General features: G+C 51.0%; 3 protein-coding genes across 4 annotated transcripts in view; all 3 read right to left on the reverse strand.

Moving 5' to 3' along the window:
* Positions 1–1,678, reverse strand: part of LOC139239444 (breast cancer metastasis-suppressor 1 homolog) — a 23,171-nt gene extending 21,493 nt beyond the window's left edge. Inside the window, exon 1 of the mRNA XM_070868188.1 lies at positions 1,120–1,678. The gene's annotated coding sequence lies outside the window, so the exon portion shown is untranslated. The remainder of the gene's footprint in view (positions 1–1,119) is intronic.
* Positions 1,679–29,341: 27,663 nt separating this feature from the next.
* On the reverse strand, positions 29,342–30,529 carry LOC139239330 (insulinoma-associated protein 1-like). The gene has a single exon (XM_070868005.1). The coding sequence runs from the start codon at positions 30,527–30,529 to the stop codon at positions 29,342–29,344; it is 1,188 nt and encodes a 395-aa protein (XP_070724106.1).
* Positions 30,530–52,838: 22,309 nt separating this feature from the next.
* Positions 52,839–102,085, reverse strand: sipa1 (signal-induced proliferation-associated 1). Of its 2 annotated transcripts, none has more exons than XM_070868190.1 (15): positions 100,885–102,085; positions 99,005–99,135; positions 97,274–97,462; positions 94,200–94,374; positions 89,960–90,063; positions 88,186–88,343; positions 82,333–82,915; positions 72,961–73,235; positions 71,031–71,234; positions 68,662–68,782; positions 63,001–63,166; positions 61,299–61,394; positions 57,896–57,962; positions 56,347–56,425; positions 52,839–54,957 (listed from the first exon to the last, which is right to left on the reverse strand). In XM_070868190.1, exons 1-15 carry the CDS (start codon positions 102,077–102,079, stop codon positions 54,844–54,846), a joined length of 3,657 nt encoding a protein of 1,218 aa, XP_070724291.1. In that variant the 5' UTR covers positions 102,080–102,085; the 3' UTR covers positions 52,839–54,843. The 2 variants fall into 2 exon arrangements, with proteins under 2 accessions (XP_070724291.1, XP_070724292.1); XM_070868191.1 differs by having other exon boundaries at positions 54,877–54,957; positions 56,347–56,423; positions 57,896–57,957.
* Between the last annotated feature and the right edge of the window lie 42,094 nt (positions 102,086–144,179).

Consider the following 144,179-nt stretch of genomic DNA (forward strand, 5'->3'; position numbering starts at 1 on the left):
TAACCATTGTACATCTAAATTTCAGATGAAATGGAATTAAAAAATCAAATATTCAAGACTTTTTAAAAAATAATTGGCAGGAAATTAAAAATGTCAAGTTTTAAAGGTGACAAAAGTATTTTAAATTAATGTTAAGAAAGTAATGTTTGAACTTTTCTTCAAAGACAAAATGAACGCTCTTTAAAATTAAAACCACTTTTTTAAAAAAGTTAGAATTGAAGTAACGTCCGGATTTAAAATAATCAACTTTTAAGGGAAAAACGAAAATTTTAAAAAGAAAATATGTCAAAATGAAAATGTTTATCTTAAAAACAAATTAAAATAATGCCCAGATTTAAAATAATCAACTTTTATGGGACAACTAAAATTTAAAAAAGGAAATATGTCAAAATGAAAATGTTTATCTTAAAAACAAATTAAAATAAAGTCCAGATTTAAAATGATCAACTTTTAAGGGAAAAACTAAAATTTAAAAAAGAAAATATGTCAAAATGAAAATGTTTATCTTAAAAACAAATTAAAATAAAGTCCAGATTTAAAATGATCAACTTTTAAGGGAAAAACTAAAATTTAAAAAAGGAAATATGTCAACATGAAAATGTTTATCTTAAAAAAGGCAAATTTTAAAAGGAAATGTCTGTCATAAAGAAAATGTCAATCTTAAAAACAAATTAAAAGGTCCGGATTTAAAATAATAAACTCTTAAGGGAAAAACGAAAGTTTAAAAAAGAAACATCAAATGAAAATGTAAACCTTAAAAAAATTAAAAGTAAATTTAGAAAAACAGAAGAAAATGAAACAAGAGTTGATGCCAATGAGTTAAAAGTTTTAGACATCTTAAAAAAAAATCACACCAATCCCAAAGGGATGGGGGGGGGGGGGGCGGGGGGAGAAATGTTTTTACCAAAAACAAATTAAAAATAATTTTGAGATTTGGGGTTAAAAAGAAAAAGCCCCCTGTGGGGGTTTGAAGAAAGTGAAACTTGTGAAGTGAGGTAAAGAAGTGAATGCGCCTAGAGGCCAGATATTGGAGGGGAAGGAAAGGGAGAGATTATATTTGAAACAAAACTTTATAAAAATGATGGTTTTAAAAAAGAAACAATAAAGGGAGACACTCACCGCTCCGATGCGCGCCAGGCTGCTGAAAGGATCCAGTTTATAGGCGAGGGGAAAGGATGAAGATTAATTCGGACGCCGGGGGAGTGGGGGGTGTGTGTTTGAAGGTTTAAGGATATATATATATTTGACTTTTGAAGTGTTTTTATTTAAATGTCGAACGGCCGGGACATCCTCGCTTTAAGAGTAACGGTCAGCGGGCTCTGGAAGGTTCCAAGCGGCGGCTGCAGCCGGGGCGTCCTCGCTTTAAGAGTAACGGTCAGCGGGCTCTGGAAGGTTCCAGGCGGCGGCTGCAGCCGGGGCTCGAGCGCGGCCGTCCGCCAGTCGCCCAGTGGCGGTCTCAGGGGCAGGCTGTGTGTTGCCGCCGCTGCTGCTTCAAAAGTTGTTGTTTTTTTTTGGGGGGGGGGTCAGGGCTAACAATTGCAGTTACTTTTTTTTTTGCTTCTTATTTCGGGAAGTTTTTAAGTTCAAAATCTTTCTTTTTTTTTTAAATTGCTTTTGATCGGGAGTAGAGCTATCCCACAGCAACTTTCAGGTTCGCGGAGGAGGAGGAGGAGGAGGAGGAGGAAGGAAGAGCGCTGATTGACAGCTCGCGCGCTCGGCCAATCGGAGCCGCCGCAGGTAGGCGGGACAACGGCCGGCGGGCCAATCGGAGGGCGAAGGGGCGGGGACTGCGGGCGCTGGGCGAGGAGTGTGGAGGAGGGGGCAGGATGGAACCCCCCCCCCCCAGTCTGTGTGAGGAGGTGCTGCCACCTGCAGCTGGGAGGGCTGCTATTGGAGGACTGCTACTGGAAGCAGCTATGCTATTGGAGGATTGCTAATATTCATAGAAACTAGGTGCAGGAGTAGGCCATTCAATATGATCAGGGCTGATCATGCAACTTCAGTACCCCATTCCTGCTTTCTCTCCATACCCCCTGATCCCTTTAGCCATAAGCGCTACATCTAACTCCCTTTTGAATATATCCAATGAACTGGCCTCAACAACTTTCTGAGGTGGAGAATTCCACAGGTTCACCACTCTCTGAGTGAAGAAGTTTCTCCTCAGCTCCGTCCTAAATGGCTTACCCCTTATCCTTAGACTGTGACTCCTGGTTCTGGACTTCGGGAACATTCTTCCTGCATCTAACCTGTCCAGTCCCGTCAGAATTTTATATGTTTCTATGAGATCCCCTCTCATTCTTCTAAACTCCAGTGAATATAAGCCTAGTTGATCCAGTCTTTCCTCATGTGTCAGTCCTGCCATCCCGGGAATCAGTCAGGCGAACCTTCGCTGCACTCCCTCAATAGCAAGTACGTCCTTGCTCAGATTAGGAGACCAAAACTGCGCACAATATTCCAGGTGTGGTCTCACCAAGGCCCTGTAAGACCTCCTTGCTCCTGTACTCAAATCCCCTAGCTATGAAGGCCAACATGCCATTTGCTTTCTTCACCGCCTGCTGTATCTGCATGCCAACTTTCAATGACTGATGTACCATGACACCCAGGTCTCGTTGCAGCTCCCCTTTTCCTAATCTGACACCATTCAGATAATATTCTGCCTTCCTGGTTTTGCCACCAAAGTGGATAACCTCACATTTATCCACATTATACTGCATCTGCCATGCATTTGCCCATTCACCTAACCTGTCCAAGTCACCCTGCAGCCTTTTATTTATATAGCCCCTTTAACGTCTCAAGGCGCTTCACATCAATTTTACAACATGTTCGATATCGACCATTGAGCGAATGAGAGAAAAAACGAGCGAAGGAAGTGTAAAAATAGGTTAAAAGTTCGGAAGCCAAAATGCGCACGCAGATAGACACAGGCGAAAAATCTTTTACAAAATAAATTCAAATTACATTGTAAATAATACAATAAGGAGAATACAATAGTAAAATCGGTATAATAAAGATTAATTATAATTAAACAAAATTAAACAATATATGCCATAATTATAAATTAAGTTAAAATCAGCAATTGAAGCAAATCAAATCAGTTTTTAAGCTTTCTTTTAAAATTCATTCCCTGTCCAGTGATTCAATTAATAAGTCTAAGGATAAGGGGTAAGCCATTTAGGACCGAGATGAGGAGAAACTTCTTCACTCAGAGAATTGTGAACCTGTGGAATTCTCTACCACAGAAAGTTGTTGAGACCAGTTCGTTAGATATATTCAAAAGGGGAGTTAGATGTGGCCCTTACGGCTAAAGGGATCAAGGGGTATGGAGAGAAAGCAGGAATGGGGTATGGAGAGAAAGCAGCCATGATCATATTAAATGGTGGAGCAAGCTCGAATGGCCTGCTCCTGCACCTACTTTCTATGTTCTATGTTTCTATGAAATAAGTATAATCATCATAGGCAGCCCCTCGGAACCGAGGAAGACTTGCTTCCACTCTAAAAGTGAGTTCTTGGGTGACTGAACAGTCCAATATGGGAATTACAGTCCCTGTCACGGGGGGGGGACAGACAGTGGTTGAGGGAAGGGGAGGGTGGGACTGGTTTGCCGCACGCTCCTTCCGCTGCCTGCGCTTGGTTTCTGCACGCTCTCGGCGACGAGACTCGAGGTGCTCAGCGCCCTCCCGGATGCTCTTCCTCCACTTAGGGCGGCTGGCCAAAGAAGTATAATATAAGTTGGGAGGGACTGCAAAAATTGGAAGGACTACTCCTGGAAGTAGGCCGACAACTATTTTCATTCTAACTTTTTAAATCAAGTGCTCCTTTTCGGCAAGGGTACTAGAACCCACAAATTTCCAAATAAAACTTTAACGGAAACTTAGGTCATGTTAAAATGTGGTTGCCGGGGATGACGATGCCCGCCATAGACCGCGAGCGTACCGGTGGACACCGGGTGCTCCATCTCCAGGGACACCTGGCGAGACCGTAGCGGCGGAAGAGAGGCAGGCAGTCAGGCTGAACGACAGCCTCGACTGCCTGCTGAAGCTAGGCTGCAATTGGGAGGACTGCTTTTGGAAGGACTGCAGTTGGGAGCTGTTGGGAAGGGCTGCTGCTGTTGGAAGGATTTTGGGGGGATGGGTGGGGGCTTTGCATAATGAATGTTAGCGTTGGAAAGACCTTCAAAGAAAGCTCTTGCATTTCCATAGCCCCTCCTCAGAACATCCCCAAAATGATTCACAGCCAACGAATGACATTTTTCAGAGCTGTCACTCTGCTGCCGGCAAATACTGCAGCAAATTTGCACACCGCAAACTTCCACAATGACGCTATGAGAGGAATGGCCAGTTAATCCGTTTTTGGTGGTGTCCATTAAAAGAGGAAGACTGACATGGGGAATTCCCTGTTCATTAATTGATATCTTGAGATCTTTTACATTCACCTAGAACAGGTAGACGGGGCTTTGGTTTAATGTCGTATGCATAAGACAGAGAAAGGTTGGCATATGATAACCGATCTTCACTTGCTGTTGGGAGGAACAAGGGGGCCAGTTTTTTTTGACTGGACTCATTGTTTTTTGATGAACGTTAATAAGGATGAGATAACCAGCAGCGGTCCCCTGGCCAATATTTATCCCTCAACCAATATCACTAAAAAAAACAGATGATCTCGCCATTATCACATTGCTGTTTGTGGGAGCTTGCTGTGCGCAAATTGGCTGCCATGTTTCCCACATTACAGCAGTGACTACACTTTAAAATTACTTCATTGGCTGTACAGCGCTTTGGGACATACGCTGGTCGTGAAAGGCGCTATCTAAATGCAAGTCTTTCTTTCAGAGAACACCGATTTCAGTTAATTGACAAAAGAACCAGAGGGAGAGTTGAGGGGGAAGGAAACATTTTGGCAGTGAGTTGTTATGACCTGGAACGTACCACCTGAAAGAAATAAAAAGACAGATTGCATTTCTACAACCCCTTTCACAACCTCAGGAGGTCCAAAAGCCCTTTACAGCCAATGAAGTACTTTTTAAAAGTGTAGTCACTGTTGTAATGTTGGAAATGCAGCAGCCGATTTGTGCATAGCAAGCTCCCACACCCAGCAATGTGATAATGATCTGATCATCTGTTTTTTTTTGTGATGTTGATTGAAGGATAAATATTGGCCCCAGGACACTGGGGATAACTCCCCTGTTCTTCTTTCAATAGTGGCCCTGGGATCTTTTACATCCACCTGAGAGGGCAGACGGGACCTCGGTTTAATTTCTCATCCGAAAGACAGCCCCTCCGACAGCGTGGCGCTCCCTCCGCACCGCACTGCACCGGGAGTGTCAGCCTAGATTTTTGTGCTCAAGTCTCTGGAGTGGGACTCGAACCCACAACTTCCTGACTCGGAGACAAGGGTGCTACCCACTGAGCCACAGTTGACACTGCAAAGGGTGATGGAAACAGATTCAATACAAGTAGAGTTAAAATACAAAGATTATACTTAAAGCTTAGTAACGTAAGAGAGATACAACCTGTCAACATCTACAAGGTTTTGAGGTGATCGATCTAAAACGGCCTTGTGGTTGCACGTGAGTGGTCCAGTCTCTGTCCGAGAATGTTGTAGTACCCTGTGCTTTCCGTCTGCCTTATATACATCAAATCACTACTTATGGGAGGTTGAGCCTGCTTTTGTGTCTGTATGTCCATGCATCCCCAAGCCAACAGCCCCCTAACCACTCCCGCACTTTCCAAGCTAGGCAGTCGAAGTCAGCCAATGGGTCCCATGCTGCGATCCCATAAACCAAAGATAACCACAGCAGACAAAATGCCTTCTAACATCGGTGCACCAGGACTGTTACACAAACTGTTGGATGAGGGATAAATATTGGGCCCAGGACACCGGGAATAACTCCCCTGCTCTTCTTCCTAATCGTGGTCGCGGGATCTTGCTACCCACGATCCACGGCTGAGACTGTGAGGGGGGGCGACATTGGTGAGGGAGGAGATAACAATAAGGTAAAAAGTTTCAACGGGAGACTAACCGAAGAAGGAAAACCATTAACTGTTCTGCTAGTGCTCTCATCTGAATCTTTAGAACTGCATCCATTGCTCGAAGGGTTAAAGGGATAGAATGAGCCCCCCCCTCCCCCCCCAAACACACACACACAGGACAGCTGGAGAATGAGGAACTGACACCCATTAGCATTTGAGTGGTGCTCCGAATACTTGCAGTGCAAATGCAAAGGAACTCGAGGCAGATGCAAGGAAGGAGGGGAAGCTGAATGGCCCGCATGCTTAACTAGACAATGTGGCTGTGCGGTATCCACGGCAACCGCAAGGCCTCCTTTCTTTTGCCTTACCCCACCCGCCCTTTTTCTCTCTCTCCACTGGGATGCGCGTCTGCGGCGAGAGAATGATGAATTCCAACCGTTGACTCTGACCGAACGGATGAAACAGCGGTGAGGGGAGTTGGGTGATCATAGACTGAAAGCTGGACTCTTTTCCATCCTTCCCTATCCTCTCCCATGTTACTTTGAGTGATGTTTTCAGCTTTGGAAAGAGGAGCCGCTGCTTGTCTGGGAGGTGCGAGGTCAGGCTTTGAATGTTTTTATTTTGCTATTGCAAAAGGTAGAGGACGCAAGCACAGACACAGACACAGCCTGCAGAGTGTCCGAGCTTCGTAAGACAGTGTAATGAAAGAAAGACTCCAATTTCTACAGCGCCTTTCATCACCTCAGCATGTCCCAAAGCGCTGCCAAGCCAATAGAAACATAGAAAATAGGTACTTTTGGAGTGTAGTCATTGCTGTAATGGAGGAATAATGGTGTTTTGAGGAGATGGGTGATGGTGGCAGATTTGAGAGAGAGGGGGACAGGAGATAAGAGAGAACCGTTAACAATGTCAGCTCACATGGGAGCCAGAAAAGGAAGTTGGGTGGTCAACAGTTTGGTGGGAAAAGGGTGTGAAATGGAAACAGCGCAGCCCCAACCTGCAAGGAAATACCAGTGGCAAGTCGGGCCCTTAAAATGAGCGGCATAGAGATGGCATGCCACAGCAAGGTACAGCGTGAGCCAGTTCAGGAGGGCCTCGACTTGGAGGAGGCAGACTGGATTGGACGTCACCATAATCCAGGTCGCTGATTGGAGCGTGGGCAGGTACAGCAGGAGAGGCGGCAAGCAGCAGAGGAGCAGCAAAGTCGGGGTGGGGGAGCGGCGAGAGATTGTAGAGCGACGTGATCGGGGCCCAGGAGCGGCGTGAGTCTGGGGCCCAGAAAAGGCGAGGGCCCAGGGGCAGCATGGGCCCAGCCCACACTGTGCGATATGTGCGCGCACTAGGTCCCTGCAGCAGAACTGGTCTCCAGTCGTCTTGGTTAATCCTTGCCACTGGACCAAGGCCTAGCTCGGTCAAACCCGTGTGATGGCTGTTGTGCAACGGCCACCCCACGTTAAAAAAAAAAAAATCCACGCACAGGCACCTTCCACCCTTCAGGATGTAGTTCAGGATCTGGAAAGTCAGGTCCCTCATTGTAACACCTGTGAACTCATCCCCTTCTTGATGTGGAAGTAAGTTATCCTCGATACGAGGGAGCGCCTGAGAAGAGAGAAGTAGGAATCACAGCAGCTAATTTGCACACAACAAGCTCCCACAAACAGCCATGTGATTATGGACCAGATCATCTGTTTTCGCGCTGTTGGTTGAGGGATAAATATTGATAAGGGTGCCAGGGAGAACTCCCCCCTGCTCTTCTTCCAATAGTGTCACGGGTTTTTTAATAGCCACCTGAGCGAGCAGACGGGACCTCTGTTTAATATACTCCCTCAGTGCTGCATGGGTGTTACCCTAGATTGGAAAAAGAGCAGTTGACTTAGCCTAAAGCCAAGATTCCTCCTTCAAACCAAGAGTATATTGTAGGGAATGGCAGTCCCTGTGTACAACATAGAGAATAGCAGCCCCTGTGTATATTGTAGAGAATAGCAGCCCCTGTGTATATTGTAGAGAATATCGCCCCCTCTGCTGTATATATGGAATTATAGACTCCGGTCTATGGATAAAAGTACTTTAATTAGAAGTGCAACAACCAATTCCAAACTTTGTGACCGTAAACTTTGGCACTCGGAGTCAACGGGTTATTGAATCTTGGGTGGCATCACAGCCCCGGCAGTCACACACACCTTTCCTTCCTTCCCGACAGGATCACAGGACAGCCATTGAGTATCATTCCAACCCACCCCCAAACATGCATCTCACTTTTGTGCACAGTCCTTTCATTGATACACTTGGGTAATGTTTGAAACCGCCTCAAGGGGGAGCCCTGGTACAGTGCAGTGGGCCAAGATATATTTTCATTGCGGTGTCAAACCTGTCCAGAAGTTCAAAAAGAAAGACTTGCATTTATATAGCGCCCTTCATGACCACCGAATGCCCCAAAGCGCTTTTCAGCCAATTAAGTACTTTTTTTGAAGTGTAGTCACTGTTATAATGTGGGAAACGCCGCAGCCTATTTGCGCACAGCAAGCTCCCACAAACATCGATGTGATAATGACCCAGATAGTCCAGTTTTGTTTCAGTGATGTTGGTTGAGGGATAAATATTGGCCCAGGACACCAGAGATAACTCCCCCCCCCCCCCCCCCCGCTCTTCTTCAAATAGTGCCACAGGATCTTTTATGTCTAGCTGAGAGGGCAAGCTGGAGCCTTGGTTTAATGTCTCGTCCAAAAGACGGCACCTCCGATAGTGCAGTGCTCCCTCAGTGTCGGCCTGGATTATGGGGCTCAAGCCTCTGGAATTGGACTCGAACCCACAACCTTCTGACACAGAGTGACCTTCTCTCAAGTATGGGCCTTGTGTGTGTTTATACTGTATAGTAAGGATATATCAACATGCATCTGTAATTTTGTGTTTGATGCTGTCCCCAACCTCACTACTGTTTGGTGGTCTGTACACAACTTCCACCAGTGTTTTCTGCCCCTTGGTACTCACTGAGCCATGGCAAGATCTTTTTCCAAAAAATAGATGGGGAGAGGGCACCGGGAAAGAAAAGTCTTGGATTTATATAGCGCCTTTCTTGACCACCAGATGTCTCAAAGCACCTACGGCCATTGAATACATTTGGACTGTAGTCACTGTTGTGTTGTTGGACCAGAAGAATGGTTCCACGCACCATCAATCCTCCAATCCCGCGTCCAAGCATTCACTCTACGAACGTACTCAGCAGTGACCCCTGCGCTCGCCGAATGCCCTATAATATGCACTGGGGCTGCTATTCCCCTGTCCCGGCCATCTTGCCACTGAGCCATGGAACAAGTGCATTTCCCCATCAGCGACAGGGTTTTAAGGAGCATCTTAAGGGAGCGGAGAAGTTTAGGGAGGGAATTCCAGAGCTTGGGGCCCAGGCAGCTGAAGGCACGGCCGCCAATGGTGGAACGATGGAAATCGGGGGGGGGATGCGCAAGAGGCCAGAGTTGGAGGAGCGCAGAGGTCACAGAGATAGGGAGGGGAGCGAGGCCGTGAAGGGATATGATCACGAGGATGATAATTTTTTTAAATTTCAGGCGTTAGGGACTAGGAGCCAATGTATGTCATCCCCCCCCCCCCCCCCTTTTAATCAGGGGGCACTTGATTGTTTTTTACAAAAATAGTTGTAGAGCTGTTGAACAAAAAAAACAAGGGGGTGCTTGTTTGAAAGTTTCTGTTCTAATGCCCCCCCACTTTAATCAGGGGGCATTTGAGTTAACGATTTATGTTTTACAGATTACAACAAAATCAAACACAAGGGGGCAGGGAAGATGGGTTAGAAACATTGCTTAAAAGAGAGCACTGATTATCAGCAGAACATAAATTAATTTTCCTGCTCAGTTAGAACTCGAGGCTGATGAACCGAGGCTTGGCAAAAGAAAGAAAACAAGCGAGCAGGAGAGCAGATTTGAACAAAAGGCGGTACCGTCCCTTTAATTAGCACAGCCGGCCTTCTCTTGCACCCCCCCCCTCCCTCCCCAAGCAACCACTTCCATCTGCAGTTTGGCCTCCAGCGTCACGTGAGGCCGAGTTGCTGTCCGTTGTGCTCACACCGTCTGGTGGTGATTGTTGGAAGGAGGGGGAGGGGCAGCCCCAAGCCGGCACACGCTGCCAGGTCAGAGGTCGGAGCCTGAAGTGTGGCAAAAACTGTTGCGAGTGAATGAGCGCGTCCTCCGGGGACCCGACCCAGCGCGTGGCTCATCTCCCAAAGGCCCGCAGCCTGCAGTCTGTTACTGAGCCTTCCCAACAATGGGGCAACTCCTTTTAGCCAGGGCGGAGGGGTGGGGGGTTGGGTGGAGATGGATGGAGGATTCAGATACATCCATTAGTCTTAAACCCCCGCCGCTTGTTGTAAAGCTGCCAAGTATCCAATCGAGGCGCACAATGACTTGAGTGCTTTACATTGCTCATCTCCAGTGAAACCTGCCTCTTTTTTTTTTTGTTTGGCATCCCAGAGCCTGTCCTTCGGTGCCAATGAAAATTAAATCTACATAACACAGCCCCCATAAAGATTAGTCTGCCCTCGTTGCTAGGCTTTGCAAACAGCTTCACGACAGAGACTCCACTCAGTAGAGTAGAAAGGGGACACATTTTATCTTGCGCCCATTCTCAACAGCGTAATTTTCCGCAGCGCCTTTAAACATAGTACTAGTTTCCAAAAGGGCCTCATGGGGGTGTAAAATGTGACACCGAGCCACAGAAGGAGACAGGACAGGTGGCCAAAAGCTCGGTCAGAGAGGTAGGTTTTCAGGAGCATCTTGAGGGAGGTAGCGAGGGGCGGAGAGGTTTAAATTGCAAAACCAATAGCACAATCCCTCAATTGCAATCGTTCGGTTTAAAATTGAGAAGCCTGAGTGAAGGTGAAATTTGATGAGGCCGTCAAAATCATGAAGGGTTTTGATAGAGTCAGTAAGGAGACACTGTTTCCAGTGATAGCAGGGTCGGGACACAGATTTAAGGTGATTGGCAAAATGACCAGAGAGGGGAGATGAGGAGACGCAGTGAGTTGTTATGGAGTGGAACGTGCTGCCTGAAAGAATGGTGTAAGCAGATTCAATAGTAACTTTCAGCAGGAAATTGGATAAATACTTGAAAAGGAAACATTTGCAGGGCTACTGGGAAAGAGCAGGGGGAGTGGGACTAATTGGATCACTCTTTCAAAGAGCTGGCACAGGCCCGATGGACCAATGTCCTCCTCCTGTGCATTCTCATTCTATGAAGGTCGTAGACCGGCATTATTAATGGGCATCTATAAAGCGCCTTAAAGTTAAAGGAAAACCTCCAAGGTGTGTCACACGGATAGATAGATCAATGGACTCCGTGTAGCGGGAGGAGGGAGGGTGGGTTTTTAAAGGGGTGAAATGGCAAGATAGTCCATGCGAGTGATTCGGCTGAGGGCACGGCCACCAATAGTGGGACGGAGGAAGGAGAAGTTGGACTGGAAGAGATTGCAGGTATTGTAGCGACTGAAAAACATTTCAATGAATAGGCCAGAATTCGGAGGGGGGTGGGGACGATTTTCTGACTCTCGCTCTCGCTCCAGAGTGTTGCCTCCGGCAGTTTCTACAGCGTAGATCAGATCAAAAGTCTTTTTATTTTCCAAAGAAAGAGGCCATTTTCCTTCTCTTCCGCTCCCCACAATGTGCAGGTGATTCTAGCGACCAAAGTTTAGCAACGTAATTTTCAGCAGCCACACCAGGATTCCACCACAATTCCACCCTCCGCCCGGGCTCCGCTCTTTGTTGGGATGTGGGCACTGCTGCCAAGGCCGGCATTTATTGCCCATCCCCAAGTTGCTCTTGAGAAGATGGTGGTGAACTACTGGTAGTGAATTATTGATACAACTGGGCGGATTGTTAGACCACCTGAGGGCAGTTAAGAGTTAACCACGTTGGGTGTGCAGACTGGAGTCACATTATAGGCTCAGACCGGCATTAGTGAACCAGTTGTTTCCTTATGACAATCTGACAACTTCACAGTCACTTTTACCGCTACCAGTTTTATGTTTTTGCTGCGATTTCAACTCGCGCTCTCTGGATTGTTGGTCCAGTAAAATAACCACTACATTACAGCCAACAAATGAATCGCCGCAACCAAGGCCATTTTAGAATCATTCTCCCTGGCATTCTCTTAAAGGGACCATCCTCCCTCGAAATGTTCTTAAAGGGACCATGCTGACCGGCCAATCTCTTTAAAGGAACCATCCCTTTCAACCCTTTGGTCCTGTCGTCTCTTACTGTGTGGCATCAACGGCCGTTAAATTACCCAGCAGCCCCTGAGTGCACCCACACCACCCACCCCCTGTGCTCGCTGACCTACATTGGCTCCCCCAGTCCAGCAACGCCTCCATTTATAAATTCTTCCCCTTGTTTTATAATCCCTGCGTGGCCTCAACCCTCACTATCTCTGTAATCTCCTCCGGCCCTACAACCCTCCGAGATCCCTGTGCTCCTATAATTCTGGCCTATTGCGTATCCCCGATTTTCATCGCTCCACCATTACTTTCAGCTACCTGGGCCCCAAGCTTTGGAATTCCCTTGCTGAACCTCTCTGCCTGTCCATCTCACTTTCCTCCTTTTAAAACACTCCTTAAAACCTACCTCTCTGACCGAGCTTTTAGTTACCTGTCCTAATATCCCCTTGTGTGCGTTGGTATACCCATCAGGAAAGGTTGAACAGGCTGTGGGTCTCTTTTCTCTTCAGAGAAGGCTGAGGGGTGACCTAATAGAGGTCTTTAAAATGATGATAGGTTTTGATAGAGTAGACACAGGGAGAGTGTTCCCACTTGTGGGGAAGAGCATAACTAGAGGCCATCAATATAAGATAGTCACCAAGAAGTCAAATAGGGAATTCAGGAGAAACTTCTTTACTCAGAGCGGGGTGAGAATGTGGAACTCGCTGCCACAGGGAGGGGTTGAGGTGAATAGTATCGATGCATTTAAGGGGAGACTAGACAAGCATATGAGGGAGAAGGGAATAGAGGGTTATGCTGATAGAGTTAGATGAGGAAAGACGGGAGGAGGCTCGAGTGGAGCATAAACGCCGGCACGGACTGTTTGGGCCCAATGGCCTGTTTCTGGGCTGTATCTCCGATGTAATAATATCTCCCTATATGTTTCCGTGTCAAATTTTGTTTGATAACGCTCCTGTGAAGCGCTTTGGGACGTTTTTACTACGTTAAAGGCGCTATATAAATACAAGTTGTTGCTGGGGGTCTCCGTGACCAAGAATCCAGTAACCGTATTTTGTATCTACCAAAATGCCGCACAAATTCCAGATTTCTATAGTTTCCTGTTTAGCTTTTGAATACCCAAGGGACAAGTAGAGTATTAAGTTAAAAACGGACGCCGTCCTACCAATAACCGCACTGGGGCATCCCGATTACACTTCCCTTGACAGGAACGAGGTGCACCCAGACCCTTGCCAACCCCCCCGACACCGGAATAGCAAAAAGATGCCGCGTAAAACCATTACAGCAAACGTCTGGGCGACTGCCAGCTTGGCTCTTTCAGCATCACTCGTACCTCCATGGAGTCAGCTGGTTGTGTGTCCGATCCCCACTTTGCCGACTTGTGCCCACAATCCAGGTCATCGCTCCCGGTGCCAGTACTGAGGGAGTACTGCACTGTTGGGGGTTGCCGTCTTTCGGATGACACGATAATCCAAGCCCCACGTCTGCCCTCTCGGATGGATGTTAAAGATCTCACGCCCACTAGAAGGAAAGAATGAAAGACTTGACTCTCATTTCTATAGCACCTTTCACAATCTCCAGACGTCCCAAAGCACTTTGCAGCCAATGAAATACTTTTTTGAACTATAGTCACTGTTGTAATGTAGGAATCATGGCAGGCAATTTGCGCACAGCAAGCTCCCACACACAGCGATATGATAATGTTCAGATAATGTGTTTTGGTGATGGTTGAGGGATAAATATTGGCCCCAGGACACAGCGGAGAACTCCCCTGTTCTTCTTCAAAATAGTGGCCGTGGGATCTTTTATGCCCACTGCGAGAGCAGACGGGGCCTCGGTTTAACATAGAAACATAGAAAATAGGTGCAGGAGTAGGCCATTCGGCCCTTCTAGCCTGTACTGCCATTCAATGAGTTCATGGCTGAACATGCAACTTCAGTACCCCATTCCTGCTTTCTCGCCATACCCCTTGATCCCCCTAGTAGTAAGGACTTCATCTAACGTACTCCCTCAGTACTGCACTGGTGCCCCCCCCCCCTAGATTGGAAGAAGAGCGAGTGAGTTATCCTGAAGCCAAGATTCCTCCCTCAAGCCAACAGATTAACCCATTTATCGTATTTACTGTTTGTGGGATAATCCTGTGCACAAAACGACTGCCACAATTGCCTGCATAACAACAGTCACTTCACAGTAATTAATTGTCCAAGAGAGCGAATAAGGGGATGGAAAGACAACTCTAACCTTTATCCAGTGACCCTTGCTGGAAACTGGTCACCTGGCGAGGATAGGACTGAATTGGGATGGTTTGTGATCCCCCTGCAGTTGAATAGCTACTGTCTGTCAGTCAGGACCCGCAGCAAGAGAAGAGAACAGAGAACAAAAAAAAAACTGCTGAGGGCTTTATTCAGTGATCCAAACAATCTAATGTATATGGATAAAATGCCCGCGCGTGTGTGTGTGTTTTCAAATTTAGCAGCCGCTGTCCATTTAATTAAAGGCAGGACTCCGTGCCGGAGAATCCGGTTAAAAAGCTGAATGCCACCAGATGCCGCTAAGGGCCACAGGGAACTGACTGCTGCACCGCCAGCCCAACTGACCTCAGAAGTGGTTCTCCCTCCCTGCTGCTGGCTGCTGTCGTTAATTATTAATCAAAAGGAGCGTAAGGGCTTGAGGGTTTGGTTTGCATTGTGCCCGTAACAAGGGGGAAGAGGAAGGGAGAGACAGAGACAGAGAGAGACAGAGAGAGAGAGTGAGAGAGAGAGCGCGAGAGAGACAGCTGTCAGACCAGCTGCCTGCGGTTGGGATCGGGTTACAGCTCCCCGAGCCCAGGCAGCACACTTCTCGCTGGCAGTTCCTCGCCGGCCTCACAATGTCCCGCCTGAGACGCGGCCCTCTCTCCGAGGCAGGCACCAGATAACACGGTCAATCTCGCCCACTCGTGTCTTGCTTCATCCCACCCCAAGTGCCCCAGGCTGTGTTGGCAGGTCATTTAACCGTGGGATATCACAGCTGAGTCCAGTTCTGTTCGCACGGAGCACGGATCACTGTGTGGCGATCAGGACCTGGCTGATTTTTTCCCCCCTCCCCCCGCCAACTCGGGGCTCTGAGGCCAATTGTGGCACCTGTAATGTATTTGCTTCGTGGATTCTTTGAAGAATTCATAGCAACACATCGCTATTAAGAACAAGTTGGTTTATTAACAAAAGGTTTAACAATCACACTACACATTTCATCCACCAGGTTCACAACTGCATACCTCATAACACAACTGGCTGGGGTTTTATTGAGTCTTGTGACCATCACGTGACTGGCTAAGCCACTCTCGACTCCACAGCTCTACCAACTTGTGAGCATACATTACAGTGCCCTTACCAGAGTCCCCGGCTGACATCCGGCAACTCATCACAGACCAGGGATTGAACCTTCCTGGTGTGTGTGACTCAGTACCACGCCGAGCAGCCGAGCCAATGAGCCAGCCCAGGTTAAACCTCCTCCTTTTGGACTCCGAGGAGATATCAGAATTCCTGTGATGTCAAGTGATCAGTCCAGTTTCCCCCCCCCCCCACCCCTTCAGGTGCAGGTCAACTTCAACAGCAGTCGATTCTGTTGAAATCTGGATGGTTTTCTGAATCGCAAAGTGTTTTGGTATCAACGCCAGTTCTGCACTTGCTTTAAATGTAATTAAAGTTTTCATTGGTTCACAGGTCATAGACATGAAACCTACCTGCAAAACTGAGATAAGAGGATCTGAAGGGCCCTTGACTGAAGCAACATCTTTGAGTATGGCCTTGTTGGAAGTGGCACCTGCCATTTTGAGTGTGGCAGTGGCCATCTTGAATATGGCACCTGCCATTTTGAGTGTGGCGGTGGCCATCTTGAATGTGGAGATTACCACTATGGAACTAGGGTTGCCAATCTTCCAGGATTGTCCTGGAGTCTCCCAAGAATTCGAGTTTAATCTCCTGGAAACTGCTGCGAGCAATTTGGGGGGGCAAATCATAGGGGGCATTAAAAAAATGGTGTGTTTTTAATTTAATTTTCTTTGAACACTTTTGTTTTATTAGTTATTACACTTTTGGAGTTGGGGGGTAAAAAAGGCTGTTTGACTGGGTGGAGCGGTTGTGTGCGGGAAGTCACATGATGAAACCTCCAACAATACGACCCACAGAGTTGGCAACGCTGTACGGGACAGATAAAATCAACACTTTGGCGCCCATCAACTAAGATCGAATCGAAATCTAATGAAGAAAGCAGACATTTTATAAACTGATGGATCACAGCTCCTCAAAGAGCGAGCGTGGACCGGCTATTCGACTGTGGAAGGCGCAACCTTTTTCTCCTCACCTGATGTTCACACGATACAGTTGTTGCCATGGTGACAGGTTTTACCGATGGGACGTGGCTCCACCTCTTGCAGCTGAGAGGCACGCTATTGGTTAATCAAATGAAGAACTCTTCAACCCAGACCATTCATTCCAGCAGTGCGGGACTAGTAAACTAGGCAGGGTCACGGTTAGATCAACAAGCACACACAAATAGTAAACGTTCGTTTGAAACGTACACTTGAAACATGAAATGTAGGAACAGGAGGAGGCCATTCAGCCCCTTGAGCCTGCTCCACCATTCAATTAGATTATCTGCATTTTAAGTTAATTTACCTGCTTTAGTTTCGTAACCCGTAACACCCTTGCCTAACCAAAATCTATCATTCTCAGTTTTGAAATTTTCAATTGACCCCCAGCATCAACAGCCCTTTGGGGAGAGTGCCAGATTCCCACCGCCCTTTGTGTGAAGTGCTTCCTGACATCACCCTGAACCCCCTGGCTCTAATTTTCAGGTTACGCCCCCTTGTTCCGGACTCCCCCCACCAGAAGAAATAGTTTCTCTCGATCTACCGTACAGAGAAGCCTTTAATCGGCTTAAACACCTCAAATAGATCACCCCTTAATCTTCTAAACTCAAGGGCATACAAGGCCAGTCGGTGCAATCTCTCCTCATAATTTAACCTTTTTTGCCCCGGTATCGTTCTGGTGAACCTGCGTCTCACCCCCTCCAAGGCCAACTGGGGTATATCAGGACGGTTACATAGAAACATAGAAAATAGGTGCAGGAGCAGGCCATTCGGCCCTTCAAGCCTGCACCACCACTCAATATGATCATGGCTGATCATACAACTTCAGTACCCCATTCCTGGGAATATTATTTGAATGGGGAGAAATTACAACATGCTGCGGTGCAGAGGGACCTGGGGGTCTTTGTGCATGAATCCCAAAAAGTTAGTTTGAAGGTGCAGCAGGTAATCAGGAAGGCGAATGGAATGTTGGCCTTCATTGCGAGAGGGATGGAATACAAAAGCAGGGAGGTCCTGCTGCAACTGTACAGGGTATTGGTGAGGCCGCACCTGGAGTACTGTGTGCAGTTTTGGTCACCTTACTTAAGGAAGGATATACTAGCCTTGGAGGGGGTACAGAGACGATTCACTGGGCTGATTCCGGAGATGAGGGGGTTACCTTATGATGATAGATTGAGTAGACTGGGTCTTTACTCCTTGGAGTTCAGAAGGATGAGGGGTGATCTTATAGAAACATTTAAAATAATGAAAGGGATAGACAAGATAGAGGCAGAGAGGTTGTTTCCACTGGTCGGGGAGACTAGAACTAGGGGGCACAGCCTCAAAATACGAGGGAGACAATTTAAAACTGAGTTGAGAAGGAATTTCTTCTCCCAGAGGGTTGTGAATTGGTGGAATTCTCTGCCCAAGGAAGCAGTTGAGGCTAGCTCATTGAATGTATTCAAGTCACAGATAGATAGATTTTTAACCAATAAGGGAATTAAGGGTTATGGGGAGCGGGCGGGTAAGTGGAGCTGAATCCACGGCCAGATCAGCCATGATCTTTTTGAATGGCGGAGCAGGCTCGAGGGGCTAGATGGCCTACTCCTGTTCCTAATTCTTATGTTCTTATGTTTCTCTCCATACCCCCTGATCCCTTTAGCCGTAAGGGCCACATCTAACTCCCTTTTGAATATATCTAACGAACTGGCCTCAACAACTTTCTGTGGCAGAGAATTCCACAGGTTCTCAATTCTCTGAGTGAAGAGGTTTCTCCTCATCTCGGACCTAAATGGCTCACCCCTTTATCCTTGGACTGTGAATACCCCTGGTTCTGGACTTCCCCAATATGGGGAACATTCTTCCTGCATCTAACCTGTCCAGCTGGCCCGCAGTTCTAAGCAAATGGAGAGAGAAAAGAATGAATTGAGAAGTTCCCACTCCTGTTCACTTGCCGAGACCTTCCCCCAGCACCCTCCCAACCTTGCTGTAAATGCATCGGTTTGGATTTGAATGAAGCCGACGCGCCTTGGGCCGTTTTGCGAGGGTTAACGGCGCGATCTCAATGCAAACGGTTGCTGTTGATGATGCCTCTCACAGTCGAATAGCCGGCCGCTGGTCATCGTCTGGGCTGTGCGCGTGAAGTGTCGCGGCACTCTGGTGGGGGGATCTGTCCCATGCTCTGGAGAGGAAGGAGAGGGCTAGAAGAATCAGGAATTGGTGGGGTTGGAGAGTCAATGCCGGGCTGCGGATCGGTTTAAGAGCTCGAATCCGGGAGGAACGCCTGAAGCTGCACAAAGCGGAGGCCAGCGCCGGCTTAATGCGAGGGAAGAAGGTCTTCTTTTGTAGCTTCCCCATATCCTTTGTGAGTCTGGGCAGTGACTTTTGTCTGAGCCGCGGCTCCGCTGAAGCATCCAGGGTTTCCTGTCTCGACAGGTGCAGGCTTTGCATTCCACGAGGCGCTGGGCTGACTGAGAGAGCAACATTCCTCCGCTCGCACATTGCACTGCAGGCGCACCCAGACAGACCCTCTCCCCACCACCCTCACACGCAATGCAACCATTCACACACTCTGCTGGCTAACAGGCAGCTGTCGGCTGGAGCAGACACGAGCCGATTAACCCGAGCAAGCAGGCCGAGTTGCCGGGAGACCCCCACCCAAATATAAAGGAGCTCGTTCTCAAAAGAGGCAGCACAGGCCTGTGTGTGACAATTGACTCCCGCTGTGTGAATACCGGAAAACAATCCCCTCCCTTTGTATCCATGCCACATTCCGGCAGCACTGCTGCAGGAAATGAATGGGGATTCGAAATCCCGCCTCTGCTTTCTCATTGCGCTGGAGTTAAATAATTCCCACTGATTATCCTGTCCCTGTCTATACCAGGGTCCTGTTCCCGTCCATCCCGGGGACACGGCTCTATCTGTCTATCACAGGTGTGGGGTATATCACTGTTACCGTGAGTGGTGTGGGGTATATCAGTGTTACCATGAGTGGTGTGGGATATATCTGTTACAGTGAGCGGTGTGGGGTATATCAGTGTTACAGTGAGGGGAGTGGGGGATATCAGTGTGTTACAGTGAGGGGTGTGGGGTATATCAGTGTTACAATGTGGGATATATTAGTGTTACAATGTGGGGTATATCTGTTACAGTGAGGGGTGTGGGGTATATCAAAATGTTACAGGTGAGGGGTGTGGGTATATCAGTGTTACAGTGTGGGGTATATCAGTGTTACCATGAGTGGTGTGGGATATATCTGTGTTACAGTGAGGGGTGTGGGGTATATCTGTGTTACAGTGAGGGGTGTGGTGTATATCAGGGTTACAGTGAGGGGTGTGGGGTATATCAGGGTTACAGTTAGGGGTGTGGGGTATATCAGGGTTACAGTGAGGGGTGTGGGGTATATCAGGGTTACAGTGAGGGCTGTGGGGTATATCAGTGTTAGTGAGGGATGTGGGGTATATATCAGGGTTACAGTGAGGGGTATGGGGTATATATCGGTTACAGTGAGGCGTGTGGGGTATATCAGTGTTACAGTGAGGGATGTGGGGTATATATCAGGGTTACAGTGAGGGGTGTGGGGTATATCAGTTACCGTGTGGGGTATATCAGGGTTACAGTGAATGTTCTGATAGTTCTGTGCCTACGGTAACAGGCACACTCACAGCCTCCAGTGATTGCGATCGGGGAGTTGGTGGTTTTTATAGTCGAGGCCCAGGTTGATAAGGGAGCGGTTGGCCCTTGCCCACAGGGATGTCACCCTTCCCGCCTGCTGATAACGGAGCTCACTGCACCATCTGGTGGGGATGGATTTGAAACCTGTTCCCAGGGGTGATGGAACGGTTGAGTATTGTCGTAGTATGTCCCCTGTCAAACACAACCATTCAACCCAGAGCCATTTTCAAAGGGGCTGCTTTTATCTCGATTTGTCCCACCGTTCCTCTCCCTCCCCTGACTTTCTGGGGTCCACGCTGCACGGGCACTGATATACCTACAGTCACTCACCCGTCGCCATCACCACCGCCAGCCGTGGCTCAGTTGATAGCACTCTCTCGCCTCTAATTCTGAAGGTTGTGGATTTGAGCCCCATGAGTTAGGTTTTAAAGAGGAGAGGGAGGTGGAGAGGTTTAGGGCGGGAATTTCAGGGCGCAGGGCAGTTGAAGGCTCGGCCGCCGATGGTGGAGCGTTGGGAGAGCGGGGCAAATACAAGTCTTGGCATCTTGATGCTGTTCTCTCCTGGCCCCTTGCTCACCTATCTGGGATAGGGAGACGCGAAATATAATCCCCCACTATTTCTTCATCACAATCGGTTTGACATGTTGGCCTTCAGAGTAGAGCAACAGGTTGTAAACAAAGTACAGAAGGGGTGCTGAGATACCCTCTTCATAAATGTGTGTGTGAGAAAGAGTGTGTGAGGGAGGGCTTGAGAGAGAGAGAGAGAGAGTGAGTGTGTGTTAAAGTATGCGTCTGAGCGAGTGTGAGAGAAAGTGTGTGATATGTGATAAAGGGTGTACAAGTGAGAGTGTGTGAGTGAAGATAGAGTTTTTGTGAGAGTGTATGTATGCAGGTGAGCGTGAGAGAGAGTGTAAGTGTGAGCTGGAGTGAGTGTGAGAGAAAGTTTGTGTGTCTGTGTGGGAGAGTGTGAGTTTGTGTGAGCTGGAGTGAGAGAGTGACTGAGTGTGAGAGAGTGAGCTGAAGAGTGAGAGTGATTGTGCGAGAGAGTGACTGTGAGAGTGTCCGAGTGACACTGAGAGTGAGAGTATTTGGACCAGAATACAAACAGCGAGTGTTAGCCTCCCTTCCCCGAGCAGTTTTGCTCCTGAGCTCAGAATTATTTACAGCCAGAGTGTAACACTGCAACCAGGGGCCGGATTAGAAAGGCGGCCGTCTTGGGAATTATGCTTTTAAAATTCAGAATTAATCTACGCTGATATCAAAAATTCAGAACATGTGGCTTTTGTGTCTGTGCAGCTAAAAGATGCAAATGGCCAGTCCCTCAGCCAGGGGCAGTGAGAGGCTGGGGGGAGGAGGAGGAGTGACGGACTGACAGATGGTCCTGTACAACCAGTAACAAAGAAAGGGGATCAGAGAATTTGCGTCCGTTGCACAGCAACCAGTTGCTTGGTAGCTCCTCAGTAATACGGAGAAATTAAAAGTGCCGAGACATCTCGTATTGTTCGGCTGCTTTCTCCCCGCTCCGAGAATTACAAATTAATTATAGATCTGTCTTCTCGAGTCACAATGGGTAGGGGGCATGAGCAGGGAGAAATATGCAGGGGGTAATGGGGAGGGGGTGACTCGGCTGTTCTGCCTGGGTAGGGTCTTTTAATGTTGTTCGGTGTTTAATTCACAATACTATACTATAGGTTCCTGTGTTCATGTTAGAGAGACTTGCATTTATATAGTGCCTTTCACGACCACCGCACGACTCTAAGCGCCTTGCAGCCAATGAAGTACTTTTGAAGTGTAGACACTGTTGTAGTGTGGGAAACGCAGCAGCCAGCTTGCGCACAGCAAGCTCCCACACACAGCAATGTGATAGAAAATAGGTGCAGGAGTAGGCCATTTGGCCCTTCGAGCCTGCACCACCATTCAATATGACCATGGCTGATCATGCAACTTCAGTACCCCATTCCTGCTTTCTCTCCATATCCCTTGATCCCTTTAGCCGTAAGGGCCACATCTAACTCCCTTTTAAATATATCTAACGGACTGGCCTCAACAATTTTCTGCAGTGGAGAATTCCACAGGTTCACAATTCTCTGAGTGAAGCAGTTTCTCCTCATCTCTGTCCTAAATGGCTAACCCCTTATCCTTGGACTGTGACCCCTGGTTCTGGACTTCCCCAACATTGGGAACATTCTTCCTGCATCTAACCTGTCCAATCCCGTCAGAATTTTATATGTTTCATTCTTTCATTCTTCTAAATTCCAGTTAATATAAGCCTAGTCGATCCAGTCTTTCTTCATATGTCAGTCCTGCCATCCCAGGAATCAGTCTGGTGAACCTTCGCTGCACTCCCTCAATAGCAAGAATGATCAGATAATGTTTTTGTTATGCTGATTGAAGGATGAATATTGACCCCAAGGTACTGGGGATAACTCCCCTGCTCTTCTTCAAAATACTGCCATGGGATCTTTTACGTCCACCTGAGAGAGCAGGCGGGTGTCTGTTTAACACCTCGTCCGAAAGACGGTGGAAGAGAGGGTGCTGGACGTGATGCCAAAAAACAGCCCCCCCCCCTCCCTCACTGACTTGTGAGATGGCGACCCACGCTGGACTACCGGTTCCAAGGGCACCGATCGCCCACCAAAACTCTGCCCAGCTCTATCATTCTGCGTGTGTGGGCCTAAGCAGCAAGTGTCAGGAAGGTATCCGACTTGATGCGCACACACACACACACACACACACACGTATAAACACACAAATGCTCACCTGTGTACGCACCTGTGCACACCCACACACAGCAGTATTCACTGGACAGCGAAGCGATCAGGAGCAGGAACCCCGGCCAATTTCTTCCTTTATCCCAGGATCCTGCCTCCCAGCGACCTCCCTCTTTCTCTTCCACGTGAGGAAGCTGATGTCCTGGCACCAATATTTCTCCTTCGACCAACATCACCAAAGAACAGACCATCTGGTCATTGCTGTGCGTGGGAGCTTGCTGTGCGCAAATTGGCTGCCGCGTTTCCCGCATTACAACAGTGACTAGTCTACACAAAAACTGAGGTAGTGAAAGGCAGGATGTAGATGCAAGTTCCTTTCTTTTTCTGTAACATGGAGAAGAGTTCGCTATGTACAGTTGAGAGAAGAGACCATTAATAGGAGGCTCGGTTGGAGTATTTAAATAGTACATGTTGAAAAAGAATATTTTTCATTTATATACGATATCGCTTCTTTCGGGAATGTCCCGAAACACTTCACGCCCACGCAACCTGAAGCGCAGTCACTCATCTTAGGTTGGTGGTTTCGGTGGCCATTTTGAGCAGAGCAGGATCCCACAAACTGTGGCAAACGCAACAGCCACTTTGTGTGTTTTTGTTTTGTTCCTCTGTGTGGGTTACTTTAATCTCCACCTCAACAGGAAAACGGGGGCAAGCAGGGGTCGGGGTGTGTTTGGGGAGGAGGGTAGCAGTCGGTGAGATGGGTGGGGGGCAGTGGGGGTGGCTGGTATAGCCCTCGGTGCTTTCCTGGTGATGCCCCCCATTGTTGAATAGCCCACTACCGATCACTGCCATCCAACCCCGAGCAAGGTGCCAATTCTGGTGGCAGGGCTGTGGGTGTAAGAATAGGCTGACAAACCTCAATAGAGACCTCTCCCCACACACACCTTTGCACCTGCCTAGGCGAAACCCTCAAACCTGCTCGCAACCAGAGTTAATGTAGAAGGTCGGGACAGATGTGAGGGCAGCTGTTCCCTTATGCACGCACCGATCAACAGCAAATGCTCTCACTGACTCGGTGGAGGTTTTAGCTTTTGGCTCAGTGAGTAGCACTCCTTTGCCTCTGAGTCAGAAGGTCGTGGGTTTGAGTCCCACTCCAGAGACTTTGAGCCCATAATCCAGACTGACACTCCCAGTTGCCTATACTGAGGGAGCGCCGCACTGTCGGAGGGGCAGTGCTGAGGGAGCGCCTCACTGTCGGAAGGGCAGTGCCGAGGGAGCACCGCACTGTCGGAGGGGCAGTGCCGAGGGAGCGCCGCACTGTCGGAGGGGCAGTGCCGAGGGAGCACCGCACTGTCGGAGGGGCAGTGCTGAGGGAGTGCCGCACTGTCGGAGGGGCAGTGCTGAGGGAGCGCTGCACTGTCGGAGGGGCAGTGCTGAGGGAGTGGTGCACTGTCGGAGGTGCCGTCTTTCGGATGAGACGTTAAACCAAGACCCTGTCCGCTCGCTCAGGTGTTTGCAAAAGATCCCGCAGCCACAATTTTGAAGAAGAGCAGGAGAGATCCACCCGGTTCTGACCAAAATAATTCCTCAACCAATATCACTTAAAAACAAATGATCTGGGCATTTATTCCAATGCTGTTTGTGGGAGCTTGCTGTGTGCAAATTCCCTGCCGCGTTTGCTACATTACAACAGTAACTGCACTTCAAAAGTACTTCATTGGCTGTGAAGCGCTTTGAGACATCCTATGGTGGTGAAAGGCGCGATATAAATGAAGTCTTTCGTTTTCATTCAGTCTATTTTATTTATGCCCAGTTCTCTCCTGCTGACTGCCCAAGTCACCATCGTTCGTTCGCCTTTGACCGTAAATCAGTGCCAACAGGATATTCGACTAAGTGGGGCATCACAATTGGTGCAGCTCCCACCCCACAGAGTCAGTGGATGAGATCAGAGGAGATGCGGGGGGAGGGTTTGAAAGCAGAACCTTCTGCTCGCTCCAGTTCAGTCCCAAGACTGGATAGTGCATTTCCCCAGCGAGCCTTCGGGGGGGGGAGCTATCACTGCGGGTGACATGTTTCACGTACTGTGTTAACAGTCAACCCGGTGAAGGTATCATTCAGACAGTTACATGGAAGTCGTGTTCCAGTAGACTCAATTAATGCAGCACCTGCCCGCCTGCCCCACGTCATCAAACATCTCGTCCATCAGCCGGTCCAGGCAGCGGGTCGTTCAGCCTGCCTCTTCTGCGGTTACATCCGAGCCAGGGTATTCCTGGAGATGGGAGCACGCGGTGTCCACCGGTACGCTCGCGGCCTTCTGCGAGAGGTGGACGCTGGAGGGACTGGAGTGCATCATCAGCCCTCGGCAACCAAATTTTAATTTGATCATTTAAGTTTAAAGTTTAATTTGCAGTGCCCCCCGTTTAGGCAGGGGGCACTTGTATAATTTCTGTTTTTAGTGCCCTAAACCTCTGTCCCCCCCTCCCCAAAAAAGGGGCACTGGAAAAAATGTATTTTGAAGTGTGAGCCCCCCTTGCTGGTGGCTTTTGTTTAAAGTGCACAACTAAAATAGTTGAACTGGTAATGTGTAGTGTGATTGTTAAACTGTTGCTAATAATCAAACATCTCATCCTGAACATTAATGAGGAGAGAGCAATGAAACAGGAGCTGTACAATATCAGACGGGAGTGAATCGTTCTCTTTTACCCGCTGTGTACCGTACATGTGCAGGAGCTGGCACTGAGACACACGGGCCGTACACTATCAGACGGGAGTGAATTGTTCCCTTTTACCCGCTGTGCGCTTTGCCCAGGGGGATTTACACTGGCTTGGCACTGGCAGTTAGCAGGTGCCACCTTTAATGTCTCCACATGTCTCACCAATGACAGTAGATGCCAACGGGGTGACTAGAAGCTGCCTCACTGGCACTGCCACCCAGTGGCACAGGCCTCGTACATCCCTGCTGCCAACCTCGCAGCCTAAATACAAGGGAATTACTGGGGAGCCTCACAGCCTGTTGCACCTGTTGGAAGGTGTCACAGGTCTTTTCACCTGTAGCAAGTCCCAAGCTTCTTGAACAGGGACTGGAGCGGGAGTGGGCGTTAACTCCTTATTGACTGAATTGTCACTTTTCACATAGAATCTACAGCACAGAGACAGGCCACTTGGCCCCACCGCTCCGTGCCGGTGTTTACATTCCACACGATCCTCCTCCCACCCCTCTTCATCTCACACCCCATCAGTATATCCTTCTATTCCTTTCTCCCTCATGTGTTTATCCAGCTTCCCCTTAAATACATCGATACTATTCGCCGCAACCCCTCCCTGTGGCAGCGAGTTCCACATTCTCACCGCTCTCTATGTAAGGAAGTTCCTTCTGAATTGCCTATTTGAATTATTAATGATTTCTTAAAATTATGGCTCTCAGTTTTGGTCTCCCTCACAAATGGAAACATCTTCTCTACTTCCCTTCTATCAAACCCCGTCACAATTTTAAAGACCTCTATTAAGCCACTCTTCGAGCAAAAAGAGCCCCAGCCTGTTTGCTTAAATAATCAGTGTGCTTCATTGTGAGGGGGAAATCCTGATCATCTTCTCTCCATTGAATTTCCCCCCCCATTATCCCTGACTCTCACTGGCAGGGCGGTGGAGGGGGGGTTCCTCGGTCGATCTCCACTACCTCCCCACAAGGGGGCAAGAGCGTCCAGAACAGTGAGCGCCACCGAACTATTCAACTGCAGGGGCGGCACTGCAGCTGAGCCTGATCCTGCTGCATGCACTCTTCAGCAGAGGGTGGCCTGGCAACAATCTGGAGGCTGGGACCCTCTACAGCGATCTGTTAAAGGGATCTCCCATTGATGCAACTATCCGTTAAAGGGATTTCTACCTACCTGACAAAAATATTTCGCAAACCTCCTCCACCCACGCCTCCCCACCCCCGCCAAGAAGAATCAAAGCAATGCGAGGGACAGGACAACACATGGACGACTTATGTCATCAATTTTTACAGTGCCTCTTTAATCATTTTTTTTTATACTTCAACCCAACAGCTCTTTTTTTAATTATAAGAAATGATTTTAATTTTTCAGCTGGGAGAGGTATTTTTTTTAACCCATGCCAGTTTTTCAAAGGGGATTTTGGCTGCATCTTACCAAAAGTGGTGGTGGTGGTGGTATAACTGCAGTCCAGCGCTGACTTTATGCCCGAATCACTAAGGCCAATGATCCCTACCCTCCGCCCTGCTGCCCCCTCACCCCATCCCTTCCAGGAAGCCATCCCATATCAGCCAGAGACTTTTTCTTGTGGGCATCGCTGGCAAGGCCAGCATTTATTGCCTATGCCTAGTTGCCCTTGAGGAGGTGGTGGTGAGCTGCCTTCTTGAACCTCTGCAGTCCGTGTGGTGAAGGTGCTCCCACACGGTGCTATTGGGGAGTTCCAGGATTCCGACCCAGCGATGATGAAGGAATGGCCGATTATATGTCTAAGTCAGGATGGCGTGTGACTTGGAGGTGGTGGTGTTCCCATGCGCCTGCTGCCCTCGTCCTTCTAAGTGGTGGAGCTGTTTGGGAGGTGCTGCCAAAGAAGCCTTGGCGAGTTGCTGCAGTGCATTTTGTAGACGGTACACACTGCAGCCACGGTGCGCCGGTGGTGGAGGAGGGAGTGAATGTTTATGGTGGTGGACGGGGTGCCGATCGGGTCTGGAAACAAATCCAGCTCACTGTGAAACCCGCATCTTAAAGCCTGCAAAAGAGCTTTTAAGATTTTGCACGGAGATTTTCTTTTTCATGACACAAGGAAACTGTCTTGAGATTTAAATTGTCCCACTGACAATCTAACAGAGAACCATCTCTGTGATTCACATAAAGGGCAGCAGAAAATCTGGATGCCGAGGAATGGTTCGAACGATTTGAATGTATGAGACGGATTAACACTCCAACTAAGGAGAAAAGAGACTTGGGAGTCCCAAGTACACAAATCATTTAAATCGAGTGGACAGGTACAAAAAGCAATCAAAAAGGTTAATGGATTGTTGGCCTTTATCCCTGGGATACAAAGGGGAGGCAGTGATGCTTCAGTTGTACAGAGCCTTGGTCAGACCCCATCTGGAGTAACTGCGTTCAGTTCGGTGCACCACCCCTCAGGGAAGATATATTGGCCTTGGAGGGGGCGCAGCACAGATTCATCAAATGATACTAAGGCTAAAAGGGTCCAATTATGAGGCCAGGTTGCACAAACATGGCTTGTACTCCCTTGAGTTTAGGAGATTGAGGGGTGATATGATCGAGGTGTTTAAAATGCTGGAAGGATTCGATCGGGTAGATACAGGGAAACTATTTCCTCTGCTATAGAAAGAAAGACTTACATTTATATAGCGCCTTTCACGACCACCGGACGTCACAAAAGCACTTTACAGCCAGTGAAGTACTTTTGGAGTGTAGTCATTGTTGTAATGTGGGAAACGCGGTAGCCAATTTGCGCACAGCAAGCTCCCACAAACAGCAATGTGATAATGGCCCGATAATCTGTTTTTATGATGTTGATTGAGGGATAAATATTGGCCCCCGGACACCGGGGATAACTCCCCTGCTCTTTTTCGAAATAGTGGCCTTTTATGTCCACTTGAGGGAGCAGACGGGGCCTCGATTTAATGCCTCATTCGAAAGACGGCCCCTCCGACAGTGCAGCGCTCCCTCAGTTCTGCAATGGAGTGTCAGCCTAGATTTTTTTTTTTGTGCTGAAGTTCCTGGAATGGAATTGGAGCTGAGATTGATGGCTTTTAGTTGGGTAAGAGTAGCAAGGGACGTGGAGCTAAGGCGGGAGGGGCTGAACGGCCTCCTCCTGTCCCGAATCTTCCTATCCACCTCGATACGACCCGCATTCCACAGATACCCTCCACTGATAAGGAAGCATCAACACCAGGCAAATTAATGTCTTGACATTTTTATTTAAAATATCTCAGAAACAAACGACACTTAAATGAAAGCGGCCACAAGTGACAGATGCTCCTTCGCAACATTAAGAGAATATAATTTTTTTTTCAGGCACAAATGTCATTTTTAGTCATTGAGAAAAATACAGAATTCAGCTGTACAAAAATTGATTTTTTTTTTTAAACCTCCCCCACCCCCTCAGTACAAAAAAACGTTCCTAAACAGTCTTGTACAAAAAAGCATTCTATATATATAATTAACAAAAACCAATATATAAATAAATTATATAATTTATACTTGTCTTCAATCATTTCATTATTACAACGAAAATACGAGGCTAGCAAACTTTGTTTCTCTTCTCTCTCTTTGTTTCGAGACAGTTTCAATCGCGAGATTTATAAACTTTCTTCATTCGCACAAACACACACGCACGCACGCAGAGAATAAATAAGACCAGGAATGCGTTGGGGGGGCTCAGCGTTTATGAGTCTATGCCGAGGGTTTGCGTGCTCAATTCACATCACCGTGTGCGCTGTGGAGAGTTGGAGCAACACCACTTGCCTGTCCTCCAAGGAGTGACACTTGCCGTTGACTTGCCTGCTGAGGGTCGGGCAGGAGGAGAAGGACATCTCTGGGCAGGGCTTGACCGGGAGGACTTCGGCCCCTGGGAAGGTGAGCCGGACTGCAGGATGAGGTGGGGCAGAGGAGATGACACCGGGTTTCTTGAGCTCCGAGGAGGGCCGGTGGAGGAACCGCTGGCTTCCGGGCAAGAGCACCGGGGGGCGGTGAGTGGCCATGTGCTTCCTGAGGTAGGCTTGCCGCCGGAACTTCTTGCTGCAGAGCGGGCAGTCGAACAGCTCTTCTTCCAGGCCGGGGGACTCGCAAGGCTGGGGCGAGGGATTGCTGTTGTCCCGCTGGCCCTCGGCTTTGGCTTTGCTCTTGCTGCCCTCCTTGGCCGCCTCCTGGCCGCCGGGGTTCCGGGGCTTGTGCCAGCGGCAGTGCGACGCCAGGTTGGCCGGGCAGCTGAAGACCTTGTCGCACTCGGAGCAGCGGTACTCCACCCGCACGATCCGGGAACACCTGTGCTGAGCGAGCGACAGGGCATCGGCATACTCCTCCTTGCACAGCTGACAGATGAACTCGCCCAGGGGCCGGCCTGCAGCCCTGGGCTGCGGGCAGTCTGTCAGCTCTTTGGTGATCCGCAGCCCCAAGACCGGCGAAGTGGTCACCTCGTCCCTGAAGCTCTTCCTCTCCGCCCTGGGCCTCTTGCCGGGGGCTTTGGCCTTGGTGGCGGGCAGCTGCCTCTTGACCGCTTGGATGGGGGCGCAGTTGGAGCCCATCTTGACCTCCTCGTCTGACACCGAGGCCACAAAGACCGCCCGGCCCAGCGACGAGGCCAGGGACGACGGGCTGGGGAAGGACTCGGCCAAGACGGGCGAGCTGGAATTGAGCGGACGGCCTGGGGAGCTGGGGCGACCACTCGCCGGTCTGTCGGGGCTGCCGGACGGGGCGCAGGGGGAGCCGGGCATCCCGTAGCAGGCCGGCCTCGCGGCGACGGAGGAGGCAGAAGGCGGAGGGGACGCCCCTTGTCCCCATGGAGAGGGCACGGCCTCCGGAAAGCCCTGTTCCTCTTCAGTGCAGCGCACCCTGTACGAGACGGGGGCAGCTCTGTTGGTCCTCTTCACCAGGAACCCTCGGGGCATCTCGGCTCAGGAGGTTTCGCTGACGAGCGTGTCCTGTCAAATGGGGAGAAAAGCAACCCAACAGCAGCCTGCGAGCGAGTGAGTGTCTGTACTCTGATCCTGGAGGCTGCCAGGGAGAGGAACGAGAGCGTGCGCTAAGCAGCAATCTCCCCCACTTGGAACTGTTCAATCCCAGCACTGCTCGGGCTATTTAAAGGCTGCACGATCCCATTGTCTGGTCCATCTCAAGCAGATGGCTTGGGATGAAGAACCAATCAGACAAAGAGCGTAATCTGATCCAAGAGGGACTGACGAGTCTCCCAGGAGGCGCCAGATGTACCTGTTCTGACGCGTGTTTGCTCCCCATTATGTAAATGACTATAAGGGTGCCACACGTCCAGCCTGCTCCTTTTGTCCTGCTCCTATTCATAACACACGTGCCGGGGCTTTGTCCTAATTCAATAGAGGCATGGAAAAAAAGATAGAGAGAGAAGGGGCCTCCTCCTGGGGGGGGGGGAGGGGGAGATAGAGAGAGGTTCCTTAATGTCTCCAAATGCGCCTGGTCCAACTCTGCCGGCTCTTTTGTTTGCAACAGATCAGACTTGAGACCCCAGGCCGTCTGATTCACACAAAGCCGAGAGTGGAAAGAGAGAGAGAGAGAGGGACTGACTGACAGAGAGAGAGGGACTGACTGATAGAGAGGCAGACAGAGAAAGAGTGAGAGAGAGAAGAGAGAGAGACTGCCAGAGTGGAAAGAGAGATAGACACACAGACAGACAGAGACGGACAAAGAGTGAGAGACAGAAAGAAACTGATAGAGTGAGAGAGAAAAGAGAGTAAGAGACACTGACGGAAAGAGACAGAAACTGACAGAGTGAGAGACACAGAGACTGACACAGAGAGAGTGGAAAGAGAGAGACTGGCATATACAGAAATAGAGAGAGGGACTGAGAGAGCACGAGGGAGAGACAGAGAAAGAGCGACGGAGAGGAAAGTAAAAAAGAGGCAGAGAGACTGACATACCGAGAGAGGGACTACATGAACAAATATTTTAAAAATTTGATAAAAGATATTGGACAAACTATTGGTGGATTTTTAAAGACTAGATAAAAAAATCTACACTTATGTACCATTAAAGTGTATAACTTACATTGAACTGTGTCTCAAATAAATGAATAATTAGCCACTTCATTTATTTTTTTTCTGTTGGCACCTTCTTTGTAAGAATACAGCATCGATGAGGGAGAGACTGACAATGCCCCAGTCTCAGTGAATGCTCAAACTCCAGCCCTCACCCTCAACACTAACCCTCAGCAACCTTGTCCCCTTGCTCATCCCCTCCACCTGCCTAGCTCCTGCCTAACCTTCAAGCCCATCTCCCTCTGAGACCCTTTCCGTGTTCACCACCATCTTTCTACCCCCCTCCCACCTCCCCCCCCACCCCGACCGTCCTGTGTCTCTCGTCCCGTTAAAGAGCGCCGAGGTTGCAAGTCCTGTGCGTCAGTTGAGCGAGAGGCGATGTCACAACGCTCTGGATGCAACAGTTGGTTATGTCAAAACAATTTAATGTTTCTGTTTCCACAAGGCAAATCCCTAGGCTTCCAGACATTTGAAGACGTAAATAATATATATTGAGATTAAAGGAAAGAACTTCATTTATTCAGCGCCTTTCACGTCATCAGGACTGTCCCAAAGTGCTTCAGAGCCAACGAGGTAGTTTGAAGCGCAGTCACTGAAACATGCCAGCTGATTTACGTATATAAAGCTCCCACAAACAGTAATGTGGTAATGTCCAAATCACCTGTTTTTTAGTGCTGTTGGTTGAGGGATAGATATTGGCTCCAGGACACTGGGGAGAATTCCCCTGCTCTTCTTCCAATAGTGAGATCTTTAAGAGCCATGTCAGCTGAGAGACATAGCCTCAGTTTAACGTCTCATCCAAAAAACAGCACATCCGACAGTGCGGTGCTCCCTCAGTACTGTCCCTCCGACAGTGTGGTGCTTCCTCAGTACTGCCCCTCCGACAGTGCAGCGCTCCCTCAGTACTGCCCCTCCGACAGTGCGGCGCTCCCTCAGTACTGCCCCTCCAACAGTGCAGCGCTCCCTCAGTACTGCCCCGACGACAGTGCGGCGCTCCCTCAGTACTGCCCCTCCGACAGTGTGGTGCTTCCTCAGTACTGTCCCTCCGACAGTGTGGTGCTTCCTCAGTACTGTCCCTCCGACAGTGCGGTGCTTCCTCAGTACTGTCCCTCCGACAGTGCGGTGCTTCCTCAGTACTGTCCCTCCGACAGTGCGGTGCTCCCTCAGTACTGTCCCTCCGACAGTGCGGTGCTTCCTCAGTACTGTCCCTCCGACAGTGCGGTGCTCCATCAGTACTGTCCCTCCGACAGTGCGGTGCTTCCTCAGTACTGTCCCTCCGACAGTGTGGTGCTCCCTCAGTACTGTCCCTCCGACAGTGTGGTGTTCCCTCAGTACTGTCCCTCCGACAGTGTGGTGCTTCCTCAGTACTGTCCCTCCGACAGTGCGGCGCTCCCTCAGTACTGCCCCTCCAACAGTGCGGCGCTCCCTCAGTACTGCCCCTCCAACAGTGCGGCGCTCCCTCAGTACTGCCCCTCCAACAGTGCAGCGCTCCCTCAGTACTGCCCCTCCAACAGTGCAGCGCTCCCTCAGTACTGCCCCTCCAACAGTGCAGCGCTCCCTCAGTACTGCCCCTCCAACAGTGCAGCGCTCCCTCAGTACTGCCCCTCCGACAGTGCGGCGCTCCCTCAGTACTGCCCCTCCGACAGTGGCGCTCCTTCAGTACTACCCCTCTCACAGTGCAGCACTCCCTCAGTACAGGCACTGGGAGTGTCAGCCAGGATTATGGGCTCAAGTCTCTGGAGTGGGACTTGAACCCACATCCTCCTGACTCAGAGACGAAAGTGCTGCCCACTGAGTCACGGCTGACACTACTTTGGCAGGGTGTCAGTGCAGCAGTGTCCTGATACGAGAGTCTCACTCGGCCCATGGCTGCGTCCTGATTCACCGCTGACTAGGGGAGACTGATGCGTCTCAAACTGCGCTCATCGACATACAATCAAAGCTTTTATGAAACCTCTTCGCGCTGCTTAGTTTAACGCAGGCACCACTCTTGCGTTATTCTGTCAACATGCTTTGCGAGACAAAGAATATTCATAGTGGAGATTTAAAATAATGACTCAACTTTCTTGTATGACCGTCTTAATTCCCAAGTGAAAAAAATTATAAAAAATGTATTGTCTTAATTTAGCTCTCGCACCCGCCGCTGAGTCAGAAGGTCGTGGGTTCAAGCCCCAGTCCAGAAACCTGAGCACATTATCCAGGGCGGCACTCCCAGTGCAGTACTGAGGCAGCGCCGCACTGTCGGAGGGGCAGTACTGAGGGAGCGCCGCACTGTCGGAGGGGCAGTACTGAGGGAGCGCCGCACTGTCGGAGGGGCAGTACTGAGGGAGCGCCGCACTGTCGGAGGGGCTGTACTGAGGGAGCGCCGCACTGTCGGAGGGGCTGTACTGAGGGAGCGCCGCACTGTCGGAGGGGCTGTACTGAGGGAGCGCCGCACTGTCGGAGGGGCTCAACCAACATCAGCAAAGAATAGATTATCACATTGCTGTGTGTGGGAGCTTGCTGTGCACTAATTGGCTGCCGCGTTTCCCACATTACAACAGTGACCACTCTTCAAAGAAAACTGCTTCATCGATTGTCAAGCGCTTTGTGTCGTGAAGGCGCAATACAAATTCAACTCTTACTTTTTTTTAAATCGTGCACAGCAAGATCCCACAAAAGAATTCCACCCCCAGCCCCCTCCGCGGCAAAGCAAAAATCAGTCACACGGTCAGAAACAAGTGGGGAGAGGGTGGAGGAGCGGGTGGAGGAACATTAAAACGCAAAGTGCTTGGGGGTAAAATAGACTCGGTTTGTGTGCGTTAAAAGATCGCGGGGGGAGGGGATCTCTGCAGCTCGGGAAATAGCTCAATAGCCCCGGACACGAGGGCCTGGTCGATTAGAAGTGTTGACAAGCCCCTCACCTCGCCGGGGCTTAAGGAGAGACGATTAAATGGAGTGCTGCTTTAATGCGCGCACACACACACACATACACACACAAAAAGAGCGTCTGCACGGCACACGACCTCTTTCATCCCTCCTGGGTGTTTTGGCTGATTTGCATCTGGCTGGAGGCTGTACGGCGGTTCTGTTCTGCCCTCCCCATCCCCAACCCTAGGGACTGGCTCGTGTGGACAAGGGTCCAACAGACACGCATCCATCCCCAGCCCTGTTGCATTACCATAAAGCTGCACATCTTATTAACCCCTGCCGCAGTGTTGAAAGCACTGGCCTCATCAATCAGTAATGAATGAGCATCCCAAGCCTACCTCTCTCTCTCGCTCTCTCTTCTCCGCTCCCTCTCTCCTACCTTCCTCTTTTTTTTGTTTGCAAAAAAAAACCAATCTTTCCCGCTTTCAGGGGAAAATAAATAATTCATCGTCTGGAGTGAGCTTCAGCGGTGCGTTTTGAAGAAAGGATGTACATTTCTTCCACAATCTCAGGACGTCCAAAGCACTTTACAGCCAGCAACAGCACTTTTTTGAAGGGTCGTCACTGTCGTAATGTAGCGAATGCGGAAGCCAATCTGCACACAGTAAGATCCCACAAACAGCAATGTGATAGATGACCAGATCACCTGTTGGTTGGGGGATAAATGCTGGCTGAGGACACCAGGGAGAACACCCCTGTTCTCCAAAATAGTGGCGTGGGATCCTTTAGTCCAGCTGAGAGGGCAGACGGGGCTTCAGTTTAACGTTTCATCTGAAAGACAGCACCTCTGGCAGTGCAGCACACCCTCAGTACTGCCCCTCCGACAGTGCGGGGCTCCCTCAGTACCGCCCCTCCGACAGTGCGGCGCTCCCTCAGTACCGCCCCTCCGACAGTGCGGGGCTCCCTCAGTACCGCCCCTCCGACAGTGCGGGGCTCCCTCAGTACCGCCCCTCCGACGTGCGGCGCTCCCTCAGTACCGCCCCTCCGACAGTGTGGCGCTCCCTCAGTACCGCCCCTCCGACAGTGCGGGGCTCCCTCAGTACTGCCCCTCCGACATGCAGGGCTCCCTCAGTACCGCCCCTCCGACAGTGCGGCGCTCCCTCAGTACCGCCCCTCCGACAGTGCGGCGCTCCCTCAGTACCGCCCCTCCGACAGTGCGGCGCTCCCTCAGTACCGCCCCTCCGACAGTGCGGCGCTCCCTCAGTACCGCCCCTCCGATAGTGCGGGGCTTCCTCAGTACCGCCCCTCCGACAGTGCGGGGCTTCCTCAGTACCGCCCCTCCGACAGTGCGGGGCTTTCTCAGTACCGCCCCTCCGACAGTGCGGCGCTCCCTCAGTACCGCCCCTCCGACAGTGCGGCGCTCCCTCAGTACCGCCCCTCCGACAATGCGGCACTCTCTCAATACCGCCCCTCCGACAGTGCGGCACTCCCTCAGTACCGCCCCTCCGACAGTGCGGCGCTCTCTCAGTACTGCTGCTCCGACAGTGCGGCGCTGCCTCAGTACTGCCCCTCCGACAGTGCGACGCTCCCTCAATACTGCCCCACCGACAGTGCGGCGCTCCCTCAGTACTGCACTGGAGTGCCAGTCTGGATTTTGTGCTTAAGTCTCTGGAGTGGGACTCAAACCCACAACCTTCTGACTCGGAGAGGCGAGAGAGAGTGCTGCCCACTGAGCCACTGCCGACACAGAGACAGGCCAGCCTGGTTCACATTATAGGCTACCAGCTGTATTCATGCGAATACAGAGACTGCCCTAACATGGAGCCCACATCAACTGAATGTGAAAACTCTTCCCTATTTTCTCCCCTCCTCTGGATTTGTCACCTCTCACTGCGGCGTATCCCCTTGGCTCTGTCTGGCTTCCGAAACCCTTCCCAAGTGGCCACTATTGGACCTCAATGGTGCGTGGGCAGGTTGTTCGACCATGGGAGGCATCACAATAGGCCCCATCCCGCTTGGTGCACCTGAGGCTCAGCCCGGCACCAGGCCCGTGAGATCGAGTGCCTCTGATTGGATTGCTCGGATTTGCATACCCAATCAAGGAACCAACACCAAAAAATCCTATCATCTGATTGGACGATTTGTCGGTAAACGTTGGGTTAACAGCCTCCAGGGCAGCGCGAATAAAATCTAATTGGCCTCAGTTCCTGGGGGGGGTGGGGCGGCGAATGGGGGGACTGACTGGATTGGATTCAGCCCCAAGGTCCATTATCAATACTGCTGCCAGGGGAGAGGAGGGAAAAGGCGGAGGAGAGTGGAGAGGAGAGAGGAGGTGAGGGGAGGAGGAGCTTGAGAAAACTGTCACTGATGCAGGAGATTTTTAATCAATTCCCTCTCCCGGTTCTACATGGCTCAATCCACAAATCGGTCTATCCCCCAACCCCACCCCCCAGACACAGATTACCAACACAGGGCGGCTTTTATTAAAGGGATTGAATGAAGGATTTACTGCTTGAGATAAGATGGGGTGGGTTACTGATCAACGCAGGTCCCATGGATGGACCTGTGTCCGTTTAAACCCCAGCTTGTGCTGTGATGCTGTGGGAGGGGACAGACAAGAGAGTGTGAGAAGGACAGAAAGAAGTGAGAGAGTTAAAGACAGAGAGAGACAGAGTAAAAACGAGTGGGAGAGAAAGACAGTGAAAGAGAGATACAAATAGAGTAAAAAAGAATGGGCGAGAGAGAGACAGTAAAAAGGAGTGGGAGAGAGAGAGAGACAGTAACAAGAGAGTGGGAGAGAGTGAATGAGAGAGAGATATAGACAGAAAGAGACAGTGTAGAAAGAGTGACAGACTGCCCTTCCCACACACTCTCTTGTCTGAGACAGAGATGGAGAGAGTGAAAGAGAGATTGGGGGCGAGAGAGGGAGAGTGAAAGAGAGCGCGAGGGAGAGTGAAAGAGAGTGAGAGTGAAAGAGATAGTGAAGGAGAGCGAGAGTGAAAGAGAGGGAGGGAGAGTGAAAGAGATAGTGAAGGAGAGCGAAAGTGAAAGAGAGAGGGAGGGAGAGTGAAAGAGAGGGAGGGAGAGTGAAAGAGAGCGTGAATGAAAGAATGTGAGAGGGAGTGAGCAGCAGAGGGAGGGAGAGTGAAGGAGAGCGTAAGTGAGAGAATGTGAAAGAGAGAGAGGGATGGAGAGAGACAGTGAAAGAAAACGAGCAGGAGAGGGAGACGGTGAAAGGCAGGGAGGGTGAGGGAGAGTGTGTGCCCTGGGATTGCCTGTGCGCTGCCCAGTGCGTGTAGCGTCCTGTCTGTTCTCATTTACATACAGCTGCCAGCTCTCTGCATAGCTCAGGGCAAGCTTGGAGATAGGGAATCGCCTGCTCAGTGCAGTCAGTCAGGAACCTGGCTGTACACTAGTACGGCGGGGGAGGGGGGGGGGGCGGAATGCTTCTCACCTTGGCCAGCACTGGCAGCTACTGCAAATTAAAGGGGCGGGAGGCCTGGGGGTGGGGGGGATCTTCACAATCTGTACTGTCGGCATTTTCACTTAACTCACTCTGAGCAGGTTTAGTGACAAGAGACAGGAACCATGCCAGGCAGAGACTGGCCACACAGAGAATGCTTCTTTCAACAAAGGCAGGGTCACCTCAGGGAGCCCATGAGTTTGAGGAATGTTCGCGACAATTTTAATGAAAGTTCCCGCTGTTAGTTTTCCTTCTATTCCCTCCCTGGTGAGTTGAGGAGATTGAGGGGTGTTTAAAATGTTTCAAGGATCCGATGGAGTAGGTACGGGGAAACTTATTCCCTCTAGTGGGGGTGCGGAATCCAGAATAAAGGGGACATAATCTTAAAATTAGAGCTAGGCCGTTCAGGGGTGAATTCAGCACCTTTTCGCACACAAAGGGTGGATGAACTCCAGGACTTCGAGACAGAGACAGAGACATCGGGAGATTTTTTGTTGTTCTGTGAGGTGCGAAAGCGGGGAATAAGGTGCGAAAGCGGGGAAATGGAATTGAGGTAGGAATCAGCCGTGATCTCAGTGAATGGCGGAACAGGATCGAGAGGCTGAATGGTCTCCTATTCCTAATTCTCCTGAAGGTGACCTAGAATAAAGAAAGACTTGCATTTATAGAGCGCCTTTCACGACCTCCAGACGTCTCAAAGCACTTTACAGCCAATGAAGTACTTTCTGGAGTGTAGTTACTGTTGTAATGTGGGAAACGCGGCAGACAATTTGTGCACAGCAAGCTCCCACACACAGCAATGTGATAATGACCGGATAATCTATTTTTGTTTTGTTGATTGAGGGATAAATATTGGCCCTAGGACACTGGGGAGAACTCCCCTACTCTTCTTCGAATTAGTGCCATGGGACCTTTTAAGTCCACCTGAGAGGGCAGATGGGGCCTCGGTTTAACTCTGCATAGGGCTCAGTGCTGCTGTGATGGTCAACTATCAACCAGATTTCCATTCCCAGTCACTCTTCGCTGCCGGATAATGTGTGAGGTCATAAGAACATAAGAAATAGGAGCAGGAGTAGGCCATACGGCCCCTCGAGCCTGCTTCACCATTCAATAAGATCATGGCTGATCCGATCATGGACTCAGCTCCACTTCCCTGCCCGCTCCCCATAACCTCTTATCCCCTTATCGTTTAAGAAACTGTCTATTTATGTCTTCAATTTATTCAATGTCCCAGCTTCCACAGCTCTCTGAGGCAGCGAATTCCACAGATTTACAACCCTCTGAGAGAAGAAATTTCTCCTCATCTCAGTTCTAACTGGGCGGCCCCTTATTCTAAGATCGTGCCCTCTAGTTCTAGTCTCCCCCATCAGTGGAAACATCCTCTCTGCATCCACCTTGTCAAGCTCCCTCATAACCTTATACGTTTCGATAAGGTCACCTCTCATTCTTTGGAATTACAGTGTGTAGAGGCCCAACCTCCTCAACCTTTCCCCATAAGTCAACCCCCTTATCTCCGGAATCAGCCGAGTGAACCTTCTCTGAACTGCCTCCAAAGCAAGTATATCCTTTCGTAAAAATGGAAACCAAAACTGCATGCAGTATTCCAGGTGTGGCCTCACCAATACCCTGTATAACAGCAAGACTTCCCTGCTTTTATACCCCATCCCCCTTTGCAATAAAGGCCAAGATACCATTGGCCTTGCTGTCAGGTGACAACAAGCTGGAGCTGGACTGTGATGCTTACCTGTGTCGAATAGCCCATGTTTGGGCACAAGCCTGAAGAGTAGCCACTTGAGCAAGGTCCCAGAGGGTAGCCAGGACCCTCGGGAGTGATACCCCGGTGAGCGCCAGCATCTCCAGAGAAGGAGGAGGAGAACAAAGAGGGGGTGGGAGTTTATTGGAACCATGTTACGCAACCGAGCTGAGGAGATCCACGCTCTACACCTCAGGCTATATTACACCGGAACTGGCCGACCTGGTCACTGAGGCCTGGCCTATAGCTAAATAAAAGATGTTCTCGGCACCCCCAGTTGGTGGGCAGTCTGGATACTGTGCTCGCTGACCTACATTGGCTCCCAGTCCGTTAACATCTCCAATTCTCATCCTCATTTTCAAATCCCTCCATGGCGCTCTCCTCTCCCCATCTCTGAAACCTCCTACAACCCGCCGAGATCTCTGCACTCATCCAATTCTGGCCTCTTGCCCTGATTATAGTCGCTCCAGCGTCGGCGGCCGTGCCTTCAGTTGCCTGGGCCCTAAGCTCTGGAACTCCCTCCCTAAACCTCTCCGCCTCTCTCTCCTCCTTAAAACCTAACTCTTTGCTCACCTGACCTAATATCTCCTTGAGTGCCCCGGCGTCAAATTGATAATCGCTGCTGTGAAGCACCTTGGGACGTTATAGGTGCTCTATAAATGCAAGTTGCTGTTAAAACTTTTGAAGATGTATTAAAGAAAACTCAGCAGTAGGTCCAAAGCCTGTTTCCACGGCCTACAAGTGAGAGAGGCTGAATTGCGCCTCTCCTTGCGACAAGCCTGTTTCTAACTTCCAATTCCCATCTGAGGATTCCCAACAGGTAGGCCGGGCCAGCAGGAAATGGCTCGTCCGACACGGCACAGTGAAGGATAGCAATAGAGGGCTTTCACAACTGCTATGAATGCTGGGATAGCCTCAGCTCCATCGCCATCTCGCTCCCTGGCAGGAGAAGGGTTCTAGGATTTACTGGCACAGGGGGGTTGTAAGCACGCGAGACTGTGACCCTGAGGCCTGTGAATGCCACCGATTCGGTTGGTTGCTCAGTCAGTGGCTGGGGCAGATACCCAGCTTGGGTTCCAGTGTCTCTCGCGGGGTATAGTTTGGGATGAACCCTGTCAGCTCGATCAGGTGAACGTAAAATATCCCACGGCCACTGTTTCGAAGCAGAGCAGGGGGGCGTTCTCCCCAATGTCCTGGGGTCAATATTTATCCCTCAAGCAACATTCACTAAAAAACAGATGATCGGGTCATTATCACATTACTGTGTGTGGGAGCTTGCTGTGCGCAAATTGTCTGCCGCGTTTCCCACATTACAACAGTGACTACACTCCAAAGGTACTTCATTGGCTGTAAAGCGCTTTGGGACATCCTGAGAGTGAGAAAGACACTGTAGAAATGCAAGTATATTACATAGCTTCTGGTCATAAAACAAGTGAAAGGATTTCCATTGGATTTAACTGAGGTTGGCTGCAAGTGCCACCTTCTGGGGAAAGCAAATTATTGCACCTGGCAGGAGTTGAAATATATTTTAAAGATTGTGCCTTTTCAAATCGAGATGACATCCCAAACGCTTCACATCAAAACACGTTAGTTATTGTGTGCACAACAAAATTCCAGAAACAGCAATGAATTCATCTGTTTTTTGGTTGAGGCAAGAATACTGGCCCAGAGCATTGGGGAGAACTCCCCTGCTCTCCTTCCAGTAGTGGCTGTGAGATCTTTTACATGCACCTGATGGCAGACGGGTCCTCGGTTTAATATCTCATTTGAAAGACGGCACCTCCGACAGTGCTGCGCTCCCTCAGTACTGCCCCTCCAACAGTGCGGCGCTCCCTCAGTACCGCCCCTCCGACAGTGCGGCGCTCCCTCAGTACCGCCCCTCTGACAGTGCACTGCTCTCTCAGTACTGCACTGGGAGTGTCGGCCTGGGTTATGGGCTCAAGTGGGGCTCAAACCCACGTCTGCCTGACCCAAAAAAGGAAAAAAAAAGACTTGCATTTATAGAGCACCTTTCACGACCACCGGATGTCCCAAAGCACTTTGCAGCCAATGAAGTACTTTTTGAAGTATAGTCACTGTTGTAATGTGGGAAACGCAGCAACCAATTTACTCACAGCAAGCTCCCACACACAGCAATGAAATAAATGACCAACTAATCAGTTTTTTTAGTGATGTTGATTGAGGGATAAATATTGGCCAGGACACCAGGGATAACTCCCCCGTTCTCTATACCCCCAAACTCACCACGGTAATCTGTGTACCCCCAAACTCAGCACTACCCGAGAGTGGGTCAAGAATGACCTTTCAGCATTGACCCCAGGAGATTAAATGAAATGGACTGACTGCTGCCAACGAAACAGAAGCTGCACAGAAGCATTCTGCACATAACTGTCAGATCCCAAATTTAAAAAATAACGTTCACCACAACAGACAGAGGATTTGAGAATGCTAAAGCACATCACTAATAAAATATCATTAATGTTAGTGAGTCCTAACCTACCGTCCCTGCGACTGTTACAGGAATCTCCGAATGTTTCTAGTCTCGGAGCAGTCCATTGCAAAATATTAACAAACCCAACTACCCGTAGGCAAAATAGACAGCGCCGGCCAAACCATCCCCCACCTGAAAACTGCCCACTTGCCCCAACCACAATTTAATGCACACACAAGTGGCTCATACCTGAATAAATTCTACAATTCACACCATTAATAATTTAAACTACAACTGAACAAGATTTTTTTAAATCCGCTTCTTTATTCCTCATTTTGTGTAGCGAGTGAATAGAGTGTTTATTGCATGGATAATTGTTACACAGAACCTCCAACCAGTGAGAGAGATCATGGTTAATCCCCACGGTGAGAGAGATCGTGGTTAATCCCCACGGTGAGAGAGATCGTGGTTAATCCCCACGGTGAGAGAGATCGTGGTTAATCCCCACGGTGAGAGAGATCATGGTTCACGGTGAGAGAGATTACGGTTAATCCTCACGGTGAGAGAGATCGTGGTGAATCCCCACGGTGAGAGAGATCGTGGTTAATCCTCACGGTGAGAGAGATCATGGTTCACGGTGAGAGAGATTACGGTTAATCCTCACGGTGAGAGAGATCGTGGTGAATCCCCACGGTGAGAGAGATCACGGTTAATGCTGACAGCGAGAGAGATCACCGTTTATCCTCACGGTGAGAGAGATCACGGTTATTCCTCACGGTGAGAGAGATCACGGTTATTCCTCATGGTGAGAGAGATCACGGTTATTCCTCATGGTGAGAGAGATCACGGTTAATCCTCACGGTGAGAGAGATCACTGTTAATGCTGACAGCGAGAGAGATCACCGTTTATCCTCATGGTGAGAGAGATCATGGTTCACGGTGAGAGAGATCACGGTTAACGTTCACGGTGAGAGAGATCGTGGTGAATCCCCACGGTGAGAGAGATCACGGTTAATGCTGACAGCGAGAGAGATCACCGTTTATCCTCATGGTGAGAGAGATCACGGTTAATGTTCACGGTGAGAGAGATCGTGGTTAATCCTCATGGTGAGAGAGATCAGAGAGAGATCACGGTTAATGCTGACAGCGAGAGAGATCACCGTTTATCCTCATGGTGAGAGAGATCACGGTTAATGTTCACGGTGAGAGAGATCGTGGTTAATCCTCATGGTGAGAGAGATCACGGTTAATGTTCACGGTGAGAGAGATCGTGGTTAATCCTCATGGTGAGAGAGATCACGGTTAATGTTCACGGTGAGGGAGATCATGGTTAATGCTCACAGTGAGAGAGATCGCAGTTAATGCTCTCAGTGAGAGAGATCGTGGTTAATGCTCAGGATGAGAGAGATCACGGTTAATGCTCGCAGTGAGAGAAATCGTGGTTAATGCTGAGAGATACCGGTTAATGCTCACAGTGAGAGAGATCACGGTTAATCCTCATGGTGAGAGAAATCGCGGTTAATGTTCACGGTGAGAGAGATCATGGTTAATGCTCACAGTGAGAGAGATCGCAGTTAATGCTCACAGTGAGAGAGATCGCAGTTAATGCTCACAGTGAGAGAGATCGTGGTTAATGCTCAGTGTGAGAGAGATCACGGTTAATGCGCACAGGAGAGAGATCACGGTTAATGCTGACGGTGAGAGAGATCGTGGTTAATGCTCACGGTGAGAGAGATCGTGGTTAATGCTCACGGTGAGAGAGATCGTGGTTAATGCTCACGGTGAGAGAGATCGTGGTTAATGCTCACAGTGAGAGAGATCACGGTTAATGCTCACGGTGAGAGAGATTGTGGTTAATGCTCACAGTGAGAGAGATCACGGTTAATGCTCACAGTGAGAGAGATCACGGTTAATGCTCACGGTGAGAGAGATCACGGTTAATGCTCACAGTGAGAGAGATCACGGTTAACGCTCACGGTGAGAGAGAGATCATGGTTAATGTTCACAGTGAGAGAGATCACGGTTAACGCTCACGGTGAGAGAGATCATGGTTAATGCTCACGGTGAGAGAGATCGTGGTTAATGCTCACAGTGAGAGAGATCACGGTTAATGCTCACGGTGAGAGAGATCGTGGTTAATGCTCACGGTGAGAGAGATCACGGTTAATGCTCACGGTGAGAGAGATAACAGTTAATGCTCACGGTGAGAGAGATCACGGTTAATGCTCACGGTGAGAGAGATCACGGTTAACGCTCACGGTGAGAGAGATTGTGGTTAATGCTCACAGTGAGAGAGATCACGGTTAATGCTCACAGTGAGAGAGATCACGGTTAATGCTCACGGTGAGAGAGATCACGGTTAATGCTCACAGTGAGAGAGATCACGGTTAACGCTCACGGTGAGAGAGAGATCATGGTTAATGTTCACAGTGAGAGAGATCACGGTTAACGCTCACGGTGAGAGAGATCATGGTTAATGCTCACAGTAAGAGATCATGGTTAATGCTCACAGTGAGAGAGATCATGGTTAATGCTCACGGTAAGAGATCATGGTTAATGCTCACGGTGAGAGAGATCATGTTTAATGCTCACGGTGAGAGAGATCACGGTTAATGCTCACGGTGAGAGAGATCACGGTTAATGCTCACGGTGAGAGAGATCACGGTTAATGCTCACGGTGAGAGAGATCACGGTTAATTCTCACGGTAAGAGATCACGGTTAATGCTCACGGTGAGAGAGATCATGTTTAATGCTCACGGTAAGAGATCATGGTTAATGCTCACAGTGAGAGAGATCACGGTTAACGCTCACGGAGATAGAGATCATGGTTAATGCTCACGGTGAGAGAGATCATGGTTAATGCTCACGGTGAGAGATCATGGTTAATGCTCACGGTAAGAGATCATGGTTAACGCTCACGGTGAGAGAGATCATGGTTAATGCTCACGGTGAGAGAGATCATGGTTAATGCTCACGGTGAGAGAGATCACGGTTAATGCTCACAGTGAGAGAGATCACGGTTAATGCTCACGGTGAGAGAGACCATGGTTAATGCTCACGGTAAGAGATCATGGTTAATGCTCACGGTAAGAGATCATGGTTAACGCTCACGGTGAGAGAGATCATGGTTAATGCTCACGGTGAGAGAGATCATGGTTAATGCTCACGGTAAGAGATCATGGTTAATGCTCACGGTAAGAGATCATGGTTAATGCTCACGGTAAGAGATCATGGTTAATGCTCACGGTAAGAGATCATGGTTAATCCCCCTCCTGCGTCGCCATCTGTAATGTAAAGAAAAATGCTCTTTCAGAGATCAAACAGGAACTGGCTGATACAAAACTGCACCCACAGCGACCCACAGCGCGCAACCCCCCACAGCCATTTCCCCCCCCCCCCCCCCACAGCCCCTCACCCCACCCACAGCCTCTCACCCCACCCACGGTCCTTACCCCACCCACAGCCCCTCCTCCCACCCACAGCCCCTCCCCCCCCACCCACAGCCTTTCACCCCACCCACAGCCCTTCCCCCATAGTCCCATCCCCTGCCCCCACCCACAGCCCTTCCACCACGCACAGCCCCTTCCCCCACCCACAGCCCTTCCCCTACCCACAACCCCTCCCCCACCCACTGACCCTCCCTCAAACTTTCGCAGGTCCCACCCACATTCAGCACCTCAAAATAGTTTCATGTTGAAGAAACTGCACGGCTATTGGCATGCTATTTAATCATGGGGGGCGTCACAGCCCAGTCGCCATCCACAATGCAAGCACTTTCTCAGCAGCAGGTCACAGACAGGTACTCAGCAGGGCACATTACGGCAAAGTTGGTCCGCCCTCAATCTAGGAGGCATTGATATCAGTTCCGTCTCAGCGGGATGGGGTGCTTCCCCCTGTTGATCTCACACGGCTTTTAGCATAACATCACCAGGGATAAGCACTTTATTAAAACCTCACAGTGTGACCCCAGGAGGCCATAAATGAGGGTCCGTGCAGCATTGAGGTTTCATTTCTGTCCCCAGCTCCAACCAACCAGTAAAATAGTATATAGGATCATGAGGAGGCTAGTCGGTCCATTGAGTCTGTTCCGCTATTCAATTAGATCGCAGCTGAACTGTACCTTAACTCCATTTACCCGCTTTAGTTCCGTAACCCTTAATACCCTTGCCTCACAAAAATCTATCAGTTTCAGTTTTGCCATTTTTAATTGACCCGCGGCCTCAACAGCTTTTTGGGGGAGAGAGTTCCAGATTTGCACCACCTTTTGTGTGAAGAAGTGCTTCCTCACATCCCGAAATGGCCTGGCTCCAATTTTCAGGTTATAAGAACACAAGAAATAGGAGCAGGAGTCGGTCAGACGGCCCCTCGAGCCTGCTCCGCCATTTAATACGATCATGGCTGATGTGATCGTGGACTCAGCTCCACTTCCCCGCCCGCTCACCATAACCCTTCACTCCCTTATCGTTCAAAAATCTGTCTATCTCCGCCTTAAATATATTCAATGACCCAGCCTCCACAGCTCTCTGGGGCAGCGAATTCCACAGATTCACGACCCTCAGAGAAGAAATTCCTCCTCATCTCAGTTTTAAATGGGCGGCCTCTTATTCTGAGACTATGGCCCCTAGTTTTAGTTTCCCCTAATTTGTGGAAATACTGCATTCACCTTGTCGAGCCCCCTCATTATCTTGTATGTTTTGATAGGCCCTCATGTTCTGCCCCTCCGCCCCAACAGAGGAAATAGTTTCTTTCTATCTACCCTATCGAATCCCTTTAATCATCTTAAACACTTCGATTAGATCACCGCTTAATCGTCTATACTCGAGGGAATACAAGGGCCTTGGTGAGGCCTCACCTGGAATATTGTGTGCAGTTTTGGTCTCCTAATCTGAAGAAGGACATTTTTGCTATTGAAGGAGTGCAGCGAAGGTTCACCAGACTGATTCCCAGGATGGCAGGACTGACATATGAAGAAACACTGGATCGACTAGGCTTATATTCACTGGAATTTAGAAGAATGAGAGGGGATCTCACAGAAACATAAAATTCTAACGGGATTGGACAGGTTAGATGCAGGAAGAATATTCCCGATGTTGGGGAAGTCCAGAACCAGGGGACACAGTCTAAGGATAAGGGGTAAGCCATTTAGGACCGAGATGAGGAGAAACTTCTTCACTCAGAGAATTGTGAACCTGTGGAATTCTCTACCACAGAAAGTTGTTGAGGCCAGTTCGTTAGATATATTCAAAGGGGAGCTAGATGTGGCCCTTATGGATAAATGGATCAACGGGTATGGAGAAAAAACAGGAATGGGGTACTGAAGTTCCATGATCAGCCATGATCATATTGAATGGTGGTGCAGGCTCGAAGGGCCGAATGGCCTACTCCTGCACCTATTTTCTGTGTTTCAAGCATCGCCTATTCAACCTGTCCTCCTGATTTAACCCTTTAGCCCCAGTATCATTCTGGTGAATCTTCACTACGCCCGCTCTAAGGCAGATTAATCCTTCTTCAGGTGTGGTGCCCAGAACTGAACGGTTACTCCCGCTGGGGTCTGACCAGAAATCTGTACAACTGAAGCATCACTGCCTCCCCTTTGTATTCCAGCCCTCTTGAGAGAAAGGCCAACATTTCATTGGCCTATTTAATTATTCTTTTCACCTGTCCGATAGCTTTCATATCGATACAAATCCATAATGTGGAAGGAGATTCAATGGGAGGGTGGAGTCCGTGATAGGGGAGAGTGTCCATGGGCTGTGGAAAGAGCTTGGTAGAATGGAGAGTGATGATGCGAAGTCACATTGCAGTGACAGTGTAGAGTGAGCTTTAGTTCTTGGTTGGAGAGGCCTGTGATTTTGCTGATGGCCTGTCAGTGTCAGCCGTGCGTCAGTTGGTAGCACCCTTGCCTCCTAGTCAGAAGGTTGTGGGTTCAAATCACACTCCAGAGATCTGAGCACAAATATCTAGGTGGACACTCCAGTGCAGTACTGAGGGAGCAGCGCACTGTCGGAGGGGCGGTACTGAGGGAGCAGCGCACTGTCGGAGGGGCGGTACTGAGGGAGCGCCGCACTGTCGGATGGGCGGTACCGAGGGAGCGCCGCACTGTCGGAGGGGCGGTACCGAGGGAACGTGCATTGTCGGAGGGACGGTACTGAGGGAGCGCCGCACTGTCGGAGGGACGGTACTGAGGGAGCGCTGCACTGTCGGAAGGGCGGTACCGAGGGAGCGCGCATTGTCGGAGGGGCGGTATTGAGGGAGTGTCGGAGGGGCGGTACTGAGGGAGTGTCGGAGGGGCGGTACTGAGGGAGCGCCGCACTGTCGGAGGGGCGGTACTGAGGGAGCGCCGCACTGTCGGAGGGGCGGTACTGAGGGAGCGCCGTACTGTCGGAGGGGCAGTACTGAAGGAGCGCGCATTGTCGGAGGGGCAGTACTGAGGGAGCGCCGCACTGTCGGAGGGGCAGTTCTGAGGGAGCGCCGCACTGTCGGAAGTGCTGTCTTTTGTATGAGGTATTAAACTGAGGTCTCCACCTCCTCTCAAGTGGATGTGAAAGAACCCATGGCACTATTTCAAAGAAGAGCAGGGGTAGTTCTCCCCGGTGTCCTGGGCCAATATTTATCCCTCTATCAACATCACTAAAGCAGATGATCTGGTCATTATCACATTGCTGTTTGTGGGAGCTTGGTGTGCGCAAATTGGCTGCCCCGTTTGCTACATTACAACAGTGACTACACTCCAAAAGTACTTCATTGGCTATAAAGCACTTTGGGAAGGTGGTTGTGAGGCTATAGAAATGGGAGTCTTTTGTTTTTTTCTTTGTGGGTGCAGAGGCCTGGGATTTTCCTGGTGGATAGTGAGGCCTGGCATACCCCTAATGATTACGGCAGGTATCATTGTGCATGTTCTGTCAAGTGACAATTGTCCTCGCCCCCTCCCTACCTCTGTAACCTCCTCCAGCCCTACAACTCACGAGATCTCTGCGCTCTTCCAACTCTGCCCTCTCGCGCATCCCCCAATTTTAATCACTCCACCATCGGTGGCCGTGCCTTCAGCTGCTGGGCCCCAAGCTCTGGAACTCCCTCCCTAAACCTCTCCGCCTCTCTCTCCTCCTTAAAACCAACCTCTTTGACCCAGCTTTTGGTCACCTGTCCTACTATTTCCTGTGTGGCTCAAATTATGTTTGACAACGCTCCTGTGAAGCGCCTTGGGACGTTTTACTACACTAAAGGTGCTATATAAATGCAAGTTGTTGTTGCTGTGGTCATTCCCCTATTGTGTCCAGAAAATACAGGCAACTCTCGATTATCCGTACACAGGTCCAACGGGAAACCGTTGTAACGGGATTTAAAATTCTGTTGCGAACAATTGAAAAGACAGCCCCAAATAATTTGGAAAAATCTCCTTCCAAACACTGTGCTCATTTGTATTTGCTCATTCTCTCTCTCACACACTCTCTCTCTCTCTCACACATTCTCTCTCACTCTCACACACATTCTCTCACACTCGCTCATTCTCTCTCATTCACACACACTCTCTCTCACACTCACTCATTCTCACACTCGCTCATTCTCTCTTTCTCACACTCGCTCATTCTCTCTCTTTCACACTCTCTCTCACACACACTCTCACACTCGCTCATTCTCTCTCTTTCACACTCTCTCTCACACACACTCTCACACTCGCTCATTCTCTCTCTCTCACACATTCTCTCTCTCGCTCTCTCACACTCACACATTCTCTCTCTCATACATTCTCTCTCTTACTCTCTCACACTCACACATTCTCTCTCTCTCACACTCTCTCTCTTTCACACACACTCTCTCACACACACTCACACATTCTCTCTCTCACACACTCTCTCTCTCTCTCTCTCTCACACACACACACAGTAAAAATCACCTCCTCTGCCCTAGTTTTGCCGGTGTGTGTGTGTGTGTGCGCGCTGTTGCAGCCGCTGTCTCTCGCGGCCGCTGCTGACGTTGGGAACGGGGGCAGAGCCGGCACCGGGTTCCAGGCACAGAACCTGTACATGCATGTTGGCAATGTCCATCTTTTGTTACTGTTTGTATTGATTCATTAAAGTTTTAACTTTAAAATGTAAACTCACCCGAACGGAAAAATAGTTTACCCGGAATAGCACAATCCCCCGAGGGACCCGGATAATCGCGAGTTGCCTGTATTTTGAAACTTTGCGAGCGAAATTGCCCTGCGCGCCGATTGGGGGCGGTAACCAGCGCCCGGCGTAGAATTCCCGCCCCTGCCGCTGAATTGGGCTTACCACCCCTCGAAGGATGTGGGGTGCAAGCTCACACGCTCCACTTCCTTGAGGGTGGTTCCCGGGGCACGATTGGGGCAGGCCGGGAAGCGCTACGCGGCAGCTCCAATTGACGCTGAAGCGCTTCAGAGCCCCTCCCTTTGCTTAAAGGGGAGGGCCGTTTCGCCCTCTGCAAGGCCTCTGATGGCCTCCACTAGGCCAGGAGGGCAGCGTGGGACCGAGCCTAAAGCCCAGCACCTAACACAAAGTGCCGGGCTGCACGATGGCGGCCCAGACCCCGCTAGGACCGCCATACTGGAGGCGAGGCGGGAGTCAGTAAACCAGTCAAGATGGCGGCGCCGGGCGTGGTGCCCATCCCTTTAAGTACCGCCCTCAGAGCGGATGTCGGCCAGCTGCGTGACCCGCGAAGCTGGCGTTGACATCGGCTCACCCCAGCCTTGCGGTCCTCGGGGCATTTCCCGCCGCGGGGCAGTAAGGGGTCAGCGCACACGGCAACCCAGGGTGCTACCCATGAGACGCAGCACTGCCATGGTAGCCCCTCGGCAAACTCCCGCATAATTTCACGCGAGCCTGTAGCGTCCCCCCCGCCAGATGAAAAATGTCTTGCGCCCCCACCCCCCCCTGCCTCCCCGGAGGCACTAACGGGCCTCTATCAAAGGGGCAAGTTTGCACACTTTGTTTTAATAGTTCCTTTGGTTACCGGTCTCTCTACTTTTTAAAATGATTTATTCCTGCACCTCTTTTCAGGGTTGCGCCCACCTTGTCTCTATCCTTGCTGTGGGTGGCAGCGGGGATAACACGGGTGAGAAGGTCTGCCCCCAAGCCCTGCCAACACTGCTACGCACTTGGCTTCACGGAGAGGACGGTCTTTTTGATTTCCAGATGGGCGAAGTGGCAGGGGATTTATCTACCTACCTCCGCCGTGTTGTACCTGCCCTGGGAGTGTTTGATGGGACAGTGTAGAGGGAGCTTTACTCTGTATCTAACCCCGTGCTGTACCTGCCCTGGGAGTGTTTGATGGGACAGTGTAGAGGGAGCTTTACTCTGTATCTAACCCCGTGCTGTACCTGCCCTGGGAGTGTTTGATGGGACAGTGTAGAGGGAGCTTTACTCTGTATCTAACCCCGTGCTGTACCTGCCCTGGGAGTGTGTGATGGGACAGTGTAGAGGGAGCTTTACTCTGTATCTAACCCCCTGTACCTGCCCTGGGAGTGTTTGATGGGACAGTGTAGAGGGAGCTTTACTCTGTATCTAACCCCCTGTACCTGCCCTGGGAGTGTTTGATAGGACAGTGTAGAGGGAGCGTTACTCTGTATCTAACCCCCTGTACCTGCCCTGGGAGTGTTTGATGGGACAGTGTAGAGGGAGCTTTACTCTGTATCTAACCCCCTGTACCTGCCCTGGGAGTGTTTGATGGGACAGTGTAGAGGGAGCTTTACTCTGTATCTAACCCCGGGCTGTACCTGCCCTGGGAGTGTTTGATGGGACAGTGTAGAGGGAGCGTTACTCTGTATCTAACCCCGGGCTGTACCTGCCCTGGGAGTGTTTGATGGGACAGTGTAGAGGGAGCGTTACTCTGTATCTAACCCTGATCTGAGAGTGTTTGAGGAGACATTGCCTCAATGTTCAGTCCCCTCACTGATGCGCACAAAAAAGTAAGACATTATAAAGAAACGAAGTTGACACCATATTGTTTATTTAAAGATATTCCGGATGGCTTTGGAATATATTACAAAAAGCCGAGGGAATACTGGGGGCAACTTCCTCGAGCTATTGATTTGAAAGGACGCAGAACTAACGGGAAGCGTCCGAGCGTTGAGGGAGATTCGGCTCCCTTCTGGAAGCGGATTCCCCCAGCCGCTTATCGTCGGAATGGAAACCCCCAGCGCCTTCCGCGCGCTGGGCGCGCAGCACATGCGCACTGGAGCCTGGAGCGTAGAGCATGTGAGCCTAATGTGCGAAGGAGATCGCTGTCTCCATTCCCCAGCTGTCACACTGAATCGGGCTCCTTCCACATGCCATCAACCAGCAGCCGGTGAACATGCCCGATGCACGCCCCAACCATGTGTTCGACCCATCATTCCTCCCCCCACCCTCCGCCCCCAGGCACAGAACGTTTCACCCCGTGAGAAATGAAACCCTCTGGCCACCATGATCCCGCCTCTGCATCAGAAGGTTGTGGGTTCAGGTCCCACTCCAGCGACCTGAGTGCATAAATCTTGACCGACACTCCCAGTGCAATGCTGAGGGAGCGCCGCACTGTCGGAGGGGCAGTACTGAGGGAGCGCCGCACTGTCGGAGGGGCAGGACTGAGGGAGCGCCGCACTGTCGGAGGGGCTGTGCTGAGAGAGCGCCGCACTGTCAGAGGGGCAGTACTGAGGGAGCGCCGCACTGTCGGAGGGGCGGTACTGAGGGACCGCTGCACTGTCGGAGGGGCGGTGCTGAGAGAGCGCCGCACTGTCAGAGGGGCAGTACTGAGGGAGCGCCGCACTGTCGGAGGGGCGGTACTGAGGGACCGCTGCACTGTCGGAGGGGCTGTACTGAGGGAGCGCCGCACTGTCGGAGGGGCGGTGCTGAGGGAGCGCCGCACTGTCGGAGGGGCAGTACTGAGGGAGCGTCGCACTGTCGGAGGGGCAGTACTGAGGGAGCGCCGCACTGTCGGAGGGGCGGTGCTGAGGGAGCGCCGCACTGTCGGAGGGGCAGTGCTGAGGGAGCGCCGCACTGTCGGAGGTGCCGTCTTTCGTATGAGACGTCAAACCGAGGCCCCATCTACTCTCTCTCAGGTGGAAGTTAAAGATCCCATGACAGTATTTCGAAGAAGAGCAGGGGAGTTCTCCCCGGTGTCCTGGGGCCAATATTTATCCCTCAAGCAACATCACTAAAGCAGATTATCTGGTCATTATCACATTTGTGGGAGCTTGCTGTGTGCAAATTAACTGCTGTGTTTCCCACATTACAACAGTGACTACACTCCAAAAGTACTTCATTGGCTGTAAAGCCCTTTGAGACGTCCGGCGGCCGTGAAAGGCGCTATATAAATACAGGTCTTTCTTTTATTTGAGGCTCCAAGGTTTCTGGTTGGCTTCAATAAGCAGCTTAAAAATATATATTTTTTAATAATTACTAAACGAAATGTCAGTTAATCGAAGGGAAAAGCAGCAGAGAAATTAAACATTTGATTCATTACATAGGAACAGGAGTGGGCCATTCCGCCAATCTGTCAGATCATGGCTGATCCGTACCTCAACTCCATGTACCCGCCTTTAGCTCCATGTCCCTCGATATCCCTTGGATTCGAAGGATACAAAGGGATATCGATAGGGTAGATGTAGAGATACTTGCACTTGTCCAGAACTATGGCCATCAACATAAGACAGTCACCAATAAATCCAATGGGGAATTCAGGAGAAACTTCTTTACCCAGAGAGCGGTGAGAATGTGGAACTCGCTGCCACAGGGAGGGGTTGAGGCGAATAGTGTCGATGCATTTAAGGGGAGGCTGGATAAACACACGAGGGAGAAAGGAATAGAAGGATATGGTGATAGGGTGAGATGGAGAGAGTGGGAGGAGGCTCGAGTGGAGCAGAAACCCCGGCACGGAGCAGTGGGGCCAAATGGCCGACACCCGTTGCTATGAAGGGGCTGTGGAGCTGATCTTGAACTTAGCAGGGTGGGAAAAGAGCAATAATTAAATGTGTTTGTGCACAGTCACTGCGACGTCACGGAGAGCAGTCGCTGAAGTCACTGCTAAAAGATTGGCAGGGCAAAAAAAAAGCCATTTCCGACACGGAAGATTTCACAAAGCAAATCAACGCCAGTTAATGCCTGGCTTTTTGCGCTCTCTTGAGGTGGGTCCAACTCGAGGAGAGAGAGACGGCGAATTTTCACTCTCCCCTCCCACTTAACGCAAGTTTACTAAGGCTTTGGGGCAGTATGGCACTGCAATTCGGACACTTTTAAAAGGTGGCACATCATCATAGGCAGTCCTTCGAAATCGAGGAAGGCTTGCTTCCACTCTTAAAGTGAGTCCTTAGGTGGCTGAACAGTCCAATACGAGAGCCACAGTCCCTGTCACATGTGGGACAGACAGTGGTTGAGGGAAGGGGAGGGTGGGACTGGTTTGCTGCACGCTCCTTCCGCTGCCTGCGATTGGTTTCTGCACGCTCTCGGCGACGAGACTCGAGGTGCTCAGCGCCCTCCCGGATGCACTTCCTCCACTTAGGGCGGACTGGTCTTTGGCCAGGGACTCCCAGGTGCCGGGGGAGATGTTGCACTTTATCAGGGAGGCTTTGAGGGTGGTCCCTTGTAACGTTTCCTCTGCCCACCTGGGGCTCGCTTGCCGTGTAGGAGTTCCGAGTAGAGCGCTTGCTTTGGGAGTCTCGTGTCTGGCATGCGGAAATGTGGCCCGCCCAGCTGATCAAGTGTGGTCAGTGCTTCAATGCTGGGTGGCACATCGTGGTCTGTGACTCCCGGTGGAGACATTGATTATTCTGCCGTAGATGCTCCACCTCAGTTGCCAGCAAAGCCTTGTCCTCTTTCTCCTGTTCCAAAGTTTTCAACAAAAACAAAACATCATGGTTAAATTTCACAGAATTTTGGCAGCTTTTTATTCTGCAGCCGCATCAAACACTCCCAGGACAGGTACAGCACGGGGTTAGATACAGAGTAAAGCTCCCTCTACACTGTCCCATCAAACACTCCCAGGACAGGTACAGCACGGGGTTAGATACAGAGTAAAGCTCCCTCTACACTGTCCCATCAAACACTCCCAGGGCAGGTACAGCACGGGGTTAGATACAGAGTAAAGCTCCCTCTACACTGTCCCATCAAACACTCCCAGGGCAGGTACAGCACGGGGTTAGATACAGAGTAAAGCTCCCTCTACACTGTCCCATCACACACTCCCAGGGCAGGTACAGCACGGGGTTAGATACAGAGTAAAGCTCCCTCTACACTGTCCCATCAAACACTCCCAGGGCAGGTACAGGGGGTTAGATACAGAGTAAAGCTCCCTCTACACTGTCCCATCAAACACTCCCAGGGCAGGTACAGGGGGTTAGATACAGAGTAAAGCTCCCTCTACACTGTCCCATCAAACACTCTCAGGGCAGGTACAGCACGGGGTTAGATACAGAGTAAAGTTCCCTCTACACTGTCCCATCAAACACTCCCAGGGCAGGTACAGCACGGGGTTAGATACAGAGTAAAGTTCCCTCTACACTGTCCCATCAAACACTCCCAGGGCAGGGACAGCACGGGGTTAGATACAGAGTAAAGCTCCCTCTACACTGTCCCATCAAACACTCCCAGGGCAGGTACAGGGGGTTAGATACAGAGTAAAGCTCCCTCTACACTGTCCCATCAAACACTCTCAGGGCAGGTACAGCACGGGGTTAGATACAGAGTAAAGCTCCCTCTACACTGTCCCATCAAACACTCCCAGGACAGGTACAGCACGGGGTTAGATACAGAGTAAAGCTCCCTCTACACTGTCCCATCAAACACTCCCAGGGCAGGTACAGCATGGGGTTAGATACAGAGTAAAGCTCCCTCTACACTGTCCCATCAAACACTCCCAGGGCAGGTACAGCATGGGGTTAGATACAGAGTAAAGCTCCCTCTACACTGTCCCATCAAACACTCCCAGGGCAGGTACAGCACGGGGTTAGATACAGAGTAAAGCTCCCTCTACACTGTCCCATCAAACACTCCCAGGGCAGGTACAGGGGGTTAGATACAGAGTAAAGCTCCCTCTACACTGTCCCCTGATTTTTAGGGGTAGTGCCCCAAGGTGGCCAGATGGTATGAGGTTGCGGCCTTCTCCCCTCAGTTGCTGGTTAGCCTGGACCCTCCCCTGATTTCACACTGATGAGCAAGCTCACTCAGAGGGGCACCTCATTGACTAGCTCTGGTCAATCGGTTCTCCTCACCTTAATCAGCTTCTCATTCAGATCCTTGACAATAGCTTCCAAATGAATCAGCTTATCATTGAGGCCTGTGGGAGATTCTCTGGGAGGAGAAATAGCAAGACAATTAAATAAGTCAGCCGCTTCAATTCCATTTCACCTCACATCGTAGCAATTAAATTGTCTGTTCAGTTTTTAGTGCTTTCCATTTCTCCTTCGCTTTAGACCGCGAATCTCTCTGGGATATGGCTTCCCACGGGCACCGGCTGCCCTCTGTATAGTGCCCCTTTCATCGGTGCACCCAGACGGTGAGTGACGACAAGCTATTGAACCATGGGGGGCATCACGCCTGAACCCAATTCAATGCTCACATATTCCCAGCCAGGTGGGGAGGAGGGAATGGGTAGCGTTTCGGTCCTTGGATCAAGAGCAGAAATCCTGGCTGAGTTCCCTTTCCCCCCGCCCAATCCAGGGGGCATCGAGACTTATTGTAGCCTCAGCCGCAGCCCTGCCCGAGTTCAGTTTTATAACTCAGCGCAGGCTGGGGCTGGAGGGGTGGTCCATTTTAGCTACCTTTCAACATCCAGACAGTAACTCACATCGCCTGCAGGTGGCAGCGTCACGCCATTAAACAGAACTGGTCTCAGCACTGCAGCCAGCAGGCACCTGGCGGTACTGCGGCCCCAATCGCCACCTGGCCCCACCAGCTTGCTCATTTACAGAAAGCTGAAAGAAAGAACTTGCATTTATATAGCGCCTTTCACAACGTTGGGCCGTCACAAAGCGCTTTACAGCCAATGAAGTCCTTTTTGGAGTGTGGTCACTGTTGTAATATGGGAAACGCGGCAGCCGATTTGCGCACAGCAAGCTCCCACAAATAGCAATGAGATAATGACCGGATCAATTGTTTTAGTGATGTTGATTGAGAGATAAATATTGGGCCCAGGGCATCGGGGATAAGTCCCGGGCTCTTCCCTCAGTACCGCCCCTCCGACAGTGCGGTGCTCCCTCAGTACCGCCCCTCCGACAGTGCGGCGCTCCCTCAGTACATCCCCTCCGACAGTGCAGTGGAGGCTTCCTCAGTACTGCCCCTCCGACAGTGCGGCGCTCCCTCAGTACCACCCCTCCGACAGTGCAGTGGAGGCTTCCTCAGTACCACCCCTCCGACAGTGCAGTGGAGGCTTCCTCAGTACCGCACTGTAAGTCCTGACACCACTTCCAGGCCCCACACCAATTCCTCGTGCCGACACACCTCATCCCCATCACCAACCCCAAATCACACCCCCCCCCCCACCCAATCACCAACCCCGTCCTCGTTCCCCCCATTCGTATACCCCATCTCCACACCGCTCCGCATCTACAACCCCTCTTTCCCACCCCACCCCACTCCCCATACCATCACCAACCCTGTCCCCATACCCCAGAGACCGTTGGACGAGCTGTGCCATTAACGTTGAGCAACTTTATGTCTGAGCCAGTGATCTCTCGAACTATACGGAAACTCCCACTAATCAGCAGAATCACGATGCCCTGCCTCACCCCATTGAGCGATGTCGTGTCAGGATCCACCTACCTCGGCCTGCTTGCTCCCATCAACTCGATGGCATCGACAGCTCTGGCTTCCTCTGCTGTGCCCTCATCTGGCAAAAGAAAGAGGAAAGATTCACTGGAGCAGCTAATGCATCATAGAAACATAGAAAATAGGTGCAGGAGCAGGCCATTCAGCCCTTCTAGCCTGCACCGCAATTCAATGAGTTCATGGCTGATCATGCAACTTCAGTACCCCATTCCTGCTTTCTCGCCATACCCCTTGATCCCCCGAGTAGTAAGGAATTCATCGAACTCCCTTTTGAATATATTTAGTGAATTGGCCTCAACTACTTTCTGTGGTAGAGAATTCCACAGGTTCACCACTCTCTGGGTGAAGAAGTTTCTCCTCATCTCGGTCCTAAATGGCTTACCCCTTATCCTTAGACTGTGACCCCTGGTTCTGGACTTCCCCAACATTGGGAACATTCTTCCTGCATCTAACCTGTCTAAACCCGTCAGAATTTTAAATGTTTCTATGAGGTCCCCTCTCATTCTTCTGAACTCCAGTGAATACAAGCCCAGTTGATCCAGTCTTTCTTGATAGGTCAGTCCCACCATCCCGGGAATCAGTCTGGTGAATCTTCGCTGCACTCCCTCAATAGCAAGAATGTCCTTCCTCAAGTTAGGAGACCAAAACTGTACACAATACTCCAGGTGTGGCCTCACTAAGGCCCTGTACAACTGTAGCAACACCTCCCTGCCCCTGTACTCAAATCCCCTCGCTATGAAGGCCAACATGCCATTTGCTTTCTTAACTGCCTGCTGTACCTGCATGCCAACCTTCAATGACTGATGTACCATGACACCCAGGTCTCGTTGCACCTTCCCTTTTCCTAATCTGTCACCATTCAGATAATAGTCTGTCTCTCTGTTTTTACCACCAAAGTGGATAACCTCACATTTATCCACATTATACTTCATCTGCCATGCATTTGCCCACTCACCTAACCTATCTAAGTCACTCTGCAGCCTCATAGCATCCTCCTCGCAGCTCACACTGCCACCCAACTTAGTGTCATCCGCAAATTTGGAGATACTACATTTAATCCCCTCGTCTAAATCATTAATTTACAATGTAAACAGCTGGGGCCCCAGCTCAGAACCTTGCGGTACCCCACTAGTCACTGCCTGCCATTCTGAAAAGTACCCATTTACGCCTACTCTTTGCTTCCTGTCTGACAACCAGTTCTCAATCCACGTCAGCACACTACCCCCAATCCCATGTGCTTTAACTTTGCACATTAATCTCTTGTGTGGGACCTTGTCGAAAGCCTTCTGAAAGTCCAAATATACCACATCAACTGGTTCTCCTTTGTCCACTTTACTGGAAACATTCCAGAAGATTTGTCAAGCATGATTTCCCTTTCACAAATCCATGCTGACTTGGACCTATCATGTCACCATTTTCCAAATGCGCTGCTATGACATCCTTAATAATTGATTCCATCATTTTACCCACTACTGAGGTCAGGCTGACCGGCCTATAATTCCCTGCTTTCTCTCTCCCTCCTTTTTTAAAAAGTGGGGTTACATTGGCTACCCTCCACTCGGTAGGAACTGATCCAGAGTCAATGGAATGTTGGAAAATGACTGTCAATGCATCCGCTATTTCCAAGGCCACCTCCTTAAGTACTCTGGGATGCAGTCCATCAGGCCCTGAGGATTTATCGGCCTTCAATCCCATCAATTTCCCCAAAATAATTTCCCGACTAATAAAGATTTCCCTCAGTTCCTCCTCCTTACTAGACCCTCCGACCCCTTTTATATCAGTGAGTGGGCGATGCCCCTCTCCAGGAGCTGGGCACAGGGCTGGGTGCTGTGGCACTAACGAAACACCCTTTGTCCACTGGTGTTTTTGTAATTATTTTGCGATGGGGGCACTGACCCCAGGGTCACAGGGAAAAGGTCACAGGCCCAGGGCTACAGAGGATAGGTCACTGACCCAGGGCCGCAGGAGAAAGGTCACTGACCCAGGTCAGTGAATCACGGTGACATATACAGGTCAGGCAGAGTCAGCATGGATTTATGAAGGGGAAGTCATGTTTGACAAATTTGCTGGAGTTCTCTGAGGATAGAACGAACAGGGTGGATAAAGGGGAACCAGTGGATGTGGTGTATTTGGACTTCCAGAAGGTGACAAGGTGCCACATAAGACCGCACAAGATAAAAGTTCACGGGGTTGAGGGGTAATATATTAGCATGGATAGAGGATTGGCTAATGAACAGAAAACAGAGAGTCGGGATAAATGGTTCATTCTCTGGTTGGCAACCAGTAACTAATGAGGTGCTGCAGGGATCAGTGCTGGGACCCCAACTATTTACGACTTGGAAGAAGGGACCGAGTGTAACGTAGCCAAGTTTGCTGACAATACAAAGATGGGAGGAAAAGCAATGTGTTTGGAAACCACAAAAAATCTGCAAAAGGACATAGACAGGCTAAGTGAGTGGACAAAAATTTGGCAGATGGAGTATAATGTTGGAAAGTGTGAGGTCATGCACTTTGGCAGAAAAAAAATCAAAGAGCAAGTTATTATTTAAATGCAGAAAGATTGCAAAGTGCCGCAGTACAGCGGGACCTGGGGGTACTTGTGCATGAAACACAAAAGGATAGTATGCAGGTACAGCAAGTGATCAGGAAGGCCAATGGTATCTTGGCCTTTATTGCAAAGGGGATGGAGTATAAAAGCAGGGAAGTCTTGCTACAGTTATACAGGGTATTGGTGAGGCCACACCTGGAGTACTGCGTGCAGTTTTGGTTTCCATATTTACGAAAGGATATACTTGCTGTGGAGGCATTTCAGAGAAGGTTCACTCGGTTGATTCTGGGGATGAGGGGATTGACTTATGAGGAAAGGTTGAGTGGGTTGGGCCTCTACTCATTGGAATTCAGAAGAATGAGAGGTGATCTTATCGAAACGTATAAGATTATGAGGGGATTTGACAAGGTGGATGCAGAGAGAATGTTTTCACTGATGGTGGAGACTAGAACTAGGGGGCATAATCTTAGAATAAGGGGCCACCCATTTAAAACTGAGATGAGGAGAAATTTCTTCTCTCAGAGGGTTGTAAATCTATGGAATTCGCTGCCTGAGAAAGCTGTGGAAGCTGGGACATTGAATAAATTTAAGACAGAAATAGACAGTTTCTTGAACGATAAGGGGTTATGGGGAGCGGGCAGGGAAGTGGAGTTGAGTCCATGATCGGATCAGCCATGATCGTATTGAATGGCGGAGCAGGCTCGAGGGGCTGTATGGCCGACTCCTGCTCCTATTTCTTATGTTCTTATGTCTAGCAGCTTTGTGAAAGCCTCTCCCTCCACACCCTGCCATCCAGATATTCAAACAAACTAAAGTACTTGCTGGCCCTCCATTCAGAAACTCACTCACCTTCCAGTGTAAGGGACTGCACAAGGCTATCACAGTACGAAGCTATATCTGCCAGTGACTGCCACTCAGTGTTAGGGACATCGGAGAGTGCAATATCTGGAATATACAAGAAAAGGAAGACAGAATCATGTAAACTGCCGTAGAATGGTGTGTCTCTCACGTCTGTCCTAAAGAACTCCCATCCCCTCCCCTGTGGATACAGTTCCAGTGGGTGGGGTGGGGGCGTTCCCGGGCATCTGGCTGTACCACATCCAAGTGCCCTCCCCTGTGTGAGTCCAGACCGGGATGTTCCGGCGGACTATTCCACTGTGGGAGGTGTCGCCGCCACGCCAAACCCTGTCCCCACATCAGTGGCAACCAGAAGCAGAAACATTTGACTGATCAACTCCAGCCCTCGGGATACGAAGAGGACAGGAAATGAAAGATGTGATTCCTGAACTCGCCCCCCACCCCACCTTTAGAATGCACACAGGTTGAATGGGACTCTATTAATGAATCCGTTTTGTGATCTGTATCCTTCAAGTTGACAAATCTATATAATATTAGAAGCCTAGCATTGAGCACATACTTCCTGCAAGAGTCACACTTACTTGCTGTCCCAATGTGTCGCTAACACCAGCACTGCTAAATAAAAATCTCCAACTCACCAGGTGCAATGGACGGGAGCTCTTCGAGTAATGTATTAAAAGTGATGCTCGCACTTCCAGCTGTGGCTCAGTGGGCAGCACACTCGCCTCTGAGTCAGCAGATTGTGGGTTCAAGTCCCACTCCAGGGACCTGAGCACAAAAATCCAGGCCGACGCTCCCAGTGCAGTACTGAGGGAGTGCCACACTGTCGGAGGCGCAGTACTGAGGGAGTGTCGCACTGTCGGAGGGGCAGAACTGAGGGTGCGCTGTCGGAGGGGCAGTACTGAGGGAGCGCCGTACTGCGCTGTCGGAGGGGCAGTGCTGAGGGAGCGCCGCGCTGTCGGAGGGGCAGTGCTGAGGGAGCACCGCACTGTTGGAGGGGCAGAACTGAGGGTGCGCTGTCGGAGGGGCAGTACTGAGGGAGCGCCGTACTGCGCTGTCGGAGGGGCAGTGCTGAGGGAGCGCCGCGCTGTCGGAGGGGCAGTGCTGAGGGAGCACCGCACTGTTGGAGGGGCAGAACTGAGGGTGCGCTGTCGGAGGGGCAGTACTGAGGGAGCGCCGTACTGCGCTGTCGGAGGGGCAGTGCTGAGGGAGCGCCGCACTGTCGGAGGTGCCGTCTGTCGGATGAGACATTAAACCGAGGCCCCTGACTGCTCTCTCAGGTGGACGTAAAAGGTCCCATGGCCACTATTTCAAAGAAGAGCAGGGGGAGTTATCCCCGGTATCCTGGGGCCAATATTTATCCCTCAATCAACATAACAACAGATGATCTGGGTCATTATCACATTGCTGTTTGAGGGAGCTTGATGTGCGCAATTTGGCTGCCGGGTTTCCTACATTACAACAGTGACTGCGCTGCAAAAAAGCTGCAAAGCGTTTTGAGACGTCCGGTGGTGGTGAAAGGTGCTATATAAATGCAAGTCTTTCTTTCCTGCAAGCATCGCACATAGTTTCTGTCACACATCCTCTCCCCACACCCCACCATCAGACTTTATTCGAATGTGGATTAGATCTGAAAGCGAGGAGGAGGTTACACTTTCCCTTTGCCCCTGACGTCGCAGCCGGTTAACTTTACCGTGCAGCCGGAGGTCAGGTGGCAGGCTTTGGTTGGCACCGGTGGGTGAACGGCCCGACGAGGTATCGCTCAGGAGGGCCTGTTGCTGGTCCCAGAGGCCCAGATCCGAGCTGGAGCAAATCTCCTCAGAGGTAGTCCCAGAGAAAAAGCTTTGGAGAGCAGCGTCCTAGAACAGAAGCAGAAACACGTACAGCTATCAGTGACACGACCCTGAGGGTCTTCCGGTTGCGGAACTGAAATTGTTCTTGGATTTGTCGTAATGAAATACTTACATTTATACACTACCTTAACAAGACGTCACGCACAACACATTACTTTAGAAGTGTTGCCTAGGCAAATGCAACCGCCATTTTGCACCATCGGTGTCACACAATGGGATCGATGGGAGGTTAATCTGCTTTTTTTGGGTGTTGGTTGAAGGCAGGAATGTTGGCCCAAGGACATGACAAGAACTCCCTTGCGCTTCTTCCAGCAGTGGTCGTGGGATCTTTAGCACCCACTCGATTAGATAGACGGGGCGGGTGGGGAGGCCTCAGTTTCATATCTCGTCCGAAAGATGGCACCTCTGACAGTGCAGCACTCCTTCAGTACTGTCCCTCCGACAGTGCGGTGCTCTCTCAGTACTGCCCCCCCGACAGTGCGGCGCTCTCTCAGTACTGTCCCTCCGACAGTGCGGCACTCCCTCAGTACTGCCCCTCCGACAGTGCGGCGCTCTCTCAGTACTGCCCCTCCGACAGTGCGGTGCTCTCTCAGTACTGTCCTTCCGACAGTGCGGCACTCCCTCAGTACTGCCCCTCCGACAGTGCGGCACTCCCTCAGCACTACCCCTCCGACAGTGCGGCACTCCTTCAGTACCGCCCCTCTGACAGTGCGGCGCTCCCTCAGCACTACCCCTCCGACAGTGTGGCGTTCCTTCAGTACCGCCCCTCTGACAGTGAGGCGCTCCCTCAGTACCGCCCCTCCCTCAGCACCACCCCTCCGACAATGCGGCGCTCCCTCAGCACCGCCTCTCCGACAATGCGGCGCTCCCTCAGCACCGCCCCTCCGACAGTGCGGCGCTCCCTCAGAACCGTCCCTCCGACAGTGCGCGCTTCCTTAGTACCACCTCTCCGACACCCCCTCAGTACTGCCCCTCCGACAGTGCGGCGCTCCCTCAGTACTGCCCCTCCGACAGTGCGGTGCTCCCTCAGTACTGACCCTCCGACAGTGCGGCGCTCCCTCTACTGCCCCTCCGACAGTGCGGCACTCCCTTAGTACTGCCCCTCCGACAGCGGCGCTCCCTCAGCACTGCACCTCCGACAGTGCGGCACTCCCTCAGCACTGGCACTCGGGAGTGTCAGTCTGGATTATGGGTTCAAGTCTTGGTGTGGCAATCGAACCCACCACCTTCTGGGTCAGAGAGAGGAGCGAGACCAACAGAGCCAAACGGGCACCATGAGGGACACGCTGAGGAGGTTTTGAGTCAACAGACGGTTAGGAGGAACGTTTGAGTGGGAAAAGGTAACTCAAATCAGTAATAAGGTATTGGGGAAGGACATTGATGGGCACAGTATGAGTGGGGTCAAAAGACAATTGAATGTGTGTCCGGAAGGGAGATAGGATTGAAGGATGGGGTAAAAAGGTGGTGAGGTGAGGTTACATATACACACATCATTCTACCCCAATAACACACAGTGCAATATTATATATATAAATATTCTATTTATATATATTAATATATTGACATATATAATATTTATATATATGATATATAAATATTATATATAGGACATACAGGAATGCTATATGCCAATAACACAATGCAATATATATATATATTATATATAGACACACAGGAGTGTTTTACCTGTTTTTCACATGTAGAATTACATAGAGTCTACAACACAGAGACAGGCCATTCAGCCCAATCGCTCCGTGCCGGTATTTATGCTCCACACCAGCCCCCTCCCACCCCTCTTCATCTCACCCTATCAGCATATTCTTTCTCCCTCATGTGTTTATCCAGCTTCCCCTTAAATACATCGATACTATTCACCTCAACCCCTCCCTGTGGCAGCGAGTTCCACATTCTCACCACTCTCTGGGTAAAGAAGTTTCTCCTGAATTCCCCATTGGGTTTATCAGTCTGATATTGATGGCCCCGAGTTCGGGTCTCCCCCACAAGGGGAAACGTCCTCTCTATCTCTACCCTATCGAACCTTTTCATAATCTTAAAGACCTCGAACAGGTCGCCCCCTCAGCCGTCTCTTTCCTGGAGAACAGAGCCCCAGCCTGTTCAGCTTTTCCTGATAGTTCAAACCTCGCAGTTCGAGTATCATCCTTGTGAATTTTTTTTGCTCTTCCTCCATCACCTCCATATCCTTTGTACAGTATGGCGCCCAGAACTGTACGCAGTATCGGAGACCAGAACTGCGCATACACTGCGTCCCTAGAGAATACTAGCAGATCGCTGTGAGATATTATGTTGCAGTGGGGGAGTGAGAGGTTCGTGGATCTTTAAGTGTGGGAGGGCTGCATATCTCCACTGAAAGGATGGAAAGAAGTTGGGATAAGATCTTGCCGGAGAGAGTGAAGTAAGTTTTTTCTTATGGATTTCCTGTAAAATAAATAAACAGTGTTTTCCTTGCCCATTGCCGGTGGAGAATTAAACAAATACTGCACTTAGATAAAGCAGTTTCCAGCTATAATATGATAGGACAGTTCTTTCGTCTCCATCTTTTATTGGTGTGACTTTTACAGTGAAGGCCAAAACATGTTTAAAACTGTACTTTCATCCTTTGCCTCGTTCTTTATTTAGCAAATACCTCCACGGCAGTAATTAGCACGTTTAAGCAGAACCTTTCATGGTAAAATGGTTTAAAAGTGAAGACTTTTATTCTGGACTTCCCTCCAAACGTGAAGGATGGTACAGTCCCTTCCAAATGTTGCCATCTGTTTATGTGAAGGGGCTTCAAGTTTTCAGTAGCACCAAATACAAAACAAAAGGCAGCCAGTTCTAAATGATAAATATTCTACTTTGAAATTTGACATGGTTTAAAATTTTGAATGTCACACATATAACATGTTATAAACGAAACCTACCATTTGTCCTTTAGACACACAACACTTGCATTAATATAGCGCCGTTAACGTGGTAAAACGATCCAAGGCGCTTCACAGGAGCGTGATCAAACAAAGATTTGACACCGAGCCACATAAAGAGATATTAGGACAGGCAACCAAAAGCTTGGTCTAAGAGGTAGGTTTTAAGGAGCGTCTTAAAGGAGGAGAGAGAGGTAGAGAGTCATAGAGGTTTAGGTAGGAAATTCCACAGCTTACGGCCCAGACAGCTGGACAGTGGGGCGAAGTCCGAGGGGAGGATGCACAAGTGGCCAGAATTGAGGAAACGCAGAGATCTCGGGAGGGTTGTGGGGCTGGACGAGGTTACAGAGATCTGGGGGGGGGGGGTTGTGGGGGCAAGGGTGAGGACATGGAGGGATTTGAAATCAAGGATGTGAATTTTAAAATCGAGGTGTTGCCGGACCTTGGTTAGTCTTCGGTTAAGAGTACTGTCACCAGGTTAGATGCCCTCATCATAGGTGATACGGAGATGTTGGAAAGGGTTAAGAAAAGAGCACCAAGATTGATTCGTCGTTTAAAACATCCTTTGTACCCAGATCATCTTTTTAAGCTAGGTCTATTTACTTTCGGAAATCGTAGACCTGGACTATTTCATTGAGGTCTGTAAAATAATGAAGGGTCTAGGATTGCGTTCACATTGACAAATCAATTAGAAAGTTATCATCGGGATACGCTGCCTGAAAGGGCAGTGGAAGCAGATTCAATAGTAACCTTCAAAAGGGAATTGGACAATACTTGAAGAGGAAAAATATTGGCAGTGCTATGGGGAAAGAGCAGGGGCGAGAGTGGGACTAATTGGATAGCTCTTTCAGAGAACCAGCACAGGCATGATGGGCCGAATGGCTTGCTTCTGTGCTGTACAATTCGATGATTCTATGAGAGAGGTCGGGGGAGGAGCAGGGATCCGTTTTATAAGTTGCGCAAGGGCCAAACTAGTTTTGGGTGCTTCGTCTTCCCGCCAGAGAACAGGAGACTTTTTGGAACACGTTCCTGGCGTGTGCGGTGAGTGCTGATTCACCGTACACCTTCCAGAGGGAGCCAGGCCGGTTTCTGGCTGGGACGGAGAAGGTGTCGTACAAACAAGTAACACAAGACTTGAAGCAACGTGACTTCCCGGACGAGTTTCACTCAGCTAGGGAGCGGAGGAGGATCAGAGAGGAATTGTTCAGATTTCTTCCCCCTTAATCAGTCGTATTATCCGGTTTTCCGCGTCTCCCATTTATATATTTACTCCTGGAACGTACAGCGGGAGACTGGGAGAACCCATCCGGAAATCCTACCACTGTGTGTCTTTTAGTGTTTGTAATAACAGGCCGCGGTCAGCTGCAACACCACCTCTGGCGCAAGTAAGATCAGCGGGCCTCCTTGTAATACATTGTTTTTCTAATGAATAGAGGTTCCTGCCCCCTCCCATCCAGGTTAGATTCTCCGATTGAAATGTTTTCCTCCAACAGTGAGCTTGAGTCCCTGGTCAAATCATATTAAATCGTTATTGACTGGGCTGTTTTGTAGAAAATGTTAACTGGGCGGGGGGGCAGACATTTTTCTCTTAGGAAAAGGCAGTACCTACAATCCATAACCTCTGCCTTAAATGTGCCACGGGCAGGATTAACACGTAACTTCCCCCCAAAATAATATGGGAAGCCCGCGTCCCTCTCCTGCCTCCTTTGAAAGGCCCAAAAAATACCACACTGTCAAATCAATGGGTACAGGCTAAAACTAATATTCAGATTTATTTACAGGCTGAGTAATATACAGAAGTAGTGGAACACAGCAAGATACTGAGTACAATACTGAAAACCAATAAAAAATAGAATCAGTCCACAAAAAGGGGTCACGGTTACCCTCGTTAGAACATACTTCTTACACAGCTTGATAAAACGACGGGGGGGCATTTGGGATCAAACAGTTTCTTGTCGACCTTCACGATGCAAAGTTGTACATGCACGAGGCAAATTTTCAGTGCGCCCGCGGTGTTCAAATCCCCAGTCAGTACCAAAGACAAGAGCAACCTGCACTGAGACTAGTACCATAGGAATTCTTTCACGTTGACGTCAACAGACAAACACTTGGGAGTATCACCCCTCGCGAGGCTCGGTATTAATGTCTAGGTCCTACAGCACCATCTTCGTCCAAACATTCCCTTTGACGGTTCCGCAATCAGAGAAATTAAATTCGACTATTCCACAGGCTGCCAATCCGCACATAGTCTCGTTTTTTTGGGGGTACCCGCCAGCCATCGAAACCATAACTTCGCCTGATTGGCAGCTGGTGTTACCGTATAAATGACCTACTGCCCTTCAAAGGGGCCAATCGTCTCATTAGCTTGGGTTCAAAGGTTACTGGGGCTTCCATTCAGACGGCCTGCGATCCTGGACATTGGGGGGAGGAGGAGGGGGGGGGGGGAAGTGGGAAATAAAGAGCACGCCAACTTCCATCTTAACTCTAGCTACTTTGAAAACCGTCCGAAATCAGAGCCTGAAAATCCCCCTGTACGTCACAGGGCGAGAACTCCGCTTTCAGTTTAGCTGGGCTACTGACCTGGGCGTTGCCTGGATCTGGGTCCAGCCTTTCAGAAGGCAGCAGCTGCTGAGAGTTGGCAGCCAAGATGAGGTCAGGGGGCGATGTCTTTAGGATGCTGAAGCAGGGGACGCCCTCGTTCCTGAAATGCACAGCAAGTTCGGCCATCAGCCAGGTGTTGCAGGGTTCAAAAAACGTTCTCAAATCAGATGCACTGGAAGATTCGATATGCTCCGACCCCTGCCTCAGCTCATCTGCTGCTGAAACCCTCATTCGCGCCTTTGTTACCGCTAGACTCGACTATTCCAATGCTCTCCTGGCTGGCCTCCCACCTTGCATCCTCCGTAAACTTCAGTTGATCCAAAACTCTGCTGCCACGTGTCCTAAATGGCGTGAAGTCTCGTTCACCCATCATCCCCCTCGCCATGCTTGCTGACCTATATTGGCTCCCAGTCCAGCAACGCCTCACGCTTTTAAAATTCTCATCGTTTTCAAATCCCTCCAAGGCTCCACCTCCCTCCCTATCTCTGTAACCTCCTCCAGCCCTACAATCCTCCCTATCTCTGTAACCTCCTCCAGCCCCTACACCCCTCCCTATCTCTGTAACCTCCTCCAGCCCTACAACCCTCCCTATCTCTGTAACCTCCTCCAGCCCTACAACCCTCCCTATCTCTGTAACCTCCTCCAGCCCCTACACCCCTCCCTATCTCTGTAACCTCCTCCAGCCCCTACACCCCTCCCTATCTCTGTAATCTCCTCCAGCCCTACACCCCTCCCTATCTCTGTAACCTCCTCCAGCCCTACACCCCTCCCTATCTCTGTAACCCCCTCCAGCCCTTACACCCCTCCCTATCTCTGTAACCTCCTCCAGCCCCTACACCCCTCCCTATCTCTGTAACCTCCTCCAGCCCCTACAACCCTCCCTATCTCTGTAACCTCCTCCAGCCCTACAGCCCTCCCTATCTCTGTAACCTCCTCCAGCCCCTACACCCCTCCCTATCTCTGTAACCTCCTCCAGCCCCTACACCCCTCCCTATCTCTGTAATCTCCTCCAGCCCTACACCCCTCCCTATCTCTGTAACCTCCTCCAGCCCTACACCCCTCCCTATCTCTGTAACCCCCTCCAGCCCTTACACCCCTCCCTACCTCTGTAACCTCCTCCAGCCCCTACACCCCTCCCTATCTCTTTAACCCCCTCCAGCCCTACAACCCTCCCTATCTCTTTAACCCCCTCCAGCCCTACAACCCTCCGAGATCTCTGCGCTCCTCCAATTCTGGCCTCTTGAGCATCCCTGGTTTTCTTTACTCCATCATTGGCGGCCGTGCCTTCAACTGCCTGGGCCCCAAGCTCTGGAATTCCCTCCCTTAAACCTCTTCATCCCTCTTTCCTCCTTTAAGATGCTCCTTAAAACCTACCTCTTTGACCAAGCTTTTGGTCACCTATCCTACTATCTCCTGATGTGGCTTGGTGTCAAATTTCTTTCACTCATTCATTCATTCATAGGAACAGGAGGAGGCCATTCAGCTCCTCGAGCCTGTTCTACCATTCACTAAGATCATAGCTTATCTGTATCTTAACTCTATTTACCTGCCTTGGCTTCATATCCTTCAATACCCTTGTCTAGCAAAAATGTATTAATCTCAGATATAAAATTATTAATTGAGCGCGCATCTACCGCTTTTAGCGGGAGAGTTCCATACCTCTACTACCCTTTGCCTGACAAAGTGTTTCCCAACTTCGCTCCTGAATGGCCTGGCTCTGAGTTTAAGGTTATGCCCCTTGTCCGAGACTCCCCCTCACCAGCGGAAAAAGTTTCTCTCTCTACCCTAACAATTCCTTTCAAACTCCTCAAAACCTCAATCAAATCATCCCTTAATCTTCTATATACCAGGGAACATAAGCCTAGTTAAAGTCATCTTTTCTCGTAACCTAACCCTTGGAGTCCTGGTAACACTGACGAATCTGTGCTGCACTCCTCCTAAGGCCAATATATCCTTTCTAAGGTGCATTGTCCAGAACTGTATACAGTTCTTCAGATGTGGTCCAACCAGGGCTTTGTATAGCTGTAGCAAAACTTCCTCCCTTTTTATATTCTAGCCCTCTCGTTATAAGAAACAGGAGCAGGAGGCGGCCATATTGCCCCTCGAGCCTGCTCCGCCATTCAATAAGATCATGGCTGATCTGATCTTGGGCTCAGTTCCACTTCCCCGCCCGCTCCCCCTAACCCTCCGTTCAAAATCGTTTCTAAAGGCCAACATTCCATTCGCCTTTCTGATTATTGTTTGTATCTGACCACTACATTTTAGCGACCTCTGTACGCAGCCCCCACATCTCTTTGGACCTCCGCGGTTCCTCGCGTTCATTCACGAAGCGACTCGTTCATAACTACCTCTGGCTTTGTTTGGCTGCCTTCTCCAGGGAGCCGCTGTGCATGACGGGGGACTGGTCCCCTTGCGGACTGGCGCTGCGAATCTCCTGGAGCGAGGACATCCTCATCAGGGGCAGACAGGGCGACCTCAGCCCCGTGTCCATCACTCTGTCGCACTTCCGCTCCGTCTCCTCGATCGACTTTCTGTACAGCTCGGAGAAACTCCTTTGAAAACAGAAAGAACTTGTGTTGGTATGGCGCCTCAGTACGTCCCAAAGCGCCTCACAGCAAATTACGTACTTTTTTCTCTCGCTGCTGTGACGTAGGGAAACCGCGGCCACCAATTACGCAAGATCGCACAAACAGCAATGCAATATTTGAGGGAGTGCAACGAAGGTTCACCAGACTGATTCCTGGGACGGGGGGGGGGATTGTCCTATGAGGAGAGATTGAGCAGACTAGGCCGATATTCTCTGGAGTTTAGAAGAATGAGAGGTGATCTCATTGAAACGTACACAATTCTTACAGGGGCTTGACAGGGTAGATGCAGGGAGGGTGTTTCCCCCCGGGGCTGGGGAGTCTAGAACCAGGGGTCACACAGTCTCAGGATAAGGGCTCGGCCATTTAGGACGGAGATGAGGAGAAACTTCTTCACTCAGAGGGGGGTGAATCTCTGCCCCAGAGGGCTGTGGAGGCTTAGTCTTTGAGTATATTCAAGACAGAGATCAATATATTTTTGGATATCAAGGGATATGGGGATAGTGCAGGAAAGTGGAGTTGAGGTCGAAGATCACCCACGATCTCATTAAATGGCGGAGCAAGCTCAAGGGGCCGAATGGTCTACTCTTGCTTCGATTTCTTATAATGACCAGATCGCTCTTTTTCTTTTAAAAGTGGTGTTGTTGAGGGATTAATATCGGGCCCAGGACAACGGTGAGAACTCCCTTGCTCTTCTTCAAAATAGTGCTGTGGAATCTTTTACGTCCACTTGAGAAGGCAGACAGGGGGCCTTGGTTTAACGTCTCATCCAAAAGAGGGTACCTCCAACAGTGCAACACTCCCTCAGCAGTAACCAGGAATCCTGGCTGATTGTCCCCTCTCTAGCCCAACACCTAATGAGGGTAATTATAAGGCCCCCTTCTGCTGTTACCCTGGCAGAGAGCAGCTAACTCCACATAGGCCGGGGATACAACTTCTCTGCAAGAAAGGAAGGGAAGAGAGATCAGGATCCCTGAGAGGGGGAGCAGGTACACCATTAATGCCAACATTTTCTTCACTATATTCTCTGTTACATAAATGAGAATATTGCATTCACAGTTGTAAATTTGACGAATTTATTAACAGCTCCCAGTCCCCTTTAACGAATATGCATTGACAGGCCACAAAAAGGAAAATACTGCAAATACTGAAAAAGGAATACACAAAGTTTCCCCACCCTGCCTCCCCCTCCGGTGCTCCGCTCACCAGTGCCCCTCCCCCCCCCCCCCCCTCCGGTGCTCTGCTCACCAGTGCCCCTCCCCCTCCAGTGCCCTGTTCCACCTCTGGTGCTCCGCACCCCCCTGACCCCCCCCTTGCCCGTGTCTTGCCCTGCTTCCGGTGCCTTGCCGACCAGTGCCCTCTTCCCCCCCCCAATGTCCTGCCCCACCTCCAGTGTTCTCCCTCCTCCCCCGCCCCCTCCCCCACCCCCCTCCAGTGCCCTACTCCTTCTTACCCCTCTCAGCTGAGATCAGGGAGGGTCGGGTGAACGTTTCAGGTCGATGGAAGCTCATCAGCCCAAAACCTTAACCCTTCCCTCGCCCCCTCTCGCCACAGCTGGCGAGCGTCTCCCAGCATCAATGACAGGCCGCAGATCCGGCCGTCAAAACAAGTGTGGGCATAAACCGAGAACACCCCGCCCCCCCACCCCACTCCCTCCCTCCCATATCCCCACTCCCCCGCGGCAAAGGCCTACATTCTCGGCTTGCCCTTCATGTCGGGCGGGATGACGGTTATCTTCACGTGGTCAGCCTTCCGCAGGAACTCAGCCCTCTCCTTGTACGACAGCATCACCACCGGAGTCTCGCAGATCCTGACCAGCCGGCTGTACAGCTTCAGGCCCATCATTTCAGCGTAGCCGTTCTTCTCCACTTGGGTTACGATCCCTTCCCCGTTGATTTGGAAGCCCAGGTGATGGACACTGTTCCTGCGGAGGACGAGGTCTTCGGTCCCACACCCTGTGGTTACGACCTGTTTTGAAAACACACAATGGAGGCAACCATCAGGAAACTGCCGCACAGCCCAGGGGCTCTGTTCTCCAGAAACGAGAAGACTGAGGAGTGACCTACGTAAAAAAATAGGAGCAGGAGTAGGCCATACGGCCTCTCGCACTTGCTCCACGGTTCAGTGAGAACATGGCAGATCTTCCACCTCAACTCCACTTTCCCCATACCCTGGATGCCCCTCGAGTCCAAAAATCTATCGATCTCAGCCTTGAATATACTCAGAGACTGAGCCTCCACAGCCCGCTGGGGCAGAGAATTCCAAAGATTCACCACCCTCTGAGTGAAGAAATTCCTCCTCACCTCAGTCCTAAATGGCCAACCCCTTTTCCTGAGACTGTGTGACCCCCTGGTTCTAGACTCCCCAGCCCCGGGGGAAACACCCTCCCTGCATCTACCCTGTCAGTCTCCCTCAGAATCTTGTATGTTTCAATGCGATCACCTCTCATTCTTCGAAACCCCAGAGAGTATAGGCCTAATTTACTCGATCTCTCCTCATCGGACAACCCTCTCACCCCCAGGGATCAGTCTAGCGAACCTTCGTTGCACCGCCTCGAAGGCAAGTTTATACCTCCTTAGATAAGGGCCCGTGAGTGTTTCTATCTCCCTATTAAAAAAGTTCGTGTGTATGTGGACACTTCCTGTTCCCGTGATATTTGGTCATCCTTCCATGTCAAAGTTTAACAAAGGAACAGGAGGAGGCCATTCAGACCCCCCCTCCCCCGAGCCTGTTCCGTCATTCAATGAGGAGAGCGGCCCCTTTTAAATGGTTATAGGCACAGGCCTGTAACAAGTCTGGGATCACCCTCGGGCCCTGTTCCATTAGGCCTGTCACCTCTGGCCGGACAGAAATTCAAGTGCGCAACAAGATCCCACAAACAGCCAGATAAACGACCCAATAATCTGTTTTTGTTGTTGAAAAAGTGATGTTTGGTGGAGGTATAAATACTGGCCCAGGACACTGGTGGAGAGGGGGGCGGGAGAACTCCCCTACTGCTCTTCGAAATTGTGGATTTTGTACCTCCACCCGAGAGGGCAGACGGGGCCTCGGTTTAACGTCTCATCCGAAAAAAGATGCCACCGTGACCCAGCGAGAGAGATAGTGCGGGGAGGGGGGAGGGGGGTGGGGTGGGGGGAAGGGGGAGTTAGAATACCAAGTATTCTGTCCCAGGTACCAGCTATACAGACAGACATAGGGTGCGTCACAGTGAGCGGGTTATTAAAGCAGAGAAGAGGGGAAACGATGCTGAGAAATACACAAAGAAAGAAAGACGGCAAGCTACAGGGTGGATACAACAGTCACGGTTTATTATTTATTTTTCAGCCAGTGTTTTTTTTTTTACAGAGATGCATATCGCACCGACAACATTCAGAGTCAGCGGGTCACCGTCACTTTAAATTACACACAAACTTCACATGTTCAACTCCTTAACTGGCTGGCTAGTGAGTGGACATTCAACAAGCAAAGCACAACTGTAAAGTAGTTCACACAGTATTAGTATTATTATCGTGGCACACAGAAAACAATTAAAGGGGAAGGCAACCGACAGGTTTGTGGTGTTAGTGGAAAGTGCGTCCCTCTCTCCTTTGCGTCCCCTCCGCATGGAGGTCTCCAAACATCCTCTCCCCCCCCCACCCCGCATATTAAAGGGGAGGTGACTCTTCCGGATTCCCACCTATTAAAGGGAAGGCGACTTGCCAAACGACGTCGTATTAAAGGGAAGGTGTCACTCTCGGATTCCAATCTATAAAAGGAAAGGTGTCTCAGCCCGACTCCCACCTATTAAAGGGGTAGCCCGCATGCTGCGGGATATTGCCCACGCATAATATTTTATTGCTCTTTTAAAGACATTCTGATTCCTTCCCGCCTTCTCACATACAGCGGAATCCGCACGGTGCGGGGGTGGCGGCAACTGGGGCATCAGTTGAAGTGCCTGACCTCTGCTCGTTGAACAGGGGGTCATCTCTGAGCATTAGTCCCCTTCCCCCTCACCGCCTGTTCAATCGGAAATTCCCCTTTAAGAATTACATAGAATTTACAGCCATTCGGCCCAACTGGAACGTGCCGGTGTTTACGCTCCACACAAGCCTCCTCCCACCCCTCTTAACCTCGCCCCCATCAGCATAACCTACGATTCCTTCCTCCCTCATGTGTTTATCCAGCTTCCCCTTAAATGCATCAATACTATTCGCCTCAACCACTCCCAGTGGCAGTGAGTTCCACATTCTCACCGCTCTCGGGGTAAAGAAGTTTCTCCTGAATTCCCTATTGGATTTACTACTGACTATCTTATATTTATAGTTCTGGTCCGCCACAACTGGAAACATCCCTACGTCTATCTTATCAAGCCCTTTCACAAATTTAAAGAGCGATATCAGGTTACTCTTCAGCTTTTTCTTTTCTATAAGTTTTAAGCTCTCAGTTCTGGTATCATCCTTGTGAATCTTTTTTACACCTTCTCCAATGCCTGTACATCCTTTTTGTGAAATGGAGACCAGAACTGTGCACAGTACTCCAAGCGTGGTTTAACACAACTTCGTGGATTCCCCTTTATGGACCGTCACTGTGTGAAGAGCCTGGCTTGATACAGGGACAGGGTGTTACGTTCCATCAAAGTGCTATCCCTACCCCCACCGTAACCAGCACCATGACCGACACTCACGTGGTGAGGCAATTGGCTTTACACGACAGAAGGCAAAGGAAATAATACCGAAGGAACGTTGATAAGATGGAGGAATGGGGAAAAAAAGTGAGGTGGTACATTTTCCACAAAACATTAAAAGCAGCACCTCAAGGGGATGAGGCCATAAAAAGCAATGATGCAATCCTGGGCTTTAAGGCAAGAGGCATAGAATATAAAAGTCAAGATGTAATAGAGAATGGGGATGGAGACAGAATGCGGATTGGCAGAGGGAACGGTGAGAGAGACCAGGGATGGAGAGAGAGCGAGAGAGAGACCGGGGATGGAGAGAGAGAGAGAGACGGGGGATGGAGAGAGAGAGAGAGAGAGACCGGGGATGGAGAGAGAAAGAGAGACCGGGGATGGAGAGAGAGAGACCGGGGATAGAGAGAGAGAAAGAGAGACCAGGGATGGAGAGAGAGAGAGAGACCAGGGATGGAGAGAGAGAGAGAGACCAGGGATGGAGAGAAAGAGAAATAGGATGGAGAGAAAGAGAAATAGGATGGAGAAAGAGAATGAAGAGAGAGAAAGAGGAGAGAGAGAGAGAACGAGGCATCAAATTTTGTTTGATAATACTCCTGTGAAGCCTCTCGGGGAGAGAGACCAGGGATGGAGAGAGAGAGAGACGGGGGATGGAGAGAAAGAGAAATAGGATGAAGAGAAAGAGAAATAGGATGGAGAAAGAGAATAAAGAGAGAGAGTGAGGCATCAAATTTTGTTTGATAATGCTCCTGTGAAGCCTCTCGGGTGGTTTTACTCCGTTAAAGGCGCTATAGAATGTAAGTTGTTGGTAAACAGTTGTTTGTCACGATGCAGTTGCGGGGCCTGGCCAGTAGATGGTGCCATCGAGCCAGTTTTTGAAATCTCCCAATTTACTCAAACTATTCTAAAAACTTTCCACAGGCTCTCCCGCGTCAGACCTGACCAACAAATACAAATTCCTATACCTGTAATCAGCGTTAGTATCTGAAAAAAGCACAAAAACAGCCATTTGCGACATATTAGCTGGCATAAGTACTCCAGTAAAAGAAAATACCGGGGGCCACAATATCTGCAGGCTCCTAATTACTCTTCTCACAAACTAAGCCAGGACTCTGTTCTCCAGTGTTTACTTAACACACATTCTGTGTTGTAACATTAAAGGGAAACACACCTACATTTCAGCAGCAGAATATTACGTCACAGCTGGCATGGTACAATGTCCCATCAGCCTTGTGCCTAGTGCACATTTGCCCCATCCACAGATGTCACACTTTGTTACAGATGCAAAAATAACCTTACATTTTTTTGAAGAATGGCACCATAAAGTGACATGCCAAGTTAGCAGATGTCAACGTCACAACCGTGAGCAATGCCACGGGACACTGGCTAGTAATCCAAATTAAGAATATTAACACATGGACGTGCTGAGAATACACATCAAGTCCATCGGTGTCCGAGGAAGGGAAAAGGCAGCAAAATGTTCCCTTCACCTCATTGCCTTCGACTTTAAGTAAAATACTCCACTTAATCTCCGGGGCAGGTTGTGAGTTGCCGGGGTGGGGAAGTAGCGGAACAGATGTCGGCACATAACTTGGGAGTGGTGGAAAAGCTTGGATTCAGGGTCGACGTCTAGGCAAGGGGTCTGGAACATCCTCTATGTCACAATGTTGCAAATAAAGGTTGCTTATTGAGTAAAGACCTCGCACCCACTAAAGATGGCAGGAATTACTCTCTGAGGAATCTCTGGGGGTGAGGACCCCTCAGGGAGAGAGGGTCCCTTAGTGAGAGACCCGAGGGTGAGGGGCCCTCAGTGAGAGACCCGAGGGTGAGGGGCCCTCAGTGGGAAACCTGAGGGTGAGGGCCCCTCAGGGAGAGACCCGAGGGTGAGGGCCCCTCAGTGGGAAACCTGGGGGTGAGCGCCCCTCAGTGGGAAACCTGGGGGTGAGGGCCCCTCAGTGAGAGATCCGAGGGTGAGGGCCCCTCAGGGAGAAACCTGGCGGTGAGGGCCCCTCAGTGAGAGATCCGAGGGTGAGGGCCCCTCAGGGAGAGACCCGAGGATGAGGGGTCCTCAGTGAGAGACCCGAGGGTGAGGGCCCCTCAGGGAGAAACCCGAGGGTGAGGGCCCCTCAGGGAGAGATCCGAGGGTGAGGGCCCCTCAGGGAGAGATCCGAGGGTGAGGGCCCCTCAGGGAGAAACCTGGGGGTGAGGACCCCTCAGAGACCTGGGGGTGAGGACCCCTCAGAGACCTGGGGGCAAGGGCCCCTCAGTGAGAGACCGGGGGGTGAGGGCCCCTTAGTGAGAGACCCTGGGATGAGGACAATAGCAAAATACTGCTCGAATCCGAAACAAATGCTGGAAACACGTAGCAGGCCAGGCAGCATCCGTGGGAGACAGACACAGTTAACGTTTCAGGCCGGAGACCCTTCGTCAGACAAGGACACATCTACGACAGATATAAAAGCAGCATTCTCGAGCCAGAGGGACGTTTGATTAGAGCCACCTCCAGGGCCTCCTAGCGCACCCCAGAGATGCAATAAGTCTAGACCCATGACACTGCCTCTTTAAGACACCAACACTGCCCCTTTGTGCAAGGGAGTTCCCTGATCTTATTTAAGGAGGGATATACTTGCATTGGAGGCAGTTCAGAGAAGGTTCACGAGGTTGATTCCTGGGATGAAGGGGTTGCCTTATGAGGAAAGGTTGCTCAGGTTGGGCCTGTATTCATTTGAGTTTAGAAGAATGTGATCTTATTGAAATATATAAGATTCTGAGGGGGCTGGACAGGGTAGATGCAGAAAGGATGTTTCCCCTCGTGGGGGAATCTAAAACTAGGGGGCATAGTTTCAGAATAAGGGGTCGCCCATTTAATGAGGAGGAATTTCTTCTCTCAGAGGGTCGTGAATCTTTGGAATTTTCTACCCCAGAGAGCTATAGAGGCTGGGTCATTGAATATATTCAAGGCTGAGATCGACAGATTCTTAAACTATAGGGGAGTCAAGGGTTATCGGGAGCGGGCAGGAAAGTGGAGTTGAGGATAAGTTAAGATCAGCCATAATCTTATTGAATGGCGGAGCAGGCTTGAGGGGCCAAATGGCCAACTCCTGCTCCTAATTCTTATTTTCTTTAAGACATCTTTTAAGGTCCTAGGAAAGCTATTCTCATCAGTACAGTTTCTGGTTCTGCTTTGAGACTGATTATCAAACCATCAAACCAACACTTTCCTTTCTGGCATAACTTCTTGGTCCCCATGTTACACAATTTCCTGTTTCCTTGTTACATAACATCCCCTCTTCCCACACAGGAAGGGCTTGTTCCATATCTTCTATATGTTATATATTTAAATTTATATATGCTTAAATTTCTAAATTCCACTACCATTCATCTACGTTTGCATAAAGGTTATTACAATAATCTTTTTATATATGAAAAGTATTGCCAAACCTCCTGTGTAACACAGGACGTGATGGAAGACGACTCTCACAACACAGTTGGTTCACTGACTCTATGAGACAGCAACTAATGGCACTGGTTTCATTTCAGTTTGGCGGTTCCCTGGCCCCACCAGTCTCCGATCATTTTGAGCCCAGCCCAATCCCGTCCTCATCCAGCATCCACATATGGGCCCCTTCCAGCAAGGGGACACTGGAGAGCGACCGGGAGCAGGAACCCCCAACTCCTCTTTCAACCCCACCTCAACTCAAAGGGCGCCGAGGCCAATTCGAGCCCCACCGCAGCCCCAGCGGAGATCAGGGACCTCAGCACAGACCAGGGTTTGAAACTGGGTCCTTGCTGGCACCTGTGGCTCAGTGTCGCACCAGCTGATGGACTTCCCAACCGAGCCATTGAAGAAGCCGAATAAAAAATACTTTCATGTACAGTAAAGGATTACATGGCTGTCGAACAAAGCACGAGACATGACAGACACGGCAACACAGCGCTGGACGCTACAGATTGTCCAAACAGAACTGGGTGATTGGAAATTCAGCACCAGTCGGTCCTTTTCCCTGAACTGTCAATTTGAGGGTGTCAACCAAAGTGTCATAGGCAGACAACCTTGATCTGATTTATTTTTGGCCTGAGGTGTCAGTTTTGTGTAATGCAACATCACTTTCTAGCAAACAGACTCATGGTTCTTGCCACCTGCTGCGGGAAACCCCAACCCAACTTGGCTCAAGGGGTTTGGACCTGGTTTTGAGGGGATACCGTCTGAAGCCCATTTGGTTATGATTGAACTGCCCACCAGAGCTGGTGCTCGGCTACTAGACCCAGATGTGCCATTTAAAAATGAAATCTAGCATTTTGCCTCCAAATTCTAGTAATTGGCTACCAAACAAGCCACTTGGACCTCGCAGTCTGTTACGCCGGCTGGAAATCATTTACTTCCCCCAGTCACTCAACTTATTACAAGGTAAACCTCCTGATACTTGTCCCAATCCAGCCTCTTCCTGGTGGCGTTTGGAATTTCCGGCAGAAGGGGAAAAAGGTCATAACCGGAAAGGTATGATTGACAAATTCCAAGCAACCATCACATGACATCTGTTGCCATTGATTTTTTTTTAAACTGTGGGTGTGGAAGTGTTAGTGAGGAGGAGGTGTCCATGAGGGGGAGGTTTGGTTGAGTTTGGTGGGGTAGGATGAGTTGAGTTGGGTCGGTTTGTGTTGGGTTGGGGTGCGTTGAGCTGGCTTAGGTTGGGTTGAGTTGAGTTGCGTTCAGTTGAGTTAGAGGAGTTGAATTGGGTCTCGAGTTGAGTTGGGTTGTGTTGAGTTGGGATGGGTTGAGTTGGGATGGGTTGAGTTGCGATGGGTTGAGTTGGGATGGGTTGAGTTGGGATGGGTTGAGTTGAGTTGGGATGGGTTGAGTTGAGTTGGGATGGGTTGAGTTGGGATGGGTTGAGTTGAGTTGGGATGGGCTGGGTTGGGTTGAGTGATGTGAACTGGGTTAGGTTGAGTTGGCTCTAGTTGGGTTGGCTCTTGTTGAGCTGAGTTGGGATGGGTTGGGTTTAGTTGGGTTGGGTTTAGTTGGGTTGGGTTTAGTTGAGCTGGGTGGGGTTGGGCAGGTGGGGTTGGATGGGTTGGGCAGGGTGAAGTTGGGCAGGGTGGGGTTGAGCTGGGTGGGGTTGAGCTGGGTGGGGTTGGGCAGGGTGGCGATGAGCTGGGTGGGATTGGGCAGGGTGGCGATGGGTAGGGTGCCGATGAACTGGGTGGGGTTGAGCTGGGTGGCGATGAGCTGGGTGGCGATGAGCTGGGTGGCGATGAGCTGGGTGGGGTTGAGCTGGGTGGCGATGAGCTGGGTGGCGATGAGCTGGGTGGGGTTGAGCTGGGTGGCGATGAGCTGGGTGGCGATGAGCTGGGTGGGGTTGAGCTGGGTGGCGATGAGCTGGGTGGCGATGAGCTGGGTGGCGATGAGCTGGGTGGGGTTGAGCTGGGTGGCGATGAGCTGGGTGGCGATGAGCTGGGTGGGGTTGAGCTGGGTGGCGATGAGCTGGGTGGCGATGAGCTGGGTGGGGTTGAGCTGGGTGGCGATGAGCTGGGTGGGGTTGAGCTGGGTGGCGATGAGCTGGGTGGGGTTGAGCTGGGTGGCGATGAGCTGGGTGGGGTTGAGCTGGGTGGCGATGAGCTGGGTGGGGTTGCGCTGGGTGGCGATGAGCTGGGTGGGGTTGAGCTGGGTGGCGATGAGCTGGGTGGGGTTGAGCTGGGTGGCGATGAGCTGGGTGGCGATGAGCTGGGTGGCGATGAGCTGGGTGGGGTTGAACTGGGTGGGGTTGAGCTGGGTCGGGTCGAGCTGGGTGGCGATGAGCTGGGTGGGGTTGAGCTGGTTGGGGTTGAGCTGGGTGGGGTTGAGCTGGGTCGGGTCGAGCTGGTTGGGGTTGAGCTGGGTGGGGTTGAGCTGGGTCGGGTCGAGCTGGGTGGCGATGAGCTGGGTGGGGTTGAGCTGGTTGGGGTTGAGCTGGGTGGGGTTGGGCAGGGTGGAGTTGGGCAGGGTGGAGTTGGGTTGGATTGAGTTGAGCTGGGTTGAGTTGAATTGGGCTGGGTTGGGTTTAGTTGGATTGGGTTGAGCTGGTTGAGTGGAATTGGCTTGAGTTGTGATATGTTGAGTTGGGTTGAGCTGGGTTGGGTTTATTTGGGTTGAGTTGTGTTGGGTTGGTTTAGTTGGATTGGGTTGAACTGGGTTGACTTGGGTTGGGCGAGGGGAATTGAGTTATGTGGGGTTGGATTGAGTTGAGCTGGGTTGAGTTGCCTTGCATTAGGTTGGTTGGGTTCGATGTGAAGGATGAGACTGGGGAAATACATAGGGTTTCTAGCCTCACAGCCCATCGGCGCGACTCCATTTTATGTTTTTGGCAGCACGCTGGTGGTGATTGTGGTGGTGGTGCACATCTCGCGGTCTCTTCCCACACTTACCTCCAGCCGGTGGACAATCTCGGTGATGTCATCTGGCTGGCTGTCCAAAGTCTTAACCGCCACGAACTCGCCTCGCTCGTAATAAATTATAATGGTCCCCGGAGACAAAGTCCAACCAATCACATCCCTGCAGGAGCAATTCAACACTACCACCTGCAACTTCTGGTCAAGCAGCACAACAAACTCATTGGAGATTCCCAGAATGCAGTCGGTTTCCTCAGGGGCATGTACGCGGCGGGCGGTGACGGTCCAAACCAGGGCGCCGGCGCTGTGCAACTCGGGGGCTCGGTTCCCCTTCAGCTTGTCCTTCTTCTTAGTGGGCAGGGAGATGATGGCTGCCAACTTGGACGAGGAGGAGTCCACGGTGGCGGTGGTGACGTAGTTGTCCGCTAGGTCCTTGAGGTACTCCTGCCGCGTCCTGGTGGCCATGGCGTGGAACTTCTCCGACTTCTCGGCCGCGTTCTCGGCGTTGACCACTTTGGCGAGCAGGAATTCCCGGAAGTTGGCCGATTTGGGGAATTCTGCCCCCTTCTGGAAGAAGGGCCCAAACTCAGGAACGTCCTTTGATCGGGTGACTGCAACACTGGAAAGAAAGAAAATCTATTTATAACAACGTCATTCACAACCCCAGCATGTCCCAAAGCGCTTTACAACCAACGAGGTACTTTTTGAAGTTAGTCACCGTTGTAATGTAGGAAACGTGGCAGCCAATTTGAGCACAGCAAGCTCCCACAAACAAGCACTGCGATAAATGACCAGATAATCTATTTTAGATGTTGGTTGAGGGATAAAGATTGGCCAGGGCTCCCCATCATTTCTTTGAAATAGTGGGGTCTTTAACATCCACCCTGAGACGGCTAACGGGAGCCTTGGCTCAACGTCTCATCCGAAAGCCGGCACATCCGGCAATGCTGGCACTGGGAGTGTCAGCCAGGATTATGGGCTCAAGTTCTGGATTGGGACTTGAACCGACAACCTTCTAGATTAAAAAGAACGCACAAGTCAGGGGCGAAGGTGAAATAAAGTTCTGGAAGTCTTCTGTCAGTAAACCTTCTACTTACTTATTTCTAAAGACATTGGATTATGGGAAAGAATCGTAGAATCTTACAGCACAGAAGGAGGCCATTCAGCCAATCGTGCCGATGTAGACTCTTTGAAAGAGCTGTCCCCCATAACCCTGCAAATTAGTCCTCTTCCAGTACACGTCCAATTGTCTTTTGAACATTCCTTGGAATATGTTGTCACCACCCTTTCATGTAGGCGATCCAGATCTTAACAACACTCCGTGTGAACCAAGGTGGGTATGAATTAGAAGGAATTTCCTCACACATTTACAAATACCTGTCCTACCTCCTCCTCCTCCTCTGGCCCGCTACCCCAGCTCGCACTCTTCCAGCTCTGCTCCACTGTTTTTGAGTAGCCCCTCGTCCGCTCCATGGGAGAGCCTTCCAGCCTCTTGGAGCGTCAACTTTACTCAGTGGGTGGCACCCTGTCCTCTGAGGGTTCGAGCCCCACTCCAAGGCTTGAGACCATATCCTAGGCCGACACTCCCAGTACAGTTCGGAGGGAGCGCTGCACTGTCGAAGGTGTCAAGGATCTCAGGTTACTATTGGAGCACACGGTTTTGGGTGGGATGGAGAGTGGATGTATTGTGATCACAATTGTGCGGGAAAGGCTGGATGGAGCAGAGAGTTTTTTCCTGGCCATCCCTGTTCATGTGTTCTTAAGAGCAAGGATCTGTAGCAGACCTACATACCTGTAGGAGGCCTATAGTATGAACCTGTGGGAGATCTGTAAACATAGAAACAGAAACATAGAAAATAGGTGGAGGAGCAGGCCATTCGGCCCTTCGAGCCTGCACCACCATTCAATATGATCCTGGCTGATCATGCGAATTCAGTACCCCATTCCTGCTTTCTCTCCATATCCCTTGATCCCTTTAGCCGTAAGGGCCACATCTAACTCCCTTTTGAATATATCTAACGAACTGTCCTCAACAACTCTCTGCAGTAGAGAATTCCATAGGTTCACAATTCTCTGAGTGAAATAGTTTCTTCTCTTCTCGGTCCGAATGGCTTCCCCCTTATCCTTAGACTGTGACCGCTGGTTCTGGACTTCCTGCATCTAACCTGGCCAATCCTGTCAGAATTTTATATGTTTCTATGAGATCCCCTCTCATTCTTCTAAATTCCAGTGAATATAAGCCTAGTCGATCCAGTCTTTCTTCATATGTCAGTCCTGCCATCCCGGGAATCATATACATGTACCTGTAGGAGACCTGTACCTACCTGTAGGAGACCTGTACCTATGTACCTGTAGGAGACCTGTACCTAGGTACCTGCAGGAGACCTGTACCTAGGTAGCTGCAGGAGACCTGTATCTATGTACATGTCGGAGTCCTGTGCCTACCTGTAGAAGACCAGTACCTATGTACCTGTAGGAGACCTGTATCTATGTACCTGCAGGAGACCTGTATCTATGTACCTGCAGGAGACCTGTACCTATGTACCTACAGCAGACCTGTACCCATGTACCTACAGGAAACCTGTACCTACCTGAGGGAGACCTGTACCTATGTACCTACAGGAGACCTGTACCTACCTGAGGGAGACCTGTACCTATGTACCTGCAGGAGACCTGTATCTATGTACCTGCAGGAGACCTGTATCTATGTACCTACAGGAGACCTGTACCTACCTGAGGGAGACCTGTACCTATGTACCTGCAGGAGACCTGTATCTATGTACCTGCAGGAGACCTGTATCTATGTACCTACAGGAGACCTGTACCTACCTGAGGGAGACCTGTACCTATGTACCTGCAGGAGACCTGTATCTATGTACCTGCAGGAGACCTGTATCTATGTACCTACAGGAGACCTGTATCTATGTACCTGCAGGAGACCTGTATCTATGTACCTGCAGGAGACCTGTATCTATGTACCTGCAGTAGACCTGTACCTATGTACGTGCAGGAGACCTGTATCTATGTACCTGCAGGAGACCTGTACCTACCTGAGGGAGACCTGTACCTATGTACCTGCAGGAGACCTGTATCTATGTACCTACAGGAGACCTGTATCTATGTACCTACAGGAGACCTGTACCTACCTGAGGGAGACCTGTACCTACCTGAGGGAGACCTGTACCTATGTACCTGCAGGAGACCTGTATCTATGTACCTACAGGAGACCTGTATCTATGTACCTACAGGAGACCTGTATCTATGTACCTGTAGGAGACCTGTATCTATTTTACTGCAGGAGACCTGTATCTATGTACCTGCAGGTGACCTGTATCTATGTACCTGTAGGAGACCTGTATCTATGTACCTGCAGGTGACCTGTATCTATGTACCTGTAGGAGACCTGTATCTATGTACCTGCAGGAGACCTGTATCTATGTACCTGCAGGTGACCTGTATCTAGGTACCTGCAGGAGACCTGTATCTATGTACGTGCAGGAGACCTGTACCTATGTACCTGTAGGAGACCTGATTCTATGTACCTGCAGGAGACCTGTATCTATGTACCTGCAGGAGACCTGTATCTATGTACCTGCAGGAGACCTGATTCTATGTACCTGCAGGAGACCTGTATCTATGTACCTGCAGGAGACCTGTATCTATGTACCTACAGGAGACCTGTATCTATGTACCTACAGGAGACCTGTACCTACCTGAGGGAGACCTGTACCTATGTACCTGCAGGAGACCTGTATCTATGTACCCGCAGGAGACCTGTATCTATGTACCTACAGGAGACCTGTACCTACCTGAGGGAGACCTGTACCTATGTACCTGCAGGAGACCTGTATCTATGTACCTGCAGGAGACCTGTATCTATGTACCTACAGGAGACCTGTATCTATGTACCTGCAGGAGACCTGTATCTATGTACCTGCAGGAGACCTGTATCTATGTACCTGCAGTAGATCTGTACCTATGTACGTGCAGGAGACCTGTATCTATGTACCTGCAGGAGACCTGTACCTACCTGAGGGAGACCTGTACCTATGTACCTGCAGGAGACCTGTATCTATGTACCTACAGGAGACCTGTATCTATGTACCTACAGGAGACCTGTACCTACCTGAGGGAGACCTGTACCTACCTGAGGGAGACCTGTACCTATGTACCTGCAGGAGACCTGTATCTATGTACCTACAGGAGACCTGTATCTATGTACCTACAGGAGACCTGTATCTATGTACCTGAAGGAGACCTGTATCTATGTACCTGTAGGAGACCTGTATCTATGTACCTGTAGGAGACCTGTATCTATTTTACTGCAGGAGACCTGTATCTATGTACCTGCAGGTGACCTGCATCTATGTACCTGTAGGAGACCTGTATCTATGTACCTGCAGGTGACCTGTATCTATGTACCTGTAGGAGACCTGTATCTATGTACCTGCAGGAGACCTGTATCTATGTACCTGCAGGTGACCTGTATCTAGGTACCTGCAGGAGACCTGTATCTATGTACGTGCAGGAGACCTGTACCTATGTACCTGTAGGAGACCTGATTCTATGTACCTGAGGGAGACATGATTCTATGTACCTGTAGGAGACCTCTATCTATGTACCTGTAGGAGACCTGATTCTATGTACCTGTAGGAGACCTGTATCTATGTACCTCTAGGAGACCTGTATCTATGTACCTGTAGGAGACCTGATTCTATGTACCTGTAGGAGACCTGTATCTATGTACCTGTAGGAGACCTCTATCTATGTACCTGTAGGAGACCTGTACCTATGTACCTACAAGAGACCTCTATCTATGTACCTGTAGGAGACCTGTATCTATGTACCTACAGGAGACCTGTACCTATGTACCTACAGGAGACCTGTACCTATGTACGTGTAGGAGACCTCTATCTATGTACCTGTAGGAGACCTGTATCTATGTACCTGCAGGAGACCTGTATCTATGTACCTGTAGGAGACCTGTATCTATGTACCTGCAGGAGACCTGAACCTATGTACCTGCAGGAGACCTGTATCTATGTACCTGTATGAGACCTGTACCTATGTACCTGTAGGAGACCTGTACCTTTGTACCTGTAGGAGACCTGTACCTTTGTACCTGTAGGAGACCTGTACCTATGTACCTGTAGGAGACCTGTATCTATGTACCTGTAGGAGACCTGTACCTATGTACCTGTAGGAGACCTGTATCTATGTACCTGTAGGAGACCTGTATCTATGTACCTGTAGGAGACCTGTATCTATGTACCTGTAGGAGACCTGTACCTATGTACCTGTAGGAGACCTGCACCTATGTACCTCTAGGAGACCTGTATCTATGTACCTGTAGGAGACCTGTACCTATGTACCTGTAGGAGACCTGTATCTATGTACCTGTAGGAGACCTGTACCTTTGTACCTGTAGGAGACCTGTACCTATGTACCTGTAGGAGACCTGTATCTATGTACCTGTAGGAGACCTGTACCTATGTACCTGTAGGAGACCTGTATCTATGTACCTGTAGGAGACCTGTATCTATGTACCTGTAGGAGACCTGTACCTATGTACCTGAGGGAGACCTGCACCTATGTACCTCTAGGAGACCTGTATCTATGTACCTGTAGGAGACCTGTACCTATGTACCTGTAGGAGACCTGTATCTATGTACCTGTAGGAGACCTGTACCTATGTACCTGTAGGAGACCTGCACCTATGTACCTGTAGGAGACCTGTATCTATGTACCTGTAGGAGACCTGTATCTATGTACCTGCAGGAGACCTGTATCTATGTACCTGCAGGAGACCTGTACCTACCTGAGGGAGACCTGTACCTATGTACCTGTAGGAGACCTATACCTATGTACCTGTCGGAGACCTGTACCTACCTGTAGGAGACCTGCTGGGTGCAGGGATTGTGGACTTGCACCACGAGGAAGACATGCTGAAAGTGAGATCGGATGGTTTTCGGAGTGAACGGGTCAGCTCCGGGCTCCTGGAAGACGATCGTGACTATATCGTTGCCGATGTGACGCTTTCGTAGAAGCTAGAATCACAAGAGAAGGAACAAGTACAAGAGAGTGAATGTTTACACACACTCACAAATTGCATACCCGAAAAGGACACAGAACACTCACGACAACTCAACCTCCAACTCCGATTCCTTAACATATTGCAAACTTTTCCTTCTCTGATCGGTAGAGTCACATATCAGTGGCATCAGCTGGTGCTCTGGAACAGCGAGCTTTACTGTGTGTCTGCCCTGGAGTGCAGACAGGGCAGACACTCATAGAGAACTGCCCTGGGAGTGTTTAATGGGACAGTGTAGAGGGAGCTTTACTCTGTATCTAACCCCGTGCTGTACCTGCCCTGGGAGTGTTTGATGGGACAGTGTAGAGGGAGCTTTACTCTGTGTCTAACCCCGTGCTGTACCTGCCCTGGGAGTGTTTAATGGGACAGTGTAGAGGGAGCTTTACTCTGTGTCTAACCCCGTGCTGTACCTGCCCTGGGAGTGTTTGATAGGACAGTGTAGAGGGAGCTTTAGTCTGCATCTAACCTGTGGGAGTGTTTGATGGGACAGTGTAGAGGGAGCTTTACTCTGTATCTAACCTGTGCTGTACCTGCCCTGGTAGTGCTTGATGGGACAGTGTAGAGGGAGCTTTACTTTGTATCTAACCCCGTGCTGTACCTGACTGGGAGTGTTTGATGGGGACAGTGTAGAGGGAGCTTTACTCTGTATCTAACCTGTGCTATACCTGCCCTGGTAGTGCTTGATGGGACAGCGTAGAGGGAGCTTTACTCTGTATCTAACCCCGTGCTGTACCTGCCCTGGGAGTGTTTGATGGGGACAGTGTAGAGGGAGCTTTACTCTGTATCTAACCTGTGCTATACCTGCCCTGGTAGTGCTTGATGGGACAGCGTAGAGGGAGCTTACTCTGTATCTAACCTGTGCTGTACCTGCCCTGGTAGTGCTTGATGGGACAGCATAGAGGGAACTTACTCTGTATCTAACCCCGTGCTGTACCTGCCCTGGGAGTGTTTGATGGGACAGTGTAGAGGGAGCTTTACTCTGTATCTAACCCCGTGCTGTACCTGCCCTGGGAATGTTTGATGGGACAGTGTAGAGGGAGCTTTACTCTGCATCTAACCCGTGGGAGTGTTTGATGGGACAGCGTAGAGGGAGCTTTACTCTGTATCTAACACCGAACTGTACGTGCCCTGGGAGTGTTTGATGGGACACTGTAGAGGGAGCTTTACTCTGTATCTAACCCCGTGCTGTACCTGCCCTGGGAGTGTTTGATGGGACAGTGTAGAGTGAGCTTTACTCTGTATCTAACCTGTGCTGCATCTGCCCTGGTAGTGCTTGATGGGACAGTGTAGAGTGAGCTTTACTCTGTATCTAACCCCGTGCTGTACCTGCCCTGGGAGTGTTTGGTACTGACACTGGATGGAAGAGAAGTGGAGCATGATCTAATCCCCAGCAGACAAGCCCAGGTGGTACAGGAGTCATACAGTACCAGACATGAGTGAGTTGTCACCTTATACCCTGGCATGTTTGATAGCAAAAGACAGACAGAAGTGGTTTAATCTGACCACCGAAAGCAGTAACCGGTGGACCTTGCACAATAGGAGGGTGGGGTTCCGAAGGGAATAGGTACCAACCTGCTGGCTATTGTTGGCGGTGTATGGAAGCATAGTTGACACGTGGAACATGACCTCGTACTCCTGGTACGTGGTGTAGAGCGAATGAGTGCCCGTGGAGTCCGCTGTAAGAGGAGGAGAGGTTTTTGAGACCCCCGTTCCATTCTGCCCCTACTCTGCCCACCTCCCCCACCGAAGGTGTTGCCCACTTCCAGGTGTACACGTTTCCACAGAGACTAGCACCCCCCCGATACTTTGGCTAGCTGAGTGTTGGCATTAAGGCGGAGCCCACTCCTGCCCTCACCCACTGACAGGTGGCTCAGTGGGTAGCACTCTCGCCTCCGAGTCAGGAGGTCGTGGCTTCACGCCCCACTCCAGAGACTTAAGCCCCATAATCCAGGCCGGCACGGAGTGCCAGCACCGAGGGAGTGCTGCACTGTCGGAAGTTATCGGTGAGACGTTAAACCGAGGTCCCTCCTGCCCTCTCAGGTGGACGTGAAAGATCCCATGGCCACTATTGGAAGAAAAGCAGAGGACTTCTCCCAGTATCCTGGCCAATATTTGTTTCTCAACCAACATCACTACAAACAGATGATCTGGGTCATTATCACATTGCTGCTTGTGGGAGCTTGCTGTGCACAAATTGGCAGTTCCCACATTACAACAGTGACTATACTCCAAAAGTACTTCATTAATTGTCATCACCATCATCAGAGGCGGTCCCTCGAAATGAGGATGACTTGCTTCTACGCCAAAAGGACGAATTCACAGGTGTTTCAATGAAGGACCCGAACTACATCCTGAAGGGTGGAAGATGCCTGTGCGGGAATTTTTTTTAACGTGGGGTGGCCGTTGCACACCAGCCACCACACGGGCCTGACAGAGCCACGTCTTGGTCCAGTGGCAAAGGTTAACCAAGACGACTGGAGACCAGCTCTGCTGCACGGACCTAGTGCGCACACATATCGCAGTGCTGTGGGACGTCTGGAGGTCGTGAAAGGCGCTATAGAAATGAAGTATCTCTCACACACATCATTCGGGCTCCCTGGGCCTTCAGTGAATGGCCTCTGACTGACCTTTTTCCACTCCCTGGGCCCAACGGGGTGGGGCTTGTGGAGCGACAACTTAAGGGGTTCCACAATTTTATTCTAACATAATCAAGGTGGCTTTGATAAATGGAGGAAGTAATCGCAACAGATGACTGCCGTTCTCTCATGGAGTGCAAGAGCAGAATTGGAAAGCAGGGAAGTTGTGTTGAACTTGTACAGAACCTCGGTTAGACCACACTTGGCGTACTGTGCACAGTTCTGGTCTCCATTTAACTAAAAGGATACAGGTGCAAAAACAGATTCACACGGATGATAGCAGAACTGAGCGGCTCTAACTATCAGCAAAGGCTGGACAGGCTGGGACTCTTTTCTCTAGAAATGAAACGGCTGAGAGGCGAACTGATAGAGGTCTTCAAAATTGATTGGGTAGACGTAGAGAAGCTGTTCCACTTGCGGAGCGAGACCAGGGGGCCATAAATATAAGACAGTCACTAATAAATCCAATGGGGGATTCAGGAGAAATGTGAATGTGGAACTCGCTGCCACAGGGAGGGGTTGAGGTGAATAGTATCGATGCATTTACGGGGAAGCTGGATAAACACATGAGGGAGAAAGGAATAGAAGGATATGGTGATGGGGTGAGATGGAGAGGGGTGGGAGGGAGCTGGTGTGGAGCATAAACCCCGGCACGGAGCGATGGGGCCGAACAGCCTGTGTCTGTGCCGTTAATTCGATGTAACCCTACCCCGAGTTTATTTAGAATTCGGGCTCATTGATTGACCACACATTTACACCAACCAACTGGTTTGTCAGGGGCCGCTCGAGAGTGCCAAGCGCATAGTGGGAGACTGGTATAGGCCCAGACCTGGTTGGGAATGGCAGGTTACCCATTGCCCGAAGGACACGGGAGGAACCAGTTAAGTCGTTACAACAAAATGGCAACTTCCGTGGGCTGCTTGCTCTGCCGCTCTCCAACAGTCATTGGAGAAACTGTTTCCTCTGGCAAATGGGTCACAGATTTCAAATAATTGGCAAAAAAACTAGAGCGGAAATGCGGATCAATTTTCTTCACCGAGTGTTAGGGTCTGGAACACAACAACAACAACTTGCATTTGTATAGCGCCTTTAACAGAGTGAAACATCCCAAGGCGCTTCAGAGGAGTATTGTGAGATTTTTTTTTTAATTGGACACCGAGCCGCAAAAGGAGAAATTAGGGCAGGTGACCAAAAGCTTGGTCAAAGAGGTAGGTTTTCAGGAGGAGAGAGAGGCGGAGAGGTTTCGGGAGGGAGTTCCAGAGCTTGGGGCCCAGGCAACAGAAGGCACGGCCACCAATGGTTGAGCAATTATAATCAGGGATGCTCAGGAGAGCAGAATTAGAGGAGCGCAGACATAGAAACATAGAAAATAGGTGCAGGAGTAGGCCATTCGGCCCTTCGAGCCTGCACCACCATTCAATATGATCATGGCTGATCATGCAACCTCAGTACCCCACCCCTGCCTTCTTTCCATACCCCCTGATCCCTATAGCTGTAAGGGCCACATCTAACTCTCTTTTGAATATATCCAACAAACTGGCCTCAACAACTTTCTGTGGCAGAGAATTCCACAGGTTCACCACTCTCTGGGTGAAAAAGTTTCTCCTCATCTTGGTCCTAAATAGCTTACCCCTTATCCTTAGACTGTGACCCCTGGTTCTGGACTTCCCCAACATCGGGAACATTCTTCCAGCATCTAACCTGTCCAGTCCCGTCAGAATTTTATAAGTTTCTTGAGATCCTATGAGATCTTGGGGGGTTTGTGGGGCTGGAGGGGATTACAGTGATAGGGAGGGGTGAGGCCATGGAGGGATTTGAAAACAAGGATGAGAATTTTGAAATTGAGGCGTGGCTTAACCGGGAGCCAATGTAGGTCAGCGAGAACAGGGGGTGATGGGTGAGCGGGACTTGGTGCGAGTTAGGACAAGGGGGCAGAGAGCACAGGGGGTGATGGGTGAGCGGGACTCGGTGCGAGTTAGGACATGGGGCAGCGAGCACAGGGGGTGACGGGTGTGCGGGACTCGGTGCGTGTTAGGACACGGACAGCGAGCACTGGGGGTGATGGATGAGAGGGACTCGGTGCGAGTTAGGACATGGAGCAGCGAGCACAGGGAGTGATGGGTGAGCGGGACTCGGTGCGAGTTAGGACACGGACAGCGAGCACTGGGGGTGATGGGTGAGAGGGACTCGGTGCGAGTTAGGACATGGGGCAGCGAGCACAGGGGGTGATGGGCGAATGGGACTTGGTGCGAGTTAGGACATGGGGGCAGCGAGCACAGGGGGTGATGGGCGAGCGGGACTTGGTGCGAGTTAGGACACGGGGCAGTGAGCACAGTGGGTGATGGGTGAGTGGGACTCGGTACGAGTTAGGACACGGGGCAACGAGCATAGGGGGTGATGGGTGAGCGGGACTCGGTGCGAGTTAGGACATGGGGCAGCGAGCACAGGGGGTGATGGGTGAGCAGGACTTGGTGCGAGTTAGGACACGGGGCAGTGAGCACAGTGGGTGATGGGTGAGTGGGACTTGGTACGAGTTAGGACACGGGGCAGCGAGCACAGGGGGTGATGGGTGAGCGGGACTCCGTGCGAGTTAGGACACGGGGCAGTGAGCACAGGGGGTGATGGGTGAGCGGGACTCGGTGCGAGTTAGGACACGGGGCAGCGAGCATAGGGGGTGATGGGTGAGCGGGACTCGGTGAGAGTTAGAGTACAGAAGCCGAGTTTTGGATCACCTCTAGTTTACTTCGGGTAGAATGTGGGAGGCCAGTCAGGAGTGCGTTAGCATAGTCAAGTCTAGAGGTAGCAAAGGCATGGATGAGGGCTTCAGCAGCGGATGAGCTGAGACAAGGACAGGGACTACCTTAAAGGGCGGTGGAAACAGATTCCATAGGAACTTTCAAAAGGCAATTAGACATGTACTTGAAGAGGGCGAATTTGCAGGGAAAAATCTGAGGTGAGGGACTAAATTGGACAACTCTTTCAAAAAGCTGGCACGGGCACATGGGCCAAATGGCCTTCTGTGCGGTAAGATTCCGTGAATTTCCGATTTTTCCGGGCGGCGGGATTTGAACTCACCAGCTCTGGACATATGACACCCCCCCCCCACACCCCGATTCCCACCCACTGCTCCACACCACCCCGCCCCCCCCCCCCACACCCGTCACACTGCGACCTACTCTTGTTGTCCAGCTGCGCTCGATATTTCTCAAAGCCCTTCAGCCTGACCCGCTGGCCCAGGAGGTCGAGGAACTCTTCGAAGGCGGGACCCGCAATTTCGTTGTTGTACATCTCCTCCTCCGTGCTCTGCCCTGCCTTACAGTACATGACCCCCACCTTCCGCTGGAACGTTAGCTGCGGGATAAAGGAACACAAAAGACACGCATTAAACAACGCAAACCTCACACAACAGGAGGCTCCTAGCAGGGCTCCCAATAATGGCGAGCCTGAGGAAAATAAAACACTTCCTATCCACCTGTGACCTTTATTGCTGGGAGCACAGATTCAATAGCTCTTTCAAAGAGCTGACACAAACATGTTTGGCCGAATGGCCAGCTTCTGTGCTGCGTCATTCAATGTTGGATGAGGACAGGATTGAGCTCACCTGTAATGCATTCCAGGAGTGAATGTCCTGCCCACACTCCCTGTCTGGGCTAACTGGGTCAGTACCCATGGAACCCATACCCCAGTGAGAGTCGGTGTGTGTGGGACCCGTACCCCAGTGAGAGTCAGTGTGTGTGGGACCCGTACCCCAGTGAGAGTCTGTGTGTGTGGGACCCGTACCCCAGTGAGAGTCAGTGTGTGTGGGACCCGTACCCCAGTGAGAATCAGTGTGTGTGGGACCCATACCCCAGTGAGAGTCGGTGTGTGTGGGACCCTTACCCCAGTGAGAGTCAGTGTATGTGGGACCTGTACCCCAGTGAGAGTCTGTGTGTGTGGGACCCGTACCCCAGTGAGAGTCGGTGTGTGTGGGACCCGTACCCCAGTGAGAGTCAGTGTGTGTGGGACCCGTACCCCAGTGAGAGTCAGTGTGTGTGGGACCCGTACCCCAGTGAGAGTCAGTGTGTGTGGGACCCGTACCCCAGTGAGAGTCAGTGTGTGTGGGACCTGTACCCCAGTGAGAGTCAGTGTGTGTGGGACCCATACCCCAGTGAGAGTCAGTTCCTTCAGTCAGTGGGGGCATGAATAGAAAAATAGTTTCCTTTAAAAAGAATGCCTCATTTGTGAGTGGATCTAGCAAAGCCCAGATTGTGTTCCTCTAAAGCTGTAATCATGTCACTCTCCTTGCTCTGAATAATTAATTAGACATTTCATAAAGTCAGTCAGTGCTTCGAATCAGAGGTCCTGTTAAATGTATTCATCATTCACTTTCCTTCACATTCCAGCCCAGTAATTTAACAGGCAGAACTCCCCAAGGTCTCAGCATCTCATCTCTACTGACTAGACCAGAGCAAGAGAAGGATGGAGAGAGAGAGAGGGCAGCAAGGATTGGGGGTTGGGCAGAGGGAGAGGGGGAGTGAACGAGAGAGAAAGCGAGAGGGGGAGTGAGAAGGGGATCAAGAGGAAGACAGACGGACAGCAGGAGAGAGATAGACAGACAGAGGAAGAGAGACAGACAAATAGAGGGAGAGAGAGACACAGGCAGAGAGAGGGACAGACAGACAGAGGGAGAGAGGGAGAGATATAGACAGACAGAAAGAAGGACAGAGGGAGAGAGACAAACAGACAGGAGAGGGAGAGAAAGAGATAGACAGAGGAAGAGAGATAGACAGAGGGAGAAAGAAACAGACAGAGGAAGAGAGAGACAGACAAATAGAGGGAGAGAGAGAGGCAGACAGACAGAGGGACAGAGAGAGGCAGACAGACAGAGGGAGAAAGAGACAGACAGAGGAAGAGAGAGACAGACAAATAGAGGGAGAGAGAGAGGCAGACAGATAGAGGCACAGAGAGAGGCAGACAGACAGAGGGAGAGGGAAAGAGAGAAAGACAGACAGAGGGAGAGAAAGAGGGAATGAGGGGAGAGAGAGACACATAGGAGAGCACAAGCTGGGATATGTTTGAGGGGGTGGGCACTGATAATTTTGCTGAATGCATTTTGGGTGGGATTCACGCTCACACACAGAAACATGGAAATACACACAGATACACAGTCAGTCTCGTGCACACACTCGTGTCACTCACACAGTCACCGAACTCTGGCGGATATTGCCTGCATTACTCCCAACCCTCGCTGAGATCAGCCCAGGCTGGAAATGGAACCCAGAACCTCCCCCCGTCTCCGTGACCCCGAGGCGGGCTGTGTTTACCCGCCGAGCCAGACCTTGCCATTTAAAGATACATCAATAATGAATTTTATTTGTTTTTCCCCCCTGTGCACCGTGTCAATTATTGATGATGTTTGCTTTATCTGTCACCTTGTGAGACTGGAACCCCCCCCCCCCGTCACACAGCACGTGTGGTATCACAGGGATATTCCAGCCCGTGAGAAGCCAGCCTCGTGCCCGCCCTTCCAAAGGCTGGCAGATAGCTCACTGAGTTTAGCTGGCAGTAACTGAGGCACACAGCCCAGGAAGGAGTGACATCGATCCCCTCGCTGTGCTGTGGTTGCTGCCCTAAGCACAACGTACATGTACAGGAGACACACACGGGCCCGCTGTGTGTGCTGTACATGTACAGGAGCTGACACTGAGACACACACAGGTTGTACAGTACTAGACGGGAGTGAATCGTTCATTCCCTTTTACCCGATGTGTATTGTACATGTACAGGAGATACTGTAAGGGCTCCTAAGGATGAGAGTGTCTCTTTAAAAGTGATCCTGCAGGTTAGAGTGTCTCTGAAAGGGATCCTGAAGGTGAGCGTGTCCCTTTAAAAGGGAGTCCTGAGGGTGGGAGTGTCTCTTTAAAAGGGGTCCTGGGGGTGGGAGTGTCTCTATAAAAGGGGTTCCAGAGGGTGGGAGTGTCTCTTTAACAGGGGGTCCTTAGGGTGGGAGTGTCTCTTTAAAAGGGGGTCCTTAGGGTGGGAGTGTCTCTTTAAAAGGGGGTCCAGAGAGTGGGAGTGTCTCTTTAAAAGGGGGTCCTTAGGGTGGGAGTGTCTCTTTAAAAGGGGGTCCAGAGGGTGGGAGTGTCTCTTTAAAAGGGGTGAGGCAGCATGCTGACCCAGAGTGACCCCATCCCGTCGGGAACCTCTGCGCGGGTGAACGCGGACTGAACGGCGCAGAGGAACCGGGCGGGCGGGAACCTCCGAGGCCTACCCCTTGCTCGTCAAGCTTCAGCAGCATGTCCGGGACCTTGGGCGAGTTGGAGGCCAGATGCAGGCAGTGAATGTTCAGCCCCGGCACCACGTATTCCAGAAGCTTCTTCGGCGGGATGCCCCTCTGCGCGCCGTGACGGACCGACGAGGGAAAGGCCTCCTCCAGGATCGACGCGCGCAGCGTCCGGAGCTGTGGGCACAAAGCACGGCTTTTACGTCGCGACATTTCCACTCTGTACACATCGTGGCCTAGCCTTGCCACTCGCTCGAGGGCTTCCTTCCGCCGCGATTCCACCGACACCGGAGCAAAAAGATGGCGGAATTTTGAGCGCCACTCATTCCCCGCGATCTGTTGCGCTGCTTTTAAAAACGGCACGTTAGAAGCCGGCCCTCTCTCACAAAACCTGCCACGGCCCCAGCGTGAATTCATCACCATGGCGATTTTCCACGTCCTTCCAACAGGCTCCAAATATTTTGCTGGATCTCTTGGGCGCGAGGACACTAATACGCACCTTTTGGAAAAGTTTTGAATGAATCTTTTTAAAACATTTACTAAGGAACCAACTACTGTAGCCCGAGCTAACTCGAACATGGTTGTGTATCTCTTTTAAAAGTCATTTAAAAATCAGGGTTACTCACAGGTGGTGGGGAACACTGTGATTCAAAACACTTATTTTCTTTGTGCTAAGCCCGATTTCAGCTGCATCAATCAAACTGCACCAAGTTACCACTATTAAATAGAGCAAGGGATATTTTTAAATGCAATATTTTTCTGAAAATTGCGTTTTAAAACGCCGCCCGATTCAGACTTTGCGTTCGGCGAAACGCACGAGTTTGAGCGGAAACACGGGGAGAAAAACACTTTTCAAAAGGGGCGCGATTTGTGCCGGAATCGCTAATTTCTCCCAAAGCAGAAACTCTACCCCTTTACATATATACTCTTGTATGTTTCCTACATTACACTTACAAAAGTACTTCTTTGTCTGTTAAGCGCTTTGGGACGTCCTGAGGCACTATCTAAATGCAAGTTCTTTCTTATAAACTCGTGCCTTAAAACCCAGGAGTCCATCAGCGTTGTTTTATGGCCTTGTCAACTCTAGGTGCTGCTTACTTTTAAGGTCTTGGGAATCTGACGCCCCCAAATCCCTCTGCTGCTCACATTCACATTCACCCATTCAAAGTCTAATCATGACTTTGGTTTTACGTACCGTTTTCTCCTGTAGGGCTTCGTAGCGGTAAAGGTAGCTTCGATAATGGAGTTGTGGGTTTAAATCCCACCATATCAAGTGGTGAGATTGAATGCAATAAATATTCGAATAACGTAGCAAAATATCCCAAGGCGCTTTACAGGAGCATTATCAAAGACCGAGCCACATAGGGAGATATTAGGGACCAGTGTCCAGTAGCTTAGCCAAAGAGGTCGGTTTTAAGGAGCGTATTAAAGGAGGAGAGAGAGGCGGAGAGGTTTAGGGAGGGAGTTCCAGAGCTTGGGGCCCAGGCAGCTGAAGGCACGGCCGCCGATGGTGGAACGATGGAAATCGAGGAATGCACAAGAGGCCAGAATTGGAGGAGCGCAGACATCTCGGAGGGTTGTAGGGCTGGAGGAGGTTACGTACCTAGGGGTCAAATGCATAATACTTGACTGACTCCCCCCCCCCCCCCGCCCCAGTCATTTCCTCCATTCCACGATGAAGTTCCCCAACTCCATTCACCGATGGTTGAGTTTGCGTACCTCTGTGGTCCTGACAATGATCCTGTAGTTATACTGCGAGCTGCTCCCTGCGTCCTTGTCCTTGTCTTCCCGTCTCAGGCTGACTGCCACTGGGCCGAGGCTCTCGTCTATTCCAAAGAAGTTCTGATGCTCTGTAGAAACCAAGGGAGTATGGTCAGTGTTAGGGGGAAAGGGGGGGGGGAGCGTCCATGAATATTGCGTCCAACAGAATCGAGACTGGATTTTTTTCTATCAACTCAGTGAGAAAAGAAAGGAGGATGCACCACCGATGTTCAGCCAGTGGACGTCACTAGCATCTGTTGGAAAGACTACCGTAACATCGCAGGAAAGGCTCACCAATCCACAAAATGGCCCCCAGAGGGCATCACGCCGCCCTGTTGCGCCCCCTCTCTCGCTGGGTATGAAAAGTTGGGAGGAGGCTGCCAATGCCTCCGGTATTTCACCCAAGGGGGTGATTCTTTGTTGAAGAGCCGAGAAACCAGGCTATTCGAATGTTAGGTGGGTCCTAGCCATCCAAGGTTAAGCACATCCTAGCCCGACCTTATCCCCACCTAATATTCCCAAAACATGTGGAACTTTCCATTGGAGGAGGGGCCACCAAAAGGCTGAGATCAGGCGAAAGTGAAGAAACAAACAGGATGTGGGACCTCCCTAGTTTATGTGGCATGGTAGCCCCCCCGGCCATGGACATGAACGCACGCAGTGGAATAGCCCGATGACGCTCCTGCATGAAAGTAACTGCATGGGCGCAAAGAGCAGAGAGTTGCCTGTGCGAGAGTTCATTTTGTGGATTGGAGACTGGGGGCCATTTTGTGGATTGGAGACTGGGGGCCATTTTGTGGATTGGAGACTGGGGGCCATTTTGTGGATTGGAGACTGGGGGCCATTTTGTGGATTGGAGACTGGGGGCCATTTCGTGCAGTGGAGACTGGAGGTAATATTCTGCAAAAGCACAGCTTTTTGACTCTTAAAGAAAAATACACCTTCGGAATGTGCCCGGTTTCCAACTTTCAACGTTATCCCCTCCCGAAAGCCAGACTTGTCTGTGTCAATAGATGGCCGCCCAGATGCGAGAAAGCGGGTGCACGGAGAGAAGCGGGGGATCAAAACACCCGACAGCCCTTTGCAGTTCCACTAAGCCTTGCGCTCAAGATGGCCGACTCCAGAGCACGGGCCTTTGGTTGCTAGGCGCCCGCCACAGCCTGACCACAACATCCTCTGCTGGGACACGTGATCCGGGGGCACAGATTGAAGGCCGTGCCAGAGCGTTGTGTGAGAGAAGCTGCTTGCAACACGGACAGGAAACAAACCGTGTCACGTAACCGCACAGGGGAAGGAAGCACAACAGGTTTCTGAGGTGCCTGCAGGATAAACGGTCAAAGTTAAACAAAGGAGTCTCCTCCAGTCCCAGCTCTACGCAGATCCCTACCGCGCTTCCAATTGCGATCTTCCTCGCGTGTTCTCTCCAACAGAGTGGGCTTGCTTTCCTCTCAGAAACTCTTGTGGGGTTCCATAACGGCTCAAAGAATGAATCCCTCTACACTGTCCCATCAAACACTCCCAGGGAAGGTACAGGGGGTTAGATACAGAGTAAAGCTCCCTCTACACTGTCCCATCAAACACTCCCAGGGAAGGTACAGGGGGTTAGATAGAGAGTAAAGCTCCCTCTACACTGTCCCATCAAACACTCCCAGGGCAGGTACAGGGGGTTAGATACAGAGTAAAGCTCCCTCTACACTGTCCCATCAAACACTCCCAGGGCAGGTACAGGGGGTTAGATACAGAGTAAAGCTCCCTCTACACTGTCCCATCAAACACTCCCAGGGCAGGTACAGCACGGGGTTAGACACAGGGTGAAGCCGTCACTCTCGCACCATTACCTTTGCCGCTGAAGTACTTGCGGAAGTAGTTGGCCCCCAGGTCGGCGTGCTCGACGAAGTACGTGGCCTTTCCCTGCCGGGCCAGGTGGCTCTCGCGGGGCTCCTCCAGCACCGACACGGCGGCGTTGGGGCAGCGGCTGGCGTAGCGCGGCTCCGCCTCGCCCCCCACCTCGTTGCGGAAGTGCGGGCAGCTGAGGACCAGCTGGGTGTCCTTGCCGTCGCCCTGGTCCCCGGCCCCGCCCACCGCCGGCGGCCCGGCCCCAGCCGGCGGGTGCTGAAGCTCCTCGGCGCTGCCGCCGTCCCCGGGGGAGGCGGGCCGCGCCGGGAGTTGGGAGGCGGCCGAGGCCCCGGTGATGATGTTCTTGCGGCGGCCGGCGCTGTCCCGGTTGGAGACGGCGCGGCGCAGGTCGAAGAGGATGCTCTGGACGTCGTAGTGGACCAGGTTCTTGGCGCTGGCCCGCGGGCGGCCGGCCTCCTCCTGGCCGCCGGCCGGGGGCGGCGAGCGGGGGCTCTCCGGATCGCTCCGCTGCGTCTTGAGCTTGCGGAAGACTGAGGCCTCGGCGGCGGGCTCGGCCAGGGGCTTGGGCCGGGCCTTGGCCTCCTTCTCCGCCGGCCCCGGGCTCTCGGACAGCCCGAGCAGCAAGTAGGGGTCGCGGAACCGCGGGGCGCTGGCGAGCTCCGGCGCCGCCTGCCCGGGCTCGGCCTCCCCCACCCCGCACCGCGCCGGCGGCCGCTCGATGGAGGAGGCGCTGCCGTACTCCCGGTGCAGGGAGGCCCCGGTGACGGGGTGCACAGCTCGCTGGTCCGACCCCGGCCCACCGCCGCCGCTGTCCGTGATGGTCACCTCGCTGTTGCTGCGCTGGATGGAAGGGTTGCGGCCCTGCACCGCCATCTTGGCTGCCATCTTGGCCTCGTGCAGCTCCTCCTCCTCCTGCTCCTCCTCCTCCACCACCGCCGCGTTGCTCCGGATGCTTGGGGCTTCATATTCCGGCCACGCAGCCCCCTTCTCCTCCCGGCCAGCCCCGTCCTCCAGCGACTCCCGCCGGGGAGGCCATTCCGAGATCCTGGCCCGCACCGTGGTCCCCGCCGGCTCCGGGGCCGGCCGCGCGGCCTTGGCTTCAAAATTCACCGCCGACAGCAGTGGCCGGGGGTTGTTGCGCTTGAACTTGCGGAAGAAAAAATCGTCTGACTGCATGTCCCGTCAGCCCGCCCACGTCCCCCCCCCCCCTTCCACACACGGGATCCTCCCACGCGGGCGACGCCGTCACTGGCTGGAGAGCGTCGGAGGTCGTCGAGCGCAAGCCTTGATTGGCCGGGCAAAGGCGATGAGCATCTCGCCACCTCCCGCTCAGTCTGTCGGCTCGGCGCGGGGCCCTCTCGTCCTCAGGACACTCACTCCCTGCATCCCAGGCGGCACCGGATCTCCGAGGGGCCTGGGGCCATCACGGGGTGGGAAGCAACACAGGTACCAGCCGAGTCGAGTGCAAAGGTCGAAGGTCGGTCCGAGGGGCTAAAGGGGCCCCCCCACAGTTCTTGAGCTGCAACAGCTACCGTCTCACTTCAGGCATTTTCAGCCTGGCATTTCCAACCTGGCTCCAGTCAGTGCTGGCCCTTGGGTGTCAATCTTCGCATAGCCAAAGGTCAACGCAGAGACGACCTAGAGAAAAGCAAGAAACAGGCACACGGTTAGACACAGAGTAAGGCTTCCTCTACACTATCCCATCAAACACTCCCAGGGCAGGTACAGCACGGGGTTAGATAGAGTAAAGCTCCCTCTACACTGTCCCATCAAACACTCCCAGGGCAGGTACAGCACGGGGTTAGATACAGAGTAAAGCTCCCTCTACACTGTCCCATCAAACACTCCCACAGTAGGTACAGCACGGGGTTAGATACAGAGTAAAGCTTATTCTACACTGTACCATCAAACACTCCCAGGGCAGGTACAGGGGGTTAGATACAGAGTAAAGCTCCCTCTACACTGTCACATCAAACACTCCCAGGGCTGGTACAGCACGGGGTTAGATACAGAGTAAAGCTTCCTATATACTGTCCCATCAAACACTCCCACAGTAGGTACAGGGGGTTAGATACAGAGTAAACCTCCCTCTATACTGTCCCATCAAACACTCCCAGGGCAGGTACAGGGGGTTAGATACAGAGTAAAGCTCCCTCTACACTGTCCCATCAAACACTCTCAGGGCAGGTACAGCACGGGGTTAGATACAGAGTAAAGCTCCCTCTACACTGTCCCATCAAACACTTCCAGGGCAGTACAGCACGGGGTTAGATACAGAGTAAAGTTCCCTCTACACTGTCCCATCAAACACTCCCAGGGCAGGTACAGGCACACGGTTAGACACAGAGTAAAGCTCCCTCTACACTGTCCCATCAAACACTCCCAGGGCAGGTACAGGGGGTTAGATACAGAGTAAAGCTCCCTCTACACTATCCCATCAAACACTCTCAGGGCAGGTACAGCACGGGGTTAGATACAGAGTAAAGCTCCCTCTACACTGTCCCATCAAACACTCTCAGGGCAGGTACAGCACGGGGTTAGATACAGAGTAAAGCTCCCTCTACACTGTCCCCATCAAACACTCCCAGGGCAGTACAGCACGGGTTAGATACAGAGTAAAGCTCCCTCTACACTGTCCCATCACACACTCCCAGGGCAGGTACAGGGGGTTAGATACAGAGTAAAGCTTACTCTACAATGTCCCATCAAACACTCCCAGGGCAGGTACAGCACGGGTTAGATACAGAGTAAAGCTTACTCTACACCGCACCCAAACCCAACCCCAAAAGAGGCCCCCTACGATATTAAGGAGACATTTCCATCGTGTGGCCACCTTGAACAACAATTTTTAGTGTTGTCGGAGACACAGCAATGAGACTGACCCAGGAAGTGTCAGTCAGGAGAGCAGTGGAGGGCGTGCCCATTCCCCACGCCCCAACTCCCCTCATCAGTCTGAACTGCTGCAAAAACCTGACTTGACAGAAAGACGGAGCTACTGTGGACTGAGTCAGAAACTGGAGGGAGGGAGGGTGGGTGTGTGGTGGGGTAAACCAATGTGGCCTCTGTAAGTGGCTCCTCCCCTCAGTGAAGTGGCCTGGGGACCTGGGGACAGGGCTGGCGGTCGAATGAGATTTGCTGTGTTTCATTTGGTTTCCAACATGTTTTTAAAATGAATAGCAACCTCAATCAACATCACAGAAACAGATGATCGGGTCATTATCACATTGCTGTGTGTGGGAGCTTGCTGTGCGCAAATTGTCTGCTGCCTTTCTCACATTACAACAGTGACTACGCTCCAAAAGTACTTCATTGGCTGTAAAGCGCTTTGAGACGTCCGGTGGTCGTGAAAGGCGCTCTATAAATGCAAGTCTTTCTTTCTTAACTGGACGTTGGTCGGGAGGAGAAGTATTTTGGACCGGAATAAAAATTTCCTCTTTGACTTGTCTTCCCCTTTAATTGTGAAACAAATGTTTCAAAGCGAAGAGAAGCATGGAAATAGAACTGGAAGTTTCTGTTAGCGAACCTGGTGCAAACATGTTCTCAGGGGCCTTTGAATAATTGAGAGGCTTGTGGGACTGCAAAGGCCTGTCCTGTCCTTATTTTACTGCACTTAGTGGTCACCAGGGACCCTATAGATACACCAACTGGATGGTCGTCTTTCCAACAACTCACAACACCAGTTGGGATGGGACTAATGCACAGCGAGAGGTGCCTCCACTTGTTAAAGTTGATGTTGTGTTGCTATGGGAAGAGATTGCTGGGTTTAGTCAGACTCCCCTCACTTCCATCCCCCATAATCTGGATCAAAAACCCCTCTTCCCCCCCCCCGCCCTCCCCAAGCAAGCGTCTGCACCTTCGGGGGAGAGGGGCGGCAGCACAAACAAGAGGCAGCCTAGGCCTCAGGAGTGAGAGTGGGCCAAGGCGGGAGGGGGGCGGCCATTTTGAAGAGGGTCAAAGGGCAGGGAGAAGCGTCTGCAGCTCAGGGCTATAAACTGGCGGGGAGAGAATATACAAGAACAATTTGCGTTTATACGGAACCTTTAACTTAGTAAAATGTCCCCAAACCGCTTCACAGGGGAGTAAGTCGACCAAATGGTTACAGAAGGAGATACGAGATAGGTTTTAAGGAGCGTCTTCAAAAGGAGAAGTGAGAGGCGGAGAGGGAGGGAATTCCAGAGCTCGGGGCCCAGGCAGCTGAAGGCCCGGCCGCCAATGGGGGAGCGATGGGAATCGGGGAGGCCAGAATTGGAGGGGCGAGAGAGGAGACGAGGCGGAACGAGCGGACAGAGGGGTCTTGGACGGGTCGAGAGAAACGATAAATAAAGGGGAATAGAAGTGAGGGGCATAGCCCAAATTGAGGAGCAACCACGTGGATTTTTGCTCGAGACTGATGAGTCAGATCCCTGCACACAGACGGAACTCTGAACCGACAAGCAAACACGGAGCGAGGCTGTTAAGGTGCCCGTGTCCTCTCTGTGCTGTGTCCAGCAGGCTGAACCCTCTCGCTTTTCACTCTGCGGCAGATGGCACCTCTCGAGGAGTTAAATAATTCATTCAACAGCCGCGGCGTGATTCGAAACATTCATTAGCATTAATTAAACAGAGTTTCCCTGTAACCCTTGGTCCCTGGGCACTCAATGTTTAATCAGATCAGAGCTCTTGACCGATCTGTCAGCTCGCTGAACTGCATCCCCCCCCTCCTCTCCCCCGGCTTAAAACCACCTGACCCAAACCGGCTGCCGTTACGTAGCCAGCTTTAGAACCATGCAGGGCTTGCCTCTTAAGGCAAGGGCAGTACACAGGGTGGAGGAACAGCAAAGGCAGACAGGAACATTGGCCGACTCTTCAGGTGAGACCAGACCTTTACCGTTCCTTCTTAGCCCAGACCAAGGCAGTTCAGCAGCAAGCTGCGCCCCTCCGCCGCTCTCCCTGGCTGTTCGACCATCTGCGGCCGTCGCCCAGCTCTCACCGAGGGTGCGGGAGCGAGAGCCGACTGAGAGAGGGTTTGCCACCGGTTGACGCCCAGGCCTCCCTGGGGAATTTGTCAAAGCGCACTTGGCGTTACCGGTTCTCCTCTCCTGAAAGAGCTGGGCCCACAGGCACACGGGAGCCCGCGGCACAAGCTCGGAGACGGCGCGCTATTCGACTACGGGGGCAGCGCGGCCACACCCCGACAGCGCCCTCGCTCGCCCGCATTTCCCGGCAGGAGCAGGACCTCGGGCCGACCTTTGCTCTCAGCGGCGCTGATGGTCAACCCTCATGCTTCCCCCACTGCCATGTTGGCCGAGATAGGTAACTCGGCGTTGCAGTAAAAAAAAAATCGAACTCGGCACTTTCCTAGTCTGCATGACTGGGCGGGATTGGCGGGCGCACTGAGCCATCAAAGGGGCTTGTCAATACGGTTCAGCTACCATGACATTAACAGCAAGACTCAGCCTCAGACTGGAATAACCGGGGTACAGGAGCACCGTGGATATGTTACTGGACCTGTAATCCACAGGCCTGGACTTGCGATCCATGAGACAACGAGTTCAAATCCCACCACGGTAGCTGGGGAATTTAAATTCAGTTCGTAAACCTGGAATAAAAAGCTAGTATTAGTAATGGTGACCACGAAACTACCGGATTGTCGGAAAAACCCATCTGGCTCACTAATGTCCTTTAGGGCAGGCAATCTGCCGCCCTTACCCGGTCTGGCCGTTATGTGACTCCAGACCCACAGCAATGTGCTTGACTCTTAAATGGCCAAGCACGCCACTCCGTTGTCCCAAACCGCCACAAAGAAGCACAGACTGCAGCGGTTAAAGGCGGCAGCTCACTACCACCTTGTCGAGGGCAATTGGGGGACGGGCAATAAATGCCGGCCTTGCCAGCGGAGCCCACATCCCAGGAATGATGAAAACAAAACTGACACCGGGCAAAATTGTCTAACAATATGCACCCCTGCCAATTCAGCTGGGATAGTGTCTTCCCAATTCTGGGCACCGTACTTTAGGAAGGAAGCCTAGGCCTTGGAGATTTACTCGAATGGCACCAAGGGTGAGGGACTTCAGTCAAGTGGAGAGACTGGAGATGCTGAGATTGTTCTCCTTAGAGCAGAGAAGGTGAAGGGGAGATTTAATACAGGTGTTCAAAAGTCATGAAGGGATTTGATAGAGTAAATAAGGAGAAATAGTTTCCAGTGACAGGACCGGTCACCAGAGGGACACAGATTTAAGGTGATGGCAAAAGAACCAGAGGGAGCGATGAGGAGGCATTTGTTACACAGCGAGTTGTTACGATCGGGAACGCGCTGCCTGAAAGGGCGGTGGGAGCAGATTCACTGGTAACTTTCAAACGGGAGTTGGATCGAGACTTGAAAAGGAAAACAATTGCGGGCTATGGGGGAGAGTGGGACTGATTGGATCGCTCTGTCAAAGAGCCGGTACAGGAACGATGGGCCGAATAGTCTCCTGCGCTGCTCCACTCCACCAGCAGCCTACCAGTTCTGATTCTGGCCGATTGTCATCATTGTCATCATGGGCAGTCCCTCGAAGCGAGGATGACTTGCTTCCCACCAAAAAGGGATGAGTTCACAGGTGTTTCAATGAAGGACCTCATATTCCGGGTCCCGAACTACATCCTGAAGGGTGGAAGACGCCTGTGAGTGGATTTTTTTAACGTGGGGTGACCGTTGCACACCAGCCACCACACGGGTTTGACAGAGCAAGGTCTTGGTCCAGTGGCAAGGGTTAACCAGGACGACTGGAGACCAGCTCTGCTGCACAGACCTAGTGCGCGCACATATCGCAGTGTGGGCTGGGCCCGTGCTGCCCCTGGGCCCCGAACTCTCGTCTCTCACGGGCCCCGATCACATCCCTCCACAGTCTCTCGCTGCTCCTGCTGTATCTGCCCACACTCCAATCACCGACCAGGGGTGCCTCGAGACACCAGGAGTGACACAGTGAGGCCACTTTGGATATATGACTGTCTATCCCACCATCTAAGCCGTTAATAAATACAGAAGTGGTTGAAAGCTCGCAGCTCCCTGTGGCTCAGAGACCGGGGGGAGTGGGGGAACTGGGCTCCAAGGCTTTGCGGCCTAGTAGAGGCCTTCCTCATAAACCCCCCCTGTTCTCCCCAATGCCCACCAGCTGTTATCGATCGAAGGCCCAATGGCCAAGGATTGATCTTTTGGTCCCTCTCACGGGAGGGAATTCAGCTGTGCTCACATTGACTGCAATCCAGGCCCAACATCTTTCCTGTCCCTCCTCTGACACAAGCAGATGGCTCGAGCTTTAACCTCTGGGCAGGAAGTAATACCTACACTGACAGCAATTGTCACTGTGAGATTAGACAGGTCCAATTACATTCCATCCTCATTATTTCTCAGTGAAAAAGGGAAATGCCAGTTTTTTTTCTAAAAAAAGGAGTTTGAGGCAACTTTTTAAAACAAGAGGTGTGGCAAACCTTCGAGAGGGTGTCAGCCGCGGCTCATGAGATAGCACGCTCTCGCCTCGGAGTCAGAAGGTCATGGGTTCAAGTCCACTGCAGAGACTTGAGCGTAAAATCCAGGCCGACACTCCCAGTGACCGAGGGAGCTCCTTGAGGCCCCGTCCGCCCTCGCAGGCGGACGTACAAGATCCCATGGCACTAGTTCGAAGACGAGCGGGGGCGGAGGGAGTTCTCCCGACCATTATATTTCTCTTTCAACCGACATCACTAAAAACAGCCGATCTGGGTCATGATCACACTGCTGTGTGTGGGAGCTTGCTGTGCGCAATTTGGCGGGCCTCGTTGCCCACATTGCAACAGTGACTACACTCCAAAAAGTACTTCATTGGCTGTAAAGCGCTTTGGGACACTCTGAAGTTGCGAAAGACGCTATAGAAACATAGAAAATAGGTGCAGGAGTAGGCCATTCGGCCCTTCGAGCCTGCACCACCATTCAATATGATCACGGCTGATCATGCAACTTCAGTACCCCTTTCCTGCTTTCTCTCCATACCCCTTGATCACTTTAGCCGTAAGGGCCACATCTAACTCCCTTTTGAATATATCTAACGAACTGATCCCAACAACTTTCTGTGGTAGAGAATTCCACAGGTTCACAATTCTCTGAGTGAAGCAGTTTCTCCTCATCTTGGTTCTAATTGGCTTAGCCCTTGCAAGTCTTAAATGTAAATTAAATTATATTTTGACTTTACAAAATTATGGCACATTTTAAAAACACCTCTCCAATGACAGATATCTGGTGGAGGAGGCGGCTGTGATATTAGGACATAATTTATAGCTAACAGTCAGTTATAAAACGTTAATCCAGTCAAATGAAGTTTAAGGTTAGATTACCACCTTAAATCCATCGACAAACATCTGCTCTGATCAACCAGTTTATCTATTCTAGAGTTTTGAGAGAATCATTGCACATCAACTTGCCAAAAAGATATTTTTAAACAAAGGAGGGGAGGGAAGCCAACAATTATTTCCTGCTTTGTTTTACTGAGTTGCAGACAGAACTTTACAAACACCCGCCAATCTGCAGACTAACCCTCAACCACGCAGAAATTAACACCCCCACCGCCCTCTGGGGCAGAGAATTCCAAAGATTCACCACCCTCTGAGTGAAGAAATTCCTCCCCATCTCAGTCCTAAATGGCCGACCCCTTATCCTGAGACTGTGTGACCCCTGGTTCTAGACTCCCCAGCCCGGGGGAAACACCCTCCCTGCATCTACCCTGTCAAGCCCCCTCAGAATAGAGAATAGCATAATATACACAGGGGCAGCTATTCTCTATAATATAGACAGGGGCAGCTATTCTCTATAATATACACAGAGACTGCTATTCTCTATAATATACATATGCTGCTATTCTCTATAATATACACAGGGACTGCTATTCTCTATAATATACACAGGCTGCTATTCTCCATAATATACACAGGGGACACTATTCTCTATAATATACACAGGGACCGCTATTCTCTATAATATACACAGGGACTGCTATTCTCCATAATATACACTGGGGCTGCTATTCTCTGTAATATACAAAGGGGCTGCTATTCTCGATAATATACACAGGGACTGCTATTCTCTATAATATACATATGCTGCTATTCTCTATAATATACACAGGGGCTGCTATTCTCTATAATATACACAGGGACTGCTATTCTCCATAATATACACTGGGGCTGCTATTCTCTGTAATATACACAGGGGCTGCTATTCTCTGTAATATACACAGGGGCTGCTATTCTCTATAATATACACAGGGGACACTATTCTCTATAATATACACAGGGACTGCTATTCTCTATAATATACACAGGGACTGCTATTCTCCATAATATACACTGGGGCTGCTATTCTCCATAATATACACTGGGGCTGCTATTCTCTATAATATACACAGGGGCTGCTATTCTCTATAATATACACAGGGACTGCTATTCTCTATAATATACACAGGGGACACTATTCTCTATATACACATGGGCTGCTATTCTCTATAATATACACAGGGGACAATATTCTCTATAATATACACATGGGCTGCTATTCTCTATAATATACACAGGGGCTGCTATTCTCTATAATATACACATGGCTGCTATTCTCCATAATATACACAGGGGACACTATTCTCTATAATATATACATGGGCTGCTATTCTCTATAATATACACAGGGACTGCTATTCTCTATAATATACACAGGGGACACTATTCTCTATAATATACACATAGGCTGCTATTCTCTATAATATACACAGGGGCGCAAGATCCTGATTACCTGCCATTTGAGACCAAAACTGATCCAAGTATGCTTTAATTGGTGAAAAGCGAAGAGCAGTTGTGATCCCAAGAGATTTAAGGGGCCGCGTACACAGATCACTAAAATGTAGCGGCCAGATACAAAAAGATAATCAAACCGGTTAATGGAATGTTAGCCTTTACAACGAGAGAGCTAGAATCTGAAGGAGAGGAAGTTTTGCTACAACTGTACAAAGCCCTGGTTAAGAACATAATACAAGAACATAAGAAATAGGAGCAGGAGTTGGCCATTCGGCCCCTCGAGCCTGCTCCGCCATTCAATAAGATCATAGCTGATCTGATCATGGACTCAGCTCCACTTCCCTGCCCGCTCTCCATAACCCTTTATTCCCTTCTCACTCAAAAATCTGTCTATCTCCACCTTAAATATATTCAATAACCCAGCCTCCACAGCTCTCTGGGGCAGAGAAGTCCACAGATTTACAACCCTGAGAGAGAAGAAATTCCTCCTCATCTCAGTTTTAAATGGGCGACTCCATATTCTGAAACAATGCCCCCTAGTTCTCGATTCCCCTACGAGGGGAAATATCCTCTCTGCATCCACCTTGTCGAGCCCCCTCATTATCTTATATGTTTCAATAACATCATCTCTCATTCTTCTGAACTCCAATGAGTAGAGGCCCAACCTACTCAACCTATCTCCATGAGTCAACCCCTTCCTCTCCGGAATCAACTGAGTGAACCTTCTCTGAGCTGCCTCCAATGCAAGTATATCCCTCCTTAAATACAGAGACCACACCTGGAGCACTGTGTACCGTTCTGGACAATGCACCTTAGAAAGGATATACTGGCCACGGAAGGAGTGAAAAGCAGATTCACCTGAATGTAACTCAGGGCTCCAAGGATTAGATTATGAAGAGAGATTGCTAAAACTAGTCTTGTATTCCCTGGAATATAGAAGGTTAGAGGGTGATTTGATTGAGGTTCTCAGGATTTTGAAAGGAATTGCTAGGGTAGAGAGAAAGTATTTCTGTTGGTTGGGGCGGCGGGGGGGGGGTGGTATATGAGGATTCCTTCCGCGGGTTTAAGGTGTTCCCGAACTAGAGCACACAGTTCTTTGTAATCCTTTTCTGTAGGAAGAGTGGGTGAGAGCAGATTCTTAATGAGTGCACAGATCGTGGTGACAAGTACTGCCCTGTGTTTCTCTGTATCCTCGTCTTTGTTTAGGTCGCTTGCCACGAAATACTGGTCAAGACATAGAAACATAGAAAATGGGTGCAGGAGTAGGCCATTCGGCCCTTCGAGCCTGCACCGCCATTCAATGAGTTCATGGCTGAACATGCAACTTCAGTACCTCATTTCTGTTTTCTTGCCATACCCCTTGATCTCCCTAGTCGTAAGGACTACATCTAACTCCTTTTTGAATATATTTAGTGAATTGGCCTCAACAACTTTCTGTGGTAGAGAATTCCACAGGTTCACCACTCTCTGGGTGAAGAAGTTTCTCCTCATCTCGGTCCTAAATGGCTTACCCCTTCTCCTTAGACTGTGACCCCTGGTTCTGGACTTTCCCCAACATTAATAAGAACATAAGAACAGGAGTAGGCCATCTAGCCCCTCGAGCCTGCTCCGCCATTCAACAAGATCACGGCTGATCTGGCCGTGGACTCAGCTCCACTTCCCCGCCCGCTCCCCGTAACCCTTAATTCCCTTATTGGTTCAAAATCTATCTATCTGTGACTTGAATACATTCAATGAGCTCGCCTCAACTGCTTCCTTGGGCAGAGAATTCCACAGAGTCACATCCGTGAAATCTCCCCAATCCTCTGCCTCATTGAATCTCTCAAGCATTCCAACAGTACTCGATCGTGCTGTGCTCGCCATACTTTTGCGTGGAAAACACTTCCTTACTTCTGTATGCCATGAAAGACTGACCAGGTTACCCTTCTTAAGCAGTGCCTCGAAACGAGGATGACTTGCTTCCACACTAAAAAGGGATGCGCTCTCAGGTGTTTCAATAAAGGACCTAATATTCCAGATCCCGAAGTTGTGGAAGATGCCTGTGGGTGGATTTTTTTAACGTGGGGTGACCGTTGCACACCAGCCACCACACGGGGCTCGACAGAGCGAGGTCTTGGTCCAGTGACAGGGGTTAACCAGGACGACTGGAGACGTTACACCACACTTGAAGTACTGCGTACAGTTCTGGTCGTCATATTACAAAAAGGATATAGAGGCACCGCAGAGGGTGCAGAGAAGACCCACAAAGATGACACCAGAAGTACGAGGATATATTACCAGGAAAGGATGAATAGGCTGGGCCCCCTTCCTCCTGAAAGAAGGCTGAGGGCTGGCTAATAGAGGCCTTTAAAATTAAGAAAGGTTTTGATAAGAGTGAATAGAGAGAGAATGTTTCCACTTGTGGGGAAGAGCATAACTAGAGGCCATCAATATAAGATAGTCACCAATAAATCCAATAGGGAATCACTGGCTCACAGTACATTGTATCATTTCATACACCACAGACCTCTTTCCCGCAAATAGCAGTCGATGCAAAGCTCAATGATTTTATATCTGAGATAGATAGATTGTTGCTCGACAAGGGTATGGAGCCAAGGCGGGTAAATGAAGTTAGGATACAGATCAGCCGTGATCTCACTGAATGGCAGAACAGGCTCGAGGGGCTGAATGGCCTCCTCCTGTTCAATGTTCCGAGCTGGGCTTTGCTCAACCTGCCAGCTTATCATTAGAGGGGGGGCGTTGCAGTTGGTCTCGGGAGCCTTCAGTTGGGGTACAAAGTCAGCCGTAATTCCCGCCCCCCCCACCCCTCTCCCCTTCCCCACTCCTGCTGGTTAGGCAACAAGTCCTGCAGGAGAGCCTTTGCATTGGGCGAGGGGAGGATTGGGTTGGGTTGTAATGCCTCCCAAGGTCAAATATCCACCGATGTTTGGAGCCTGGGCTCAGGTGCGGAAATGGGGGGGGGGGTGTTTGGTTGACTTAGTTGGGGGCTTTTGGAGAGGGAGGGAAAGAGGAGGCCAACAGCAATGGTGAGCATGAAACTACCGGAATCAGACCAAAATGGCGGCAACCAAAACACATCCCAAAATGGCGGCACGAGAACGCGCGCCAGGAAGAGGGAGGATCGTGCGCATTGATAGTAAAATCACTGAGGCCACAAAACGGAGTCCGATCCCTTCGAAACAGACCGCCCAAGCACACCGAACGATCATTTAAAAACGAAAAAGCATAGCGGACACCAAAATGATGGTGTTCCACCTGTAACAGAAACTGGAGGAAGTTCGTGATTTTTTTTTTTTTGCTATCAGAATGCACCAGGCTCATTTTTTAAATCATCAGATTTTAGCCTCTCTAAACCTCCCTGCCGCTCTCTCCTTTAAGACGCTCCTTAAAACCCACCTCTTTGACCCAGCTTTTGGTCACCTGGCCCAACAACAACTTATATTTATAGAGCGCCTTTGACGTAGTGGAACATCTGTCAAATTTTGTCTGGCAACTCTTCTGTGAAGTGCTCCGAGGCGTTTTACTACATTAAAGGTGCTGCATAAATGCAAGCTGTGGTCATGGAGGTTCGCGACTTGCGTAAGTTATGCAAAACGGTCGGTTTCGCATCCGATAGCTGGTGGATTATTCTCTCACCTCCAGCCCCCTCGCATCCACTCCCACAGATCTCCCCCTCCCTATCCGCCCATTCATCTGAACTACTGGCAAAGCAGAAAAGCTAGGCTTCTCTCTCCCTCGCGTGATCCTGGTCTCCGTCCCCCTCGGAATTCTCCTCCCTCGTTCGTGCTAAACCCCAAACCCACCCCCGCATCCCACCCTCCATCCCCCACACCCTCGCTGTGTTGCAGACTCCTACCCTAACCCCTTCTCTCCACCGCGCTCAAAGGAAACCACGGGATCCCTCAGCCACCCTCAGTCTCCACGCTCGGCAGGCTTTGAAACAGCTCGGCTTTTAACCTGCGTGTAGGCCTCAACCTTCACCTGAAGTTTCGACTGCGACAGAATGAAAAACAAATCCGGAATTTTAATACCAGACTGCACCCCCGCCTCCGCCCCTTAACAAAATTTTTAAAAAAATGCACACGGGCAATTCTGTCCCCTTCATTCACGGGACGATCGTCTCCGTCGTACCTTGAGCTCCGCCGATGGTTCCCACGGTAGCCGTCCTGACTGAAGTCGAGCGCCTTCCGAGTGGAAGTCACCGTGAGAGGGGGCTGAAATTTGTTCTAAGCCGCTTTGCGTAGCTGAAGAAATTGCCAGTTTTTTAAAAACCACTTCCTCTTTCAGCAAGTTGCCTACGTTCTTAAAGCCAGTTCCTTTCTGTCTCTCGCTCCCCCTCGCTCAACCACTGAGAATCAAATAACCACACAGCGCAGAAGGACATTCGGCCCATCGTTCCTGTGCCGGCTCTTTGAACGAGCGATCCAATTAGTCCCACACTTCCCCCCCCCCGCCCCACCCTCCCTGCTCGTTCCCTGTAATCCTGCACATTTTCCCTTTTCAAGTATTGATTCAACTCCCGTTTGAAAGTCACCGTTGAATCTGCTCCCACCGCACTTTCAGGCAGCGCGTTCCCGATCACAACAACTTGCTGCGTAAAAACATTCTCCTCATCTCCCCCTCTGGTTCCATCGCCGATTATCATCAATCTGTGTCCTTCTGGTTACCGATTCTTCTGCCCCTGGGAACAGGTTCTCCTGATTTACTCTATCAAAACTCTTCATCATTGTGAACACCTCGATCAAATCTCCCCTTAACCTTCTCTGCTCCAAGGAGAACAACCCCGGCTTCTCCAGTCTCTCCCCGCAAAATAAAGTCCCTCACTCCTGGTACTATTCGAGTAAATCTCTTCTGCACCCTCTCTAAGGCCTAGACAATTAATTATAAATACCTGCCGTCTGTTGCCCAGGTCCTGTGCGCTAATAAATCTTTCCCCAATTCACATTTTCCATGATTTAATCCCCGACACCTATTGTCTACTTTTTAAACAAAATAAAACTTTATTTAAGTGTTAGTCGTGGCTCAGTCAGTAGCACCCTCGCCTCTGAGTCAGAAGGTTGTGGGTTCGAGTCTCACTCCAGAGACTTGAGCACAAAATCCATGCTGACATTCCAGTGCAGTACTGAGGGAGCGCCGCACTGTCGGAGGGGCAGTACTGAGGGAGCGCCGCACTGTCGGGGGAGAAGTACTGAGGGAGCGCCGCATTGTCGGAGGGGCAGTACCGAGGGAGTGCCGAACTGTCGGAGGGGCAGTACCGAGGGAGTGCCGCACTGTCGGAGGGGCAGTTCTGAGAGAGCGCCGCACTGTGGGAGGGGCGTCTTTCAGATGAGACGTTAAACCGAGGCCCCGTCTGCCCTCTCAGGTGGACGCAAGAGATCCCATGGCACTGTTGGAAGAAGTCAGGGGAGTTCTCCCCGGTGTCCTGGGGCCAATATTTATCCCTCAAGCAACATCACTAAAACAGATGATCTGGGTCATTATCACATTGCTGTGCGTGGGAGCTTGCTGTGCGCAAATTGGCGTTTCCCACATTACAACCGTGACCACACTTCATTGTAAAGAGCTTTGTGACATCCTAAGGTTATGAAAGGTGTCTGGTATCTGTGAAGCACCTTGGGACGTTTCATTACATTAAAGGCGCTATATAAACACAAGGTTTGTTCACCACGGAAATAATAATCAAGGTTAGGTGACTGCCCGTGCACCTCCTCAGTGTAGCCACAGGGTCACTCTCAGCTACCCAGTCGAGCACCGACTAAACACGGTGTGTGGGAACGGGGTTTGAGAAGCTGGAAACCAGCAGTGTGACCGAGGGCTGACGCTGAGCTGGGACGGTGGAAAGAGGTGGTTTTATCCAACTCGCCTTTTGCGTCCTCCACCCCTATAACCACCTCCCTTTCCTTCCCCCCTCGGCACTCGCCCATCCTCCAAAGCCACCTCCCCCTCCCGGACGTTCCCGTGAACCTCACCTTTCATTCCTGGAGACCCCCAGGACAACCCTAACCCTGACTGCCAATTGGGATCGGAGAGAGTGATCGTGAGGGACTCTGGCAGACGAAAGACAGACTTGCATTTATATAGCACCTTTCACGACCACCGGGCGTCCCAAAGCGCTTTACAGCCAATGAAGTACTTTTGGAGTGTAGTCACTGTTGTAATGTGGGAAACGCGGCAGCCAATTTGCGCACAGCAAGCTCCCACAAACCGCAGATAATGACCCAGATCATCGGTTTTGTTTTGTTATGTTGATTGAGGGATAAATATTGGCCCCAGGACACCGGGGAGAACTCCCCTCCCCCCCCCCCCCCCCGGCTCGTCTTCAAAATAGTGCCATGGGATTTTTTACTCGGTTTAACGTCTCATCCGAAAGATGTTAATTCACGCCTGCAAGGCAAAAGGGGGGTACATAGAGACACCGGGAGTAGGTAGGGGAGCGGGAGGAATAAACTCCAGAGACACTCAAGAGCCAGTTATGTGATGATCGGGGCTGGAGGTTTCTCTGAAAGGACCAGCGGGACGGGCCAAATGGCCGCCCTCACCTTTTGCGAGATCGTCCGAGGCAAACCCAGCACTTTCTAAACACAAAGGGGTTCATTATAAAAGAAGTGAACCCAGGAGCTGGTCGCAGCTTGTCAAATCATGACGGTTCCACACACAATCTTTCTCGGGCTCCAAGATTTGACGACTCACTGATTCGGACAAAGATCAGTGGCGGAGAAAGGAATCGGCAAAAAAGTAGGTCAGCATACAGCCGCGGGCCTGCTGCTCCCACTGGACGTGTGTCCAGACACGGAGATGCACGGCCAGGCACTCCCCCGCACAGTAACTGCCACAAAATCACTACATTTAGCACCAGTTCTGTTCAGAGAAGGACAACAGAAGGGGCCCAAAAACAGAAGATCAATAAAGAATAATATAAGGCCATTCAGCCCATCAACGCCCATCCGAGTCCCTAATTCTCCCATCAAACTCCATCCCCTAGTCCCCTAACTCTCCCATTGTTACCCCATCCCCCAGTCCCCTAACTCTCCCATCGAAGCCCATCCCTCCCGTCCCCTAACTCTCCCATCGAAGCCCATCTCTCCAGTACCCTAACTCTCCCATCGAAGCCCATCTCTCCAGTACCCTAACTCTCCCATCGAAGCCCATCCCCCCAGTACCCTAACTCTCCCATCGAAGCCCATCCCTCCAGTCCCCTAACTCTCCCATCGAAGCCCATCCCTCCAGTACCCTAACTCTCCCATCAAAGCCCATCCCTCCCGTCCCCTAACTCTCCCATCAAAGCCCATCCCTCCAGTACCCTAACTCTCCCATCAAAGCCCATCCCTCCAGTACCCTAACTCTCCCATCGAAGTCCATGCCTCTAATACCGTCCGGTTTCCTGAGAAAGAATTTTAAAAGCACTCTCCACACCGGGCACACAGCAGCCACCGCTGTCAGCTCAGATTAGCTACTAGGAGCCCAGAGAGGGCCAGCAGCGTTTAAAGAGCCTTCAACAATGATCACTATATTCTGCACACTCCACTGAACCCCTGCTCTGTGCCGTTCTTCATCTCTCTACCCCTCTCACGCCTGGGGTGCAACCCTGCCCCTTCTGCTGCTCACAGACCAAGTTTTGAAACACTTAGTACCTCGCCAGCAACTTAAGTCAGTACAATGGGGTGGCAGGTCCCTTAAAAGACTCGCATTGATATAGCGCCTTTCATAACCTCAGGACGTCCCAGAGCACGTTACAGCCAATGAAGTAATTTTGAAATGTGGTCACTGTTGTAAATGTAGGAATTAAGGGGTGATTTTCCCGCCCCCTCTTTCAGGTCTTGGTGTCGGCAGGATATTCAACTGCAGTGGGCATCGCAGGGAGGACCGATCCTGCCCTCGCTCGATGCAGGTAGGAGCAGGAGTGTGCAGGATGGGCAATTTGGAGACTGGGGGAATGAGCGAGGACCATTCAGGGGCGGACTGACCAGAGTGGTGATAAGGAGGATTAAAGTCATCCCGTTAAATGATGAAGGAAAAATTGATTTAAAAAGACTTCACTTGAATTGAAGATCCATCCCTCTAAGATAACTGGAAAGCAGAAACCACAGTGAGTGAATAAACAGGTCACCAATAACCTGAGGGCTAAGGAGAACACTCTACTGAAAGTAATGAGGACTGAGAATAAGAGCAGCCATTGGAGGATATACGATGCAGCGCAACTGACAGAAGGCAGAGGTGCGGGAGGGAGGGAGAGAGTGAGGAAAAGGGAAGGAGAGAGAGAGACGAAGAGGAAACAAAGAGACAGAGGGAGAGAGAGAGAGGCAGGGTGGGAGAGAGAGCGGAGAAAAGGGGAAGAGAGAGAGACAGGGGAAGAGAGAGACGGAGAGGGAGAGACGGGAAAAGGGGAAGAGAGAGAGAGACTGAGGGAGAGAAGGAAGAAAGAGGGAGAGAGAGACAGACAGGTTAGGAGGGAGAGAGCGAGTGCGGTAAAGGGGGGTGGGGGGAGAGAGAACAAGAGAGACGGGGAGAGAGAGAGAGACTGAGAGGGAGAGAGAGACACACAGACATAGAAGGAATCAGAGAGGGAAGGAGACTGAGAGGGAGAGAAGGAAGAAAGAGAGTCAGAGGGAGAGAGAGACAGACAGGTTAGGAGCGAGAGCGAGTGCGGTAAAGAGGGGTGAGGGGAGAGAGAGAGAACAAAAGAGAGACGGGGAGAGAGAGAGAGACTGAGGGAGAGAGAGACACACAGACATAGAAGGAGTCAGAGAGGGAAGGAGACTGAGAGGGAGATAGAGAGAGGGAGAGATGGAACATAGAGACAGAGGGAGACAGAGGCAGGGGAGAGGGGGGGACATCACGGAAAAGAAAGGAGGTGGAAAGAGAGAGCAGGTGCAGGAAAGAGAGAGACACACACACAAACACAGAGAGGAAGAAAGACTTGCATTTATATAGCACCTTTCACAACCTCAGGATATCCCAAAGTTCCTCACAGCCAATTAGTACACATTTCATATCTTTGTCTCTCTGTCTGTCTGGTTTTATACAAAGAGGGGCACAAAGAGAGAGAAACAGACAGGGATGGTGGAGGGGAGATTTTTTAAACCCGGAGACTGTTGGCAGTTTGAGGGGGTCAGTTTCACTTGGGACTTTTGATCATTGTACAATTGCAAGTTCAGTTTATAACTGATGCACTGGTTTTTATTGTATATCAGCTGTGGCTCTGTCAGCATCACTCTCTCCTCGGATTCAGAAGATAGTGGGTTGGGGTCCCACTCCAGAGATTTGAGCACAAAAAGCTAGGCCGCCACTCCAGTGGAGCGCCGCACTGTCAGGGGGCAGTACTGAGGGAGCGCCGCACTGTCAGGGGGCAGTACTGAGGGAGCGCCGCACTGTCAGGGGGCAGTACTGAGGGAGCGCCGCACTGTCAGGGGGCAGTACTGAGGGAGCGCCGCACTGTCAGGGGGCAGTGCTGAGGGAGCACCGCACTGTCAGGGGGGCAGTACTGAGGGAGCACCGCACTGTCAGGGGGGCAGTACTGAGGGAGCACCGCACTGTCAGGGGGGCAGTACTGAGGGAGCACCGCGCTGTCAGGGGGGCAGTACTGAGGGAGCACCGCACTGTCAGGGGGGCAGTACTGAGGGAGCACCGCACTGTCAGGGGGGCAGTACTGAGGAAGCACCGCGCTGTCGGAGGGGCAGTACTGAGGGAGCACCGCACTGTCAGGGGGGCAGTACTGAGGGAGCACCGCACTGTCAGGGGGGCAGTACTGAGGGAGCACCGCGCTGTCGGAGGGGCAGTACTGAGGAAGCACCGCGCTGTCGGAGGGGCAGTACTGAGGAAGCACCGCACTGTCGGAGGGGCAGTACTGAGGGAGCGCCGCACTGTCGGAGGGGCAGTACTGAGGGAGCGCCGCACTGTCAGGGGGGCAGTACTGAGGAAGCACCGCACTGTCGGAGGGGTAGTACTGAGGGAGCGCCGCACTGTCGGAGGGGCAGTACTGAGGGAGTACCGCACTGTCAGGGGGGCAGTACTGAGGGAGCGCCGCACTGTCGGAGGGGCAGTACTGAGGGAGTACCGCACTGTCAGGGGGGCAGTACTGAGGGAGCGCCGCACTGTCGGAGGGGCAGTACTGAGGGAGCGCCGCACTGTCGGAGGGGCAGTACTGAGGGAGCGCTGCACTGTAGGCGGTGCCGTCTTTCGGATGAGACATTAAACCGAGGCCCCGTCTGCCCTCTCGGGTGGACATAAAAGATACCACGGTTACTATTTCGAAGAAGAGCTGGGCAGTTATCCCTGGGGCCAACATTTATCCCTCAACCAACATAGGATCACATTGCTGTCTGTGGGAGCTTGCTGTGCGCAAATTGGCTGCCGCGTTTCCTACATTACAATAGTGATTACACTCCAAAAAGTACTTCATCATCGTTAAAGCACTTCAGGACGTCCTTTGGTCATGAAAAGCACTATATAAATGCAAGTCTTTCGATTTTAAATGAACCGGGCTTCCATCTTGTTGCTGTTCGTGGAATATAAAATGGCTGCCATGTTTGATTCCATAACAACAACCACTTGCTGCCTGATCAAGACCCAACAGACTGGGTTCTTTAAGAGGAATTGCTCTCCGGATTGAAAACCCAAGCGTCTTTGTGTTTTTGACAGGCAGTCCCAGCGTGCAGGACGCTCAGTGGCAGGAAGAAACTATTGGCAGCTGGCCTGACGGACCTGATGACCTTCGACCCAGCGAGTGAACAATGCCGAACACACAGAACCGCTCAGCTGCTGCGTAACGCGGCCTGACGAACAGAGGACATCCTGCCATTCGCCTCTCCCAACCCCGCACCCCCCCCCCCCCCATCCTCCCCACCTCGCTGGGAACAAATGAGTTGGAAATACAATGCCCTTGATAACTTCCTCACACACACTGGGCAGGACTTGCTGCTCCGGCCTAGTTGGGCCTTCAAGGCCTAGAACAGCTGCGTGTCCATAACAACCGCCCAACCCCAGTGAAGCACCAGTTTAAAGAGCACATTCGTGGGCGATTTCAAAGCCAGTGGTTGATCTCGGTGGTGGAGGAATGTTCGGTTCCATCTCTGATGGGCTGGGCCACACTCTGCTGGCTCTGTTCGTACATTCGCCACCCTCTACACTGCCCCATCAAACACTCCCAGGGCGGGTACAGCACAGGGTTAGATACAGAGTAAAGCTCCCTCTACACTGTCCCCATCAAACACTCCCAGGGCAGGTACAGGGGGTTAGATACAGAGTAAAGCTCCCTCTACACTGCCCCATCAAACACTCCCAGGGCAGGTACAGCACGGGGTTAGATACAGAGTAAAGCTCCCTCTACACTGTCCCATCACACACTCCCGGGTCAGGTACATGGGGTTAGATACAGAGTAACGCTCCCTCTACACTGTCCCATCAAACACTCCCAGGGCAGGTACAGGGGGTTAGATACAGAGTAAAGCTCCCCCTACGCTGTCCCATCAAACACTCCCAGGGCAGGTACAGGGGGTTAGATACAGAGTAAAGCTCCCTCTACACTGTCCCATCAAACACTCCCAGGGCAGGTACAGCACGGGGTTAGATACAGAGTAAAGCTCCCTCTACACTGTCCCATCACACACTCCCGGGTCAGGTACAGGGGGTTAGATACAGAGGAAAGCTCCCTCTACACTGTCCCATCACACACTCCCGGGTCAGGTACAGGGGGTTAGATACCGAGTAAAGCTCCCTCTACACTGTCCCATCAAACACTCCCAGGGCAGGTACAGGGGGTTAGATACAGAGTAAAGCTCCCTCTACACTGTCCCATCAAACACTCCCAGGGCAGGTACAGGGGGTTAGATACAGAGTAACGCTCCCTCTACACTGTCCCATCACACACTCCCGGGTCAGGTACACGGGGTTAGATACAGAGTAACGCTCACTCTACACTGTTCTATTAATGTGCCTCAGCCCCAACCTTATTGCCTGAAAATGATATTCCCACAGCAGTCCCTCTTTCTGCAGTTAATAATATTAACTTTTATTTATATAGCGCCTTTAATGTAGTAAAACGTCCCAAGACGCTTCACAACAGTGTTACAGACAAACCGATAAATTTGACACTGAGCCACAGAAGAAATTAAGGCAGATGATCGAAAACTTGTTTAAAGAGGTAGGTTTTAAGGAGCGTCTTGAAGGAGGAAAGAGAGGGAGAGAGGCGCAGAGGTTTAGGGAGGGAGTTCCAGAGCTTGGGGCCCAGGCAGCTGAAGGCACGGCCGCCGATGGTTGAGCAGTTATGAGTTGGGCATGTAATGCTGAGTTGTGAGCAGTTCAGTCCTGTAGACCCAGGCCTATTAGGACTTCAGTTGAGAATCACTGTAAGACGGTCTGTTCTGCTGGAACATGGTGAGAGGCTACCAGCGTTCCCAATTAACAGGGAATTAGAGGAAGAATGAGTAGGAATCTGTTCCTGCAAGTGTTGCCAACTTCCACAAGTCGTTTCAGAGGTCAGATATCCTCAGGAACTGGAGGCTACGTTTCCCAGCTCGCTAAAGATAGAGATGTTCTTATAACTGTCGGGCAGATGGGGGGGGGGGGGTGGCGGGGGGGTTGGAGAGGCGTCAACCTTTGCTGTCTAACCGTGAGATTCCACTAGGGTGTGTGAAAACTGTTTCAGTAGTTGCTATGGATCCTTGGAACGATTTAACACACAGAAAGAATGGCTGGCATTTACACTGCATCCCAAAGCACTTTACAGCCACTGAAGTACTTTTGAAGTGTGGTCACTGTTGTAATGTAGAAGTGTTTATAAAACGCTGCCCTTTATAAGTTTCAACCTTGGCGCTCAGGCAAAATGGGTGCCAATAGCGGAGGCCTCTCACACTCGCGCATACACACACACAGAGACACACACAGACACACACTCGCACGCACACACAGACATACACACACACAGACACACACTCGCACGCACACACAGAGACACACACACACAGACATACACACAGAGACACACTCGCATGCACAGACACACACTCGCACGCACACAGAGACACACACAGACACACACTCGCACGCACACACAGACATACACACACTCGCACGCACACACAGACACACACACTCGCACGCACACACAGAGACACACACATGTACGCACACATACACAGACACACACACACACGTACGCACACATACACAAACACATACACAGACACTCGCACATTCACTCACATGCACTCTCACACGCGCACCACAGAAACAGACACACACTCACTCACTCACACACACGTGCACTCTCGCACACGCACACACACAGACTACTGCAGCTTTACAGGAGCGGCATCATGGGATTAAAATCACACATCACTCTGTTATGCTGGCAACTGTCCAAATTCTCCTCGCTAGCGTGCAACTCCAAGGCCCACATCTGACCACTTCCCATTTCATAGCAGCTCAGGTCCAGACCAGTCTTAACGGAGCGGCACTGGTATACATCATTGCTCTCTAATACACCCCACACCCCTCACTGTAACACTGATATACCCCACACCCCTCACTGTAACACTGATATACCCCACACCCCTCACTGTAACCCTGATATACCCCACACCCCTCACTGTAACCCTGATATGCCCCGCACCCCTCACTGTAACCCTGATATACCCCACACCCCTCACTGTAATATTGATATACCCCACACCCCTCACTGTTACACTGATATACCCCACACCCCTCACTGTAACACTGATATACCCCACACTCCTCACTGTAACCCTGATATACCCCACACCCCTCACTGTAATACTGATATACCCCACACCCCTCACTGTAATACTGATATAGCCCACACCCCTCACTGTAACCCTGATATACCCCACACCCCTCACTGTAACACTGATATACCCCACACGCCTCACTGTAACACTCTCATATGCCCCGCACCCCTCATTGTAACACTGATATACCCCACACCCCTCACTGTAACATTGATATACCCCGCACCCCTCATTGTAACCCTGATATACCCCACACCCCTCACTGTAACACTGATATACCCCACACCCCTCACTGTAACACTGATATACCCCACACCCCTCACTGTAACATTGAAATACCCCACACCCCTCACTGTAACACTGATATACCCCACACCCCTCACTGTAACACTGATATACCCCACACCACTCACTGTAACACTGATATACTCCACACCCCTCACTGTAACACTGATATACCCCACGCCCCTCACTGTAACACTCACTGCCAAAAATGCACAGGTGGACACTGGGTGATTGCGAAGTCTACTGTGGTTGAAGAGCTTGCCGAGGCAAGCTGTGAACAGGTGAGTGTATTGCACAAGTGCATAATCAACGGTGCAGGAGAGTGGGCCGGTGGGGTGGGAAACAGGTGAAAGGACACAATCCTGGGGTTGTGTGGAACGGAGGGTACAGAGAGGGATGCAGTGTGTTCGCGGGAGAGGCTGGTGACTCACTGTATCAATGGTTCAGCAATTCCTGACTCCCACACCAGGGAGGGCAAGTATTACACAGTGTGTCAGCTCTTAAAGACTGCACAACCCATCGGTGAACTGGAAGAATGAGCAAACTGGGCCTCTTTTCTCCAGAAAAGAGAAGGCTGAAAGATGACCTAATAGCAGAAGGTGTCAGCTTGTCTAAGTACGTTTGATTTGATTATTTTTTAACACCACGATTGGGCCCATTCATTGTCTAGGAGTGTAGACTCGTACTGAAGGAGAAGTAATGTTAAACTTGCATAACCTTGGGAAGACCATACTTGGAGCACTGCGCATAGCTCTGGCCTCCATAATACAAAAAGGAAATAGGGGCACGGGAGAGGGTGTAAAAAAAAAGATTTACAAGGATGATACCAGAAATGCGTGGTTATACATATTGTGTTCCTAACACAGATGAGACTGCACACAGGGAGGTTAAAGTAACAGTGACCTCAGTCTTTAATAAGACACTCCAGAGTGAGGAACAGACCTTAGGGGCTGGCTTATATACAGTGCTCTCAAGGGATGCTAGGATCCCTTGGGACTTCAGGGGATGCGCTCCCTGGTGGCGGAACATGGGAGTGTATGCTTTACAGATACACAACATCACTCCCCACCCCCCCCCCAAAAGTCAAAGTGAAAACTATTTACAAGATGAGGCGGTCGGGAGCCTTTCTTTCCCTGGTGGACCGCCTCGGTACAAATGTCTGTTCTGGTGTGTTGGCTGTGCCCTCGCTGGGCTGGCGTGTTGTTGGCCCTGCAGGGCTGCTGGGTGAGCCTGGCCTTGCTGAGCTGTTGGGCGTGGTGGGTTCGATTTCCTGGTCCGGGGTGGTGTCGTTGATCCTTTGGGTGTGTGTTGTGGGCTCGAAAAAGGTGGTGTCTGCTGTGGGTTGTTCAGGGCAGTCTGTGAACCGCAGCCTCGCTTGGTCCAGGTGCTTTCTGCAAATTTGCCCATTGTCTAGTTTGACTACAAACACCCTACTCCCTTCTTTAGCTATCACCGTGCCCGCGATCCACTTGGGACCATGTCCATAGTTTAGCACATACACAGGGTCATTCAGATCAATTTCCCGTGACACAGTGGCGCGACCATCGTTTACATTTTGTTGCTGCCGCCTGCTCTCTACCTGATCATGCAGGTTGGGTGAACCAGCGAGAGTCTGGTTTTAAGTGTCCTTTTCATGAGTAGCTCAGCCGGGGGCACCCCTGTGAGTGAGTGGGGTCTCGTGCGGTAGCTGAGCAGTACTCAGGACAGGCGGGTTTGGAGTGAGCCTTCTGTGACTTGTTTAAGGCTCTGTTTGATGGTTTGTACTGCCCGCTCTGCCTGCCCATTGGAGGCTGGATTAAACGGGGCCGAGGTGACATGTTTGATCCCATTGCGGGTCATGAATTCTTTAAATTCGGCACTGGTGAAACATGGCCCGTTGTCACTGACCAGTATGTCAGGCAGGCCGTGGGGGGCAAACATGGCCCTTAGGCTTTCAATGGTGGCAGTGGCGGTGCTTCCTGACATTATTTCACATTCAATCCATTTTGAAAAAGCATCCACCACCACCAGGAACATTTTACCAAGAAACGGGCCCGCATAGTCGACATGGATCCTCGACCATGGTCTGGAGGGCCAGGACCACAGACTTAGTGGTGCCTCTCTGGGCGCGTTGCTCAACTGAGCACATACGCTGCATTGCCGTACACAGGACTCTAAGTCAGAGTCGATACCGGGCCACCACACGTGGGATCTGGCTATCGCTTTCATCATTACTATACCCGGGTGTGTGCTGTGGAGATCCGAGATGAATGTCTCCCTGCCCTTTTTTGGATGCACTACGCGGTTACCCCACAACAGGCAGTCTGCCTGAATGGACAGCTCATCCTTTCGCCGCTGGAACGGCTTGATTAGCTCTTGCATTTCAACAGGGATGCAGGCCCAGCTCCCATGCAGTACACAGTTTTTTACTAGGGACAGCAGAGAATCTTGGCTGGTCCAAGTCCTAATCTGGCGGGCCGTGACAGGTGATTTATCATTTTCAAACGCTTCCATGACCATCAACAAGTCTGCGGGCTGCGCCACCATCAACAAGTTTGCAGGCTGTGCCATTTCCACCCCCGTGGTGGGCAATGGTAGCCGACTGAGAGCATCCGCACAGTTCTCGGTGCCTGGCCTGTGGCGGATGGTATAGTTATACGCTGATAGCGTGAGTGCCCACCTTTGTATGCGGGCTGAGGCATTAGTATCAATCATGCGTTAGGCCCTCTCGGCCTTAGACAAGCTCCTGGAAGCTTAGGCGACTTACCCGCAACGTTAGCTTGTTGTAATACACACTTGACTCCATACGACGACGCATCACCTGCTAGCACAAGTCTTTTACACGGGTTATACAATACAAGCAGCTTGTTGGAGCAATTACTTGTTTTTTTTCCCCATACCCAATTCTCACCTTTGCACAATAACACATGTAGGGGCTCTAAGAGGGTGCTTAACCCAGGTAGGAAGTTACCAAAATAGTTGAGGAGTTCCAGGAACGACCGCAGCTCTGTGACGTTCTGTGGCCTGGGCGTGTTCCTGATAGCCTCTGTCTTGGCGTTTGTGGGCCGAATGCCATCCGCCGCGATCTTTCTCCCCAAAAACTCCACTTCTGTTGCCATGAAGACGCATTTCGACCTCTTCAGCCGCAGCCCTACGCGATCCAGTCGCTGGAGGACCTCCTCCACGTTTTGTAGGTGCTCGGCGGTGTCCCAACCCATGACCAATATGTCGTCCTGAAAGACCACCGTGTGTGGTACCGACTTGAGTAGGCTCTCCATGTTTCTCTGGAAGATCGCTGCAGCTGACCGAATTCCAAACGGGTATCTGTTGTCGATGAACAGTCCCTTGTGCATGTTGATGCAGGTGAGGCACTTCGAAGACTCCTCCAGCTCCTGCGTCATGTAGGCCGAAGTCAGGTCGAGCTTGGTGAACGTCTTGCCTCCTGCCAGTGTCGCAAATAGGTCGTCTGCCTTAGGTAGCGGGTATTGGTCCTGTAGCGAGAAACGATTAATAATTATTTTATAATCGCCGCAAATCCTGACTGTGCCATCACTATTGAGTACTGGAACAATCGGGCTGGCCCACTCACTGAATTCCACTGGGGAGATGATGCCCTCCCATTGCAGCCTGTCCAGCTCGATTTCCACTCTCTCCCTCATCATGTGAGGTACCGCTCGCGCCTTGTGGTGAATGGGTCGTGCCTCTGGGAGTAAGTGGATCTGCACCTTCACCCCGGAAAAGTTTCCAACGCCTGACTCAAAAAGGGAAGGAAATTTGTTAAGAACCTGGGTACATGAGGCCTCATCGACATGATATCGCTCAGATGTCATCCCAGTTCCAGCGGATTTTGCCCAGCCAGTTCCTTCCAAGCCCGGGACAATCCAGAGTGGCAGTTCGTGCACCGTGCCCTCGTAGGTGACCTTGACCATGGCGCTGCCCAGGACAGTGATAAGCTCTTTGGTGTACGTTCTCAGTTTCGTGAGGATGGGGCTCAGGGCTGGTCTGAATGCCTTGTTACACCACAGTCTCTCAAACATCTTTTTACTCATGATGGATTGGCTAGCGCCAGTTCCATAGCTACGGGTAAGCCATTCAATTTTACGTTTAGCATTATAGGTGGACATTTCGTCAAAAATGTGTGCACCCCGTGTACTTCAGCATCTGCCTCCTCTCTCTGAGGCTCGAAATTGCTTTGATCCACCATGGACCGATCTTCCTCTGCCACGTGGTGGTAAGCAGGTTTTGCAGAGCTTGCAGCTCATTTGCAAGCTCGTTGGAGGTGCCCCATTGTTCCACAGCTCTTGCAAACATACCCTTTGAAACGGCATGAATAGGCTGAATGGAAGCCTCCACAATGCCAACAAGGTGTGAATTGCCTTGCATTCATCCTTTGTTGCGGACTCCGAGTCATTTGGGTCACCTGAGGCCTGCTGGCAATTGCAGACTCGTGGGTTCTGCCCTGTACATTTCTGCTAGCAAACACAGTTGCAGTTAATTTATGAACATTGTGAGCACTTGTGTGCTGAGAGATTTGTTTGGTGTTATCACTGGTGGACATAAACGCCTGTGCCATCGCAGTGGCCTTACTGAGGGTCGGTGTCTCTACAGTCAAAAGTTTTCGAAGGATGGTCTCGTGGCCAATGTCCAATACAAAAAAGTCTCTGAGCATTTGCTCCAGGTAGCCATCAAACTCACATTGTCCTGCAAGTCGCCTTAGCTCAGCGACGTAGCTCGCCACTTCCTGACCTTCAGATCGCTGGCATGTGTAGAACCGATACCTCGCCATCAGCACGCTCTCCCTCGGGTTAAGATGCTCCCGAACCAGTGTACACAGCTCCTTATACGACTTATCTGTGGGTTTCACCGGAGCCAGAAGATTCTTCATGAGGCTGTAGGTCGGTGCCCTGCAGACTGTGAGGAGGACCGCTCTCCTTTTTGCAGCGCTTCCTTCTCCGTCCAGCTCGTTGGCTACAAAGTACTGGTCTAGCCGTTCGACATAGGCTTCCCAGTCCTCACCCTCCGAGAACTTCTCCAGGATGCCCACAGTTTGCTGCATCTTTGCGTTGGATTCGTATACTCGTCGCCAGTTATTGTGTTCCTAACACAGATGAGGCTGCACACAGGAAGGTTAAAGTAACAGTGACCTCAGTCTTTAATAAGACACTCCAGAGTGAGGAACAGGCCTTTGGGCCCGGCTTATATACAGTGCTCCCAAGGGATGCTGGGAGCCCTTGGGACTTCAGGGGTTGAGCTCCCTGGTGGCGGAACATGGGAGTGCATGCTTTACAGATACACAACAATACATATCAGCTTGAACAGGCTTTAAAAGAGAAGGCTGAGGGGTAACCGGATAGCGGTGTTTAAGGTAATGAAACGGGTTTGATAAGATCGTCGTAGAGAGGGTGTTTCCACTTGTGGAGGAGACCAGAACTAGGGGCCATCAATATAATGCAGTCACTGATAAACCCAATGGGGAATTCAGGAGAAACCTCTTTACCCAGAGAGGGGTGAGAATGTGGAACTCGCTGCCACAGGGAGGGGTTGAGGCGAATAGTATCGATGCATTTAAGGGGAAGCTGGATAAACACATGAGGGAGAGAGGAAGAGAAGGATATGGTGATGGGGTGAGATGGAGAGGGATGGGAGGAGGCTCGACTGGAGCATAAACCCCACACGGAGCGGTGGGGCCGAGTGGCCTGGTTCTCTGTGAATGGGTTGCCTATTTCCTCCAGACCGGGGTGAGGGGCAACAAGCAACAATGATGCCAGTGCACCTCCTCTAGCTGGCTTCCTGCTGCAGCTGCTTCCAGCCGCCCCCACATAAATATTCAGCTGCTGGGGGCATCACAGCCGGGCCTGATCCTGTTCTCACCCATTGTTCATTCCCTCGCGCTCACGCGTGCAGTCACACTTTCCAACACCAGACAGTGATCGGGAGCAGGAACCCTGGCTGATTCTCACTCTCTCCCTAACCCAGGGGGTCACTGGGCAGTGATCGGGAGCAGGAACCCTGGCTGATTCTCCCCTCTCCCTAACCCAGGGGGTCACTGGGCAGTGATCGGGAGCAGGAACCCTGGCTGATTCTCCCCTCTCCCTAACCCAGGGGGTCACTGGGCAGTGATCGGGAGCAGGAACCCTGGCTGATTGTCTCTCTCTCCCTAACCCAGAGGGTCACTAGGCAGTGATCGGGAGCAGGAACCCTGGCTGATTCTCACTCTCTCCCTAACCCAGGGGGTCACTGGGCAGTGATCGGTAGCAGGAACCCTTTGCCCAAGGAGACTGTTACCCGATAACCAAGGCAGGCAAGTCTGCAATGCACCAGGGAATGAATTATGAATGAGTCAGAATGTCGTGGCTTCATGCTCCATACCAGAGATTTAAGCTCAGAATCCAGGCTGACACTCCCGGCACCGTACTGTCGGAGGGGCGATACTGAGGGAGCGCCGCACTGTCGGAGGGGCAGTACTGAGGGAGCGCCGCACTGTCGGAGGGGTGGTACTGAGGGAGCGCCGCACTGTCGGAGGGGCAGTACTGAGGGAGCGCCGCACTGTCGGAGGGGCGGTACTGAGGGAGCGCTGCACTATCGGAGGGGCCGTGTTTCGGATGAGACATTAAACCTGCACCTGCTCTCTCATGTGGACGTAAAAGACCCCACGGCCACTATTGGAAGAGGAGCAGGGGGAGTTCTCCCCGATGTCCTGGGGCCAATATTTATCCCTCAACCAACATCACTAAAACAGATGATCTGGATCATTATCACATTGCTGTGTGTGGGAGCTTGCTGTGTGCAAACTGCTTGCCGCTTTTCCCAAATTACAACAGTGACCACACTGTAAAGTGCTTGACACATCCTGAGCTTGTGAAAGTCACTGTATCTATCCCTGCTTAGCTGAAGACTACAATTGCTATTGGTTCCCAGCGAGAAAGTATTGGAAGAAGAAAATTCTACCCAATACGGGTAGCTGCTCAGGGCCAGAGGCGAGTGACACAACAACATCAACTTGCAGTTATATAGCGCCTTTGACTTCACAGGAGCGGTTATCAAACAAAAACCTGACACCGAGCCACGTCGGGAGATATTAGGGCAGGCTGGGTCAAAGAGGTCGGTTTTAAGGAGTGTCTTAAAGGAGGAGAGAGGCAGAGAGGTTTAGGGAGGGAGTTCCAGACCTTGGGGCCCAGGTAGCAGAAGGCACGGCCACCGATGGTGGAGCGATGGAAAATCGAGGGGGGGGGGATGCACAAGAGGCCAGAATTGGAGGAGCGCAGACATCTCGGAGGGTTGTAGGGCTGGAGGAGGTTACAGAGATAGGGAGGGGGTGAGTTCACAGGCTCGGGCTATCCATATAAGGGCTCTCACAGGTCGGGGAGCGAGTGGCGGGGAAAGCAAAGGTTCCTCTATCCCAGCTCCTGTGTTGCTGCAGCAGAGTATTCTCATAAACCGCTTCCCTTCCACGTCAACCGGCTACAAGCACTCCTTCTTCCCGCACACCCTCAGCGTTCCTGCTCAACTCCAAATGGTTCACCACACACTGGGTCGAGGTTTCCAACCCCACCTGGAGGCACCAGCAATGGAAAGGGCACACTGCTGCGAGCAAACACCCGGGAGAGAAAAGTCTACGGGGTGTTTAAAAAAAAATTCTGCGTTTATTTTCCATTGACTTTGAATATTTTTGTTGATTAGGCATCAAAGTATTGCAAATGAGAAAAATAGGGTGCAATCCAGTTCCAAGGGTGATGCGTCCTGTAGCCCAAAAAACTGCACGACCCCCACCCACCCACCAACCCTCGATATCAGTAAATAAATGGCAAAACCACCCGCACAAGCCCCTCTAGTGAATGAGAGCTGAGGCGCACACGGGACAGTGTAGAGGGAGCTTTACTCTGTATCTAACCCCGTGTACCTGCCCTGGGAGTGTTTGATGGGACAGTGTAGAGGGAGCTTTACTCTGTATCTAACCCCCTGTACCTGCCCTAGGAGTGTTTGATGGGGACAGTGTAGAGGGAGCTTTACTCTGTATCTAACCCCCTGTACCTGCCCTGGGAGTGTTTGATGGGACAGTGTAGAGGGAGCTTTACTCTGTATCTAACCCCCTGTACCTGCCCTGGGAGTGTTTGATGGGACAGTGTAGAGGGAGCTTTACTCTGTATCTAACCCCCTGTACCTGCCCTGGGAGTGTTTGATGGGGACAGTGTAGAGGGAGCTTTACTCTGTATCTAACCCCGTGCTGTACCTGCCCTGGGAGTGTTTGATGGGACAGTGTAGAAGGAGCTTTACTCTGTATCTAACTCTGTGCTGTACCTGCCCTGGGAGTGTGTGATGGGACAGTGTAGAGGGAGCTTTACTCTGTATCTAACACCGTGCTGTACCTGCCCTGGGAGTGTGTGATGGGACAGTGTAGAGGGAGCTTTACTCTGTATCTAACCCCCTGTACCTGCCCTGGGAGTGTGTGATGGGACAGTGTAGAGGGAGCTTTACTCTGTATCTAACACCGTGCTGTACCTGCCCTGGGAGTGTTTGATGGGACAGTGTAGAGGGAGCTTTACTCTGTATCTAACCCCGTGCTGTACCTGCCCTGGGAGTGTTTGATGGGACAGTGTAGAGCGAGCTTTACTCTTGTATCTAACCCCGTGCTGTACCTGCCCTGGGAGTGTTTGATTGGACAGTGTAGAGGGAGCTTTACTCTGTATCTAACCCTGGCTGTACCTGCCCTAGGAGTGTTTGATGGGGCAGTGTAGAGGGAGCTTTACTCTGTATCTAACCCCGTGCTGTACCTGCCCTGGGAGTATTTGATGGGACAGTGTAGAGGGAGCTTTACTCTGTATCTAACCCCGTGCTGTACCTGCCCTGGGAGTGTTTGATGGGACAGTGTAGAGGGAGCTTTACTCTGTATCTAACCCTGTGCTGTACCTGCCCTGGGAGTGTATGATGGGACAGTGTAGAGGGAGCTTTACTCTGTATCTAACCCCGTGCTGTACCTGCCCTGGGAGTGTATGATGGGACAGTGTAGAGGGAGCTTTACTCTGTATCTAACCCCCTGTACCTGCCCTGGGAGTGTTTGATGGGACAGTGTAGAGGGAGCTTTACTCTATATCTAACCCGTGCTGTACCTGCCCTGGGAGTGTTTGATGGGACAGTGTAGACGGGGCTTTACTCTGTATCTAACCCGTGCTGTACCTGCCCTGGGAATTACATAGAGGTACAGCACAGAAACAGCCCAACTGTTCCATGCTGGTGTTGATACTCCACATGAACCTTCATCTCGCCCTGCTATGTTTGATGTGGACACAGGGATCGTTCTACGCTTGCATGTTGCAGGGCTCAAAGAGTTAAAAGCGGGCAGAGGAAAACACCGCCTTGATGCAGAGTGCGTGCGTGGATCCAGTCAACCTTGAGAGCTCTCGCTCTGCCCACACTGTCCCTGTCAACTCCCCCGTCGTAAGGAGTGGTATCAATAATAGAGTGTGGAAACGTAACAAGAAATCACTCAATATTAATACCACAAGCCCTTGCCGGGAGATGTGGTCAACATCTGGGGGTTTCAATCAGCAACATTGCACAGTGTTCGTAGAATCATCAGATAGTACAACTCAGAAGGAGGCCATTCGGCCCATCGAATTTGTGCCAGCTCTTTTGAAGAGCAGTCCAGTTAGTCCCACTCCCCCCTGCTCTTTCCTCCTATCCCTGCTATTTCTTTCTCCTTCGAGTATTTATCCCATTCCCCTTTGAAAGTTACTACTGAAAATCCCTTCACCCTGCCAGTGGATTAAATACCCGCCCCTTGCCATCGCCCACCTCCCTCGCTGCGATTCAGTGCCCCACTCCAGAGAGTTGAGCACCAAAATCCAGGCTGACACTCCCAGTGCAGTGCTGAGGGAGCACCACACTGTCGGAGGGGCAGTACTGAGGGAGCCCCGCACTGTCGGAGGGGCAGTGCTGAGGGAGCGCCGCACTGTCGGAGGGGCAGTGCTGAGGGAGCCCCGCACTGTCGGAGGGGCAGTGCTGAGGGAGCGCCGCACTGTCGGAGGGGCAGTACTGAGGGAGCGCCGCACTGTCGGAGGGGCAGTACTGAGGGAGCGCCGCACTGTCGGAGGGGCAGTACTGAGGGAGCGCCGCACTGTCGGAGGGGCAGTGCTGAGGGAGCGCCGCACTGTCGGAGGGGCAGTACTGAGGGAGCGCCGTACTGTCGGAGGGGCAGCGCTGAGGGAGCGCCGCACTGTCGGAGGTGCCGTCTTTCGGATGAGACGTTAAACCGAGGCCCCCGTCTGCTCTAAGGTGGATGTAAAATATCCCACGGTTACTATGGGAAGAAGGGCAGGGAAGTTCTCCCCATTGTCCTGGGGCCAATATTTATCCCTCAATCAATATCACTAAAACAGATGATCTGGGTCATTATCACATTGCTGCTTGTGGGAGCTTGCTGTGCGCAAATCGGCTGCCGCATTTCCTACATTACAACTGCTCTCCAGTCTGCACCAATCGCGTCCCAATTCACCGTGCCCAGCAACGGGCTCTAGCAGTAAAGCCCTGATTCACTGTGCTCAGTGAAAGCAGGTTGATGTGTTCGGTGAATTCTGCTCTTCGTGTATATTCCAGACGACTGATTCAGATCGTCTGCTGAAGTCAGCATTGATTCTGGAGCTTCTAACACTGGCAAATAAAATTACTCTGATTGGAGCGAGCCCCACAATCCTGTACATCCTTTCACCAATAAACTCCCTACCCACCCTGAGAGAGGGGGAACGAGAAAGAGAGAAAAAGAGAGAGGGGGAACAAGAAAGAGAGAAAAAGTGAGAGGGGGAACGAGAGAGGGCGGGAATGAGAGAGGGGGGAAATAAGAGAGAGACAGTGAGGGGGGGAAACAAGAGAGAGAGGGGGGAACGAGAGACTGAGAGAGAGGGGGAACGAGAAAGAGAGGGGGAACAAGAGAGAGGAGGAACGAGAGAGGGGGGAAATGAGAGAGAGAGGGAACGAGAGCGAAGGGGAATGAGAGAGAAAGGGGAAATGAGGGAGAGAGGGGGGGACAAGAGAGAGTGAGTGAGAGGGGGAATAAGAAAGAGAGAGAGAGAGAGGAAACGAGAGAGAGAGGGGGAATGAGAAAGAGAGTGAGAGAGAGGGGGAATGAGAAAGAGTGAGAGAGAGGGGGAACGAGAAAGAGGGAGAGGGGGACGTGAAAGAGCAAGTGAGAGAGGGAGGAACGATGGATAGAGAGGAAGCAATAGATGGAATGAGAAGGGGAGAGAGGGAGGGAGAACGAGACAGACTGATGGAATTAGAGAGAGATGGAGAAATAGCGAGAGAGAGAACGAAAGAGGGACTGATGGAGGCAGAGAGTGATAGTGAATAAGAGACTTCCACCACCAAGACTGTGTGGCCTCCCCATTGTTCGAGGTGTTCATAGTCCTGCCAACCCCAGGAGAGAAAATTACATTCTTCTTTTAAATGACAAAAAGTGTTGATTTCTCCTCTCTCTCTCCCCCAACACCCCCCCCCCCCCCACCGCTCCCTCCCTCTTTACCTCTCTCCCTCCCTCCCCGTCACTCTCTCCGCAAGCACGTTTGTGCAATCCACACTCAGCGTCAGACAGGAACGGTGCTCAGTCTGTGCTGCAAATGCTCAAGGACAGATGGTTGTCCTCTGCCCCCCCCCACCCCCCTCCTCCTTCTCTCCATTAAGAGAGAGAGAGAGAGCCTTTCTGAGCTGGAGCTGACTGCTCACTTGCAGATTAGCCTGGGGACCACACTGTGCAGAGGATTATGGGACGGTCAGATCCCTGAGAGAATTATAGGCCGTGATAAAGGCGAGAGAGACACGCCGGTTTGAGGTTATCTGCTTGAGGTTAATCGGAGGAGCCAATATTTTTATTTCTGCGCACGTGCTCGCCAAAATTACACTGCTGGTACATTCAGCGGGATAATAAATTATTAACCTGCTCATAGGCCTGGAGGCTAGGCCGGGACAATTACGTGGGAAGACTAAAGAAGCTGGGATTGTTCGCCATTCGAGCGGAGAAGGTTAACGGGGAGATTTAACAGAGACATTCACATTTAAGAGAGGCGATGATATAAGTAAATGAGGAGAAACTCATTTTCACTGGCAGTGGGGTCGGTAACCAGAGGACACAGTAGTAGCATTATTGGCAAATAGAACAACGTGTGCTTATACAGCGCCTTTAATGCAGTAAAATATCCCAAGGTGCTTCACAGTAGTGTTATGAAACAAAATTTGACACATAAGGAGATATTGAGACAGGTGACCAAAAGCTGGGTCAAATAGGTCGGTTTTAAGGAGCATCTTAAAGGAGGAGAGAGAGGTGGAGAGGTTTAGGGAGTTCCAGAGCTTGGGGCCCAAGCAATAGAAGGCACAGCCGCTGATGGTGGAGCGATGGAGATTGGAGCTGTGCAAGAGACCAGTATTGGAGGAGTGCAGAGATCTCGGAGGGTCGTAGGGGCTGGAGGAGATTACAAAGATAGGAAGGGGTGTAAGGGCTGGAGGAGGTTACAGAGATAGGGAGGGGTGTAGGGGCTGTAGGAGATTACAGAGATAGGGAAGGACGAGGGCCATAGAGGGATTTGAAAACAAGGATGAGAATTTTGAAATCGAGGCGTTGCTTAACCGGGAGCCAGTGTAGGTCAGTGAGCACAGGGGGTGATGGGTGAGCGGGACTCGGTGCGAGTTAGGACATGGGGCAGGGAGCACAGGGGGTGATGGGTGAGCGGGACTCGGTGCGAGTTAGGACATGGGGCAGTGAGCACAGGGGGTGATGGGTGAGTGGGACTTGGTGCGAGTTACGGGGCAGTGAGCACAGGGGGTGATGGGTGAGCGGGACTCGGTGTGAGTTAGGACACAACACATACTCCAGGCTGACAATCTCAGTGCAGTACTGAGGGAGTGCTACACTATCGGAGGAGCCGTCTTTTGGATGAGACATTAAATCGAGGCCCCGCAGTAACACACATGGTAGGGGATAGAAGAAGCAACTTGTGAGTCCATGCCATTAAAAAGGAAGGGCCTACAACAACAACTTGTATTTATATAGTACCTTGTACATAGTGGAACATCCCAAGGTGCTTCACAGGAGTATTGAGAGATAAAACAATTTGACATCGAGGCACATAAGTAGAAATTACGGCAGGTGAAAGAGATCGGTTTTAAGGAGCGTCTTGAAGGAGGAAAGCGAGGCGGAGAGATAGAGAGGTTTAGGGAGGGAGTTCCAGAGCTTGGGGCCCAGGTAACGGCACCTTTCACCCCTCAGGATGTCCCAAAGCGCTTTACAGCCAATTTACTTTTGAAATGCAGTCACTGTTGCAATGTAGGAAAAGTCAATTTGTGAACAGCAAGGTTCTGCAAACACAAATTACCAGATGTTTTTTTTAAAAGTGATGTTGGTTGAGGGATAAATATTGGCCCCAGGACACCGGGGAGAACTCCCCTGCTCAACTTCCAATAATGGGCCATGGGATCTTTTACGTCCACCTGAGAAGGCAAGCTGGTTTGCCTTAACATCTTATCCTTGGTTTAACATCTTATCCGAAAGACGGCACCTCCGACAGTGCAGCACTCACTCAGTACTGCCCCTCCGACAGTGCGGCGCCCCCTCAGTATTGCCCCTCCAACAGTGCGGCGCTCCCTCAGTACTGCACCTCCAACAGTGCGGCGCTCCCTCAGTACTGCCCCTCCGACAGTGCGGCGCCCCCTCAGTATTGCCCCTCCAACAGTGCGGCGCTCCCTCAGTACCGCCCCTCCGACAGTGCGGCGCTCCCTCAGTACTGCCCCTCCGACAGTGCGGCGCTCCCTCAGTACTGTCCCTCCGACAGTGCGGCGCTCCCTCAGTACTGCCCCTCCGACAGTGCGGCGCTCCCTCAGTACTGGCCCTTTGACAGTGCGGCGCTCCCTCAGTACTGCCACTGGGAGTGTCAACCTAGATTATGAGTTCAAGTCTCTGGAGTGGGGATCGAACCCACGGCCTTCTGACTCGGACGAGAAAGGGCTACCCACTGAGCCATGGCGGACACCAAATAATGCACAGCTGGATTGCGATACACAGAATAATGCACAGCTGGATTGCGACACACGGCATAACGCACAGCTGGATTGCGATACACAGAATAACGCACAGCTGGATTGCGATACACAGAATAACGCACAGCTGGATTGCGATACACAGAATAACGCACAGCTGGATTGCGATGCACGGAATGACGCACAGCTGGATTGCGATACACAGAATAACGCACAGCTGGATTGCGATACACAGAATAACGCACATCTGGATTGCGATACACAGAACAATGCACATCTGGATTGCGATGCACACGGAATAACGCACAGCTGGATTGCGATACACGGAATAACGCACGGCTGGATTGCGATACACGGAATAACGCACGGCTGGATTGCGATGCACCAGGAATAACGCACATCTGTGGTAACAAGAGACCCGATTACACCAAGGCCTAAGAGATTTATAAATGGGTGTCTTAATTATAAATAGCTAACAGACTTAAATTTTCTGCATCACCTATTTTATAAAAAAAAACTGACTGACGCCTTGTGGCGGGTTTGTCAGATTTAAGACCAAACTATTTTTTTTGAAGAAAAAGAGAGCCAGGCGGCTGGAAACTTTGCAATTATTAAAGACATATTAATCCCATACACTCCCCCCACCCCCCAAGGCTGCGCTGCGCCTTTAAGAGCCGCAGTATCGCTCACTGGGGGGGGGGGGGGGCTGCAAAATACATAAATACAATTAAAATCGCAACCGATTCCGCGATATAACACGGTACACGAGCAGGCTGGGTGGAGGGGTTGATGCACCAATATTGGGTGGCTGCATTGCATTAAAAAAAACATAATTTAATCAGTTGAGAGAAAGAAAGCGGAAATCTAACAGCAGCCCAGAAACTGACATCCTCCAGCACCAATGTCACTTTCAGACTGTAAATTATTCTAAAGGCTTCTGCATTTCACAATAAAAATAATGTTATAAAAGCAGATAAAACCGAGTTTGCAATGACCCTGCTCTTCAATAATAAAAACCCGGTTTCTAAAATTAAAAAACTCCCCCTCCCTCCCGATTAAATCCTCATTCAACAAAAAAAAACATAATTGGGATTTTTTTTGGTTTTAAAAAGCAGAAATTAATTAATGTCTTATTGTTGGTTGCAAGAGAGTCGAGTTGTTGCCTTTTGGAGAGGGTTCTGTACACATTGTAACCCAGACTGTGACATTATAAACACACACACACACACACAGGACAGAGCACGGACAAACCCACCGCCACAGTAACAAAATGCCCCAGAATAAACCCGATACAATCCCAACACATGGTCACTCTTCATTCCCCAGCTCTCTACCCTCGCCTCTCTTCCCTCCGCAAGCACCCCCCAAGCCCCGGGTGGTGGCCGATTCGGCAGCCCCCTTACCTTGCTGTCGCCGCAGCTGGATTTAGATGTTGCCAGTGCTGTGTGTGTCTATCTGCCTGTCTCTCGCCCTCTGCCTGTTTCTGCTCGCCGGCCCATACACCGGCCATGTGACACCTCGCCTCACTTAAAGCTGCTGCGTCCAACATTCAGCTCTCCAACTCTCTCCCTCTGTCCGTGTCATGTCTCTCCCTCGCTCTCTTCCTCTGTGTGTGTCTCTGTCCCACTCTCCCTCACTCTCTCCCTCACTCTGTCTCTCTCTCCCTCTGTCCCCCTCCTCTCCCTCTCTCTATCGTTCTCCCTCTCTTTGTGTTTTTCTCCCTCTCTGTCTCTCCCCCCCTCACTCTGTCTCACTCTCTCTCCCTTTGTGTGTCTGTCTCTCCCTCTCCCTCTCTTTGTGTCTTTCTCCCTCTCTCTTTGTGCCCCTCTCCCCCTCTGTGTCTCTCTCCCTCTCCCTCTTTGTGTGTGTGTCTCCCTCTCTGTCTCTTTCAGTCTCTCTCACCTTCTCTCTGTCTCTTTCAGTCTCTCTCTCCCTCTCTCTTGTCTCTCTCGCTCCCTCTCTCTGTGTCCCTTTTCCTCTCCACCTCTCACTTCCCATTTAATATTTCAAATTGCACTTTCTAATCATCTCTTCTCTGCAGATTTTGATATCACAAATACAGGGCAGCTCAGTCAGTCTCTGAAAGTGAATCGACATGTGATCATTCAACTGTTGCCCCTTCCGAAAATCTCCCCCTCATTCTGAATCACATTTTCATCCCCGCCCCTCTCCCTATTCCCCCCATTGCCCTTCTCCCTATCCCCCCATTGCCCCTCTCCCTATCCCCCCATTGCCCCTCTCCCTATCGCTCCATTGCCCCATTGCCCCTCTCCCTATCCCCCCATTGCCCCTCTCCATATCCCCCCCATCACCCCTCTCCCTATCCTCCCCATCACCCCTCTCCCTATCCTCCCCATCGCCCCTCTTCCTATCCCCCCATCGCCCCTCTCTCTATCCCCCCGATCGCCCCTCTCCCTCTCCCTATCCCCCCCATCGCTCCTCTCCCTCTCCCTATCCCCCCATCGCTTCTTTCCCTATTCCCCCCATTGCCCTTCTCCCTATCCCCCATTGCCCCTCTCCTTATCCCCCCATCGCCCCTCTCCCTATCCCCCCATCGCCCCTCTCCCTATCTCCCCATTGCCCCTCTCCCTATCCCCCCATCGCCCCTCTCCCTATCTCCCCATTGCCCCTCTCCCTATCCCCCCATCGCCCCTCTCCCTATCCCCCCATCGCCCCTCTCCCTATCCCCCATTGCCCCTCTCCCTATCCCCCCATCGCCCCTCTCCCTATCTCCCCATTGCCCCTCTCCCTATCCCCCCATCGCCCCTCTCCCTATCCCCCCATCGCCCCTCTCCCTATCCCCCCATCGCCCCTCTCCCTATCCCCCCATCGCCCCTCTCCCTATCCCCCATTGCCCCTCTCCCTATCTCCCCATTGCCCCTCTCCCTATCCCCCCATCGCCCCTCTCCCTATCCCCCATTGCCCCTCTCCCTATCCCCCCATCGCCCCTCTCCCTATCCCCCATTGCCCCTCTCCCTATCCCCCCATTGCCCCTCTCCCTATCCCCCCATCGCCCCTCTCCCTATCCCCCCCATCGCCCCTCTCCCTATCCCCCCCATTGCCCTTCTCCCTATCCCCCATTGCCCCTCTCCCTATCCCCCCATCGCCCCTCTCCCTATCCCCCATCACCCCTCTCCCTATCCCCCCCATCGCCCCTCTCCCTATCGCCCCTCTCCTTATCCCCCCATCGCCGCTCTCCCTATCCCCCCATCGCCCCTCTTCCTATCCCCCCATTGCCCCTCTCCCTATCCCCCCCATCGCCCCTCTCACTATCCCCATCACCCCTCTCCCTATACCCCCCCATCGCCCCTCTCCCTATCCCCCCATCGCCCCTCTCCCTATCCCCCCCCATCGCCCCTCTCCCTATCCCCCCATCGCCCCTCTCCCTATCCCCCCATCGCCCCTGTCCCTATCACCCCATCGCCCCTCTCCCTATCCCCCCATCACCCCTCTCCCTATCCCCCCATCGCCCCTCTCCCTATCTCCCCATTGTCCCTCTCCCTGTCCCGCCCCCCCGTGTTGTGTTGTGTTGTGAAACTGAAATTTAATCCCAGCAAAAGTTTGCATACCTGGAACATCTTGCAGCCTTTTGTTGCACGATTTGAACATTAATTGTTTCAAACTGGTTTAAATGTGACTGTTCAATCCCACATTATCTATAACCTGTATTTTATTAAATTGTGTTTATTAAGGTAAGGGTTGCCAGTTTTGAGAATAGAACACTCCCAGGGCAGGTACAGCACGGGGTTAGATACAGAGTAAAGCTCCCTCTGCACTGTCCCATCAAACACTCCCAGGGCAGGTACAGGGGGTTAGATACAGAGTAAAGCTCCCTCTACACTGTCCCATCAAACACTCCCAGGGCAGGTACAGGGGGTTAGATACAGAGTAAAGCTCCCTCTACACTGTCCCCATCAAACACTCCCAGGGAAGGTACAGGGGGTTAGATACAGAGTAAAGCTCCCTCTACACTGTCCCATCAAACACTCCCAGGGCAGGTACAGCACGGGGTTAGATACAGAGTAAAGCTCCCTCTACACTGTCCCATCAAACACTCCCAGGGCAGGTACAGCACGGGGTTAGATACAGAGTAAAGCTCCCTCTACACTGTCCCATCAAACACTCCCAGGGCAGGTACAGCACGGGGTTAGATACAGAGTAAAGCTCCCTCTACACTGTCCCATCAAACACTCCCAGGGCAGGTACAGCACAGGGTTAGATACAGAGTAAAGCTCCCTCTACACTGTCCCATCAAACACTCCCAGGGCAGGTACAGCACAGGGTTAGATACAGAGTAAAGCTCCCTCTACACTGTCCCATCAAACACTCCCAGGCCAGGTACAGAACAGGGTTAGATACAGAGTAAAGCTCCCTCTACACTGTCCCGTCAAACACTCCCAGGGCAGGTACAACACGGGGTTAGATACAGAGTAAAGCTCCCTCTGCACTGTCCCATCAAACACTCCCAGGGCAGGTACAGGGGGTTAGATACAGAGTAAAGCTCCCTCTACATTGTCCATCAAACACTCCCAGGGCAGGTACAGCACGGGGTTAGATACAGAGTAAAGCTCCCTCTACACTGTCCCATCAAACACTCCCAGGGCAGGTACAGCATGGGGTTAGATACAGAGTAAAGCTCCCTCTACACTATCCCATCAAACACTCCCAGGCCAGGTACAGCACAGGGTTAGATACAGAGTAAAGCTCCCTCTACACTGTCCCGTCAAACACTCCCAGGGCAGGTACAGCACGGGGTTAGATACAGAGTAAAGCTCCCTCTGCACTGTCCCATCAAACACTCCCAGGGCAGGTACAGGGGGTTAGATACAGAGTAAAGCTCCCTCTACACTGTCCATCAAACACTCCCAGGGCAGGTACAGCACGGGGTTAGATACAGAGTAAAGCTCCCTCTACAATGTCCCATCAAACACTCCCAGGGCAGGTACAGCACGGGTGAGATACAGAGTAAAGCTCTTTCAATCTCAGTCTCAGAACAGCTTCCCCTACTTCAGTGCAATATTTTTTTATTTCCCACACTAGCCAACTAGACTTACATTTATATAGCACCTTTCACGACCTCAGTACTTTTTGAAGTGTAGTCACTGTTGTCGTGTAGGAAATGTGACAGCCAATTTGCACATAGCAAGATCCCACAAACAACAATATGATAATGACCAGATCATCTGAGGGATAAATATTGGCCCAGGACACTGGGAGAACTTCATTGCTCTAATACTGGCTTGGTATCTTTTACATCCACCAGAGAGGTCAGACAGGGCCTCGGTTTAACATCTCATCTGAAAGACAGTACATCCGACAGTGCGGCGCTCCCTCAGTACCGCCCCTCCGACAGTGCGGCGCTCCCTCAGTACTGCCCCTCCGACAGTGCGGCACTCCCTCAGTACTGCCCCTCCGACAGTGCGGCACTCCCTCAGTACTGCCCCTCTGACAGTGCAGCATTCTGACAGCAC

The sequence above is a fragment of the Pristiophorus japonicus genome, chromosome 27 (genome assembly GCF_044704955.1).
Source record: "Pristiophorus japonicus isolate sPriJap1 chromosome 27, sPriJap1.hap1, whole genome shotgun sequence".
Lineage (NCBI taxonomy): Eukaryota > Metazoa > Chordata > Chondrichthyes > Pristiophoridae > Pristiophorus > Pristiophorus japonicus.

Excerpts from the sequence above, each read along its gene's own strand:
- LOC139239330 (XM_070868005.1), bottom strand. The coding sequence starts at position 30,529 with ATGCCCCGAGGGTTCCTGGTGAAGAGGACCAACAGAGCTGCCCCCGTC.
- sipa1 (XM_070868190.1), bottom strand. The coding sequence starts at position 102,079 with ATGCAGTCAGACGATTTTTTCTTCCGCAAGTTCAAGCGCAACAACCCC. Across the intron at positions 88,344-89,959 it reads CCGCCAACAATAGCCAGCAG|CTTCTACGAAAGCGTCACAT; the intron begins GTTGGTACCTAT and ends TTGTGATTCTAG. Across the intron at positions 63,167-68,661 it reads CAGATCCAGGCAACGCCCAG|GACGCTGCTCTCCAAAGCTT; the intron begins GTCAGTAGCCCA and ends CTTCTGTTCTAG.